We start from the raw sequence: 124,110 nt of genomic DNA on the forward strand, positions 1-124,110 counted from the left end.
CAAGAATCACTCAATTTATCTATTTGTAATGATAAACTTGGCCAAATTACTAGTTCTCTAGCTCTGTTTTAAATTTTTTTTTTACCCATATGTCCTATATGTAATTGTTTTAATGTATCTTGTCTTAATTCTTCCGGTATTAAAATTTTGTCACCTTTGCATATTAAACCTTCCATAAAAGTTAATTCATCTCTATAGGACCAATAAACTTTCATGTCACTTTCTAAATTCTTTTTGTTATTAGGAAAACCATTTTTTATTAATATTACTAAATTTTGCAAATGACTGTCAGTTTCGATTATTTGTTTGATCTTTTCTATTTTTAAATCTGATACAGGTAAATTCTTTATTATTGAGCAAATATGCAAATCAATATCTTTTGCAAATTCATATTCTTCATCAATATAGGTTCTTGATAAAGCATCAGCAATTTTCAATTCCTTCCCCGGTTTATATACTAATTTAAATTGGTAAGGTTGAAGTTTTAAAAGCATTCTTTGCAATCAAGGAGGTGTTTTAACAAGAGGTTTTGAGAAAATTGATATTAATAGTCGATGATCAGTTTCAATAGTGATATCTCCATTTGCAAATAAATATTGATGAAATTTTTCACAACTGAATACTACTGGAAGCATTTCTTTTTCTATTTGCGCATAAGATTTTTGAGATTCTGTCAAGGACCTTGATGCATAGCCAATTATTTTATTTTTCTGTTTGATACAAGTACCAAGACCTTTTGAAGATATTACATCATCACATGATATTATTATGTCTTCATTCGGTTGAAAATATCCTAATATAGGTTCTTTTGAAATAATATTTTTTAACGATTCGAATGAATTTTGTTGTTCATGATTCCATTGAAATTCAATATTTGATTTTAATAAATTTTTTAGCGGTTCTGTTATACTAGATGCATTTGGAATAAATCTTTGTAAATATGTAATCATTCCTAAAAAGATTTCTACGTCTTTTTTATTCGGAGGAGTTTTATAAAATTCAATAGCTTTAATTTTTTCTTCATCTGGTTTTATTCCACTAGAAGTTAATATATGACCCATGTATTTGATTTCGTTAATGCCAAATTTACATTTGTTTTTGTTCAGTTTAATATTATTTTTCATACAAATAGCCAATGCAATTTTTAAAATTTTGTCATGTTCCTCAATGCTTCTTGCAAATATTAAAATATCATCTACATAAATTTTGATACCTTTAGCCAAAGAAAATAAATCACTTATACGTTTGAAAAATATTTCCGATGAATTACGCAAACCATATGGCAATCTTTTGAAACAGTATCTTCCGAAGGGAGTATTGAAAGTTGTAAGTTTCTTACTTTGATCATCCAATTTAACATGCCAAAAACCGTTACTACAATCTAGAGTGCTGAAATACTTAGCTCCTGATAACTCGTACGTTAATTCTTCTAATGATGGCACATGGAAATGTTCTCGTTTTATGGCTTTATTCAAGTCCTTGTAGTCAATGCAGATTCTTATATCATTATTGGGCTTACGAACGATTACCATTGAGCTGACCCAATCGGTTGGCTCCGATAATTTCTCTATAATATTTTCGTCTTCTAAGTCTTGAAGTTTTTGTTTCAGTTTTTCGTGAAGATTGAATGGAATTTTTCGCGGTGGTTGAATTATTGGAGTTATATTTGGATCAACTTCTATGTGTTACTCATCTTTCAAACATCCGATACCTGTGAACAGATCATTATAATTGGAAAAAAATTTAGCATAAGTTTCATTTTTATTGCAGTCCTTCACTTTATGGCCTTTTTTTATAGGGGATGAAATCGTTTATTTCAGTTTACAGCGCGTACGCTTAGACTCGCCTGACGGATGGAGTTTAATTATCTTTTACAACTTGTTTCGGGTAGCGCGCTCCTGTTAGGTCGCGCCGTCGCGCCACCCCATTAATTGATTTGGTGTGTATTCTTTTTAATTTGAAGTTTCTGGAAGATCATCCGTTATGTTAATTGGGATGCACTCCGTTAATTTTTATTGTCCTCGTTCCGGGACTCTACCGTTTCCTCTAATTTAAATTCAAATTTTTTAATCTAAGTTGCTGCTGGAGTTTTAGATAAGACTTTCGCGATGATGTGGCTCGTTATTCTATGATGGATGCAGAATTTTTGCAGACGTTTGGAAGGTGCATTACAGTGGTGACGCCAGCTTTTAAGAATAGTTAACAAATTCATCTTTTATTTTTTTGTCCATGCAATATTTCAGGGGGGGGGGCAGCAAAAATTTAGAGACGGATCCTACCCTGGTTATTGGTTTCTCAAAAATGTCACCCGTATCAAAAAAAATATTTTTTTCAACTCAATTTTTGTAATTTTGTAAAATTATTATTAGTTTTCCATAAACAATAGGCCATCGCGGTGAATCACCCTGTACATCATTATCATTTAGCCTTCTGCTTCCACTGAGGGATATAAATGTTGCCTTACAATAACGAAGAAATAAAATTCAATTCGGCAACGTAGCTGCTAATTTGACATAGAAAATTGGATGTCATTCAAGGATCTCAAGGTCATGCACCTGTTCTACCCTAGTTTGTCTTATCTTCAGACAGAACATTTTCGAATTCATCTCAAACATTTTCGTGCATTTTCATCTCAAACATCATCGTTGATATCGTTCCTTGATAGCATATTACAGGTCGAGAATAAAGAATAATCAAATTATAACACCGAAGAATAAGATAGTTTAATTTTGGATGTAACAGCAAAAGCGTTTGTATAGACTAATTCAAGTGACTTTGGATATACTATATACAGAAATATTATAATTTCCAAAATGATTTCCACTATTATATTGTAATTTTTTTCAGAATCTACAATTCTTAGAATTAACTGCGTTAGAAGAAGAAGAGGCCCGTAGAATAAATACCATATTATTTACCAATTCTAGTGAATTCAAATTACCATGGAGAGTTAAACAAAAATTTTCTTCGAGTGAGTATAGAGATCATAATATAATTATTTATGGTCAATATGAATATGTAATATAATAATGAATCAACTAATATCAACTTTTTCAGAAAATCAGTGTAGAAAATCTGTGATCAATTACAATGGATTATCAATTACAAAACCTATTATCCAAAATGAGATGACAGGAAAACATCCGAAACCTTCAACTCCCCCTAGTTCAGCTGTAAAAACAATTGAAATTATTGCAAGAGATAATACACAGATAATTAAAAATGATTCAAATGGGACAATTGAAAAAATTGAAAGTAGCATCTCGAATAAAAATGAATCTAAAATTGAGGAGTCCACAGTGAATGTATATAAAAAATCATGGGCTAGTCTATTCGATAAAGATGTTAAAACAATATCGAATGGAAAAATACACAATAAAATTAATGATTCACATGTAACATCTTTAAAACATACAAAAGTAGTCGAAAAAATAGATTCAGCCACTCATATGTTAGGAGGTGAGTTCAAAACCATATCTTTATTTTTATATTTATCTTACTTTCAACTAACAATTTGCTCACATCTACAGTAGATAATTATTTTACTTAGTTGAACCCATTTTACTTGATGAAAAGTGGAATGCTTTGGTTGTTTCTATCATGGTTAGTAATATTCTTTAATTTTCAGAATTTCTCAAGAACTATAAAATTGATGAGACCCAAACCAGTTTTAAACCCAGGGGTTTACGAAACAGAAGTAACTTTTGTTATATAAACTCAATATTACAAGCCTTACTTGCTTGCCCACCACTTTGTAATCTCCTCAAACGGCTATCAGAGAACTTCACTCACAATAATGCACTGAAATCAATAACAATGAGTGAAAATATGTAAGTATAAATTAATATAATTTGCAACTTTGATTGAATAACAATTTTATATATGTATTTTAATTATTCAACTATTCCAGGTGTAAATTTATGAATAACTTCGATAATCTGCCCAATGTAAGACGCAAGTCACGTTCAAAAAAGAAGAACAAGAAGCAAACTTTCGTCAATATAGATAATGGCAATTCGTTTGAGGCCTCATCGTTTTATACGATGCTAAACGGAACACGTAGCGATTCTTTCCTTGTTGAAGGCCGACAAGAGGACGCCGAAGAGTTCTTGAGCCTTCTGTTAAATGGGCTCAATGATGAAATGATGGAAATAATGAAATTGATTAGCCATGACGAAAATATTCAAGCAGCTAAAGAAGAAGTGAAAATAGAAGGGAATGTAACAAGAGAAATACAAATGGACAAGACACCGATTAGTGATATATTCGGAGGACTTCTCTGTTCAAGAATCCATAAAACCGGAGATGAAACTTCAGAAAATATTGAACCATTCCTAACATTGCCATTAAATATTAAGAAAGCAAATAACATAGCTGAAGCATTAGAAGGCCTTACAACCAAGAACAAACTAGAGGGTCTGACATCATCGAAAACGAAAGAACCGGTTGAAGCATGGCAGCAAGTGATGATAGAGAAGTTGCCTGTAGTTTTAGTATTACATTTGAAATGCTTCGAATATAGAATGAATGGCTGCACTAAAATAATGAAGACTATAGAATTTCCCATCAATCTGCAGATTGATTCTGAAATATTATCTGGAAGGACGAATACTTCAGCGGAGAGACAATATAAATTAATATCTGTAGTATACCATGTAGGAAAGGAGGCCAGCTATGGGCATTATATAGCAGATACTTTCCATTCGGGGTATAATACATGGTTGAGGTTTGATGACTCTAAAATAAACAGAGTTACGGAAGAAGATGTTCTTAAACGTCAAGGAGATAGAGTTCCTTATTTATTATTTTATCGAAGGAGTGATACGGTGTGAAGTGTAAAAATTCATTGATATAGTTGTTAATTTGTACAGATTAGATTTAAGGATGCTGAACATTGTAATATTTTTCTGTTGTTTCATGAGTAATGCCATGTATTGTATTTCGGGAGAATATGATAAATTGACTATACAATGTTGTATATATATATATATATATATATATATGTATATAAAAAATAAATATTATATTTTAATAAACGGACTTTGTATAAATGTAAATTTTTTTTTGTTTTTTTTGAAGAAATTTCTTTTCCTAAAACTTAAATTAAATTCAATTTTTGCAAGAACTACGATCTCAGAAGGAAAAAAAGATCGTCTTCGTGAAAATTCCAATAAACCATAAACAGTATTAGCTCAGGACTTTGGACTCTCATCTTTATTCCTTTTTCTTTGCTCTTGAAATCAGGTGAATTTCGCTCAATGTAATAAAAAAAAGTTGACCAAATTTTATAATTTTCCCCTGTGTTCAGCGGTGCTATGTTCTCCTACTTCTGTAACCTAGATAAATGAGGATATTTTGGAAGATCGTACCTCATGCACTCGAATCATGTAATTTTTTTTTGTTTCACAAACTCCTTAAAGGGGGGAGGTGGAAAAAAGCACTGCTTGATAATCGAAATTTTTTTTGTTTTGTTAAGAATTTAGTGTAAAATGGTTGAAAATCTATCAGCAACCTTTATTGCCTTAAGAACTTTATGGTGTTAGTTGTAACATAATACATTTTTAATATGTTTCAAAACTTATAAGCTGTATTCTTCTATAAATTATTCATGAAGGCATAAACATTCAATTAGGATCAATGCAGAAATTGAATGGATGTTTTTCTTGATTTGGCTGTTGCAAAATTTTTTATATAATCAATCAATCAATTTTATCGAGTATCTCTTGCTCTATATCTAAGATTGCCAATCCAGAAAATCTGTCTCATGACATGGTAGACTTCAAAAAGTTTTCAATTATTTTTAATTCAGTGAATGATCTCTTACCAGAAGCAACAGACACAGGTAAAGTGAGAAGGATTCTTGAGGCAATACTAAGATTCGGTAGAGAAGAAGTAAGATTATTTTCGAAAATATATTGTAGAATTTCAAGAGGATTTTCGCTTCCGATAATGAAAACAATCTTAGGGCTTTTATCTCGTTGAATAAATCATTTTCTTTCACGTCAGCCTCTTTTTTTCCTAATCAGTTAGCTTTTGTTGAAGAGCATGACAGCATTTTAATAGATATTTATCATTTAATTTAAGAATATCACAAATAATTTTGATCAATTATTTTCAGAAAGAAATTTATTTTAAAAGCGATTTTTTAATCTTGAGGTGCCTCATCCGTCTGTTCATAATCGAAAAATTTTGGTTTATACTTTCGTCTTACAGAATATAATAGAGAAAAACCTTGATCTATCTCAAGAGCAGCCGCTAGTTTTCCAGATTCCGCAAGTTTTTACTCGAGAACATTATCATCCCTATAATTTTTGAAATGATCAACTAAATTCTTCAAATAGTTTTGGCACACTTTAATGTCAATCGCTACACTTTGCATCATTTTGCTTACAATATTAATCTGGAATGAAACATCATAAGAAATTATTATACTTCAAATAAATTTAAGAGAATGAATATTTAATAAAAGAGAAATGTCTATTTCTAGTTTCCATGTTAAAAGTATAATTTTCTGCAATTTCTAAAAGGCTATTACATATTTGAATAAAATAAAACTTTAGCATCAATTCTACTTGACCATCTAGTATCACTTAGGGGTTTTAGATGTAACTGAGGATCATGCTTTTTTATAACATTCCAATCTCCTTGTGGATGAAGAGAAATATATATAAAGTTCTTGTACAATATCAAAAGAGTTTGATTGTCTCAGTCTTTACTTGTCGGAAATTCATCTTGATGATTAAAAAGAAAAATAACTTATTTCCGCTTTATAAAGCGGAAATAAGTTATTTTACTTTTAAATCATCAATATCAAAAGAGTCCACTGTTTCATTTGAAACCTTAGCAGCATCATTTTCAGTTAAATTTATGCTGTGTGCAGCACATGGCGCAAAAAATGCCCTTTTGATGACAAACCTCCAATAAAATCGGAAATTACACCAAGCCTGTAAAATATATAAAAACCATACTTAATAAAACATCACAATGTAACTAACAACAAACAAGTATTACATACTTACATATTATTCTGGAACACATTTAATCCTCATTAGCTAGTAGCTACTTGGATAATGGAGGAAATTATTTGAACTCGAATTATTCAGTACCTGCTTACAAAACTGTAGTAATTATTCGAGCATAAAATTCTTAGAAAACTGAAAGATAAAGATTGTTATCTCACTTTTAGACAGGAAAGTGAGTTGGACATTACAACTTGAATGTTTTTCTGAAGAAAATATCATATTGTCGAAAGTTCGCATTGCTCAAAAGAAAAAAAAATTGAAATTTCTGAAATTTTTTTTCCGTAATTATTAAAAATTGAAATTTTTCGAAATACTTCACCTCACTCTCAACAGATTCAAACATCGGAAAAAATGGAATTTTTCAATAAAAAATATTGTAAACCTAAATTTTCAAGAAAAACCTATAAAATTCAAAATATAAGATTTTCCTATGTAAAAAAAAATCCTAACTACAGATTTCAAGACAACGGTAAGTATTTATAAATTATCAAAGGTAATTCCACGAGTGCTTCAAATTTTATCGATAATCTTTTCTTTTCCACGAAAACGTGTTTATTTGGCAAAAACATGAAAATAAACCGATTGATAAAATTACGGCGATTCGTGTGCATAGTAGGTATTTTGGTTGCAATTCATACTTCATAAAATGTTTTTGTTGTTATTAATGAAAAAGTACCAAGTATGTGCTATCGTTGTATTCCAAATAGAATAACACGCAATTTTCACTGACAATATACAGGGGGTGCCATTTGAAAAGAAAAATTAAGGGTAGCTACCACAGGGCTGTCAAATGTAAGAACATTTTTTCACATCATTGGGAAAGTACTTTGATGTTATCCAAGCAAATTTTCTATTTTTTTATTATCTTGTCAAATAAGCTGGATATTGCCTGTATACGATGACTAGGGACACCTGGTAGATATGTCAGGAAATTACTGCACATCATAATTAAAAAGTACTGATTTTGGTAATTTCTTTTTCTAAATCTTGAATTCATATTAAGGATTTTTTCGTTGGCTGTTTCTAAATCTATTTCATATAATTTTGTTAATTTAAACGAAAATCCATTAGAGTACTTTCCATTGGCAACTTTCTCTGAATTGGTGGTATTTTGTTTTGTGGAGGGGATGGAGGGATAGCAGCTCTAGTCCCGCTAGTCAAAGTAGGAATGATTCAGGTAAACATTAAATCCTCATTAACTACTTGAATAGATAACGGAAAACATTATTCACACCCTGTTACTCTCATTGAATTATGAAAGAACTAAATGATAAAGACTATTGTATTGCTTTCTAGCGAGGTCATTATAATTTTAATGTTTCTTTACAAATTTGTAGAAAATTTCACATTCTCGAAAATTTGACTTTCCTTATCAGAAAACAAGAAGTTTAATGAAAATATCTGAAAATTTGTTGCAGGAATTACTGAAATTGAAATTTTTCGATATACTTTACCTAACTTGTGCAGATTCAACTACGGAAAAATTGAAGATAGAAATTCATAGTAAAAAATATTGGTTACCTATATATTTAAGATGTATGTAGTTATAAAATTCGAAACATAAGATTTCTTATGAAAATGAATTCTGAACGCTGAAAATACAAGATGATTTCTAACTACTTATTTTAAAAAACGGTATTTATAAATTATACCACGAGTGCTTCAAAAAAAAATGAAATATGAAAACACACCCATTGATAAAATCACGGTGACTGGTGATTTCATCTAAATTTCATCAAACAAAAAATTTAATGAATAATCTCAAAATTAGTTTCAAGAAATATTATAAAATTAAAATTTTTCGAAATACTTTATCTTACTTTCATTGGATTCAATCTTCGGAACAATTAAAAATAAAAATTTATAGTTAAAAATATTGTATAATTTGTGTACCTATGTAATATATATTCATATACCAAAATGATGTTATCAAAGCAAATTTTCCTTTTTTTTATTGTCTTGCCAAATAAGCTAGATATTGCCTGTATACGATAACTAGGGACACCCGGTAGATATGTTAGGCAATTACTTACATCATATTAAAAAAGTACCGATTTTGCAACATATTTTGAATCGAGAATTTTTGATAATTTCTTTTTCTAAATCTTGAATTCATATTCAGGATTTTTTCGTTGGCTGTTCCTAAATCTATTTCATATAATTTTGTTAATATAAACGAAAATTCATTACAGACGTAAAGTTCTTTCCATTGGCAACTTTCTCTTAATGGATGGTATTTTGTTTTGTGGAGGGGATGGAGGTTGTCAGCCCTAGTCCCGCAAGTCAAAGTAGGAAGATTCAGGTAAAGATTAAATCCTCATTAACTACTTGAATAGATAACGGAAAACATTATTTACACCCTATAACTCTCATTGAATTATGAAAGAACTAAATGATAAAGACTATTGTATTGCTTTCTAGGGAGGTCATTATAATTTTAATGTTTCTCCACAAATTTCTAGAAAATTTTCCATTCCTTATCAGAAAACAAGAATTTTAATAAATATATCTGAAAATTTGTTGCAGGAATTACTGAAAATGAAAGTTTTCGATATACTTTACCTAACTTGTGGAAATTCAACTACGGAAAAATTGAAGATAGAAATTCATAGTAAAAAATATTGGTTACCTATATATTTAAGATGTATGTAGCTATAAAATTCGAAACATAAGATTTTCTTATGAAAATGAATTATGAACACTGAAAATACAAGATTATTCCTAACTACTTCTTTTTAAAAACGGTATTTATAAATTATACCACGAGTGCTTCAAAAAAAAAATAAAATATGAAAACACACCAATTGATAAAATCACGGTGACTCGTGATTTCATTCAAATTTCATCAAACAAAAAATTTAATGAATAATCTTAAAATCAGTTTCAAGAAATATTATAAAATTAAAATTTTTTATACAAATGGCCAATGCAATTTTTAAAATTTTGTCATGTTCCTCAATGCTTCTTGCAAATATTAAAATATCATCTACATAAATTTTGATACCTTTAGCCAGAGAAAATAAATCACTTATACGTTTGAAAAATATTTCCGATGAATTACGCAAACCATATGGCAATCTTTTGAAACAGTATCTTCCGAAGGGAGTATTGAAAGTTGTAAGTTTCTTACTTTGATCATCCAATTTAACATGCCAAAAACCGTTACTACAATCTAGAGTGCTGAAATACTTAGCTCCTGATAACTCGTACGTTAATTCTTCTAATGATGGCACATGGAAATGTTCTCGTTTTATGGCTTTATTCAAGTCCTTGTAGTCAATGCAGATTCTTATATCATTATTGGGCTTACGAACGATTACCATTGAGCTGACCCAATCGGTTGGCTCCGATAATTTCTCTATAATATTTTCGTCTTCTAAGTCTTGAAGTTTTTGTTTCAGTTTTTCGTGAAGATTGAATGGAATTTTTCGCGGTGCTTGAATTATTGGAGTTATATTTGGATCAACTTCTATGTGTTACTCATCTTTCAAACATCCGATACCTGTGAACAGATCATTATAATTGGAAAAAAAATTAGCATAAGTTTCATTTTTATTGCAGTCCTTCACTTTATGGCCTTTTTTTATAGGGGATGAAATCGTTTATTTCAGTTTACAGCGCGTACGCTTAAACTCGCCTGACGGATGGAGTTTAATTATCTTTTACAACTTGTTTCGGGTAGCGCGCTCCTGTTAGGTCGCGCCGTCGCGCCACCCCATTAATTGATTTGGTGTGTATTCTTTTTAATTTGAAGTTTCTGGAAGATCATCCGTTATGTTAATTGGGATGCACTCCGTTAATTTTTATTGTCCGTTCCGGGACTCTACCGTTTCCTCTAATTCAAATTCAAATTTTTTAATCTAAGTTGCTGCTGGAGTTTTAGATAAGACTTTCGCGATGATGTGACTCGTTATTCTATGATGGATGCAGAATTTTTGCAGACGTTTGGAAGGTGCATTACAGTGGTGACGCCAGCTTTTAAGAATAGTTAACAAATTCATCTTTTATTTTTTTGTCCATGCAATATTTCAGGGGGGGGGCAGCAAAAATTTAGAGACGGATCCTACCCTGGTTATTGGTTTCTCAAAAATGTCACCCGTATCAAAAAAAATATTTTTTTCAACTCAATTTTTGTAATTTTGTAAAATTATTATTAGTTTTCCATAAACAATAGGCCATCGCGGTGAATCACCCTGTACATCATTATCATTTAGCCTTCTGCTTCCACTGAGGGATATAAATGTTGCCTTACAATAACGAAGAAATAAAATTCAATTCGGCAACGTAGCTGCTAATTTGACATAGAAAATTGGATGTCATTCAAGGATCTCAAGGTCATGCACCTGTTCTACCCTAGTTTGTCTTATCTTCAGACAGAACATTTTCGAATTCATCTCAAACATTTTCGTGCATTTTCATCTCAAACGTCATCGTTGATATCGTTCCTTGATAGCATATTACAGGTCGAGAATAAAGAATAATCAAATTATAACACCGTAGAATAAGATAGTTTAATTTTGGATGTAACAGCAAAAGCGTTTGTATAGACTAATTCAAGTGACTTTGGATATACTATATACAGAAATATTATAATTTCCAAAATGATTTCCACTATTATATTGTAATTTTTTTCAGAATCTACAATTCTTAGAATTAACTGCGTTAGAAGAAGAAGAGGCCCGTAGAATAAATACCATATTATTTACCAATTCTAGTGATTTCAAATTACCATGGAGAGTTAAACAAAAATTTTCTTCGAGTGAGTATAGAGATCTTAATATAATTATTTATGGTCAATATGAATATGTAATATAATAATGAATCAACTAATATCAACTTTTTCAGAAAATCAGTGTAGAAAATCTGTGATCAATTACAATGGATTATCAATTACAAAACCTATTATCCAAAATGAGATGACAGGAAAACATCCGAAACCTTCAACTCCCCCTAGTTCAGCTGTAAAAACAATTGAAATTATTGCAAGAGATAATACACAGATAATTAAAAATGATTCAAATGGGACAATTGAAAAAATTGAAAGTAGCATCTCGAATAAAAATGAATCTAAAATTGAGGAGTCCACAGTGAATGTATATAAAAAATCATGGGCTAGTCTATTCGATAAAGATGTTAAAACAATATCGAATGGAAAAATACACAATAAAATTAATGATTCACATGTAACATCTTTAAAACATACAAAAGTAGTCGAAAAAATAGATTCAGCCACTCATATGTTAGGAGGTGAGTTCAAAACCATATCTTTATTTTTATATTTATCTTACTTTCAACTAACAATTTGCTTACATCTACAGTAGATAATTATTTTACTTAGTTGAACCCATTTTACTTGATGAAAAGTGGAATGCTTTGGTTGTTTCTATCATGGTTAGTAATATTCTTTAATTTTCAGAATTTCTCAAGAACTATAAAATTGATGAGACCCAAACCAGTTTTAAACCCAGGGGTTTACGAAACAGAAGTAACTTTTGTTATATAAACTCAATATTACAAGCCTTACTTGCTTGCCCACCACTTTGTAATCTCCTCAAACGGCTATCAGAGAACTTCACTCACAATAATGCACTGAAATCAATAACAATGAGTGAAAATATGTAAGTATAAATTAATATAATTTGCAACTTTGATTGAATAACAATTTTATATATGTATTTTAATTATTCAACTATTCCAGGTGTAAATTTATGAATAACTTCGATAATCTGCCCAATGTAAGACGCAAGTCACGTTCAAAAAAGAAGAACAAGAAGCAAACTTTCGTCAATATAGATAATGGCAATTCGTTTGAGGCCTCATCGTTTTATACGATGCTAAACGGAACACGTAGCGATTCTTTCCTTGTTGAAGGCCGACAAGAGGACGCCGAAGAGTTCTTGAGCCTTTTGTTAAATGGGCTCAATGATGAAATGATGGAAATAATGAAATTGATTAGCCATGACGAAAATATTCAAGCAGCTAAAGAAGAAGTGAAAATAGAAGGGAATGTAACAAGAGAAATACAAATGGACAAGACACCGATTAGTGATATATTCGGAGGACTTCTCTGTTCAAGAATCCATAAAACCGGAGATGAAACTTCAGAAAATATTGAACCATTCCTAACATTGCCATTAAATATTAAGAAAGCAAATAACATAGCTGAAGCATTAGAAGGCCTTACAACCAAGAACAAACTAGAGGGTCTGACATCATCGAAAACGAAAGAACCGGTTGAAGCATGGCAGCAAGTGATGATAGAGAAGTTGCCTGTAGTTTTAGTATTACATTTGAAATGCTTCGAATACAGAATGAATGGCTGCACTAAAATAATGAAGACTATAGAATTTCCCATCAATCTGCAGATTGATTCTGAAATATTATCTGGAAGGACGAATACTTCAGCGGAGAGACAATATAAATTAATATCTGTAGTATACCATGTAGGAAAGGAGGCCAGCTATGGGCATTATATAGCAGATACTTTCCATTCGGGGTATAATACATGGTTGAGGTTTGATGACTCTAAAATAAACAGAGTTACGGAAGAAGATGTTCTTAAACGTCAAGGAGATAGAGTTCTTTATTTATTATTTTATCGAAGGAGTGATACGGTGTGAAGTGTAAAAATTCATTGATATAGTTGTTAATTTGTACAGATTAGATTTAAGGATGCTGAACATTGTAATATTTTTCTGTTGTTTCATGAGTAATGCCATGTATTGTATTTCGGGAGAATATGATAAATTGACTATACAATGTTGTATATATATATATATATGTATATAAAAAATAAATATTATATTTTAATAAACGGACTTTGTATAAATGTAAAATTTTTTTTGTTTTTTTGAAGAAATTTCAATTTTTGCAAGAACTACGATCTCAGAAGGAAAAAAAGATCGTCTTCGTGAAAATTCCAATAAACCATAAACAGTATTAGCTCAGGACTTTGGACTCTCATCTTTATTCCTTTTTCTTTGCTCTTGAAATCAGGTGAATTTCGCTCAATGTAATAAAAAAAAGTTGACCAAATTTTATAATTTTCCCCTGTGTTCAGCGGTGCTATGTTCTCCTACTTCTGTAACCTAGATAAATGAGGATATTTTGGAAGATCGTACCTCATGCACTCGAATCATGTAATTTTTTTTTGTTTCACAAACTCCTTAAAGGGGGGAGGTGGAAAAAAGCACTGCTTGATAATCGAAATTTTTTTTGTTTTGTTAAGAATTTAGTGTAAAATGGTTGAAAATCTATCAGCAACCTTTATTGCCTTAAGAACTTTATGGTGTTAGTTGTAACATAATACATTTTTAATATGTTTCAAAACTTATAAGCTGTATTCTTCTATAAATTATTCATGAAGGCATAAACATTCAATTAGGATCAATGCAGAAATTGAATGGATGTTTTTCTTGATTTGGCTGTTGCAAAATTTTTTATATAATCAATCAATCAATTTTATCGAGTATCTCTTGCTCTATATCTAAGATTGCCAATCCAGAAAATCTGTCTCATGACATGGTAGACTTCAAAAAGTTTTCAATTATTTTTAATTCAGTGAATGATCTCTTACCAGAAGCAACAGACACAGGTAAAGTGAGAAGGATTCTTGAGGCAATACTAAGATTCGGTAGAGAAGAAGTAAGATTATATTCGAAAATATATTGTAGAATTTCAAGAGGATTTTCGCTTCCGATAATGAAAACAATCTTAGGGCTTTTATCTCGTTGAATAAATCATTTTCTTTCACGTCAGCCTCTTTTTTTCCTAATCAGTTAGCTTTTGTTGAAGAGCATGACAGCATTTTAATAGATATTTATCAATTAATTTAAGAATATCACAAATAATTTTGATCAATTATTTTCAGAAAGAAATTTATTTTAAAAGCGATTTTTTAATCTTGAGGTGCCTCATCCGTCTGTTCATAATCGAAAAATTTTGGTTTATACTTTCGTCTTACAGAATATAATAGAGAAAAACCTTGATCTATCTCAAGAGCAGCCGCTAGTTTTCCAGATTCCGCAAGTTTTTACTCGAGAACATTATCATCCCTATAATTTTTGAAATGATCAACTAAATTCTTCAAATAGTTTTGGCACACTTTAATGTCAATCGCTACACTTTGCATCATTTTGCTTACAATATTAATCTGGAATGAAACATCATAAGAAATTATTATACTTCAAATAAATTTAAGAGAATGAATATTTAATAAAAGAGAAATGTCTATTTCTAGTTTCCATGTTAAAAGTATAATTTTCTGCAATTTCTAAAAGGCTATTACATATTTGAATAAAATAAAACTTTAGCATCAATTCTACTTGACCATCTAGTATCACTTAGGGGTTTTAGATGTAACTGAGGATCATGCTTTTTTATAACATTCCAATCTCCTTGTGGATGAAGAGAAATATATATAAAGTTCTTGTACAATATCAAAAGAGTTTGATTGTCTCAGTCTTTACTTGTCGGAAATTCATCTTGATGATTAAAAAGAAAAATAACTTATTTCCGCTTTATAAAGCGGAAATAAGTTATTTTACTTTTAAATCATCAATATCAAAAGAGTCCACTGTTTCATTTGAAACCTTAGCAGCATCATTTTCAGTTAAATTTATGCTGTGTGCAGCACATGGCGCAAAAAATGCCCTTTTGATGACAAACCTCCAATAAAATCGGAAATTACACCAAGCCTGTAAAATATATAAAAACCATACTTAATAAAACATCACAATGTAACTAACAACAAACAAGTATTACATACTTACATATTATTCTGGAACACATTTAATCCTCATTAGCTAGTAGCTACTTGGATAATGGAGGAAATTATTTGAACTCGAATTATTCAGTACCTGCTTACAAAACTGTAGTAATTATTCGAGCATAAAATTCTTAGAAAACTGAAAGATAAAGATTGTTATCTCACTTTTAGACAGGAAAGTGAGTTGGACATTACAACTTGAATGTTTTTCTGAAGAAAATATCATATTGTCGAAAGTTCGCATTGCTCAAAAGAAAAAAAAATTGAAATTTCTGAAATTTTTTTTCCGTAATTATTAAAAATTGAAATTTTTCGAAATACTTCACCTCACTCTCAACAGATTCAAACATCGGAAAAAATGGAATTTTTCAATAAAAAATATTGTAAACCTAAATTTTCAAGAAAAACCTATAAAATTCAAAATATAAGATTTTCCTATGTAAAAAAAAATCCTAACTACAGATTTCAAGACAACGGTAAGTATTTATAAATTATCAAAGGTAATTCCACGAGTGCTTCAAATTTTATCGATAATCTTTTCTTTTCCACGAAAACGTGTTTATTTGGCAAAAACATGAAAATAAACCGATTGATAAAATTACGGCGATTCGTGTGCATAGTAGGTATTTTGGTTGCAATTCATACTTCATAAAATGTTTTTGTTGTTATTAATGAAAAAGTACCAAGTATGTGCTATCGTTGTATTCCAAATAGAATAACACGCAATTTTCACTGACAATATACAGGGGGTGCCATTTGAAAAAAAAAATTAAGGGTAGCTACCACAGGGCTGTCAAATGTAAGAACATTTTTTTACATCATTGGGAAAGTACTTTGATGTTATCCAAGCAAATTTTCTATTTTTTTATTATCTTGTCAAATAAGCTGGATATTGCCTGTATACGATAACTAGGGACACCTGGTAGATATGTCAGGAAATTACTGCACATCATATTTAAAAAGTACTGATTTTGATAATTTCTTTTTCTAAATCTTGAATTCATATTAAGGATTTTTTCGTTGGCTGTTTCTAAATCTATTTCATATAATTTTGTTAATTTAAACGAAAATCCATTAGAGTACTTTCCATTGGCAACTTTCTCTGAATTGGTGGTATTTTGTTTTGTGGAGGGGATGGAGGGATAGCAGCTCTAGTCCCGCTAGTCAAAGTAGGAATGATTCAGGTAAACATTAAATCCTCATTAACTACTTGAATAGATAACGGAAAACATTATTCACACCCTGTTACTCTCATTGAATTATGAAAGAACTAAATGATAAAGACTATTGTATTGCTTTCTAGCGAGGTCATTATAATTTTAATGTTTCTTCACAAATTTGTAGAAAATTTCACATTCTCGAAAATTTGACTTTCCTTATCAGAAAACAAGAATTTTAATAAATATATCTGAAAATTTGTTGCAGGAATTACTGAAAATGAAAGTTTTCGATATACTTTACCTAACTTGTGGAAATTCAACTACGGAAAAATTGAAGATAGAAATTCATAGTAAAAAATATTGGTTACCTATATATTTAAGATGTATGTAGCTATAAAATTCGAAACATAAGATTTTCTTATGAAAATGAATTATGAACACTGAAAATACAAGATTATTCCTAACTACTTCTTTTTAAAAACGGTATTTATAAATTATACCACGAGTGCTTCAAAAAAAAAATAAAATATGAAAACACACCAATTGATAAAATCACGGTGACTCGTGATTTCATTCAAATTTCATCAAACAAAAAATTTAATGAATAATCTTAAAATCAGTTTCAAGAAATATTATAAAATTAAAATTTTTCGAAATACTTTACCATACTTTCAGTGGATTCAAATTTGTATAATTTGTGTACCTATATAATATATATTTATATACTAATATATTCTGTATATATATAAAATTCAAAATATAAGATTTCTTCATGAGAATGAATACTGAATACTAAATTTCAAACTTCGGACATTTGTTCGTGAGAATTTTTTCTTAAAAAGACCTAACGAATCATCATCTAAAATTTCGTGGTAGCTAGAAATATTTCATTTTGTATATTTATTCTATGGGATTCATTAACCGATCCTAGGAAAGTTCATTATTTTTCATTATTTTTCGAAGGTTTTTTTTCATTGTCAAATATCATCTTTTAAAGAATTGAATAAATTTTGAATTTACTCCAATAAAAATTTTAATTGCAATAAAAATCTTGAACTGAAAAGAAATATACATATATTTGTTTTAGGAATTATAAAAAAATATTTTTTTTCAAATTATTTCAGCACATTATTTAATGATATAATTTTTATTTTATAATTTAGAAAGTTACCATATACATATAATTCTTGTGTTATCTTTCTATATTGAAACTAACTAAAGATTCAAAATAAGTTCATACGCAAATTGATATAAATATACACTGATCACCTTTTAAACTACAATTAAAATTTCAAAAACTGAAATCAATGGAAAATTATTGAAGAATTCGTTCAAGGAATTATTAAAAAATGAAGATGATCCAAAATACTATTCCGCCCATTTAGCTATGTCATGTTTTGAAACTTTTTGGGACCGAAATTCATAGTAAAAAATAATGTGTACATATAAGTATATTGCGATTGTTTTGAATATTTTCCATAAGCTGTTTTTTGACGTGATATATGTACATAGTTCTTTACATGCTTTTTAACTGACATTGATTCTTGCAGTTTTATTCATTATAATTCTGAAATTTAGATATTTGAATCTGTCCTCATACGACAATCCTCATTCAATAATTCTATTGTTTAATTTTTGAAATAGTATGTTTTTACTATCATCTGTAGGTGATTTTGATATGAGATCTAATGCTGAAAACAAATTTTTTAACACAATTTTGTTCTTTATGATCCATGGTACATTTATATGAAACAACCTACGTACAGCTTCATACTTCTGTGAAAATTCTATATTTTTTTCGTTTTTCTACTGTGTCTTTTTTCAAATGGAAATGATAAATAAATATTCTATTATTATAACTTTTTTATCATATCATTGAAATAATAATAACTAAAATATAAACATAAGTATAAAAAAGAAGAAGAATATGAAATATCAAAACAAGAAGTTCCATGCGCATGAATTCGTTGAGTCATTAAGTAAAGTCATTAAGTGAAGTCAGAAAGAGTATATAAACTCAGAGAAGTTTTCAAAGCCATCATAATATTTTGAGCTTTCGAGTGAAAGGTGTTTTTGTGTTTTGAATTTAAAATTCTATAGATATTAAATATGTCTTTTTTGGATATAGAAGCGGAAGTTAGCAGTGAGGTGAGTTGGCATATTATATTTTTTCTTTTCATTTCATTAATATTTTTCTGATAACTAAAAATTGAAATCAATCAAAAATAATTGAAGAATTCGTTCAAGGAATTATTAGAAAATGAAAATTGTCCAAAATACTTTTCCGTCCTTCTAGCTATTTCATGTTTTGAAACTTTTTGTGACAGAAATTCATAGTAAAAAATAATGTGTTTATATAAGTATATTGCGATTATTTTGAATATTTTGCATAAGTGGTTTTTTGACGTGATATCTTTACATGCTTTTTTACTGACGTTGATTTTTGCAGTTTTATTCATAATAATCTGTCTTCTTCCGACAATCCTGATATTATTTGTAGTCGTATTCATATTCAAATTAGATATTTCTATGAATTTAGAATAATAATCCAACACTAATAGATAATTTCTTTTATTGAAGTAGAATAAATCGATTCCAACTTTAATCCACGGCTCATTAGGAATATCATGATTAATTAGAGGTTCTTTTACATTTTGTTTTCTATATAGGTTACAAGTTTCACAAGAATCACTCAATTTATCTATTTGTAATGATAAACTTGGCCAAATTACTAGTTCTCTAGCTCTGTTTTAAATTTTTTTTTTACCCATATGTCCTATATGTAATTGTTTTAATGTATCTTGTCTTAATTCTTCCGGTATTAAAATTTTGTCACCTTTGCATATTAAACCTTCCATAAAAGTTAATTCATCTCTATAGGACCAATAAACTTTCATGTCACTTTCTAAATTCTTTTTGTTATTAGGAAAACCATTTTTTATTAATATTACTAAATTTTGCAAATGACTGTCAGTTTCGATTATTTGTTTGATCTTTTCTATTTTTAAATCTGATACAGGTAAATTCTTTATTATTGAGCAAATATGCAAATCAATATCTTTTGCAAATTCATATTCTTCATCAATATAGGTTCTTGATAAAGCATCAGCAATTTTCAATTCCTTCCCCGGTTTATATACTAATTTAAATTGGTAAGGTTGAAGTTTTAAAAGCATTCTTTGCAATCGAGGAGGTGTTTTAACAAGAGGTTTTGAGAAAATTGATATTAATAGTCGATGATCAGTTTCAATAGTGATATCTCCATTTGCAAATAAATATTGATGAAATTTTTCACAACTGAATACTACTGGAAGCATTTCTTTTTCTATTTGCGCATAAGATTTTTGAGATTCTGTCAAGGACCTTGATGCATAGCCAATTATTTTATTTTTCTGTTTGATACAAGTACCAAGACCTTTTGAAGATATTACATCATCACATGATATTATTATGTCTTCATTCGGTTGAAAATATCCTAATATAGGTTCTTTTGAAATAATATTTTTTAACGATTCGAATGAATTTTGTTGTTCATGATTCCATTGAAATTCAATATTTGATTTTAATAAATTTTTTAGCGGTTCTGTTATACTAGATGCATTTGGAATAAATCTTTGTAAATATGTAATCATTCCTAAAATGATTTCTACGTCTTTTTTATTCGGAGGAGTTTTATAAAATTCAATAGCTTTAATTTTTTCTTCATCTGGTTTTATTCCACTAGAAGTTAATATATGACCCATGTATTTGATTTCGGTAATGCCAAATTTACATTTGTTTTTGTTCAGTTTAATATTATTTTTTATACAAATAGCCAATGCAATTTTTAAAATTTTGTCATGTTCCTCAATGCTTCTTGCAAATATTAAAATATCATCTACATAAATTTTGATACCTTTAGCCAAAGAAAATAAATCACTTATACGTTTGAAAAATATTTCCGATGAATTACGCAAACCATATGGCAATCTTTTGAAACAGTATCTTCCGAAGGGAGTATTGAAAGTTGTAAGTTTCTTACTTTGATCATCCAATTTAACATGCCAAAAACCGTTACTACAATCTAGAGTGCTGAAATACTTAGCTCCTGATAACTCGTACGTTAATTCTTCTAATGATGGCACATGGAAATATTCTCGTTTTATGGCTTTATTCAAGTCCTTGTAGTCAATGCAGATTCTTATATCATTATTGGGCTTACGAACGATTACCATTGAGCTGACCCAATCGGTTGGCTCCGATAATTTCTCTATAATATTTTCGTCTTCTAAGTCTTGAAGTTTTTGTTTCAGTTTTTCGTGAAAATTGAATGGAATTTTTCGCGGTGGTTGAATTATTGGAGTTATATTTGGATCAACTTCTATGTGTTACTCATCTTTCAAACATCCGATACCTGTGAACAGATCATTATAATTGGAAAAAAAATTAGCATAAGTTTCATTTTTATTGCAGTCCTTCACTTTATGGCCTTTTTTTATAGGGGATGAAATCGTTTATTTCAGTTTACAGCGCGTACGCTTAAACTCGCCTGACGGATGGAGTTTAATTATCTTTTACAACTTGTTTCGGGTAGCGCGCTCCTGTTAGGTCGCGCCGTCGCGCCACCCCATTAATTGATTTGGTGTGTATTCTTTTTAATTTGAAGTTTCTGGAAGATCATCCGTTATGTTAATTGGGATGCACTCCGTTAATTTTTATTGTCCTCGTTCCGGGACTCTACCGTTTCCTCTAATTTAAATTCAAATTTTTTAATCTAATTTGCTGCTGGAGTTTTAGATAAGACTTTCGCGATGATGTGGCTCGTTATTCTATGATGGATGCAGAATTTTTGCAGACGTTTGGAAGGTGCATTACAGTGGTGACGCCAGCTTTTAAGAATAGTTAACAAATTCATCTTTTATTTTTTTGTCCATGCAATATTTCAGGGGGGGGGCAGCAAAAATTTAGAGACGGATCCTACCCTGGTTATTGGTTTCTCAAAAATGTCACCCGTATCAAAAAAAATATTTTTTTCAACTCAATTTTTGTAATTTTGTAAAATTATTATTAGTTTTCCATAAACAATAGGCCATCGCGGTGAATCACCCTGTACATCATTATCATTTAGCCTTCTGCTTCCACTGAGGGATATACATTTGCCTTACAATAACGAAGAAATAAAATTCAATTCGGCAACGTAGCTGCTAATTTGACATAGAAAATTGGATGTCATTCAAGGATCTCAAGGTCATGCACCTGTTCTACCCTAGTTTGTCTTATCTTCAGACAGAACATTTTCGAATTCATCTCAAACATTTTCGTGCATTTTCATCTCAAACGTCATCGTTGATATCGTTCCTTGATAGCATATTACAGGTCGAGAATAAAGAATAATCAAATTATAACACCGTAGAATAAGATAGTTTAATTTTGGATGTAACAGCAAAAGCGTTTGTATAGACTAATTCAAGTGACTTTGGATATACTATATACAGAAATATTATAATTTCCAAAATGATTTCCACTATTATATTGTAATTTTTTTCAGAATCTACAATTCTTAGAATTAACTGCGTTAGAAGAAGAAGAGGCCCGTAGAATAAATACCATATTATTTACCAATTCTAGTGAATTCAAATTACCATGGAGAGTTAAAAAAAAATTTTCTTCGAGTGAGTATAGAGATCTTAATATAATTATTTATGGTCAATATGAATATGTAATATAATAATGAATCAACTAATATCAACTTTTTCAGAAAATCAGTGTAGAAAATCTGTGATCAATTACAATGGATTATCAATTACAAAACCTATTATCCAAAATGAGATGACAGGAAAACATCCGAAACCTTCAACTCCCCCTAGTTCAGCTGTAAAAACAATTGAAATTATTGCAAGAGATAATACACAGATAATTAAAAATGATTCAAATGGGACAATTGAAAAAATTGAAAGTAGCATCTCGAATAAAAATGAATCTAAAATTGAGGAGTCCACAGTGAATGTATATAAAAAATCATGGGCTAGTCTATTCGATAAAGATGTTAAAACAATATCGAATGGAAAAATACACAATAAAATTAATGATTCACATGTAACATCTTTAAAACATACAAAAGTAGTCGAAAAAATAGATTCAGCCACTCATATGTTAGGAGGTGAGTTCAAAACCATATCTTTATTTTTATATTTATCTTACTTTCAACTAACAATTTGCTTACATCTACAGTAGATAATTATTTTACTTAGTTGAACCCATTTTACTTGATGAAAAGTGGAATGCTTTGGTTGTTTCTATCATGGTTAGTAATATTCTTTAATTTTCAGAATTTCTCAAGAACTATAAAATTGATGAGACACAAACCAGTTTTAAACCCAGGGGTTTACGAAACAGAAGTAACTTTTGTTATATAAACTCAATATTACAAGCCTTACTTGCTTGCCCACCACTTTGTAATCTCCTCAAACGGCTATCAGAGAACTTCACTCACAATAATGCACTGAAATCAATAACAATGAGTGAAAATATGTAAGTATAAATTAATATAATTTGCAACTTTGATTGAATAACAATTTTATATATGTATTTTAATTATTCAACTATTCCAGGTGTAAATTTATGAATAACTTCGATAATCTGCCCAATGTAAGACGCAAGTCACGTTCAAAAAAGAAGAACAAGAAGCAAACTTTCGTCAATATAGATAATGGCAATTCGTTTGAGGCCTCATCGTTTTATACGATGCTAAACGGAACACGTAGCGATTCTTTCCTTGTTGAAGGCCGACAAGAGGACGCCGAAGAGTTCTTGAGCCTTCTGTTAAATGGGCTCAATGATGAAATGATGGAAATAATGAAATTGATTAGCCATGACGAAAATATTCAAGCAGCTAAAGAAGAAGTGAAAATAGAAGGGAATGTAACAAGAGAAATACAAATGGACAAGACACCGATTAGTGATATATTCGGAGGACTTCTCTGTTCAAGAATCCATAAAACCGGAGATGAAACTTCAGAAAATATTGAACCATTCCTAACATCGCCATTAAATATTAAGAAAGCAAATAACATAGCTGAAGCATTAGAAGGCCTTACAACCAAGAACAAACTAGAGGGTCTGACATCATCGAAAACGAAAGAACCGGTTGAAGCATGGCAGCAAGTGATGATAGAGAAGTTGCCTGTAGTTTTAGTATTACATTTGAAATGCTTCGAATACAGAATGAATGGCTGCACTAAAATAATGAAGACTATAGAATTTCCCATCAATCTGCAGATTGATTCTGAAATATTATCTGGAAGGACGAATACTTCAGCGGAGAGACAATATAAATTAATATCTGTAGTATACCATGTAGGAAAGGAGGCCAGCTATGGGCATTATATAGCAGATACTTTCCATTCGGGGTATAATACATGGTTGAGGTTTGATGACTCTAAAATAAACAGAGTTACGGAAGAAGATGTTCTTAAACGTCAAGGAGATAGAGTTCCTTATTTATTATTTTATCGAAGGAGTGATACGGTGTGAAGTGTAAAAATTCATTGATATAGTTGTTAATTTGTACAGATTAGATTTAAGGATGCTGAACATTGTAATATTTTTCTGTTGTTTCATGAGTAATGCCATGTATTGTATTTCGGGAGAATATGATAAATTGACTATACAATGTTGTATATATATATATATATATGTATATAAAAAATAAATATTATATTTTAATAAACGGACTTTGTATAAATGTAAAATTTTTTTTGTTTTTTTGAAGAAATTTCAATTTTTGCAAGAACTACGATCTCAGAAGGAAAAAAAGATCGTCTTCGTGAAAATTCCAATAAACCATAAACAGTATTAGCTCAGGACTTTGGACTCTCATCTTTATTCCTTTTTCTTTGCTCTTGAAATCAGGTGAATTTCGCTCAATGTAATAAAAAAAAGTTGACCAAATTTTATAATTTTCCCCTGTGTTCAGCGGTGCTATGTTCTCCTACTTCTGTAACCTAGATAAATGAGGATATTTTGGAAGATCGTACCTCATGCACTCGAATCATGTAATTTTTTTTTGTTTCACAAACTCCTTAAAGGGGGGAGGTGGAAAAAAGCACTGCTTGATAATCGAAATTTTTTTTGTTTTGTTAAGAATTTAGTGTAAAATGGTTGAAAATCTATCAGCAACCTTTATTGCCTTAAGAACTTTATGGTGTTAGTTGTAACATAATACATTTTTAATATGTTTCAAAACTTATAAGCTGTATTCTTCTATAAATTATTCATGAAGGCATAAACATTCAATTAGGATCAATGCAGAAATTGAATGGATGTTTTTCTTGATTTGGCTGTTGCAAAATTTTTTATATAATCAATCAATCAATTTTATCGAGTATCTCTTGCTATAGAGCAAGAGATACTCGATAAAATTGATTGATTGATTATATAATATATTAGATATAGATCTAAGATTGCCAATCCAGAAAATCTGTCTCATGACATGGTAGACTTCAAAAAGTTTTCAATTATTTTTAATTCAGTGAATGATCTCTTACCAGAAGCAACAGACACAGGTAAAGTGAGAAGGATTCTTGAGGCAATACTAAGATTCGGTAGAGAAGAAGTAAGATTATTTTCGAAAATATATTGTAGAATTTCAAGAGGATTTTCGCTTCCGATAATGAAAACAATCTTAGGGCTTTTATCTCGTTGAATAAATCATTTTCTTTCACGTCAGCCTCTTTTTTTCCTAATCAGTTAGCTTTTGTTGAAGAGCATGACAGCATTTTAATAGATATTTATCATTTAATTTAAGAATATCACAAATAATTTTGATCAATTATTTTCAGAAAGAAATTTATTTTAAAAGCGATTTTTTAATCTTGAGGTGCCTCATCCGTCTGTTCATAATCGAAAAATTTTGGTTTATACTTTCGTCTTACAGAATATAATAGAGAAAAACCTTGATCTATCTCAAGAGCAGCCGCTAGTTTTCCAGATTCCGCAAGTTTTTACTCGAGAACATTATCATCCCTATAATTTTTGAAATGATCAACTAAATTCTTCAAATAGTTTTGGCACACTTTAATGTCAATCGCTACACTTTGCATCATTTTGCTTACAATATTAATCTGGAATGAAACATCATAAGAAATTATTATACTTCAAATAAATTTAAGAGAATGAATATTTAATAAAAGAGAAATGTCTATTTCTAGTTTCCATGTTAAAAGTATAATTTTCTGCAATTTCTAAAAGGCTATTACATATTTGAATAAAATAAAACTTTAGCATCAATTCTACTTGACCATCTAGTATCACTTAGGGGTTTTAGATGTAACTGAGGATCATGCTTTTTTATAACATTCCAATCTCCTTGTGGATGAAGAGAAATATATATAAAGTTCTTGTACAATATCAAAAGAGTTTGATTGTCTCAGTCTTTACTTGTCGGAAATTCATCTTGATGATTAAAAAGAAAAATAACTTATTTCCGCTTTATAAAGCGGAAATAAGTTATTTTACTTTTAAATCATCAATATCAAAAGAGTCCACTGTTTCATTTGAAACCTTAGCAGCATCATTTTCAGTTAAATTTATGCTGTGTGCAGCACATGGCGCAAAAAATGCCCTTTTGATGACAAACCTCCAATAAAATCGGAAATTACACCAAGCCTGTAAAATATATAAAAACCATACTTAATAAAACATCACAATGTAACTAACAACAAACAAGTATTACATACTTACATATTATTCTGGAACACATTTAATCCTCATTAGCTAGTAGCTACTTGGATAATGGAGGAAATTATTTGAACTCGAATTATTCAGTACCTGCTTACAAAACTGTAGTAATTATTCGAGCATAAAATTCTTAGAAAACTGAAAGATAAAGATTGTTATCTCACTTTTAGACAGGAAAGTGAGTTGGACATTACAACTTGAATGTTTTTCTGAAGAAAATATCATATTGTCGAAAGTTCGCATTGCTCAAAAGAAAAAAAAATTGAAATTTCTGAAATTTTTTTTCCGTAATTATTAAAAATTGAAATTTTTCGAAATACTTCACCTCACTCTCAACAGATTCAAACATCGGAAAAAATGGAATTTTTCAATAAAAAATATTGTAAACCTAAATTTTCAAGAAAAACCTATAAAATTCAAAATATAAGATTTTCCTATGTAAAAAAAAATCCTAACTACAGATTTCAAGACAACGGTAAGTATTTATAAATTATCAAAGGTAATTCCACGAGTGCTTCAAATTTTATCGATAATCTTTTCTTTTCCACGAAAACGTGTTTATTTGGCAAAAACATGAAAATAAACCGATTGATAAAATTACGGCGATTCGTGTGCATAGTAGGTATTTTGGTTGCAATTCATACTTCATAAAATGTTTTTGTTGTTATTAATGAAAAAGTACCAAGTATGTGCTATCGTTGTATTCCAAATAGAATAACACGCAATTTTCACTGACAATATACAGGGGGTGCCATTTGAAAAGAAAAATTAAGGGTAGCTACCACAGGGCTGTCAAATGTAAGAACATTTTTTCACATCATTGGGAAAGTACTTTGATGTTATCCAAGCAAATTTTCTATTTTTTTATTATCTTGTCAAATAAGCTGGATATTGCCTGTATACGATAACTAGGGACACCTGGTAGATATGTCAGGAAATTACTGCACATCATATTTAAAAAGTACTGATTTTGATAATTTCTTTTTCTAAATCTTGAATTCATATTAAGGATTTTTTCGTTGGCTGTTTCTAAATCTATTTCATATAATTTTGTTAATTTAAACGAAAATCCATTAGAGTACTTTCCATTGGCAACTTTCTCTGAATTGGTGGTATTTTGTTTTGTGGAGGGGATGGAGGGATAGCAGCTCTAGTCCCGCTAGTCAAAGTAGAAATGATTCAGGTAAACATTAAATCCTCATTAACTACTTGAATAGATAACGGAAAACATTATTCACACCCTGTTACTCTCATTGAATTATGAAAGAACTAAATGATAAAGACTATTGTATTGCTTTCTAGCGAGGTCATTATAATTTTAATGTTTCTTCACAAATTTGTAGAAAATTTCACATTCTCGAAAATTTGACTTTCCTTATCAGAAAACAAGAACTTTAATGAAAATATCTGAAAATTTGTTGCAGGAATTACTGAAATTGAAATTTTTCGATATACTTTACCTAACTTGTGCAGATTCAACTACGGAAAAATTGAAGATAGAAATTCATAGTAAAAAATATTGGTTACCTATATATTTAAGATGTATGTAGTTATAAAATTCGAAACATAAGATTTCTTATGAAAATGAATTCTGAACGCTGAAAATACAAGATGATTTCTAACTACTTATTTTAGAAAACGGTATTTATAAATTATACCACGAGTGCTTCAAAAAAAAATGAAATATGAAAACACACCCATTGATAAAATCACGGTGACTGGTGATTTCATCTAAATTTCATCAAACAAAAAATTTAATGAATAATCTCAAAATTAGTTTCAAGAAATATTATAAAATTAAAATTTTTCGAAATACTTTATCTTACTTTCATTGGATTCAATCTTCGGAACAATTAAAAATAAAAATTTATAGTTAAAAATATTGTATAATTTGTGTACCTATGTAATATATATTCATATACCAAAATGATGTTATCAAAGCAAATTTTCCTTTTTTTTATTGTCTTGCCAAATAAGCTAGATATTGCCTGTATACGATAACTAGGGACACCCGGTAGATATGTTAGGCAATTACTTACATCATATTAAAAAAGTACCGATTTTGCAACATATTTTGAATCGAGAATTTTTGATAATTTCTTTTTCTAAATCTTGAATTCATATTCAGGATTTTTTCGTTGGCTGTTCCTAAATCTATTTCATATAATTTTGTTAATATAAACGAAAATTCATTAGAGACGTAAAGTTCTTTCCATTGGCAACTTTCTCTTAATGGATGGTATTTTGTTTTGTGGAGGGGATGGAGGTTGTCAGCCCTAGTCCCGCAAGTCAAAGTAGGAAGATTCAGGTAAAGATTAAATCCTCATTAACTACTTGAATAGATAACGGAAAACATTATTTACACCCTGTAACTCTCATTGAATTATGAAAGAACTAAATGATAAAGACTATTGTATTGCTTTCTAGCGAGGTCATTATAATTTTAATGTTTCTCCAGAAATTTCTAGAAAATTTTCCATTCCTTATCAGAAAACAAGAATTTTAATAAATATATCTGAAAATTTGTTGCAGGAATTACTGAAAATGAAAGTTTTCGATATACTTTACCTAACTTGTGGAAATTCAACTACGGAAAAATTGAAGATAGAAATTCATAGTAAAAAATATTGGTTACCTATATATTTAAGATGTATGTAGCTATAAAATTCGAAACATAAAATTTTCTTATGAAAATGAATTATGAACACTGAAAATACAAGATTATTCCTAACTACTTCTTTTTAAAAACGGTATTTATAAATTATATCACGAGTGCTTCAAAAAAAAAATAAAATATGAAAACACACCAATTGATAAAATCACGGTGACTCGTGATTTCATTCAAATTTCATCAAACAAAAAATTTAATGAATAATCTTAAAATCAGTTTCAAGAAATATTATAAAATTAAAATTTTTCGAAATACTTTACCATACTTTCAGTGGATTCAAATTTGTATAATTTGTGTACCTATATAATATATATTTATATACTAATATATTCTGTATATATATAAAATTCAAAATATAAGATTTCTTCATGAGAATGAATACTGAATACTAAATTTCAAACTTCGGACATTTGTTCGTGAGAATTTTTTCTTAAAAAGACCTAACGAATCATCATCTAAAATTTCGTGGTAGCTAGAAATATTTCATTTTGTATATTTATTCTATGGGATTCATTAACCGATCCTAGGAAAGTTCATTATTTTTCATTATTTTTCGAAGGTTTTTTTTCATTGTCAAATATCATCTTTTAAAGAATTGAATAAATTTTGAATTTACTCCAATAAAAATTTTAATTGCAATAAAAATCTTGAACTGAAAAGAAATATACATATATTTGTTTTAGGAATTATAAAAAAATATTTTTTTTCAAATTATTTCAGCACATTATTTAATGATATAATTTTTATTTTATAATTTAGAAAGTTACCATATACATATAATTCTTGTGTTATCTTTCTATATTGAAACTAACTAAAGATTCAAAATAAGTTCATACGCAAATTGATATAAATATACACTGATCACCTTTTAAACTACAATTAAAATTTCAAAAACTGAAATCAATGGAAAATTATTGAAGAATTCGTTCAAGGAATTATTAAAAAATGAAGATGATCCAAAATACTATTCCGCCCATTTAGCTATGTCATGTTTTGAAACTTTTTGGGACCGAAATTCATAGTAAAAAATAATGTGTACATATAAGTATATTGCGATTGTTTTGAATATTTTCCATAAGCTGTTTTTTGACGTGATATATGTACATAGTTCTTTACATGCTTTTTAACTGACATTGATTCTTGCAGTTTTATTCATTATAATTCTGAAATTTAGATATTTGAATCTGTCCTCATACGACAATCCTCATTCAATAATTCTATTGTTTAATTTTTGAAATAGTATGTTTTTACTATCATCTGTAGGTGATTTTGATATGAGATCTAATGCTGAAAACAAATTTTTTAACACAATTTTGTTCTTTATGATCCATGGTACATTTATATGAAACAACCTACGTACAGCTTCATACTTCTGTGAAAATTCTATATTTTTTTCGTTTTTCTACTGTGTCTTTTTTCAAATGGAAATGATAAATAAATATTCTATTATTATAACTTTTTTATCATATCATTGAAATAATAATAACTAAAATATAAACATAAGTATAAAAAAGAAGAAGAATATGAAATATCAAAACAAGAAGTTCCATGCGCATGAATTCGTTGAGTCATTAAGTAAAGTCATTAAGTGAAGTCAGAAAGAGTATATAAACTCAGAGAAGTTTTCAAAGCCATCATAATATTTTGAGCTTTCGAGTGAAAGGTGTTTTTGTGTTTTGAATTTGAAATTCTATAGATATTAAATATGTCTTTTTTGGATATAGAAGCGGAAGTTAGCAGTGAGGTGAGTTGGCATATTATATTTTTTCTTTTCATTTCATTAATATTTTTCTGATAACTATAAAAATTGAAATCAATCAAAAATAATTGAAGAATTCGTTCAAGGAATTATTAGAAAATGAAAATTGTCCAAAATACTTTTCCGTCCTTCTAGCTATTTCATGTTTTGAAACTTTTTGTGACAGAAATTCATAGTAAAAAATAATGTGTTTATATAAGTATATTGCGATTATTTTGAATATTTTGCATAAGTGGTTTTTTGACGTGATATCTTTACATGCTTTTTTACTGACGTTGATTTTTGCAGTTTTATTCATGATAATCCTGAAAATTAGATATTTGAATCTGTCCTCTTCCGACAATCCTGATATTATTTGTAGTCGTATTCATATTCAAATTAGATATTTCTATGAATTTAGAATAATAATCCAACACTAATAGATAATTTCTTTTATTGAAGTAGAATAAATCGATTCCAACTTTAATCCACGGCTCATTAGGAATATCATGATTAATTAGAGGTTCTTTTACATTTTGTTTTCTATATAGGTTACAAGTTTCACAAGAATCACTCAATTTATCTATTTGTAATGATAAACTTGGCCAAATTACTAGTTCTCTAGCTCTGTTTTAAATTTTTTTTTTACCCATATGTCCTATATGTAATTGTTTTAATGTATCTTGTCTTAATTCTTCCGGTATTAAAATTTTGTCACCTTTGCATATTAAACCTTCCATAAAAGTTAATTCATCTCTATAGGACCAATAAACTTTCATGTCACTTTCTAAATTCTTTTTGTTATTAGGAAAACCATTTTTTATTAATATTACTAAATTTTGCAAATGACTGTCAGTTTCGATTATTTGTTTGATCTTTTCTATTTTTAAATCTGATACAGGTAAATTCTTTATTATTGAGCAAATATGCAAATCAATATCTTTTGCAAATTCATATTCTTCATCAATATAGGTTCTTGATAAAGCATCAGCAATTTTCAATTCCTTCCCCGGTTTATATACTAATTTAAATTGGTAAGGTTGAAGTTTTAAAAGCATTCTTTGCAATCGAGGAGGTGTTTTAACAAGAGGTTTTGAGAAAATTGATATTAATAGTCGATGATCAGTTTCAATAGTGATATCTCCATTTGCAAATAAATATTGATGAAATTTTTCACAACTGAATACTACTGGAAGCATTTCTTTTTCTATTTGCGCATAAGATTTTTGAGATTCTGTCAAGGACCTTGATGCATAGCCAATTATTTTATTTTTCTGTTTGATACAAGTACCAAGACCTTTTGAAGATATTACATCATCACATGATATTATTATGTCTTCATTCGGTTGAAAATATCCTAATATAGGTTCTTTTGAAATAATATTTTTTAACGATTCGAATGAATTTTGTTGTTCATGATTCCATTGAAATTCAATATTTGATTTTAATAAATTTTTTAGCGGTTCTGTTATACTAGATGCATTTGGAATAAATCTTTGTAAATATGTAATCATTCCTAAAAAGATTTCTACGTCTTTTTTATTCGGAGGAGTTTTATAAAATTCAATAGCTTTAATTTTTTCTTCATCTGGTTTTATTCCACTAGAAGTTAATATATGACCCATGTATTTGATTTCGGTAATGCCAAATTTACATTTGTTTTTGTTCAGTTTAATATTATTTTTTATACAAATAGCCAATGCAATTTTTAAAATTTTGTCATGTTCCTCAATGCTTCTTGCAAATATTAAAATATCATCTACATAAATTTTGATACCTTTAGCCAAAGAAAATAAATCACTTATACGTTTGAAAAATATTTCCGATGAATTACGCAAACCATATGGCAATCTTTTGAAACAGTATCTTCCGAAGGGAGTATTGAAAGTTGTAAGTTTCTTACTTTGATCATCCAATTTAACATGCCAAAAACCGTTACTACAATCTAGAGTGCTGAAATACTTAGCTCCTGATAACTCGTACGTTAATTCTTCTAATGATGGCACATGGAAATGTTCTCGTTTTATGGCTTTATTCAAGTCCTTGTAGTCAATGCAGATTCTTATATCATTATTGGGCTTACGAACGATTACCATTGAGCTGACCCAATCGGTTGGCTCCGATAATTTCTCTATAATATTTTCGTCTTCTAAGTCTTGAAGTTTTTGTTTCAGTTTTTCGTGAAGATTGAATGGAATTTTTCGCGGTGGTTGAATTATTGGAGTTATATTTGGATCAACTTCTATGTGTTACTCATCTTTCAAACATCCGATACCTGTGAACAGATCATTATAATTGGAAAAAAAATTAGCATAAGTTTCATTTTTATTGCAGTCCTTCACTTTATGGCCTTTTTTTATAGGGGATGAAATCGTTTATTTCAGTTTACAGCGCGTACGCTTAAACTCGCCTGACGGATGGAGTTTAATTATCTTTTACAACTTGTTTCGGGTAGCGCGCTCCTGTTAGGTCGCGCCGTCGCGCCACCCCATTAATTGATTTGGTGTGTATTCTTTTTAATTTGAAGTTTCTGGAAGATCATCCGTTATGTTAATTGGGATGCACTCCGTTAATTTTTATTGTCCTCGTTCCGGGACTCTACCGTTTCCTCTAATTTAAATTCAAATTTTTTAATCTAAGTTGCTGCTGGAGTTTTAGATAAGACTTTCGCGATGATGTGACTCGTTATTCTATGATGGATGCAGAATTTTTGCAGACGTTTGGAAGTTGCATTACAGTGGTGACGCCAGCTTTTAAGAATAGTTAACAAATTCATCTTTTATTTTTTTGTCCATGCAATATTTCAGGGGGGGGGCAGCAAAAATTTAGAGACGGATCCTACCCTGGTTATTGGTTTCTCAAAAATGTCACCCGTATCAAAAAAAATATTTTTTTCAACTCAATTTTTGTAATTTTGTAAAATTATTATTAGTTTTCCATAAACAATAGGCCATCGCGGTGAATCACCCTGTACATCATTATCATTTAGCCTTCTGCTTCCACTGAGGGATATAAATGTTGCCTTACAATTACGAAGAAATAAAATTCAATTCGGCAACGTAGCTGCTAATTTGACATAGAAAATTGGATGTCATTCAAGGATCTCAAGGTCATGCACCTGTTCTACCCTAGTTTGTCTTATCTTCAGACAGAACATTTTCGAATTCATCTCAAACATTTTCGTGCATTTTCATCTCAAACGTCATCGTTGATATCGTTCCTTGATAGCATATTACAGGTCGAGAATAAAGAATAATCAAATTATAACACCGTAGAATAAGATAGTTTAATTTTGGATGTAACAGCAAAAGCGTTTGTATAGACTAATTCAAGTGACTTTGGATATACTATATACAGAAATATTATAATTTCCAAAATGATTTCCACTATTATATTGTAATTTTTTTCAGAATCTACAATTCTTAGAATTAACTGCGTTAGAAGAAGAAGAGGCCCGTAGAATAAATACCAAATTATTTACCAATTCTAGTGAATTCAAATTACCATGGAGAGTTAAACAAAAATTTTCTTCGAGTGAGTATAGAGATCATAATATAATTATTTATGGTCAATATGAATATGTAATATAATAATGAATCAACTAATATCAACTTTTTCAGAAAATCAGTGTAGAAAATCTGTGATCAATTACAATGGATTATCAATTACAAAACCTATTATCCAAAATGAGATGACAGGAAAACATCCGAAACCTTCAACTCCCCCTAGTTCAGCTGTAAAAACAATTGAAATTATTGCAAGAGATAATACACAGATAATTAAAAATGATTCAAATGGGACAATTGAAAAAATTGAAAGTAGCATCTCGAATAAAAATGAATCTAAAATTGAGGAGTCCACAGTGAATGTATATAAAAAATCATGGGCTAGTCTATTTGATAAAGATGTTAAAACAATATCGAATGGAAAAATACACAATAAAATTAATGATTCACATGTAACATCTTTAAAACATACAGAAGTAGTCGAAAAAATAGATTCAGCCACTCATATGTTAGAAGGTGAGTTCAAAACCATATCTTTATTTTTATATTTATCTTACTTTCAACTAACAATTTGCTTACATCTACAGTAGATAATTATTTTACTTAGTTGAACCCATTTTACTTGATGAAAAGTGGAATGCTTTGGTTGTTTCTATCATGGTTAGTAATATTCTTCAATTTTCAGAATTTCTCAAGAACTATAAAATTGATGAGACACAAACCAGTTTTAAACCCAGGGGTGTACGAAACAGAAGTAACTTTTGTTATATAAACTCAATATTACAAGCCTTACTTGCTTGCCCACCACTTTGTAATCTCCTCAAACGGCTATCAGAGAACTTCACTCACAATAATGCACTGAAATCAATAACAATGAGTGAAAATATGTAAGTATAAATTAATATAATTTGCAACTTTGATTGAATAACAATTTTATATATGTATTTTAATTATTCAACTATTCCAGGTGTAAATTTATGAATAACTTCGATAATCTGCCCAATGTAAGACGCAAGTCACGTTCAAAAAAGAAGAACAAGAAGCAAACTTTCGTCAATATAGATAATGGCAATTCGTTTGAGGCCTCATCGTTTTATACGATGCTAAACGGAACACGTAGCGATTCTTTCCTTGTTGAAGGCCGACAAGAGGACGCCGAAGAGTTCTTGAGCCTTCTGTTAAATGGGCTCAATGATGAAATGATGGAAATAATGAAATTGATTAGCCATGACGAAAATATTCAAGCAGCTAAAGAAGAAGTGAAAATAGAAGGGAATGTAACAAGAGAAATACAAATGGACAAGACACCGATTAGTGATATATTCGGAGGACTTCTCTGTTCAAGAATCCATAAAACCGGAGATGAAACTTCAGAAAATATTGAACCATTCCTAACATTGCCATTAAATATTAAGAAAGCAAATAACATAGCTGAAGCATTAGAAGGCCTTACAACCAAGAACAAACTAGAGGGTCTGACATCATCGAAAACGAAAGAACCGGTTGAAGCATGGCAGCAAGTGATGATAGAGAAGTTGCCTGTAGTTTTAGTATTACATTTGAAATGCTTCGAATACAGAATGAATGGCTGCACTAAAATAATGAAGACTATAGAATTTCCCATCAATCTGCAGATTGATTCTGAAATATTATCTGGAAGGACGAATACTTCAGCGGAGAGACAATATAAATTAATATCTGTAGTATACCATGTAGGAAAGGAGGCCAGCTATGGGCATTATATAGCAGATACTTTCCATTCGGGGTATAATACATGGTTGATATTAAGTATGGTTTTTATATATTTTACAGGCTTGGTGTAATTTCCGATTTTATTGGAGGTTTGTCATCAAAAGGGCATTTTTTGCGCCATGTGCTGCACACAGCATAAATTTAACTGAAAATGATGCTGCTAAGGTTTCAGATGAAACAGTGGACTCTTTTGATATTGATGATTTAAAAGTAAAATAACTTATTTCCGCTTTATAAAGCGGAAATAAGTTATTTTTCTTTTTAATCATCAAGATGAATTTCCGACAAGTAAAGACTGAGACAATCAAACTCTTTTGATATTGTACAAGAACTTTATATATATTTCTCTTCATCCACAAGGAGATTGGAATGTTATAAAAAAGCATGATCCTCAGTTACATCTAAAACCCCTAAGTGATACTAGATGGTCAAGTAGAATTGATGCTAAAGTTTTATTTTATTCAAATATGTAATAGCCTTTTAGAAATTGCAGAAAATTATACTTTTAACATGGAAACTAGAAATAGACATTTCTCTTTTATTAAATATTCATTCTCTTAAATTTATTTGAAGTATAATAATTTCTTATGATGTTTCATTCCAGATTAATATTGTAAGCAAAATGATGCAAAGTGTAGCGATTGACATTAAAGTGTGCCAAAACTATTTGAAGAATTTAGTTGATCATTTCAAAAATTATAGGGATGATAATGTTCTCGAGTAAAAACTTGCGGAATCTGGAAAACTAGCGGCTGCTCTTGAGATAGATCAAGGTTTTTCTCTATTATATTCTGTAAGACGAAAGTATAAACCAAAATTTTTCGATTATGAACAGACGGATGAGGCACCTCAAGATTAAAAAATCGCTTTTAAAATAAATTTCTTTCTGAAAATAATTGATCAAAATTATTTGTGATATTCTTAAATTAAATGATAAATATCTATTAAAATGCTGTCATGCTCTTCAACAAAAGCTAACTGATTAGGAAAAAAAGAGGCTGACGTGAAAGAAAATGATTTATTCAACGAGATAAAAGCCCTAAGATTGTTTTCATTATCGGAAGCGAAAATCCTCTTGAAATTCTACAATATATTTTCGAATATAATCTTACTTCTTCTCTACCGAATCTTAGTATTGCCTCAAGAATCCTTCTCACTTTACCTGTGTCTGTTGCTTCTGGTAAGAGATCATTCACTGAATTAAAAATAATTGAAAACTTTTTGAAGTCTACCATGTCATGAGACAGATTTTCTGGATTGGCAATCTTAGATATAGAGCAAGAGATACTCGATAAAATTGATTGATTGATTATATAAAAAATTTTGCAACAGCCAAATCAAGAAAAACATCCATTCAATTTCTGCATTGATCCTAATTGAATGTTTATGCCTTCATGAATAATTTATAGAAGAATACAGCTTATAAGTTTTGAAACATAGTAAAAATGTATTATGTTACAACTAACACCATAAAGTTCTTAAGGCAATAAAGGTTGCTGATAGATTTTCAACCATTTCACACTAAATTCTTAACAAAACAAAAAAAATTTCGATTATCAAGCAGTGCTTTTTTCCACCTCCCCCCTTTAAGGAGTTTGTGAAACAAAAAAAATTACATGATTCGAGTGCATGAGGTACGATCTTCCAAAATATCCTCATTTATCTAGGTTACAGAAGTAGGAGAACATAGCACCGCTGAACACAGGGGAAAATTATAAAATTTGGTCAACTTTTTTTTATTACATTGAGCGAAATTCACCTGATTTCAAGAGCAAAGAAAAAGGAATAAAGATGAGAGTCCAAAGTTCTGAGCTAATACTGTTTATGGTTTATAAAACAAAAAAAATTTTACATTTATACAAAGTCCGTTTATTAAAATATAATATTTATTTTTTATATACATATATATATATATACAACATTGTATAGTCAATTTATCATATTCTCCCGAAATACAATACATGGCATTACTCATGAAACAACAGAAAAATATTACAATGTTCAGCATCCTTAAATCTAATCTGTACAAATTAACAACTATATCAATGAATTTTTACACTTCACACCGTATCACTCCTTCGATAAAATAATAAATAAGGAACTCTATCTCCTTGACGTTTAAGAACATCTTCTTCCGTAACTCTGTTTATTTTAGAGTCATCAAACCTCAACCATGTATTATACCCCGAATGGAAAGTATCTGCTATATAATGCCCATAGCTGGCCTCCTTTCCTACATGGTATACTACAGATATTAATTTATATTGTCTCTCCGCTGAAGTATTCGTCCTTCCAGATAATATTTCAGAATCAATCTGCAGATTGATGGGAAATTCTATAGTCTTCATTATTTTAGTGCAGCCATTCATTCTGTATTCGAAGCATTTCAAATGTAATACTAAAACTACAGGCAACTTCTCTATCATCACTTGCTGCCATGCTTCAACCGGTTCTTTCGTTTTCGATGATGTCAGACCCTCTAGTTTGTTCTTGGTTGTAAGGCCTTCTAATGCTTCAGCTATGTTATTTGCTTTCTTAATATTTAATGGCAATGTTAGGAATGGTTCAATATTTTCTGAAGTTTCATCTCCGGTTTTATGGATTCTTGAACAGAGAAGTCCTCCGAATATATCACTAATCGGTGTCTTGTCCATTTGTATTTCTCTTGTTACATTCCCTTCTATTTTCACTTCTTCTTTAGCTGCTTGAATATTTTCGTCATGGCTAATCAATTTCATTATTTCCATCATTTCATCATTGAGCCCATTTAACAGAAGGCTCAAGAACTCTTCGGCGTCCTCTTGTCGGCCTTCAACAAGGAAAGAATCGCTACGTGTTCCGTTTAGCATCGTATAAAACGATGAGGCCTCAAACGAATTGCCATTATCTATATTGACGAAAGTTTGCTTCTTGTTCTTCTTTTTTGAACGTGACTTGCGTCTTACATTGGGCAGATTATCGAAGTTATTCATAAATTTACACCTGGAATAGTTGAATAATTAAAATACATATATAAAATTGTTATTCAATCAAAGTTGCAAATTATATTAATTTATACTTACATATTTTCACTCATTGTTATTGATTTCAGTGCATTATTGTGAGTGAAGTTCTCTGATAGCCGTTTGAGGAGATTACAAAGTGGTGGGCAAGCAAGTAAGGCTTGTAATATTGAGTTTATATAACAAAAAATACTTCTGTTTCGTAAACCCCTGGGTTTAAAACTGGTTTGTGTCTCATCAATTTTATAGTTCTTGAGAAATTCTGAAAATTAAAGAATATTACTAACCATGATAGAAACAACCAAAGCATTCCACTTTTCATCAAGTAAAATGGGTTCAACTAAGTAAAATAATTATCTACTGTAGATGTTAGCAAATTGTTAGTTGAAAGTAAGATAAATATAAAAATAAAGATATGGTTTTGAACTCACCTCCTAACATATGAGTGGCTGAATCTATTTTTTCGACTACTTTTGTATGTTTTAAAGATGTTACATGTGAATCATTAATTTTATTGTGTATTTTTCCATTCGATATTGTTTTAACATCTTTATCAAATAGACTAGCCCATGATTTTTTATATACATTCACTGTGGACTCCTCAATTTTAGATTCATTTTTATTCGAGATGCTACTTTCAATTTTTTCAATTGTCCCATTTGAATCATTTTTAATTATCTGTGTATTATCTCTTGCAATAATTTCAATTGTTTTTACAGCTGAACTAGGGGGAGTTGAAGGTTTCGGATGTTTTCCTGTCATCTCATTTTGGATAATAGGTTTTGTAATTGATAATCCATTGTAATTGATCACAGATTTTCTACACTGATTTTCTGAAAAAGTTGATATTAGTTGATTCATTATTATATTACATATTCATATTGACCATAAATAATTATATTATGATCTCTATACTCACTCGAAGAAAATTTTTGTTTAACTCTCCATGGTAATTTGAATTCACTAGAATTGGTAAATAATTTGGTATTTATTCTACGGGCCTCTTCTTCTTCTAACGCAGTTAATTCTAAGAATTGTAGATTCTGAAAAAAATTACAATATAATAGTGGAAATCATTTTGGAAATTATAATATTTCTGTATATAGTATATCCAAAGTCACTTGAATTAGTCTATACAAACGCTTTTGCTGTTACATCCAAAATTAAACTATCTTATTCTACGGTGTTATAATTTGATTATTCTTTATTCTCGACCTGTAATATGCTATCAAGGAACGATATCAACGATGACGTTTGAGATGAAAATGCACGAAAATGTTTGAGATGAATTCGAAAATGTTCTGTCTGAAGATAAGACAAACTAGGGTAGAACAGGTGCATGACCTTGAGATCCTTGAATGACATCCAATTTTCTATGTCAAATTAGCAGCTACGTTGCCGAATTGAATTTTATTTCTTCGTTATTGTAAGGCAACATTTATATCCCTCAGTGGAAGCAGAAGGCTAAATGATAATGATGTACAGGGTGATTCAACGCGATGGCCTATTGTTTATGGAAAACTAATAATAATTTTACAAAATTACAAAAATTGAGTTGAAAAAAATATTTTTTTTGATACGGGTGACATTTTTGAGAAACCAATAACCAGGGTAGGATCCGTCTCTAAATTTTTGCTGCCCCCCCCCTGAAATATTGCATGGACAAAAAAATAAAAGATGAATTTGTTAACTATTCTTAAAAGCTGGCGTCACCACTGTAATGCACCTTCCAAACGTCTGCAAAAATTCTGCATCCATCATAGAATAACGAGTCACATCATCGCGAAAGTCTTATCTAAAACTCCAGCAGCAACTTAGATTAAAAAATTTGAATTTAAATTAGAGGAAACGGTAGAGTCCCGGAACGAGGACAATAAAAATTAACGGAGTGCATCCCAATTAACATAACGGATGATCTTCCAGAAACTTCAAATTAAAAAGAATACACACCAAATCAATTAATGGGGTGGCGCGACGGCGCGACCTAACAGGAGCGCGCTACCCGAAACAAGTTGTAAAAGATAATTAAACTCCATCCGTCAGGCGAGTTTAAGCGTACGCGCTGTAAACTGAAATAAACGATTTCATCCCCTATAAAAAAAGGCCATAAAGTGAAGGACTGCAATAAAAATGAAACTTATGCTAATTTTTTTTCCAATTATAATGATCTGTTCACAGGTATCGGATGTTTGAAAGATGAGTAACACATAGAAGTTGATCCAAATATAACTCCAATAATTCAACCACCGCGAAAAATTCCATTCAATCTTCACGAAAAACTGAAACAAAAACTTCAAGACTTAGAAGACGAAAATATTATAGAGAAATTATCGGAGCCAACCGATTGGGTCAGCTCAATGGTAATCGTTCGTAAGCCCAATAATGATATAAGAATCTGCATTGACTACAAGGACTTGAATAAAGCCATAAAACGAGAACATTTCCATGTGCCATCATTAGAAGAATTAACGTACGAGTTATCAGGAGCTAAGTATTTCAGCACTCTAGATTGTAGTAACGGTTTTTGGCATGTTAAATTGGATGATCAAAGTAAGAAACTTACAACTTTCAATACTCCCTTCGGAAGATACTGTTTCAAAAGATTGCCATATGGTTTGCGTAATTCATCGGAAATATTTTTCAAACGTATAAGTGATTTATTTTCTTTGGCTAAAGGTATCAAAATTTATGTAGATGATATTTTAATATTTGCAAGAAGCATTGAGGAACATGACAAAATTTTAAAAATTGCATTGGCTATTTGTATGAAAAATAATATTAAACTGAACAAAAACAAATGTAAATTTGGCATTACCGAAATCAAATACATGGGTCATATATTAACTTCTAGTGGAATAAAACCAGATGAAGAAAAAATTAAAGCTATTGAATTTTATAAAACTCCTCCGAATAAAAAAGACGTAGAAATCTTTTTAGGAATGATTACATATTTACAAAGATTTATTCCAAATGCATCTAGTATAACAGAACCGCTAAAAAATTTATTAAAATCAAATATTGAATTTCAATGGAATCATGAACAACAAAATTCATTCGAATCGTTAAAAAATATTATTTCAAAAGAACCTATATTAGGATATTTTCAACCGAATGAAGACATAATAATATCATGTGATGATGTAATATCTTCAAAAGGTCGTGGTACTTGTATCAAACAGAAAAATAAAATAATTGGCTATGCATCAAGGTCCTTGACAGAATCTCAAAAATCTTATGCGCAAATAGAAAAAGAAATGCTTCCAGTAGTATTCAGTTGTGAAAAATTTCATCAATATTTATTTGCAAATGGAGATATCACTATTGAAACTGATCATCGACTATTAATATCAATTTTCTCAAAACCTCTTGTTAAAACACCTCCTTGATTGCAAAGAATGCTTTTAAAACTTCAACCTTACCAATTTAAATTAGTATATAAACCGGGGAAGGAATTGAAAATTGCTGATGCTTTATCAAGAACCTATATTGATGAAGAATATGAATTTGCAAAAGATATTGATTTGCATATTTGCTCAATAATAAAGAATTTACCTGTATCAGATTTAAAAATAGAAAAGATCAAACAAATAATCGAAACTGACAGTCATTTGCAAAATTTAGTAATATTAATAAAAAATGGTTTTCCTAATAACAAAAAGAATTTAGAAAGTGACATGAAAGTTTATTGGTCCTATAGAGATGAATTAACTTTTATGGAAGGTTTAATATGCAAAGGTGACAAAATTTTAATACCGGAAGAATTAAGACAAGATACATTAAAACAATTACATATAGGACATATGGGTAAAAAAAAAATTTAAAACAGAGCTAGAGAACTAGTAATTTGGCCAAGTTTATCATTACAAATAGATAAATTGAGTGATTCTTGTGAAACTTGTAACCTATATAGAAAACAAAATGTAAAAGAACCTCTAATTAATCATGATATTCCTAATGAGCCGTGGATTAAAGTTGGAATCGATTTATTCTACTTCAATAAAAGAAATTATCTATTAGTGTTGGATTATTATTCTAAATTCATAGAAATATCTAATTTGAATATGAATACGACTACAAATAATATCAGGATTGTCGGAAGAAGACAGATTATTATGAATAAAACTGCAAAAATCAACGTCAGTAAAAAAGCATGTAAAGATATCACGTCAAAAAACCACTTATGCAAAATATTCAAAATAATCGCAATATACTTATATAAACACATTATTTTTTACTATGAATTTCTGTCACAAAAAGTTTCAAAACATGAAATAGCTAGAAGGACGGAAAAGTATTTTGGACAATTTTCATTTTCTAATAATTCCTTGAACGAATTCTTCAATTATTTTTGATTGATTTCAATTTTTAGTTATCAGAAAAATATTAATGAAATGAAAAGAAAAAATATAATATGCCAACTCACCTCACTGCTAACTTCCGCTTCTATATCCAAAAAAGACATATTTAATATCTATAGAATTTTAAATTCAAAACACAAAAACACCTTTCACTCGAAAGCTCAAAATATTATGATGGCTTTGAAAACTTCTCTGAGTTTATATACTCTTTCTGACTTCACTTAATGACTTTACTTAATGACTCAACGAATTCATGCGCATGGAACTTCTTGTTTTGATATTTCATATTCTTCTTCTTTTTTATACTTATGTTTATATTTTAGTTATTATTATTTCAATGATATGATAAAAAAGTTATAATAATAGAATATTTATTTATCATTTCCATTTGAAAAAAGACACAGTAGAAAAACGAAAAAAATATAGAATTTTCACAGAAGTATGAAGCTGTACGTAGGTTGTTTCATATAAATGTACCATGGATCATAAAGAACAAAATTGTGTTAAAAAATTTGTTTTCAGCATTAGATCTCATATCAAAATCACCTACAGATGATAGTAAAAACATACTATTTCAAAAATTAAACAATAGAATGATTGAATGAGGATTGTCGTATGAGGACAGATTCAAATATCTAAATTTCAGAATTATAATGAATAAAACTGCAAGAATCAATGTCAGTTAAAAAGCATGTAAAGAACTATGTACATATATCACGTCAAAAAACAGCTTATGGAAAATATTCAAAACAATCGCAATATACTTATATGTACACATTATTTTTTACTATGAATTTCGGTCCCAAAAAGTTTCAAAACATGACATAGCTAAATGGGCGGAATAGTATTTTGGATCATCTTCATTTTTTAATAATTCCTTGAACGAATTCTTCAATAATTTTCCATTGATTTCAGTTTTTGAAATTTTAATTGTAGTTTAAAAGGTGATCAGTGTATATTTATATCAATTTGCGTATGAACTTATTTTGAATCTTTAGTTAGTTTCAATATAGAAAGATAACACAAGAATTATATGTATATGGTAACTTTCTAAATTATAAAATAAAAATTATATCATTAAATAATGTGCTGAAATAATTTGAAAAAAAATATTTTTTTATAATTCCTAAAACAAATATATGTATATTTCTTTTCAGTTCAAGATTTTTATTGCAATTAAAATTTTTATTGGAGTAAATTCAAAATTTATTCAATTCTTTAAAAGATGATATTTGACAATGAAAAAAAACCTTCGAAAAATAATGAAAAATAATGAACTTTCCTAGGATCGGTTAATGAATCCCATAGAATAAATATACAAAATGAAATATTTCTAGCTACCACGAAATTTTAGATGATGATTCGTTAGGTCTTTTTAAGAAAAAATTCTCACGAACAAATGTCCGAAGTTTGAAATTTAGTATTCAGTATTCATTCTCATGAAGAAATCTTATATTTTGAATTTTATATATATACAGAATATATTAGTATATAAATATATATTATATAGGTACACAAATTATACAAATTTGAATCCACTGAAAGTATGGTAAAGTATTTCGAAAAATTTTAATTTTATAATATTTCTTGAAACTGATTTTAAGATTATTCATTAAATTTTTTGTTTGATGAAATTTGAATGAAATCACGAGTCACCGTGATTTTATCAATTGGTGTGTTTTCATATTTTATTTTTTTTTTGAAGCACTCGTGGTATAATTTATAAATACCGTTTTTAAAAAGAAGTAGTTAGGAATAATCTTGTATTTTCAGTGTTCATAATTCATTTTCATAAGAAAATCTTATGTTTCGAATTTTATAGCTACATACATCTTAAATATATAGGTAACCAATATTTTTTACTATGAATTTCTATCTTCAATTTTTCCGTAGTTGAATTTCCACAAGTTAGGTAAAGTATATCGAAAACTTTCATTTTCAGTAATTCCTGCAACAAATTTTCAGATATATTTATTAAAATTCTTGTTTTCTGATAAGGAATGGAAAATTTTCTAGAAATTTGTGGAGAAACATTAAAATTATAATGACCTCGCTAGAAAGCAATACAATAGTCTTTATCATTTAGTTCTTTCATAATTCAATGAGAGTTACAGGGTGTAAATAATGTTTTCCGTTATCTATTCAAGTAGTTAATGAGGATTTAATCTTTACCTGAATCTTCCTACTTTGACTTGCGGGACTAGGGCTGACAACCTCCATCCCCTCCACAAAACAAAATACCATCCATTAAGAGAAAGTTGCCAATGGAAAGAACTTTACGTCTCTAATGAATTTTCGTTTATATTAACAAAATTATATGAAATAGATTTAGGAACAGCCAACGAAAAAATCCTGAATATGAATTCAAGATTTAGAAAAAGAAATTATCAAAAATTCTCGATTCAAAATATGTTGCAAAATCGGTACTTTTTTAATATGATGTAAGTAATTGCCTAACATATTAACATTTTAACATTTTACTTACCAAGTTTAGATATCTCAGGAAGTACTTGGATACAAAAAGCTTGATGATGGTATACTCAGCTTTATGTCAATCCCAAATGGCATATGGGATAATAGGTTGGGGTGGAGCATATAGTTGTCATATGAGGAGGGTTGAGGTGATCCAGAAATGGTTGCTACGAATTATCTACGGAAAGCCTCTTCTGTATCCATCAGATGAATTGTTTACTGTTTCCAGGGTCATGAATCCCCACCAATTATTTGTACAGCAGATTTTAAATGGCATAAGTGAAAAGAAGATTCAACTCCAACTAACTAAGTGTGAATATGAAACACGGAACAAGACGAATCAATACCTTACTCCAAGAGCAGGAAAACGTATAGGCCAAAGATGCTTTGCCTATCTGGCCCCAAGAATATATGCCGCTGTTCCAAAAGAATTGAAGAACATCACAACACTCATTAAGAAGAGAAAAAGATTGAAAAATTGGGTAATTGACAAGGGCAGAAGATATTTTAATTCAATAATAAATCCCCAATAACGATCACCATTTTTCACTGATTTTTGCTAGAAGAGAAATGAATAAATTACTTACTGGATTCAACCTTCCTCCAATAAGTATATTGATGTAACTTGAAATAGAGAATGAGCTTTTTGATGCAGTGTTGTTTGATGACCGAGTAGCTGATAGTGGACATGACCGAATGAGTGCGCCCCTGAGTTTATGATATAATATATGTATATAATTGTATGTATAGAATGGGCACTTATCTATGATCATTACTGTGCTATTGAGTTTTTGTTGATTTTTATATTTTTATTGAAATATGTTAAAAGAATTTGATCTTGATTTGTTAATTTATTTGAATACTGGCTACTGCATTTTATTTTGTTTATTTAGAAGTCACGTACAGGCTCACGCCTCTGTGACTATATGTTTATACCCTGTAGCTTACAGAATAAACCATTTTATTATTATTATTATTATTATTATTATATCTACCGGGTGTCCCTAGTTATCGTATACAGGCAATATCTAGCTTATTTGGCAAGACAATAAAAAAAAGGAAAATTTGCTTTGATAACATCATTTTGGTATCTGAATATATATTACATAGGTACACAAATTATACAATATTTTTAACTATAAATTTTTATTTTTAATTGTTCCGAAGATTGAATCCAATGAAAGTTAAATAAAGTATTTCGAAAAATGTTAATTTTATAATATTTCTTGAAACTAATTTTGAGATTATTCATTAAATTTTTTGTTTGATGAAATTTAGATGGAATCACCAGTCACCGTGATTTTATCAATGGGTGTGTTTTCATATTTTATTTTTTTTTGAAGCACTCGTGGTATAATTTATAAATACCGTTTTTCAAAATAAGTAGTTAGAAATCATCTTGTATTTTCAGCGTTCAGAATTCATTTTCATAAGAAATCTTATGTTTCGAATTTTATAACTACATACATCTTAAATATATAGGTAACCAATATTTTTTACTATGAATTTCTATCTTCAATTTTTCCGTAGTTGAATCTGCACAAGTTAGGTAAAGTATATCGAAAAATTTCAATTTCAGTAATTCCTGCAACAAATTTTCAGATATTTTCATTAAACTTCTTGTTTTCTGATAAGGAAAGTCAAATTTTCGAGAATGTGAAATTTTCTACAAATTTGTGAAGAATTATTAAAATTATAATGACCTCGCTAGAAAGCAATACAATAGTCTTTATCATTTAGTTCTTTCATAATTCAATGAGAGTAACAGGGTGTGAATAATGTTTTCCGTTATCTATTCAAGTAGTTAATGAGGATTTAATGTTTACCTGAATCATTCCTACTTTGACTAGCGGGACTAGAGCTGCTATCCCTCCATCCCCTCCACAAAACAAAATACCACCAATTCAGAGAAAGTTGCCAATGGAAAGTACTCTAATGGATTTTCGTTTAAATTAACAAAATTATATGAAATAGATTTAGAAACAGCCAACGAAAAAATCCTTAATATGAATTCAAGATTTAGAAAAAGAAATTATCAAAATCAGTACTTTTTAAATATGATGTGCAGTAATTTCCTGACATATCTACCAGGTGTCCCTAGTTATCGTATACAGGCAATATCCAGCTTATTTGACAAGATAATAAAAAAATAGAAAATTTGCTTGGATAACATCAAAGTACTTTCCCAATGATGTGAAAAAATGTTCTTACATTTGACAGCCCTGTGGTAGCTACCCTTAATTTTTTTTTCAAATGGCACCCCCTGTATATTGTCAGTGAAAATTGCGTGTTATTCTATTTGGAATACAACGATAGCACATACTTGGTACTTTTTCATTAATAACAACAAAAACATTTTATGAAGTATGAATTGCAACCAAAATACCTACTATGCACACGAATCGCCGTAATTTTATCAATCGGTTTATTTTCATGTTTTTGCCAAATAATCACGCTTTCGTGGAAAAGAAAAGATTATCGATAAAATTTGAAGCACTCGTGGAATTACCTTTGATAATTTATAAATACTTACCGTTGTCTTGAAATCTGTAGTTAGGATTTTTTTTTACATAGGAAAATCTTATATTTTGAATTTTATAGGTTTTTCTTGAAAATTTAGGTTTACAATATTTTTTATTGAAAAATTCCATTTTTTCCGATGTTTGAATCTGTTGAGAGTGAGGTGAAGTATTTCGAAAAATTTCAATTTTTAATAATTACGGAAAAAAAATTTCAGAAATTTCAATTATTTTTTCTTTTGAGCAATGCGAACTTTCGACAATATGATATTTTCTTCAGAAAAACATTCAAGTTGTAATGTCCAACTCACTTTCCTGTCTAAAAGTGAGATAACAATCTTTATCTTTCAGTTTTCTAAGAATTTTATGCTCGAATAATTACTACAGTTTTGTAAGCAGGTACTGAATAATTCGAGTTCAAATAATTTCCTCCATTATCCAAGTAGCTACTAGCTAATGAGGATTAAATGTGTTCCAGAATAATATGTAAGTATGTAATACTTGTTTGTTGTTAGTTACATTGTGATGTTTTATTAAGTATGGTTTTTATATATTTTACAGGCTTGGTGTAATTTCCGATTTTATTGGAGGTTTGTCATCAAAAGGGCATTTTTTGCGCCATGTGCTGCACACAGCATAAATTTAACTGAAAATGATGCTGCTAAGGTTTCAAATGAAACAGTGGACTCTTTTGATATTGATGATTTAAAAGTAAAATAACTTATTTCCGCTTTATAAAGCGGAAATAAGTTATTTTTCTTTTTAATCATCAAGATGAATTTCCGACAAGTAAAGACTGAGACAATCAAACTCTTTTGATATTGTACAAGAACTTTATATATATTTCTCTTCATCCACAAGGAGATTGGAATGTTATAAAAAAGCATGATCCTCAGTTACATCTAAAACCCCTAAGTGATACTAGATGGTCAAGTAGAATTGATGCTAAAGTTTTATTTTATTCAAATATGTAATAGCCTTTTAGAAATTGCAGAAAATTATACTTTTAACATGGAAACTAGAAATAGACATTTCTCTTTTATTAAATATTCATTCTCTTAAATTTATTTGAAGTATAATAATTTCTTATGATGTTTCATTCCAGATTAATATTGTAAGCAAAATGATGCAAAGTGTAGCGATTGACATTAAAGTGTGCCAAAACTATTTGAAGAATTTAGTTGATCATTTCAAAAATTATAGGGATGATAATGTTCTCGAGTAAAAACTTGCGGAATCTGGAAAACTAGCGGCTGCTCTTGAGATAGATCAAGGTTTTTCTCTATTATATTCTGTAAGACGAAAGTATAAACCAAAATTTTTCGATTATGAACAGACGGATGAGGCACCTCAAGATTAAAAAATCGCTTTTAAAATAAATTTCTTTCTGAAAATAATTGATCAAAATTATTTGTGATATTCTTAAATTAAATGATAAATATCTATTAAAATGCTGTCATGCTCTTCAACAAAAGCTAACTGATTAGGAAAAAAAGAGGCTGACGTGAAAGAAAATGATTTATTCAACGAGATAAAAGCCCTAAGATTGTTTTCATTATCGGAAGCGAAAATCCTCTTGAAATTCTACAATATATTTTCGAATATAATCTTACTTCTTCTCTACCGAATCTTAGTATTGCCTCAAGAATCCTTCTCACTTTACCTGTGTCTGTTGCTTCTGGTAAGAGATCATTCACTGAATTAAAAATAATTGAAAACTTTTTGAAGTCTACCATGTCATGAGACAGATTTTCTGGATTGGCAATCTTAGATATAGAGCAAGAGATACTCGATAAAATTGATTGATTGATTATATAAAAAATTTTGCAACAGCCAAATCAAGAAAAACATCCATTCAATTTCTGCATTGATCCTAATTGAATGTTTATGCCTTCATGAATAATTTATAGAAGAATACAGCTTATAAGTTTTGAAACATATTAAAAATGTATTATGTTACAACTAACACCATAAAGTTCTTAAGGCAATAAAGGTTGCTGATAGATTTTCAACCATTTTACACTAAATTCTTAACAAAACAAAAAAAATTTCGATTATCAAGCAGTGCTTTTTTCCACCTCCCCCCTTTAAGGAGTTTGTGAAACAAAAAAAAATTACATGATTCGAGTGCATGAGGTACGATCTTCCAAAATATCCTCATTTATCTAGGTTACAGAAGTAGGAGAACATAGCACCGCTGAACACAGGGGAAAATTATAAAATTTGGTCAACTTTTTTTTATTACATTGAGCGAAATTCACCTGATTTCAAGAGCAAAGAAAAAGGAATAAAGATGAGAGTCCAAAGTCCTGAGCTAATACTGTTTATGGTTTATTGGAATTTTCACGAAGACGATCTTTTTTTCCTTCTGAGATCGTAGTTCTTGCAAAAATTGAATTTAATTTAAGTTTTAGGAAAAGAAATTTCTTCAAAAAAAACAAAAAAAATTTTACATTTATACAAAGTCCGTTTATTAAAATATAATATTTATTTTTTATATACATATATATATATATATATACAACATTGTATAGTCAATTTATCATATTCTCCCGAAATACAATACATGGCATTACTCATGAAACAACAGAAAAATATTACAATGTTCAGCATCCTTAAATCTAATCTGTACAAATTAACAACTATATCAATGAATATTTACACTTCACACCGTATCACTCCTTCGATAAAATAATAAATAAGGAACTCTATCTCCTTGACGTTTAAGAACATCTTCTTCCGTAACTCTGTTTATTTTAGAGTCATCAAACCTCAACCATGTATTATACCCCGAATGGAAAGTATCTGCTATATAATGCCCATAGCTGGCCTCCTTTCCTACATGGTATACTACAGATATTAATTTATATTGTCTCTCCGCTGAAGTATTCGTCCTTCCAGATAATATTTCAGAATCAATCTGCAGATTGATGGGAAATTCTATAGTCTTCATTATTTTAGTGCAGCCATTCATTCTGTATTCGAAGCATTTCAAATGTAATACTAAAACTACAGGCAACTTCTCTATCATCACTTGCTGCCATGCTTCAACCGGTTCTTTCGTTTTCGATGATGTCAGACCCTCTAGTTTGTTCTTGGTTGTAAGGCCTTCTAATGCTTCAGCTATGTTATTTGCTTTCTTAATATTTAATGGCAATGTTAGGAATGGTTCAATATTTTCTGAAGTTTCATCTCCGGTTTTATGGATTCTTGAACAGAGAAGTCCTCCGAATATATCACTAATCGGTGTCTTGTCCATTTGTATTTCTCTTGTTACATTCCCTTCTATTTTCACTTCTTCTTTAGCTGCTTGAATATTTTCGTCATGGCTAATCAATTTCATTATTTCCATCATTTCATCATTGAGCCCATTTAACAGAAGGCTCAAGAACTCTTCGGCGCCCTCTTGTCGGCCTTCAACAAGGAAAGAATCGCTACGTGTTCCGTTTAGCATCGTATAAAACGATGAGGCCTCAAACGAATTGCCATTATCTATATTGACGAAAGTTTGCTTCTTGTTCTTCTTTTTTGAACGTGACTTGCGTCTTACATTGGGCAGATTATCGAAGTTATTCATAAATTTACACCTGGAATAGTTGAATAATTAAAATACATATATAAAATTGTTATTCAATCAAAGTTGCAAATTATATTAATTTATACTTACATATTTTCACTCATTGTTATTGATTTCAGTGCATTATTGTGAGTGAAGTTCTCTGATAGCCGTTTGAGGAGATTACAAAGTGGTGGGCAAGCAAGTAAGGCTTGTAATATTGAGTTTATATAACAAAAGTTACTTCTGTTTCGTAAACCCCTGGGTTTAAAACTGGTTTGGGTCTCATCAATTTTATAGTTCTTGAGAAATTCTGAAAATTAAAAAATATTACTAACCATGATAGAAACAACCAAAGCATTCCACTTTTCATCAAGTAAAATGGGTTCAACTAAGTAAAATAATTATCTACTGTAGATGTAAGCAAATTGTTAGTTGAAAGTAAGATAAATATAAAAATAAAGATATGGTTTTGAACTCACCTCCTAACATATGAGTGGCTGAATCTATTTTTTCGACTACTTTTGTATGTTTTAAAGATGTTACATGTGAATCATTAATTTTATTGTGTATTTTTCCATTCGATATTGTTTTAACATCTTTATCGAATAGACTAGCCCATGATTTTTTATATACATTCACTGTGGACTCCTCAATTTTAGATTCATTTTTATTCGAGATGCTACTTTCAATTTTTTCAATTGTCCCATTTGAATCATTTTTAATTATCTGTGTATTATCTCTTGCAATAATTTCAATTGTTTTTACAGCTGAACTAGGGGGAGTTGAAGGTTTCGGATGTTTTCCTGTCATCTCATTTTGGATAATAGGTTTTGTAATTGATAATCCATTGTAATTGATCACAGATTTTCTACACTGATTTTCTGAAAAAGTTGATATTAGTTGATTCATTATTATATTACATATTCATATTGACCATAAATAATTATATTAAGATCTCTATACTCACTCGAAGAAAATTTTTGTTTAACTCTCCATGGTAATTTGAATTCACTAGAATTGGTAAATAATATGGTATTTATTCTACGGGCCTCTTCTTCTTCTAACGCAGTTAATTCTAAGAATTGTAGATTCTGAAAAAAATTACAATATAATAGTGGAAATCATTTTGGAAATTATAATATTTCTGTATATAGTATATCCAAAGTCACTTGAATTAGTCTATACAAACGCTTTTGCTGTTACATCCAAAATTAAACTATCTTATTCTACGGTGTTATAATTTGATTATTCTTTATTCTCGACCTGTAATATGCTATCAAGGAACGATATCAACGATGACGTTTGAGATGAAAATGCACGAAAATGTTTGAGATGAATTCGAAAATGTTCTGTCTGAAGATAAGACAAACTAGGGTAGAACAGGTGCATGACCTTGAGATCCTTGAATGACATCCAATTTTCTATGTCAAATTAGCAGCTACGTTGCCGAATTGAATTTTATTTCTTCGTTATTGTAAGGCAACATTTATATCCCTCAGTGGAAGCAGAAGGCTAAATGATAATGATGTACAGGGTGATTCACCGCGATGGCCTATTGTTTATGGAAAACTAATAATAATTTTACAAAATTACAAAAATTGAGTTGAAAAAAATATTTTTTTTGATACGGGTGACATTTTTGAGAAACCAATAACCAGGGTAGGATCCGTCTCTAAATTTTTGCTGCCCCCCCCCTGAAATATTGCATGGACAAAAAAATAAAAGATGAATTTGTTAACTATTCTTAAAAGCTGGCGTCACCACTGTAATGCACCTTCCAAACGTCTGCAAAAATTCTGCATCCATCATAGAATAACGAGCCACATCATCGCGAAAGTCTTATCTAAAACTCCAGCAGCAACTTAGATTAAAAAATTTGAATTTAAATTAGAGGAAACGGTAGAGTCCCGGAACGAGGACAATAAAAATTAACGGAGTGCATCCCAATTAACATAACGGATGATCTTCCAGAAACTTCAAATTAAAAAGAATACACACCAAATCAATTAATGGGGTGGCGCGACGGCGCGACCTAACAGGAGCGCGCTACCCGAAACAAGTTGTAAAAGATAATTAAACTCCATCCGTCAGGCGAGTCTAAGCGTACGCGCTGTAAACTGAAATAAACGATTTCATCCCCTATAAAAAAAGGCCATAAAGTGAAGGACTGCAATAAAAATGAAACTTATGCTAAATTTTTTTCCAATTATAATGATCTGTTCACAGGTATCGGAAGTTTGAAAGATGAGTAACACATAGAAGTTGATCCAAATATAACTCCAATAATTCAACCACCGCGAAAAATTCCATTCAATCTTCACGAAAAACTGAAACAAAAACTTCAAGACTTAGAAGACGAAAATATTATAGAGAAATTATCGGAGCCAACCGATTGGGTCAGCTCAATGGTAATCGTTCGTAAGCCCAATAATGATATAAGAATCTGCATTGACTACAAGGACTTGAATAAAGCCATAAAACGAGAACATTTCCATGTGCCATCATTAGAAGAATTAACGTACGAGTTATCAGGAGCTAAGTATTTCAGCACTCTAGATTGTAGTAACGGTTTTTGGCATGTTAAATTGGATGATCAAAGTAAGAAACTTACAACTTTCAATACTCCCTTCGGAAGATACTGTTTCAAAAGATTGCCATATGGTTTGCGTAATTCATCGGAAATATTTTTCAAACGTATAAGTGATTTATTTTCTTTGGCTAAAGGTATCAAAATTTATGTAGATGATATTTTAATATTTGCAAGAAGCATTGAGGAACATGACAAAATTTTAAAAATTGCATTGGCTATTTGTATAAAAAATAATATTAAACTGAACAAAAACAAATGTAAATTTGGCATTACCGAAATCAAATACATGGGTCATATATTAACTTCTAGTGGAATAAAACCAGATGAAGAAAAAATTAAAGCTATTGAATTTTATAAAACTCCTCCGAATAAAAAAGACGTAGAAATCATTTTAGGAATGATTACATATTTACAAAGATTTATTCCAAATGCATCTAGTATAACAGAACCGCTAAAAAATTTATTAAAATCAAATATTGAATTTCAATGGAATCATGAACAACAAAATTCATTCGAATCGTTAAAAAATATTATTTCAAAAGAACCTATATTAGGATATTTTCAACCGAATGAAGACATAATAATATCATGTGATGATGTAATATCTTCAAAAGGTCTTGGTACTTGTATCAAACAGAAAAATAAAATAATTGGCTATGCATCAAGGTCCTTGACAGAATCTTAAAAATCTTATGCGCAAATAGAAAAAGAAATGCTTCCAGTAGTATTCAGTTGTGAAAAATTTCATCAATATTTATTTGCAAATGGAGATATCACTATTGAAACTGATCATCGACTATTAATATCAATTTTCTCAAAACCTCTTGTTAAAACACCTCCTCGATTGCAAAGAATGCTTTTAAAACTTCAACCTTACCAATTTAAATTAGTATATAAACCGGGGAAGGAATTGAAAATTGCTGATGCTTTATCAAGAACCTATATTGATGAAGAATATGAATTTGCAAAAGATATTGATTTGCATATTTGCTCAATAATAAAGAATTTACCTGTATCAGATTTAAAAATAGAAAAGATCAAACAAATAATCGAAACTGACAGTCATTTGCAAAATTTAGTAATATTAATAAAAAATGGTTTTCCTAATAACAAAAAGAATTTAGAAAGTGACATGAAAGTTTATTGGTCCTATAGAGATGAATTAACTTTTATGGAAGGTTTAATATGCAAAGGTGACAAAATTTTAATACCTGAAGAATTAAGACAAGATACATTAAAACAATTACATATAGGACATATGGGTAAAAAAAAAATTTAAAACAGAGCTAGAGAACTAGTAATTTGGCCAAGTTTATCATTACAAATAGATAAATTGAGTGATTCTTGTGAAACTTGTAACCTATATAGAAAACAAAATGTAAAAGAACCTCTAATTAATCATGATATTCCTAATGAGCCGTGGATTAAAGTTGGAATCGATTTATTCTACTTCAATAAAAGAAATTATCTATTAGTGTTGGATTATTATTCTAAATTCATAGAAATATCTAATTTGAATATGAATACGACTACAAATAATATCAGGATTGTCGGAAGAGGACAGATTCAAATATCTAATTTTCAGGATTATCATGAATAAAACTGCAAAAATCAACGTCAGTAAAAAAGCATGTAAAGATATCACGTCAAAAAACCACTTATGCAAAATATTCAAAATAATCGCAATATACTTATATAAACACATTATTTTTTACTATGAATTTCTGTCACAAAAAGTTTCAAAACATGAAATAGCTAGAAGGACGGAAAAGTATTTTGGACAATTTTCATTTTCTAATAATTCCTTGAACGAATTCTTCAATTATTTTTGATTGATTTCAATTTTTATAGTTATCAGAAAAATATTAATGAAATGAAAAGAAAAAATATAATATGCCAACTCACCTCACTGCTAACTTCCGCTTCTATATCCAAAAAAGACATATTTAATATCTATAGAATTTTAAATTCAAAACACAAAAACACCTTTCACTCGAAAGCTCAAAATATTATGATGGCTTTGAAAACTTCTCTGAGTTTATATACTCTTTCTGACTTCACTTAATGACTTTACTTAATGACTCAACGAATTCATGCGCATGGAACTTCTTGTTTTGATATTTCATATTCTTCTTCTTTTTTATACTTATGTTTATATTTTAGTTATTATTATTTCAATGATATGATAAAAAAGTTATAATAATAGAATATTTATTTATCATTTCCATTTGAAAAAAGACACAGTAGAAAAACGAAAAAAATATAGAATTTTCACAGAAGTATGAAGCTGTACGTAGGTTGTTTCATATAAATGTACCATGGATCATAAAGAACAAAATTGTGTTGAAAAATTTGTTTTCAGCATTAGATCTCATATCAAAATCACCTACAGATGATAGTAAAAACATACTATTTCAAAAATTAAACAATAGAATTATTGAATGAGGATTGTCGTATGAGGACAGATTCAAATATCTAAATTTCAGAATTATAATGAATAAAACTGCAAGAATCAATGTCAGTTAAAAAGCATGTAAAGAACTATGTACATATATCACGTCAAAAAACAGCTTATGGAAAATATTCAAAACAATCGCAATATACTTATATGTACACATTATTTTTTACTATGAATTTCGGTCCCAAAAAGTTTCAAAACATGACATAGCTAAATGGGCGGAATAGTATTTTGGATCATCTTCATTTTTTAATAATTCCTTGAACGAATTCTTCAATAATTTTCCATTGATTTCAGTTTTTGAAATTGCACAATATACTTTTTCGGCAACCGTCCGGGAAGTTCTCACTTCCCGGACACTTTTTCTCTGAGAAAGTATTATTTCCCGGACTAGGCCGGAAAAGAATCATAGAATCGATAGACCGAAATAACGGCTGACAGTTCATATGAAATTAGTTGTCAAAAATTTGCATGTTTTTTGATCGCAATCGCAATAAAATATGGAGAGCAGCGGCGATAGTGTTATTTTACATGGTTGCCGAAAAAATATTGTACGCAACACGCCCGAAAATGGTTTTTTTGGACACACAGACTTCCAGGACTCGCTTACGCTCTTCCTGGAATTTTGTCTATTCGTCCAAAAAAACCTTATTTTCCGGACTTGTTACGTAAATTACTATTTTCTACAACTATAAAAATTTCAATAATTCGAGTAATATCGATATTTTTACTCTTACATATTTCGATAAATTTCGATAGTGTCAGAAAATATCGAAAGCTGTTTGTCCCTTTCCCTAAATCAAACTAGTAATGAATTGCGCAGGTGCACATTTCGTATCCAATCCCGTTAGTCGTGTACTTGTTTGAGTACATAAAGGTACAGGTACGCTAACTAGTTTAGTATCAGTTTGACAGTGTTGAAAGTGTGGGGATTACAGATTCCTGCGTTACCATCATGGTGGCGCGGCCAACCAGGTTAACGCTTCCCCCAACAGAGGGCGCAACAATCTATTTAAGCCTCGAAGTACACATCTTAAACGGAGTTAAGCCAAAGATTCCCAGTTAAATATGAACCTACTTCATGTAGCACAAGTCGTCACGCTGTCCCAAAACTGGTGACCCCGACGTGATCAACGTCAACTTAATGAGTGACAGGGACGATTTGGTCGACTAACACCAGACGCCAGGACGCCAGACGCCAAGATGCCGAATCCATCCGCCGCAGCACCCACTCCCGGAATACTCGCACGCCTCCAAATCCCGGCGTTCACCCCAGAGGACCCAGAAGTATGATTCCAGCAGGTCGAGTGGACACTTGAAGATTTCGGGCTAACGGACAGCTTAGCGAAATTTCGGCAGGTGATCAAATCCCTAGACGGCAGGTACGCGAAGGAGGTTCGCGACCTGATAATCAACCCGCCAGCACAAAAGCCGTACGAGACACTGGAGGAGCAGCTTCTCCAACGCCTGGGGAAATCACAGGCCCAAAAGACGCGACAACTGCTGGAGAGAGTCGAAATTGGAGACCGGAAGCCTTCACATTTCCTGCGGTATCTCCAACAGCTCGCTGGGGACAACGCCGCTGACGAGATCGTCCGCGCCCTGTGGATGGAGCGGATCAACCCCTTCGCTCGCGCCAGCATCGCCGCGCAGGCTGCCCAACCCAACGTGACCCTGGACGACCTGGCCAAGACCGCAGATTGCGTAATGGAAGCGCTAGGTACCGTCACGCCACAACAGGTGTCTGCGGTGTCACCTCGGGTGTCACAAAGCGAATCACAGCTTTGTGAAGTGTTGAAGAGGTTGTCGGTGCGCCTCGACGAACAAAGTCGCGAGTTAAACGATCTTCGTGCGGAAGTGCGCGGTCACTCGCGGAACCACGATGGTCCTACATCGCGTACTACAGGGAAACGGCAAAGGCAGTCGCTGAACGCGGCAGGCGAAAGCTGCCCCAACACACGCCGCTTGTTTTTGAGGGACCGAAACAGTGGAGAAAACTTTTTGATCCACACCGGCGCAGACTTGTGCGTGTTTCCGCGACGTCTAGTGAAAGGCCGACGGGTAAAAACCGGTTATGAGCTAACCGCGGCTAACGGTAGTGCGATCGATACGTATGGCTCAATTCCACTGACACTTAACCTCGGTCTCCGCCGTGATTTCGCGTGGAATTTCGTCATCGCGGACGTGTCCAAGGCCATCATCGGGGTGGATTTTCTGACTCATTACGATCTCCTCGTGGATCTGCGCAACGGACTCTTACTTGACCGATCCACGAGTCTCAGTGCGCGACTATCGCCGGAATTCGAACATCCGCAGGCGATACGCGCTATCACGCGTTGCTCCAGCAGTTCCCGGAGCTGACGCGCCCCGATGGCGCTTGCAAAGCAGCGGATGTGAAACACCGTACAGTGCATCACATCCACACCACACCAGGACAATCCGTCTTCCAGAAGCCACGTCGCCTAGCCGCGGACCGTTACCTCGCCGCTAGGAAGGAGTTCGAGTCCATGCTCCAATTGGGGATTTGTCGCCCATCGAAGAGCAGTTGGGCTTCGCCACTCCACATGGTGCCAAAGAAGGGAGACGAATGGCGCCCTTGTGGAGACTACCGGGGACTAAACGCGCGCACTTTACCAGACCGGTATCCAGTGCGCCACATCCAGGACTTCGCCCAAATGCTCCGTGGAAAGTCAATTTTTTCCACCATTGACCTGGTACGAGCGTACCATCATATCCCGGTGGCCCCTGAAGACGTGGAGAAGACGGCGATCACCACTCCGTTCGGATTATTCGAATTCCCGGGAATGAGCTTTGGACTACGAAACGCCGCTCAAACATTCCAGCGGTTCATCGACGAGGTTCTCCGGGGACTCGACTTCGTGTATGCCTATATTGACGACCTACTGGTGGCCTCCTCGTCCGAGGAAGAGCATCATGAACACCTACGCATTCTATTCGAACGTCTCCAGCGGTACGGAATTGTCGTCAATTCAGCGAAATGTTACTTTGGCGCTAAGGAAGTAAAGTTCTTGGGGTACCTAGTATCTGGTAATGGAACAAAACCACTCCCCGAGAAAGTCGCTGCCATCCGCGAATATCCCAGGCCAACAACAGCAAAAGATCTCCGACAATTCCTTGGCATGTTGAACTTCTACAGGCGTTTCATGCCCGGAACTGCTAAGACCCAGGCACCACTCAATGACCTGCTCCAAGGAAACATCAAATAGAAGACACCAGTGAATTGGAACAATTACGCTGATGCCGCATTCGCCGCATGCAAGGAAGAACTTGCAAAAGCGACACTTCTGGCACACCCCGAACTTGGCGCCGAGGTCTCCTTGGTTTGTGATGCATCGGACCACACCATTGGAGCTGCACTGCATCAACGGGTTGGCAACGAGTGGGAACCACTCGGTTTTTTTTCGAAGAAGCTGGCTGGCGCTGAGTGCAAGTACAGCGCCTACGATCGGGAACTCCTGGCCATCTACAAGTCGGTCAAGTACTTCCGACACATGGTTGAAGGACGCCACTTCTTCATTTTAACTGACCATAAGCCGCTGACCTTCGCCTTCAGTCAAAAGTCCGATCAATGCTCTACACGCCGATACCGCCACCTGGACTTCATCGGGCAGTTCACCACAGATATCCGGCATATATCCGGAAAAGAAAACGTCGTCGCAGATGCCCTTTCCAGGGTGGACGAAATCGCAGCACCACTCGACTTCGAGGCCCTCGCAGCATCCCAGCAATGTGACCCAGAGCTCCAGGAGTTCCGCCAGAAGCAAGACTCTGGCTTACTTCTACGCCAAGTCACGATACCAGGATCCAACGCTGCCGTCTTCTGCGATATATCCACCACTAAGGCACGACCCTTCCTGACGGCTCCATTCCGGAAACCAGCTTTTGACGCCATCCACGGCCTGTCCCATCCAGGCGCCAAGGCCACCACAAAGCTGATGAGCCAACGATACGTCTGGCCCTCCATTTCCAGAGATTGCCGAGCGTGGTCCCGAGTCTGCATCCAATGCCAGCGGTCAAAGGTGTCACGACATGTTTCGTCTCCGATCGGTAACTTCACACCGCCGTCGAGCCGTTTCGAACATGTGCACATCGACCTGATCGTGATGCCATTTTCCAAAGGATATCGGTATTGCCTCACCTGCGTCGATCGATTTTCTCGATGGCCAGAAGCGATACCGCTCCAAGACCAGACAGCAGAAACCGTCGCCCGAGCATTTTACACTAACTGGGTTGCCAGGTTTGGCGTCCCGCTCCGGGTAACTACAGACCAAGGACGGCAATTCGAGTCCTACCTATTTCGCTGCTTGAACAAGCTACTAGGGACGGACCACCTCAGAACCACGGCGTACCACCCGGCCGCCAACGGAATGGTCGAGCGACTCCACCGTCAGCTCAAAGCTTCCATTAAATGCTTGGACTCTGACACATGGGTCCACACACTACCCACTGCACTACTGGGGATCCGCGCCGCTTGGAAAGAAGATCTCCAATCCACCGCTGCTGAGATGATATACGGAGAACCACTCCGTCTTCCTGGCGAGTTCCTGGGTTCGACGTCGACGATGAACCTGGATAACTCCGACGATTTCGTTCGCGACCTGCGCCAGCACTTTCAGGCGCTCCGACCAGTCAGTGGCACCAGGCACGGTGAGCGGAAGATCTTCGTCTTTAAAGATCTCGCCACCGCATCCCACGTCTTCGTAAGGCACGACGCCGTTCGACGTCCGCTCCAGCACCCATACGATGGACCGTTCGAGGTGGTTTCTCGAGCCGAAAAGCACTACACCCTCCGAATTCACGGTACCAACGTCCGGGTCTCGATCGACAGGCTGAAACCAGCCTACATCGCGGTCAGCGAAAATTCACCGGAGGACGCTGTAAATTCGAACGAGGACGATGAAGACGAAGGAATTCTTCTCTTTTTACCAGGCGAGAACTCACCCCCGGCCCAACAACCCATCCCACCTGCTCCAGCAGAACCAGAGGCAGCAACGCAAGCGCCAGCAGTACGACGACCTTACACGACCAGATCAGGTCGGCAAGTTCGTTTCCCCGAGCGTTTCCAGGCGGGGATGTAATATATCGTTAATCACTAGCAAGGGGGTACTGTGGGGATTACAGATTTCTGCGTTACCATCATGGTGGCGCGGCCAACCAGGTTAACGCTTCCCCCAACAGAGGGCGCAACAATCTATTTAAGCCTCGAAGTACACATCTTAAACGGAGTTAAGCCAAAGATTCCCAGTTAAATATGAACCTACTTCATGTAGCACAAGTCGACACGCTGTCCCAAAAAAAGCAGAGCAGTAAATTTTGAAGCCGAAAAGATGTCTTTAGACCATCTATATGAATTCAACTTCGAAAAGTTGTACAACGATTGTACAGAAAGGTAATGCTTTTACATCATTTTTTTCTTTAAGTATTTTTGAAACGATATAATCAAATTTTATCTTTAGTTTCTGAATGTTTCGTTCTTATAAAGAAATTTTTGTTCAATAATTGTTTTGAAATGAACAAAAACCATATTGTACCTACAAACAGTGAATTAATATGTACTTTTTTTTTCCTAGGGGTATAACATTCGAAGAGGATTGCAGCGTATGTTTGAGCAGATTAACAGGAGAATTGTACCTTACGGACTGCAGACATTCATTCCACAAGGAGTGTATCGACAGGTGGTGCTCCAGTTCCAAATGTTGTCCCATGTGCAGGACAAATTTAGTTTTCGAAGAAACCTGCAGTATCTTCGATACAAATTGGAAACCTGTCAATATCCATCGGTTCGATAAGATGGACAGTGATGAAGAAGATGATGAGAGTGGAGAAGATGATGAGAGTGAAACTGAAGAAGAAAAAGAAGAGAATGAAGGAGAAAACGAATGCCAAACCGAGTGCCAAACCAACGAGGAAAATTAATTTTACATCTCTGTTCGACACAACCTGTAACATTTTTGAGAGAAATAAATCATAAATTGTGTTATATTCAAAACATTTGTTTTTTTTTTTCATCTTATTTTTCCTAACTTTAACTAAGTGTCATTTCAATCAGAAATAGCTCTCGTTTGTCTTATGAGTGTGATTTATTATAAATAAAACAATTTTAAAAAATACTCTCATTAGGTGTACAACTTTGCTTCCGCCGTTTTGCAATAGATAGCTATAGAGGTAAGTGGTAAGTGATAGTCGAAAGATAGCCTACAAGAGGCACTTACTACAGACGAGTTGTAACAAAATCGACTAATAATCCGAGTAATCAAACAGTTTTCCATAAATAATAAACAGCTAAGGATATTGGATTGGCAATGATAGACATATTTTTTTTATATGTAATGGAAATTTCTGATATGCTCATTCCTAATGATCCAAGAATAAGAGCCAATTTGGTTGTAAGAGATAAAACGATATTCGGTATTTTATTGATCTACAAAAGTATGTTAGAGTCAGATTTTCGGCCTAAATATTAGGTGTACAACTTTGCTTCCGTCGTTTTGCAATAGATGGCTGTAGCTGTAAGGGGTAGTCGAAATAAATAGATCAAAGATGTCATACAATAAGCTTAAGTATTTGTGAACATAGCGCTATTGAAATATTAGTCGATTTTTGTCTCCATCATAAAGTTATTCTCGTTTAAACATTTTTGGATCGCGTCAAAAGATGACCAGTTTTTCCAACGCGGGATTCGTACGCTTTTCGAAAGATGGAAGAAAGTAGTCGCCAGAGATGGACAATACTTTGGATCATAAATGTATATCCAGTTTTTTACAATAAAGCCTCGAATTTCGGGAAAAAAACGGCGAAAGCAAAGTTGTACGCGTATGTATATTGAAGGAATTCCTTTGTTCTAACGTAATAACCAAGAGACAACCAATCAGAGAACACAAGATCGGTAAATTTCGATCCAGAAGCAGAAACCGCACAAGCGACCACGAGCAGATTTACTGGATATGATTTATGATACAGTACCTTGCACCGCCACCTCCGTGAGATTCGAAATGGAATAATAATTCATGGTTAGAATAGACTCAACGCCGATTTCTATCTGGAAATATTTACACCAAAAGATGTCCGTAACCTATATTTTAATATTATTATAAATATTCTTTCGATCTTTCAAATGTAATTATGAATTTATTCAAATGATAGACCTAATCGACCTGTATATTGAAATGAGGACATAAATCGTCCGATTCTAATGATATTTTTCGGAGAATATGGAAATGACATGCGAAAAATTTGAAATTGAGTCATTGAGTGTGTGGAATTTTCTACAGAAAATTTTTATTATAAACACATCATTTAATATGGAAAAACGATCAGATATGGAATCGTTTGCTTCTGTTTTTTCACGTGATCTTCATTTTGTCAAAATGAATGTTTCCGAATATTTTGATGGCTTCTTTGATTTGGCTAATTTTTAATTGATATCTATTATTAGTTGGTATTAAATAGAGTTAAATTTCATCCCTTTGAAACTGTATGCGTGAAAAGTATACTGTCAGACCCTGTACAAAACATGAAATGCGAAACATTTTGAAAACTTTATGTTTTGGGCACAACAAAAATTGAAGACTACCCACTAGTCTATCCGACAGGTAGAAAGAAATCAGCGCATGCCATTTAAAAAAATTGACTTATTGACATTTTCAAAGAGTCATTTTTAAAAAATTGCAGTTTCTTTCAGACCACCAGTAGAGTGATACGTAAATTTTCAGAAGACTTGAAAACTTTTCGGGAATCAATAAAAATATCGTACAATTACCTTGAACGGTTTTCAAGATTTAGTTTAGTTCAAAGCTTTTTATCCAAGAAATTCGTCAAAAAAAGTGGCCTACGTTAAAAAGTATCACAGATAAATTGTGACAAGTATTCGAAATCAGAACTTCATGGAGATTCTGAGTATGATATAAAAATTGGTCATTCTCATACACTGGTTATTTGTTTTACTAGGCAGCAAAGTAGTACACTGACTGTCGCAGCTGATAGTTCAGGAATTTTTCTTCGATTGATATTGTCTTTACAAATTATTAGAATTTCCACATAACTATGTATTGCTCATACTGTGGGAAATATTATTTCTCATGGCACTTTGCCCACACCTCGCTACGCTACTTTTCATAGCAGTTGTAGGAAATAGTATATTGTGCAACAAGTGGGGAAAGTTCAACATTTCTCGCGAGTGTGGAAGTTTGTGGCAAGAGCCTGAAAGGCGAGTGCCGCAAACACACGAGCGAGAAAAGGACTTTCTCCACATGTTGCACAATATACTTTTTCGGCAACCGTCCGGGAAGTTCTCACTTCCCGGACACTTTTTCTCTGAGAAAGTATTATTTCCCGGACTAGGCCGGAAAAGAATCATAGAATCGATAGACCGAAATAACGGCTTACAGTTCATATGAAATTAGTTGTCAAAAATTTGCATGTTTTTTGATCGCAATCGCAATAAAATATGGAAAGCAGCGGCGATAGTGTTATTTTACATGGTTGCCGAAAAAATATTGTACGCAACACGCCCGAAAATGGTTTTTTTGGACACACAGACTTCCAGGACTTGCTTACGCTCTTCCTGGAATTTTGTCTATTCGTCCAAAAAAACCTTATTTTCCGGACTTGTTACGTAAATTACTATTTCCTACAACTATAAAAATTTCAATAATTCGAGTAATATCGATATTTTCACTCTTACATATTTCGATAAATTTCGATAGTGTCAGAAAATATCGAAAGCTGTTTGTCCCTTTCCCTAAATCAAACTAGTAATGAATTGCGCAGGTGCACATTTCGTATCCAATCCCGTTAGTCGTGTACTTGTTTGAGTACATAAAGATACAGGTACGCTAACTAGTTTAGTATCAGTTTGACAGTGTTGAAAGCAGAGCAGTAAATTTTGAAGCCGAAAAGATGTCTTTAGACCATCTATATGAATTCAACTTCGAAAAGTTGTACAACGATTGTACAGAAAGGTAATGCTTTTACATCATTTTTTTCTTTAAGTATTTTTGAAACGATATAATCAAATTTTATCTTTAGTTTCTGAATGTTTCGTTCTTATAAAGAAATTTTTGTTCAATAATTGTTTTGAAATGAACAATAACCATATTGTACCTACAAACAGTGAATTAATATGTACTTTTTTTTTCCTAGGGGTATAACATTCGAAGAGGATTGCAGCGTATGTTTGAGCAGATTAACAGGAGAATTGTACCTTACGGACTGCAGACATTCATTCCACAAGGAGTGTATCGACAGGTGGTGCTCCAGTTCCGAATGTTGTCCCATGTGCAGGACAAATTTAGTTTTCGAAGAAACCTGCAGTATCTTCGATACAAATTGGAAACCTGTCAATATCCATCGGTTCGATAAGATGGACAGTGATGAAGAAGATGATGAGAGTGGAGAAGATGATGAGAGTGGAGAAGATGATGAGAGTGAAACCAGGTTAACGCTTCCCCCAACAGAGGGCGCAACAATCTATTTAAGCCTCGAAGTACACATCTTAAACGGAGTTAAGCCAAAGATTCCCAGTTAAATATGAACCTACTTCATGTAGCACAAGTCGACACGCTGTCCCAAAAAAAGCAGAGCAGTAAATTTTGAAGCCGAAAAGATGTCTTTAGACCATCTATATGAATTCAACTTCGAAAAGTTGTACAACGATTGTACAGAAAGGTAATGCTTTTACATCATTTTTTTCTTTAAGTATTTTTGAAACGATATAATCAAATTTTATCTTTAGTTTCTGAATGTTTCGTTCTTATAAAGAAATTTTTGTTCAATAATTGTTTTGAAATGAACAAAAACCATATTGTACCTACAAACAGTGAATTAATATGTACTTTTTTTTTCCTAGGGGTATAACATTCGAAGAGGATTGCAGCGTATGTTTGAGCAGATTAACAGGAGAATTGTACCTTACGGACTGCAGACATTCATTCCACAAGGAGTGTATCGACAGGTGGTGCTCCAGTTCCAAATGTTGTCCCATGTGCAGGACAAATTTAGTTTTCGAAGAAACCTGCAGTATCTTCGATACAAATTGGAAACCTGTCAATATCCATCGGTTCGATAAGATGGACAGTGATGAAGAAGATGATGAGAGTGGAGAAGATGATGAGAGTGAAACTGAAGAAGAAAAAGAAGAGAATGAAGGAGAAAACGAATGCCAAACCGAGTGCCAAACCAACGAGGAAAATTAATTTTACATCTCTGTTCGACACAACCTGTAACATTTTTGAGAGAAATAAATCATAAATTGTGTTATATTCAAAACATTTGTTTTTTTTTTTCATCTTATTTTTCCTAACTTTAACTAAGTGTCATTTCAATCAGAAATAGCTCTCGTTTGTCTTATGAGTGTGATTTATTATAAATAAAACAATTTTAAAAAATACTCTCATTAGGTGTACAACTTTGCTTCCGCCGTTTTGCAATAGATAGCTATAGAGGTAAGTGGTAAGTGATAGTCGAAAGATAGCCTACAAGAGGCACTTACTACAGACGAGTTGTAACAAAATCGACTAATAATCCGAGTAATCAAACAGTTTTCCATAAATAATAAACAGCTAAGGATATTGGATTGGCAATGATAGACATATTTTTTTTATATGTAATGGAAATTTCTGATATGCTCATTCCTAATGATCCAAGAATAAGAGCCAATTTGGTTGTAAGAGATAAAACGATATTCGGTATTTTATTGATCTACAAAAGTATGTTAGAGTCAGATTTTCGGCCTAAATATTAGGTGTACAACTTTGCTTCCGTCGTTTTGCAATAGATGGCTGTAGCTGTAAGGGGTAGTCGAAATAAATAGATCAAAGATGTCATACAATAAGCTTAAGTATTTGTGAACATAGCGCTATTGAAATATTAGTCGATTTTTGTCTCCATCATAAAGTTATTCTCGTTTAAACATTTTTGGATCGCGTCAAAAGATGACCAGTTTTTCCAACGCGGGATTCGTACGCTTTTCGAAAGATGGAAGAAAGTAGTCGCCAGAGATGGACAATACTTTGGATCATAAATGTATATCCAGTTTTTTACAATAAAGCCTCGAATTTCGGGAAAAAAACGGCGAAAGCAAAGTTGTACGCGTATGTATATTGAAGGAATTCCTTTGTTCTAACGTAATAACCAAGAGACAACCAATCAGAGAACACAAGATCGGTAAATTTCGATCCAGAAGCAGAAACCGCACAAGCGACCACGAGCAGATTTACTGGATATGATTTATGATACAGTACCTTGCACCGCCACCTCCGTGAGATTCGAAATGGAATAATAATTCATGGTTAGAATAGACTCAACGCCGATTTCTATCTGGAAATATTTACACCAAAAGATGTCCGTAACCTATATTTTAATATTATTATAAATATTCTTTCGATCTTTCAAATGTAATTATGAATTTATTCAAATGATAGACCTAATCGACCTGTATATTGAAATGAGGACATAAATCGTCCGATTCTAATGATATTTTTCGGAGAATATGGAAATGACATGCGAAAAATTTGAAATTGAGTCATTGAGTGTGTGGAATTTTCTACAGAAAATTTTTATTATAAACACATCATTTAATATGGAAAAACGATCAGATATGGAATCGTTTGCTTCTGTTTTTTCACGTGATCTTCATTTTGTCAAAATGAATGTTTCCGAATATTTTGATGGCTTCTTTGATTTGGCTAATTTTTAATTGATATCTATTATTAGTTGGTATTAAATAGAGTTAAATTTCATCCCTTTGAAACTGTATGCGTGAAAAGTATACTGTCAGACCCTGTACAAAACATGAAATGCGAAACATTTTGAAAACTTTATGTTTTGGGCACAACAAAAATTGAAGACTACCCACTAGTCTATCCGACAGGTAGAAAGAAATCAGCGCATGCCATTTAAAAAAATTGACTTATTGACATTTTCAAAGAGTCATTTTTAAAAAATTGCAGTTTCTTTCAGACCACCAGTAGAGTGATACGTAAATTTTCAGAAGACTTGAAAACTTTTCGGGAATCAATAAAAATATCGTACAATTACCTTGAACGGTTTTCAAGATTTAGTTTAGTTCAAAGCTTTTTATCCAAGAAATTCGTCAAAAAAAGTGGCCTACGTTAAAAAGTATCACAGATAAATTGTGACAAGTATTCGAAATCAGAACTTCATGGAGATTCTGAGTATGATATAAAAATTGGTCATTCTCATACACTGGTTATTTGTTTTACTAGGCAGCAAAGTAGTACACTGACTGTCGCAGCTGATAGTTCAGGAATTTTTCTTCGATTGATATTGTCTTTACAAATTATTAGAATTTCTACAAAACTATGTATTGCTCATACTGTGGGAAATATTATTTCTCACGGCACTTTGCCCACACCTCGCTACGCTACTTTTCATAGCAGTTGTAGGAAATAGTATATTGTGCAACAAGTGGGGAAAGTTCAACATTTCTCGCGAGTGTGGAAGTTTGTGGCAAGAGCCTGAAAGGCGAGTGCCGCAAACACACGAGCGAGAAAAGGACTTTCTCCACATGTTGCACAATATACTTTTTCGGCAACCGTCCGGGAAGTTCTCACTTCCCGGACACTTTTTCTCTGAGAAAGTATTATTTCCCGGACTAGGCCGGAAAAGAATCATAGAATCGATAGACCGAAATAACGGCTGACAGTTCATATGAAATTAGTTGTCAAAAATTTGCATGTTTTTTGATCGCAATCGCAATAAAATATGGAAAGCAGCGGCAATAGTGTTATTTTACATGGTTGCCGAAAAAATATTGTACGCAACACGCCCGAAAATGGTTTTTTTGGACACACAGACTTCCAGGACTCGCTTACGCTCTTCCTGGAATTTTGTCTATTCGTCCAAAAAAACCTTATTTTCCGGACTTGTTACGTAAATTACTATTTCCTACAACTATAAAAATTTCAATAATTCGAGTAATATCGATATTTTTACTCTTACATATTTCGATAAATTTCGATAGTGTCAGAAAATATCGAAAGCTGTTTGTCCCTTTCCCTGAATCAAACTAGTAATGAATTGCGCAGGTGCACATTTCGTATCCAATCCCGTTAGTCGTGTACTTGTTTGAGTACATAAAGGTACAGGTACGCTAACTAGTTTAGTATCAGTTTGACAGTGTTGAAAGCAGAGCAGTAAATTTTGAAGCCGAAAAGATGTCTTTAGACCATCTATATGAATTCAACTTCGAAAAGTTGTACAACGATTGTACAGAAAGGTAATGCTTTTACATCATTTTTTTCTTTAAGTATTTTTGAAACGATATAATCAAATTTTATCTTTAGTTTCTGAATGTTTCGTTCTTATAAAGAAATTTTTGTTCAATAATTGTTTTGAAATGAACAATAACCATATTGTACCTACAAACAGTGAATTAATATGTATTCTTTTTTTCCTAGGGGTATAACATTCGAAGAGGATTGCAGCGTATGTTTGAGCAGATTAACAGGAGAATTGTACCTTACGGACTGCAGACATTCATTCCACAAGGAGTGTATCGACAGGTGGTGCTCCAGTTCCGAATGTTGTCCCATGTGCAGGACAAATTTAGTTTTCGAAGAAACCTGCAGTATCTTCGATACAAATTGGAAACCTGTCAATATCCATCGGTTCGATAAGATGGACAGTGATGAAGAAGATGATGAGAGTGGAGAAGATGATGAGAGTGGAGAAGATGATGAGAGTGAAACTGAAGAAGAAAAAGAAGAGAATGAAGGAGAAAACGAATGCCAAACCGAGTGCCAAACCAACGAGGAAAATTAATTTTACATCTCTGTTCGACACAACCTGTAACATTTTTGAGAGAAATAAATCATAAATTGTGTTATATTTAAAACATTTGTTTTTTTTTTTCATCTTATTTTTCCTAACTTTAACTAAGTGTCATTTCAATCAGAAATAGCTCTCGTTTGTCTTATGAGTGTGATTTATTATAAATAAAACAATTTTAAAAAATACTCTCATTAGGTGTACAACTTTGCTTCCGCCGTTTTGCAATAGATAGCTATAGAGGTAAGTGGTAAGTGATAGTCGAAAGATAGCCTACAAGAGGCACTTACTACAGACGAGTTGTAACAAAATCGACTAATAATCCGAGTAATCAAACAGTTTCCCATAAATAATAAACAGCTAAGGATATTGGATTGGCAATGATAGACATATTTTTTTTATATGTAATGGAAATTTCTGATATGCTCATTCCTAATGATCCAAGAATAAGAGCCAATTTGGTTGTAAGAGATAAAACGATATTCGGTATTTTATTGATCTACAAAAGTATGTTAGAGTCAGATTTTCGGCCTAAATATTAGGTGTACAACTTTGCTTCCGTCGTTTTGCAATAGATGGCTGTAGCTGTAAGGGGTAGTCGAAATAAATAGATCAAAGATGTCATACAATAAGCTTAAGTATTTGTGAACATAGCGCTATTGAAATATTAGTCGATTTTTGTCTCCATCATAAAGTTATTCTCGTTTAAACATTTTTGGATCGCGTCAAAAGATGACCAGTTTTTCCAACGCGGGATTCGTACGCTTTTCGAAAGATGGAAGAAAGAAGTCGCCAGAGATGGACAATACTTTGGATCATAAATGTATATCCAGTTTTTTACAATAAAGCCTCGAATTTCGGGAAAAAAACGGCGAAAGCAAAGTTGTACGCGTATGTATATTGAAGGAATTCCTTTGTTCTAACGTAATAACCAAGAGACAACCAATCGGAGAACACAAGATCGGTAAATATCGATCCAGAAGCAGAAACCGCACAAGCCACCACGAGCAGATTTACTGGATATGATTTATGATACAGTACCTTGCACCGCCACCTCCGTGAGATTCGAAATGGAATAATAATTCATGGTTAGAATAGACTCAACGCCGATTTCTATCTGGAAATATTTACACCAAAAGATGTCCGTAACCTATATTTTAATATTATTATAAATATTCTTTCGATCTTTCAAATGTAATTATGAATTTATTCAAATGATAGACCTAATCGACCTGTATATTGAAATGAGGACATAAATCGTCCGATTCTAATGATATTTTTCGGAGAATATTGAAATGACATGCGAAAAATTTGAAATTGAGTCATTGAGTGTGTGGAATTTTCTACAGAAAATTTTTATTATAAACACATCATTTAATATGGAAAAACGATCAGATATGGAATCGTTTGCTTCTGTTTTTTCACGTGATCTTCATTTTGTCAAAATGAATGTTTCCGAATATTTTGATGGCTTCTTTGATTTGGCTAATTTTTAATTGATATCTATTATTAGTTGGTATTAAATAGAGTTAAATTTCATTTCTTTGAAACTGTATGCGTGAAAAGTATACTGTCAGACCCTGTACAAAACATGAAATGCGAAACATTTTGAAAACTTTATGTTTTGGGCACAACAAAAATTGAAGACTACCCACTAGTCTATCCGACAGGTAGAAAGAAATCAGCGCATGCCATTTAAAAAAATTGACTTATTGACATTTTCAAAGAGTCATTTTTAAAAAATTGCAGTTTCTTTCAGACCACCAGTAGAGTGATACGTAAATTTTCAGAAGACTTGAAAACTTTTCGGGAATCAATAAAAATATCGTACAATTACCTTGAACGGTTTTCAAGATTTAGTTTAGTTCAAAGCTTTTCATCCAAGAAATTCGTCAAAAAAAGTGGCCTACGTTAAAAAGTATCACAGATAAATTGTGACAAGTATTCGAAATCAGAACTTCATGGAGATTCTGAGTATGATATAAAAATTGGTCATTCTCATACACTGGTTATTTGTTTTACTAGGCCCAAAGTAGTACACTGACTGTCGCAGCTGATAGTTCAGGAATTTTTCTTCGATTGATATTGTCTTTACAAATTATTAGAATTTCCACAAAACTATGTATTGCTCATACTGTGGGAAATATTATTTCTCACGGCACTTTGCCCACACCTCGCTACGCTACTTTTCATAGCAGTTGTAGGAAATAGTATATTGTGCAACAAGTGGGGAAAGTTCAACATTTCTCGCGAGTGTGGAAGTTTGTGGCAAGAGCCTGAAAGGCGAGTGCCGCAAACACACGAGCGAGAAAAGGACTTTCTCCACATGTTGCACAATATACTTTTTCGGCAACCGTCCGGGAAGTTCTCACTTCCCGGACACTTTTTCTCTGAGAAAGTATTATTTCCCGGACTAGGCCGGAAAAGAATCATAGAATCGATAGACCGAAATAACGGCTGACAGTTCATATGAAATTAGTTGTCAAAAATTTGCATGTTTTTTGATCGCAATCGCAATAAAATATGGAGAGCAGCGGCGATAGTGTTATTTTACATGGTTGCCGAAAAAATATAGTACGCAACACGCCCGAAAATGGTTTTTTTGGACACACAGACTTCCAGGACTCGCTTACGCTCTTCCTGGAATTTTGTCTATTCGTCCAAGAAAACCTTATTTTCCGGACTTGTTACGTAAATTACTATTTCCTACAACTATAAAAATTTTAATAATTCGAGTAATATCGATATTTTTACTCTTACATATTTCGATAAATTTCGATAGTGTCAGAAAATATCGAAAGCTGTTTGTCCCTTTCCCTAAATCAAACTAGTAATGAATTGCGCAGGTGCACATTTCGTATCCAATCCCGTTAGTCGTGTACTTGTTTGAGTACATAAAGGTACAGGTACGCTAACTAGTTTAGTATCAGTTTGACAGTGTTGAAAGCAGAGCAGTAAATTTTGAAGCCGAAAAGATGTCTTTAGACCATCTATATGAATTCAACTTCGAAAAGTTGTACAACGATTGTACAGAAAGGTAATGCTTTTACATCATTTTTTTCTTTAAGTATTTTTGAAACGATATAATCAAATTTTATCTTTAGTTTCTGAATGTTTCGTTCTTATAAAGAAATTTTTGTTCAATAATTGTTTTGAAATGAACAATAACCATATTGTACCTACAAACAGTCAATTAATATGTACTTTTTTTTTCCTAGGGGTATAACATTCGAAGAGGATTGCAGCGTATGTTTGAGCAGATTAACAGGAGAATTGTACCTTACGGACTGCAGACATTCATTCCACAAGGAGTGTATCGACAGGTGGTGCTCCAGTTCCGAATGTTGTCCCATGTGCAGGACAAATTTAGTTTTCGAAGAAACCTGCAGTATCTTCGATACAAATTGGAAACCTGTCAATATCCATCGGTTCGATAAGATGGACAGTGATGAAGAAGATGATGAGAGTGGAGAAGATGATGAGAGTGAAACTGAAGAAGAAAAAGAAGAGAATGAAGGAGAAAACGAATGCCAAACCGAGTGCCAAACCAACGAGGAAAATTAATTTTACATCTCTGTTCGACACAACCTGTAACATTTTTGAGAGAAATAAATCATAAATTGTGTTATATTTAAAACATTTGTTTTTTTTTTTCATCTTATTTTTCCTAACTTTAACTAAGTGTCATTTCAATCAGAAATAGCTCTCGTTTGTCTTATGAGTGTGATTTATTATAAATAAAACAATTTTAAAAAATACTCTCATTAGGTGCACAACTTTGCTTCCGCCGTTTTGCAATAGATAGCTATAGAGGTAAGTGGTAAGTGATAGTCGAAAGATAGCCTACAAGAGGCACTTACTACAGACGAGTTGTAACAAAATCGACTAATAATCCGAGTAATCAAACAGTTTTCCATAAATAATAAACAGCTAAGGATATTGGATTGGCAATGATAGACATATTTTTTTTATATGTAATGGAAATTTCTGATATGCTCATTCCTAATGATCCAAGAATAAGAGCCAATTTGGTTGTAAGAGATAAAACGATATTCGGTATTTTATTGATCTACAAAAGTATGTTAGAGTCAGATGTTCGGCCTAAATATTAGGTGTACAACTTTGCTTCCGTCGTTTTGCAATAGATGGCTGTAGCTGTAGGGGGTAGTCGAAATAAATAGATCAAAGATGTCATACAATAAGCTTAAGTATTTGTGAACATAGCGCTATTGAAATATTAGTCGATTTTTGTCTCCATCATAAAGTTATTCTCGTTTAAACATTTTTGGATCGCGTCAAAAGATGACCAGTTTTTCCAACGCGGGATTCGTACGCTTTTCGAAAGATGGAAGAAAGTAGTCGCCAGAGATGGACAATACTTTGGATCATAAATGTATATCCAGTTTTTTACAATAAAGCCTCGAATTTCGGGAAAAAAACGGCGAAAGCAAAGTTGTACGCGTATGTATATTGAAGGAATTCCTTTGTTTTAACGTAATAACCAAGAGACAACCAATCAGAGAACACAAGATCGGTAAATTTCGATCCAGAAGCAGAAACCGCACAAGCCACCACGAGCAGATTTACTGGATATGATTTATGATACAGTACCTTGCACCGCCACCTCCGTGAGATTCGAAATGGAATAATAATTCATGGTTAGAATAGACTCAACGCCGATTTCTATCTGGAAATATTTACACCAAAAGATGTCCGTAACCTATATTTTAATATTATTATAAATATTCTTTCGATCTTTCAAATGTAATTATGAATTTATTCAAATGATAGACCTAATCGACCTGTATATTGAAATGAGGACATAAATCGTCCGATTCTAATGATATTTTTCGGAGAATATGGAAATGACATGCGAAAAATTTGAAATTGAGTCATTGAGTGTGTGGAATTTTCTACAGAAAATTTTTATTATAAACACATCATTTAATATGGAAAAACGATCAGATATGGAATCGTTTGCTTCTGTTTTTTCACGTGATCTTCATTTTGTCAAAATGAATGTTTCCGAATATTTTGATGGCTTCTTTGATTTGGCTAATTTTTAATTGATATCTATTATTAGTTGGTATTAAATAGAGTTAAATTTCATCCCTTTGAAACTGTATGCGTGAAAAGTATACTGTCAGACCCTGTACAAAACATGAAATGCGAAACATTTTGAAAACTTTATGTTTTGGGCACAACAAAAATTGTAGACTACCCACTAGTCTATCCGACAGGTAGAAAGAAATCAGCGCATGCCATTTGAAAAAATTGACTTATTGACATTTTCAAAGAGTCATTTTTAAAAAATTGCAGTTTCTTTCAGACCACCAGTAGAGTGATACGTAAATTTTCAGAAGACTTGAAAACTTTTCGGGAATCAATAAAAATATCGTACAATTACCTTGAACGGTTTTCAAGATTTAGTTTAGTTCAAAGCTTTTTATCCAAGAAATTCGTCAAAAAAAGTGGCCTACGTTAAAAAGTATCACAGATAAATTGTGACAAGTATTCGAAATCAGAACTTCATGGAGATTCTGAGTATGATATAAAAATTGGTCATTCTCATACACTGGTTATTTGTTTTACTAGGCAGCAAAGTAGTACACTGACTGTCGCAGCTGATAGTTCAGGAATTTTTCTTCGATTGATATTGTCTTTACAAATTATTAGAATTTCTACAAAACTATGTATTGCTCATACTGTGGGAAATATTATTTCTCACGGCACTTTGCCCACACCTCGCTACGCTACTTTTCATAGCAGTTGTAGGAAATAGTATATTGTGCAACAAGTGGGGAAAGTTCAACATTTCTCGCGAGTGTGGAAGTTTGTGGCAAGAGCCTGAAAGGCGAGTGCCGCAAACACACGAGCGAGAAAAGGACTTTCTCCACATGTTGCACAATATACTTTTTCGGCAACCGTCCGGGAAGTTCTCACTTCCCGGACACTTTTTCTCTGAGAAAGTATTATTTCCCGGACTAGGCCGGAAAAGAATCATAGAATCGATAGACCGAAATAACGGCTGACAGTTCATATGAAATTAGTTGTCAAAAATTTGCATGTTTTTTGATCGCAATCGCAATAAAATATGGAAAGCAGCGGCAATAGTGTTATTTTACATGGTTGCCGAAAAAATATTGTACGCAACACGCCCGAAAATGGTTTTTTTGGACACACAGACTTCCAGGACTCGCTTACGCTCTTCCTGGAATTTTGTCTATTCGTCCAAAAAAACCTTATTTTCCGGACTTGTTACGTAAATTACTATTTCCTACAACTATAAAAATTTCAATAATTCGAGTAATATCGATATTTTTACTCTTACATATTTCGATAAATTTCGATAGTGTCAGAAAATATCGAAAGCTGTTTGTCCCTTTCCCTGAATCAAACTAGTAATGAATTGCGCAGGTGCACATTTCGTATCCAATCCCGTTAGTCGTGTACTTGTTTGAGTACATAAAGGTACAGGTACGCTAACTAGTTTAGTATCAGTTTGACAGTGTTGAAAGTGTGGGGATTACAGATTCCTGCGTTACCATCATGGTGGCGCGGCCAACCAGGTTAACGCTTTCCCCAACAGAGGGCGCAACAATCTATTTAAGCCTCGAAGTACACATCTTAAACGGAGTTAAGCCAAAGATTCCCAGTTAAATATGAACCTACTTCATGTAGCACAAGTCGTCACGCTGTCCCAAAACTGGTGACCCCGACGTGATCAACGTCAACTTAATGAGTGACAGGGACGATTCGGTCGACTAACACCAGACGCCAGGACGCCAGACGCCAAGATGCCGAATCCATCCGCCGCAGCACCCACTCCCGGAATACTCGCACGCCTCCAAATCCCGGCGTTCACCCCAGAGGACCCAGAAGTATGGTTCCAGCAGGTCGAGTGGACACTTGAAGATTTCGGGCTAACGGACAGCTTAGCGAAATTTCGGCAGGTGATCAAATCCCTAGACGGCAGGTACGCGAAGGAGGTTCGCGACCTGATAATCAACCCGCCAGCACAAAAGCCGTACGAGACACTGAAGGAGTAGCTTCTCCAACGCCTGGGGAAATCACAGGCCCAAAAGACGCGACAACTGCTGGAGAGAGTCGAAATTGGAGACCGGAAGCCTTCACAGTTCCTGCGGTATCTCCAACAGCTCGCTGGGGACAACGCCGCTGACGAGATCGTCCGCGCCCTGTGGATGGAGCGGATCAACCCCCTCGCTCGCGCCAGCATCGCCGCGCAGGCTGCCCAACCCAACGTGACCCTGGACGACCTGGCCAAGACCGCAGATTGCGTAATGGAAGCGCTAGGTACCGTCACGCCACAACAGGTGTCTGCGGTGTCACCTCGGGTGTCACAAAGCGAATCACAGCTTTGTGAAGTGTTGAAGAGGTTGTCGGTGCGCCTCGACGAACAAAGTCGCGAGTTAAACGATCTTCGTGCGGAAGTGCGCGGTCACTCGCGGAACCACGATGGTCCTACATCGCGTACTACAGGGAAACGGCAAAGGCAGTCGCTGAACGCGGCAGGCGAAAGCTGCCCCAACACACGCCGCTTGTTTTTGAGGGACCGAAACAGTGGAGAAAACTTTTTGAGCGACACCGGCGCAGACTTGTGCGTGTTTCCGCGACGTCTAGTGAAAGGCCGACGGGTAAAAACCGGTTATGAGCTAACCGCGGCTAACGGTAGTGCGATCGATACGTATGGCTCAATTCCACTGACACTTAACCTCGGTCTCCGCCGTGATTTCGCGTGGAATTTCGTCATCGCGGACGTGTCCAAGGCCATCATCGGGGTGGATTTTCTGACTCATTACGACCTCCTCGTGGATCTGCGCAACGGACTCTTACTTGACCGATCCACGAGTCTCAGTGTCACGGGACGGGACTCCAAGTGCGCGACTATCGCCGGAATTCGAACATCCGCAGGCGATACGCGCTATCACGCGTTGCTCCAGCAGTTCCCGGAGCTGACGCGCCCCGATGGCGCTTGCAAAGCAGCGGATGTGAAACACCGTACAGTGCATCACATCCACACCACACCAGGACAACCCGTCTTCCAGAAGCCACGTCGCCTAGCCGCGGACCGTTACCTCGCCGCTAGGAAGGAGTTCGAGTCCATGCTCCAATTGGGGATTTGTCGCCCATCGAAGAGCAGTTGGGCTTCGCCACTCCACATGGTGCCAAAGAAGGGAGACGAATGGCGCCCTTGTGGAGACTACCGGGGACTAAACGCGCGCACTTTACCAGACCGGTATCCAGTGCGCCACATCCAGGACTTCGCCCAAATGCTCCGTGGAAAGTCAATTTTTTCCACCATTGACCTGGTACGAGCGTACCATCATATCCCGGTGGCCCCTGAAGACGTGGAGAAGACGGCGATCACCACTCCGTTCGGATTATTCGAATTCCCGGCAATGAGCTTTGGACTACGAAACGCCGCTCAAACATTCCAGCGGTTCATCGACGAGGTTCTCCGGGGACTCGACTTCGTGTATGCCTATATTGACGACCTACTGGTGGCCTCCTCGTCCGAGGAAGAGCATCATGAACACCTACGCATTCTATTCGAACGTCTCCAGCGGTACGGAATTGTCGTCAATTCAGCGAAATGTTACTTTGGCGCTAAGGAAGTAAAGTTCTTGGGGTACCTAGTATCTGGTAATGGAACAAAACCACTCCCCGAGAAAGTCGCTGCCATCCGCGAATATCCCAGGCCAACAACAGCAAAAGATCTCCGACAATTCCTTGGCATGTTGAACTTCTACAGGCGTTTCATGCCCGGAACTGCTAAGACCCAGGCACCACTCAATGACCTGCTCCAAGGAAACATCAAAAAGAAGACACCAGTGAATTGGAACAATTACGCTGATGCCGCATTCGCCGCATGCAAGGAAGAACTTGCAAAAGCGACACTTCTGGCACACCCCGAACTTGGCGCCGAGGTCTCCTTGGTTTGTGATGCATCGGACCACACCATTGGAGCTGCACTGCATCAACGGGTTGGCAACGAGTGGGAACCACTCGGTTTTTTTTCGAAGAAGCTGGCTGGCGCTGAGTGCAAGTACAGCGCCTACGATCGGGAACTCCTGGCCATCTACAAGTCGGTCAAGTACTTCCGACACATGGTTGAAGGACGCCACTTCTTCATTTTAACTGACCATAAGCCGCTGACCTTCGCCTTCAGTCAAAAGTCCGATCAATGCTCCCCACGCCGATACCGCCACCTGGACTTCATCGGGCAGTTCACCACAGATATCCGGCATATATCCGGAAAAGAAAACGTCGTCGCAGATGCCCTTTCCAGGGTGGACGAAATCGCAGCACCACTCGACTTCGAGGCCCTCGCAGCATCCCAGCAATGTGACCCAGAGCTCCAGGAGTTCCGCCAGAAGCAAGACTCTGGCTTACTTCTACGCCAAGTCACGATACCAGGATCCAACGCTGCCGTCTTCTGCGATATATCCACCACTAAGGCACGACCCTTCCTGACGGCTCCATTCCGGAAACCAGCTTTTGACGCCATCCACGGCCTGTCCCATCCAGGCGCCAAGGCCACCACAAAGCTGATGAGCCAACGATACGTCTGGCCCTCCATTTCCAGAGATTGCCGAGCGTGGTCCCGAGTCTGCATCCAATGCCAGCGGTCAAAGGTGTCACGACATGTTTCGTCTCCGATCGGTAACTTCACACCGCCGTCGAGCCGTTTCGAACATGTGCACATCGACCTGATCGTGATGCCATTTTCCAAAGGATATCGGTATTGCCTCACCTGCGTCGATCGATTTTCTCGATGGCCAGAAGCGATACCGCTCCAAGACCAGACAGCAGAAACCGTCGCCCGAGCATTTTACACTAACTGGGTTGCCAGGTTTGGCGTCCCGCTCCGGGTAACTACAGACCAAGGACGGCAATTCGAGTCCTACCTATTTCGCTGCTTGAACAAGCTACTAGGGACGGACCACCTCAGAACCACGGCGTACCACCCGGCCGCCAACGGAATGGTCGAGCGACTCCACCGTCAGCTCAAAGCTTACATTAAATGCTTGGACTCTGACACATGGGTCCACACACTACCCACTGCACTACTGGGGATCCGCGCCGCTTGGAAAGAAGATCTCCAATCCACCGCTGCTGAGATGATATACGGAGAACCACTCCGTCTTCCTGGCGAGTTCCTGGGTTCGACGTCGACGATGAACCTGGATAACTCCGACGATTTCGTTCGCGACCTGCGACAGCACTTTCAGGCGCTCCGACCAGTCAGTGGCACCAGGCACGGTGAGCGGAAGATCTTCGTCTTTAAAGATCTCGCCACCGCATCCCACGTCTTCGTAAGGCACGACGCCGTTCGACGTCCGCTCCAGCACCCATACGATGGACCGTTCGAGGTGGTTTCTCGAGCCGAAAAGCACTACACCCTCCGAATTCACGGTACCAACGTCCCGGTCTCGATCGACAGGCTGAAACCAGCCTACATCGCGGTCAGCGAAAATTCACCGGAGGACGCTGTAAATTCGAACGAGGACGATGAAGACGAAGGAATTCTTCTCTTTTTACCAGGCGAGAACTCACCCCCGGCCCAACAACCCATCCCACCTGCTCCAGCAGAACCAGAGGCAGCAACGCAAGCGCCAGCAGTACGACGACCTTACACGACCAGATCAGGTCGGCAAGTTCGTTTCCCCGAACGTTTCCAGGCGGGGATGTAATATATCGTTAATCACTAGCAAGGGGGTACTGTGGGGATTACAGATTCCTGCGTTACCATCATGGTGGCGCGGCCAACCAGGTTAACGCTTCCCCCAACAGAGGGCGCAACAATCTATTTAAGCCTCGAAGTACACATCTTAAACGGAGTTAAGCCAAAGATTCCCAGTTAAATATGAACCTACTTCATGTAGCACAAGTCGACACGCTGTCCCAAAAAAAGCAGAGCAGTAAATTTTGAAGCCGAAAAGATGTCTTTAGACCATCTATATGAATTCAACTTCGAAAAGTTGTACAACGATTGTACAGAAAGGTAATGCTTTTACATCATTTTTTTCTTTAAGTATTTTTGAAACGATATAATCAAATTTTATCTTTAGTTTCTGAATGTTTCGTTCTTATGAAGAAATTTTTGTTCAATAATTGTTTTGAAATGAACAAAAACCATATTGTACCTACAAACAGTGAATTAATATGTACTTTTTTTTTCCTAGGGGTATAACATTCGAAGAGGATTGCAGCGTATGTTTGAGCAGATTAACAGGAGAATTGTACCTTACGGACTGCAGACATTCATTCCACAAGGAGTGTATCGACAGGTGGTGCTCCAGTTCCGAATGTTGTCCCATGTGCAGGACAAATTTAGTTTTCGAAGAAACCTGCAGTATCTTCGATACAAATTGGAAACCTGTCAATATCCATCGGTTCGATAAGATGGACAGTGATGAAGAAGATGATGAGAGTGGAGAAGATGATGAGAGTGAAACTGAAGAAGAAGAAGAAGAGAATGAAGGAGAAAACGAATGCCAAACCGAGTGCCAAACCAACGAGGAAAATTAATTTTACATCTCTGTTCGACACAACCTGTAACATTTTTGAGAGAAATAAATCATAAATTGTGTTATATTCAAAACATTTGTTTTTTTTTTTCATCTTATTTTTCCTAACTTTAACTAAGTGTCATTTCAATCAGAAATAGCTCTCGTTTGTCTTATGAGTGTGATTTATTATAAATAAAACAATTTTAAAAAATACTCTCATTAGGTGTACAACTTTGCTTCCGCCGTTTTGCAATAGATAGCTATAGAGGTAAGTGGTAAGTGATAGTCGAAAGATAGCCTACAAGAGGCACTTACTACAGACGAGTTGTAACAAAATCGACTAATAATCCGAGTAATCAAACAGTTTTCCATAAATAATAAACAGCTAAGGATATTGGATTGGCAATGATAGACATATTTTTTTTATATGTAATGGAAATTTCTGATATGCTCATTCCTAATGATCCAAGAATAAGAGCCAATTTGGTTGTAAGAGATAAAACGATATTCGGTATTTTATTGATCTACAAAAGTATGTTAGAGTCAGATTTTCGGCCTAAATATTAGGTGTACAACTTTGCTTCCGTCGTTTTGCAATAGATGGCTGTAGCTGTAAGGGGTAGTCGAAATAAATAGATCAAAGATGTCATACAATAAGCTTAAGTATTTGTGAACATAGCGCTATTGAAATATTAGTCGATTTTTGTCTCCATCATAAAGTTATTCTCGTTTAAACATTTTTGGATCGCGTCAAAAGATGACCAGTTTTTCCAACGCGGGATTCGTACGCTTTTCGAAAGATGGAAGAAAGTAGTCGCCAGAGATGGACAATACTTTGGATCATAAATGAATATCCAGTTTTTTACAATAAAGCCTCGAATTTCGGGAAAAAAACGGCGAAAGCAAAGTTGTACGCGTATGTATATTGAAGGAATTCCTTTGTTCTAACGTAATAACCAAGAGACAACCAATCAGAGAACACAAGATCGGTAAATTTCGATCCAGAAGCAGAAACCGCACAAGCCACCACGAGCAGATTTACTGGATATGATTTATGATACAGTACCTTGCACCGCCACCTCCGTGAGATTCGAAATGGAATAATAATTCATGGTTAGAATAGACTCAACGCCGATTTCTATCTGGAAATATTTACACCAAAAGATGTCCGTAACCTATATTTTAATATTATTATAAATATTCTTTCGATCTTTCAAATGTAATTATGAATTTATTCAAATGATAGACCTAATCGACCTGTATATTGAAATGAGGACATAAATCGTCCGATTCTAATGATATTTTTCGGAGAATATGGAAATGACATGCGAAAAATTTGAAATTGAGTCATTGAGTGTGTGGAATTTTCTACAGAAAATTTTTATTATAAACACATCATTTAATATGGAAAAACGATCAGATATGGAATCGTTTGCTTCTGTTTTTTCACGTGATCTTCATTTTGTCAAAATGAATGTTTCCGAATATTTTGATGGCTTCTTTGATTTGGCTAATTTTTAATTGATATCTATTATTAGTTGGTATTAAATAGAGTTAAATTTCATCCCTTTGAAACTGTATGCGTGAAAAGTATACTGTCAGACCCTGTACAAAACATGAAATGCGAAACATTTTGAAAACTTTATGTTTTGGGCACAACAAAAATTGAAGACTACCCACTAGTCTATCCGACAGGTAGAAAGAAATCAGCGCATGCCATTTAAAAAAATTGACTTATTGACATTTTCAAAGAGTCATTTTTAAAAAATTGCAGTTTCTTTCAGACCACCAGTAGAGTGATACGTAAATTTTCAGAAGACTTGAAAACTTTTCGGGAATCAATAAAAATATCGTACAATTACCTTGAACGGTTTTCAAGATTTGGTTTAGTTCAAAGCTTTTTATCCAAGAAATTCGTCAAAAAAAGTGGCCTACGTTAAAAAGTATCACAGATAAATTGTGACAAGTATTCGAAATCAGAACTTCATGGAGATTCTGAGTATGATATAAAAATTGGTCATTCTCATACACTGGTTATTTGTTTTACTAGGCAGCAAAGTAGTACACTGACTGTCGCAGCTGATAGTTCAGGAATTTTTCTTCGATTGATATTGTCTTTACAAATTATTAGAATTTCCACAAAACTATGTATTGCTCATACTGTGGGAAATATTATTTCTCATGGCACTTTGCCCACACCTCGCTACGCTACTTTTCATAGCAGTTGTAGGAAATAGTATATTGTGCAACAAGTGGGGAAAGTTCAACATTTCTCGCGAGTGTGGAAGTTTGTGGCAAGAGCCTGAAAGGCGAGTGCCGCAAACACACGAGCGAGAAAAGGACTTTCTCCACATGTTGCACAATATACTTTTTCGGCAACCGTCCGGGAAGTTCTCACTTCCCGGACACTTTTTCTCTGAGAAAGTATTATTTCCCGGACTAGGCCGGAAAAGAATCATAGAATCGATAGACCGAAATAACGGCTTACAGTTCATATGAAATTAGTTGTCAAAAATTTGCATGTTTTTTGATCGCAATCGCAATAAAATATGGAAAGCAGCGGCGATAGTGTTATTTTACATGGTTGCCGAAAAAATATTGTACGCAACACGCCCGAAAATGGTTTTTTTGGACACACAGACTTCCAGGACTTGCTTACGCTCTTCCTGGAATTTTGTCTATTCGTCCAAAAAAACCTTATTTTCCGGACTTGTTACGTAAATTACAATTTCCTACAACTATAAAAATTTCAATAATTCGAGTAATATCGATATTTTTACTCTTACATATTTCGATAAATTTCGATAGTGTCAGAAAATATCGAAAGCTGTTTGTCCCTTTCCCTAAATCAAACTAGTAATGAATTGCGCAGGTGCACATTTCGTATCCAATCCCGTTAGTCGTGTACTTGTTTGAGTACATAAAAGTATAGGTACGCTAACTAGTTTAGTATCAGTTTGACAGTGTTGAAAGCAGAGCAGTAAATTTTGAAGCCGAAAAGATGTCTTTAGACCATCTATATGAATTCAACTTCGAAAAGTTGTACAACGATTGTACAGAAAGGTAATGCTTTTACATCATTTTTTTCTTTAAGTATTTTTGAAACGATATAATCAAATTTTATCTTTAGTTTCTGAATGTTTCGTTCTTATAAAGAAATTTTTGTTCAATAATTGTTTTGAAATGAACAATAACCATATTGTACCTACAAACAGTGAATTAATATGTACTTTTTTTTTCCTAGGGGTATAACATTCGAAGAGGATTGCAGCGTATGTTTGAGCAGATTAACAGGAGAATTGTACCTTACGGACTGCAGACATTCATTCCACAAGGAGTGTATCGACAGGTGGTGCTCCAGTTCCGAATGTTGTCCCATGTGCAGGACAAATTTAGTTTTCGAAGAAACCTGCAGTATCTTCGATACAAATTGGAAACCTGTCAATATCCATCGGTTCGATAAGATGGACAGTGATGAAGAAGATGATGAGAGTGGAGAAGATGATGAGAGTGAAACTGAAGAAGAAAAAGAAGAGAATGAAGGAGAAAACGAATGCCAAACCGAGTGCCAAACCAACGAGGAAAATTAATTTTACATCTCTGTTCGACACAACCTGTAACATTTTTGAGAGAAATAAATCATAAATTGTGTTATATTTAAAAAATTTGTTTTTTTTTTCATCTTATTTTTCCTAACTTTAACTGTCATTTCAATCAGAAATAGCTCTCGTTTGTCTTATGAGTGTGATTTATTATAAATAAAACAATTTTAAAAAATACTCTCATTAGGTGTACAACTTTGCTTCCGCCGTTTTGCAATAGATAGCTATAGAGGTAAGTGGTAAGTGATAGTCGAAAGATAGCCTACAAGAGGCACTTACTACAGACGAGTTGTAACAAAATCGACTAATAATCCGAGTAATCAAACAGTTTCCCATAAATAATAAACAGCTAAGGATATTGGATTGGCAATGATAGACATATTTTTTTTATATGTAATGGAAATTTCTGATATGCTCATTCCTAATGATCCAAGAATAAGAGCCAATTTGGTTGTAAGAGATAAAACGATATTCGGTATTTTATTGATCTACAAAAGTATGTTAGAGTCAGATTTTCGGCCTAAATATTAGGTGTACAACTTTGCTTCCGTCGTTTTGCAATAGATGGCTGTAGCTGTAAGGGGTAGTCGAAATAAATAGATCAAAGATGTCATACAATAAGCTTAAGTATTTGTGAACATAGCGCTATTGAAATATTAGTCGATTTTTGTCTCCATCATAAAGTTATTCTCGTTTAAACATTTTTGGATCGCGTCAAAAGATGACCAGTTTTTCCAACGCGGGATTCGTACGCTTTTCGAAAGATGGAAGAAAGTAGTCGCCAGAGATGGACAATACTTTGGATCATAAATGTATATCCAGTTTTTTACAATAAAGCCTCGAATTTCGGGAAAAAAACGGCGAAAGCAAAGTTGTACGCGTATGTATATTGAAGGAATTCCTTTGTTCTAACGTAATAACCAAGAGACAACCAATCAGAGAACACAAGATCGGTAAATTTCGATCCAGAAGCAGAAACCGCACAAGCCACCACGAGCAGATTTACTGGATATGATTTATGATACAGTACCTTGCACCGCCACCTCCGTGAGATTCGAAATGGAATAATAATTCATGGTTAGAATAGACTCAACGCCGATTTCTTTCTGGAAATATTTACACCAAAAGATGTCCGTAACCTATATTTTAATATTATTATAAATATTCTTTCGATCTTTCAAATGTAATTATGAATTTATTCAAATGATAGACCTAATCGACCTGTATATTGAAATGAGGACATAAATCGTCCGATTCTAATGATATTTTTCGGAGAATATGGAAATGACATGCGAAAAATTTGAAATTGAGTCATTGAGTGTGTGGAATTTTCTACAGAAAATTTTTATTATAAACACATCATTTAATATGGAAAAACGATCAGATATGGAATCGTTTGCTTCTGTTTTTTCACGTGATCTTCATTTTGTCAAAATGAATGTTTCCGAATATTTTGATGGCTTCTTTGATTTGGCTAATTTTTAATTGATATCTATTATTAGTTGGTATTAAATAGAGTTAAATTTCATCCCTTTGAAACTGTATGCGTGAAAAGTATACTGTCAGACCCTGTACAAAACATGAAATGCGAAACATTTTGAAAACTTTATGTTTTGGGCACAACAAAAATTGAAGACTACCCACTAGTCTATCCGACAGGTAGAAAGAAATCAGCGCATGCCATTTAAAAAAATTGACTTATTGACATTTTCAAAGAGTCATTTTTAAAAAATTGCAGTTTCTTTCAGACCACCAGTAGAGTGATACGTAAATTTTCAGAAGACTTGAAAACTTTTCGGGAATCAATAAAAATATCGTACAATTACCTTGAACGGTTTTCAAGATTTGGTTTAGTTCAAAGCTTTTTATCCAAGAAATTCGTCAAGAAAAGTGGCCTACGTTAAAAAGTATCACAGATAAATTGTGACAAGTATTCGAAATCAGAACTTCATGGAGATTCTGAGTATGATATAAAAATTGGTCATTCTCATACACTGGTTATTTGTTTTACTAGGCAGCAAAGTAGTACACTGACTGTCGCAGCTGATAGTTCAGGAATTTTTCTTCGATTGATATTGTCTTTACAAATTATTAGAATTTCCACAAAACTATGTATTGCTCATACTGTGGGAAATATTATTTCTCATGGCACTTTGCCCACACCTCGCTACGCTACTTTTCATAGCAGTTGTAGGAAATAGTATATTGTGCAACAAGTGGGGAAAGTTCAACATTTCTCGCGAGTGTGGAAGTTTGTGGCAAGAGCCTGAAAGGCGAGTGCCGCAAACACACGAGCGAGAAAAGGACTTTCTCCACATGTTGCACAATATACTTTTTCGGCAACCGTCCGGGAAGTTCTCACTTCCCGGACACTTTTTCTCTGAGAAAGTATTATTTCCCGGACTAGGCCGGAAAAGAATCATAGAATCGCTAGACCGAAATAACGGCTGACAGTTCATATGGAATTAGTTGTCAAAAATTTGCATGTTTTTTGATCGCAATCGCAATAAAATATGGAAAGCAGCGGCGATAGTGTTATTTTACATGGTTGCCGAAAAAATATTGTACGCAACACGCCCGAAAATGGTTTTTTTGGACACACAGACTTCCAGGACTTGCTTACGCTCTACTTGGAATTTTGTCTATTCGTCCAAAAAAACCTTATTTTCCGGACTTGTTACGTAAATTACTATTTCCTACAACTATAAAAATTTCAATAATTCGAGTAATATCGATATTTTTACTCTTACATATTTCGATAAATTTCGATAGTGTCAGAAAATATCGAAAGCTGTTTGTCCCTTTCCCTAAATCAAACTAGTAATGAATTGCGCAGGTGCACATTTCGTATCCAATCCCGTTAGTCGTGTACTTGTTTGAGTACATAAAGGTATAGGTACGCTAACTAGTTTAGTATCAGTTTGACAGTGTTGAAAGCAGAGCAGTAAATTTTGAAGCCGAAAAGATGTCTTTAGACCATCTATATGAATTCAACTTCGAAAAGTTGTACAACGATTGTACAGAAAGGTAATGCTTTTACATCATTTTTTTCTTTAAGTATTTTTGAAACGATATAATCAAATTTTATCTTTAGTTTCTGAATGTTTCGTTCTTATAAAGAAATTTTTGTTCAATAATTGTTTTGAAATGAACAATAACCATATTGTACCTACAAACAGTGAATTAATATGTACTTTTTTTTTCCTAGGGGTATAACATTCGAAGAGGATTGCAGCGTATGTTTGAGCAGATTAACAGGAGAATTGTACCTTACGGACTGCAGACATTCATTCCACAAGGAGTGTATCGACAGGTGGTGCTCCAGTTCCGAATGTTGTCCCATGTGCAGGACAAATTTAGTTTTCGAAGAAACCTGCAGTATCTTCGATACAAATTGGAAACCTGTCAATATCCATCGGTTCGATAAGATGGACAGTGATGAAGAAGATGATGAGAGTGGAGAAGATGATGAGAGTGAAACTGAAGAAGAAAAAGAAGAGAATGAAGGAGAAAACGAATGCCAAACCGAGTGCCAAACCAACGAGGAAAATTAATTTTACATCTCTGTTCGACACAACCTGTAACATTTTTGAGAGAAATAAATCATAAATTGTGTTATATTTAAAAAATTTGTTTTTTTTTTCATCTTATTTTTCCTAACTTTAACTGTCATTTCAATCAGAAATAGCTCTCGTTTGTCTTATGAGTGTGATTTATTATAAATAAAACAATTTTAAAAAATACTCTCATTAGGTGTACAACTTTGCTTCCGCCGTTTTGCAATAGATAGCTATAGAGGTAAGTGGTAAGTGATAGTCGAAAGATAGCCTACAAGAGGCACTTACTACAGACGAGTTGTAACAAAATCGACTAATAATCCGAGTAATCAAACAGTTTCCCATAAATAATAAACAGCTAAGGATATTGGATTGGCAATGATAGACATATTTTTTTTATATGTAATGGAAATTTCTGATATGCTCATTCCTAATGATCCAAGAATAAGAGCCAATTTGGTTGTAAGAGATAAAACGATATTCGGTATTTTATTGATCTACAAAAGTATGTTAGAGTCAGATTTTCGGCCTAAATATTAGGTGTACAACTTTGCTTCCGTCGTTTTGCAATAGATGGCTGTAGCTGTAAGGGGTAGTCGAAATAAATAGATCAAAGATGTCATACAATAAGCTTAAGTATTTGTGAACATAGCGCTATTGAAATATTAGTCGATTTTTGTCTCCATCATAAAGTTATTCTCGTTTAAACATTTTTGGATCGCGTCAAAAGATGACCAGTTTTTCCAACGCGGGATTCGTACGCTTTTCGAAAGATATAAGAAAGAAGTCGCCAGAGATGGACAATACTTTGGATCATAAATGTATATCCAGTTTTTTACAATAAAGCCTCGAATTTCGGGAAAAAAACGGCGAAAGCAAAGTTGTACGCGTATGTATATTGAAGGAATTCCTTTGTTTTAACGTAATAACCAAGAGACAACCAATCGGAGAACACAAGATCGGTAAATATCGATCCAGAAGCAGAAACCGCACAAGCCACCACGAGCAGATTTACTGGATATGATTTATGATACAGTACCTTGCACCGCCACCTCCGTGAGATTCGAAATGGAATAATAATTCATGGTTAGAATAGACTCAACGCCGATTTCTATCTGGAAATATTTACACCAAAAGATGTCCGTAACCTATATTTTAATATTATTATAAATATTCTTTCGATCTTTCAAATGTAATTATGAATTTATTCAAATGATAGACCTAATCGACCTGTATATTGAAATGAGGACATAAATCGTCCGATTCTAATGATATTTTCCGGAGAATATGGAAATGACATGCGAAAAATTTGAAATTGAGTCATTGAGTGTGTGGAATTTTCTACAGAAAATTTTTATTATAAACACATCATTTAATATGGAAAAACGATCAGATATGGAATCGTTTGCTTCTGTTTTTTCACGTGATCTTCATTTTGTCAAAATGAATGTTTCCGAATATTTTGATGGCTTCTTTGATTTGGCTAATTTTTAATTGATATCTATTATTAGTTGGTATTAAATAGAGTTAAATTTCATCTCTTTGAAACTGTATGCGTGAAAAGTATACTGTCAGACCCTGTACAAAACATGAAATGCGAAACATTTTGAAAACTTTATGTTTTGGGCACAACAAAAATTGAAGACTACCCACTAGTCTATCCGACAGGTAGAAAGAAATCAGCGCATGCCATTTAAAAAAATTGACTTATTGACATTTTCAAAGAGTCATTTTTAAAAAATTGCAGTTTCTTTCAGACCACCAGTAGAGTGATACGTAAATTTTCAGAAGACTTGAAAACTTTTCGGGAATCAATAAAAATATCGTACAATTACCTTGAACGGTTTTCAAGATTTAGTTTAGTTCAAAGCTTTTTATCCAAGAAATTCGTCAAAAAAAGTGGCCTACGTTAAAAAGTATCACAGATAAATTGTGACAAGTATTCGAAATCAGAACTTCATGGAGATTCTGAGTATGATATAAAAATTGGTCATTCTCATACACTGGTTATTTGTTTTACTAGGCAGCAAAGTAGTACACTGACTGTCGCAGCTGATAGTTCAGGAATTTTTCTTCGATTGATATTGTCTTTACAAATTATTAGAATTTCCACAAAACTATGTATTGCTCATACTGTGGGAAATATTATTTCTCACGGCACTTTGCCCACACCTCGCTACGCTACTTTTCATAGCAGTTGTAGGAAATAGTATATTGTGCAACAAGTGGGGAAAGTTCAACATTTCTCGCGAGTGTGGAAGTTTGTGGCAAGAGCCTGAAAGGCGAGTGCCGCAAACACACGAGCGAGAAAAGGACTTTCTCCACATGTTGCACAATATACTTTTTCGGCAACCGTCCGGGAAGTTCTCACTTCCCGGACACTTTTTCTCTGAGAAAGTATTATTTCCCGGACTAGGCCGGAAAAGAATCATAGAATCGATAGACCGAAATAACGGCTGAAAGTTCATATGAAATTAGTTGTCAAAAATTTGCATGTTTTTTGATCGCAATCGCAATAAAATATGGAAAGCAGCGGCGATAGTGTTATTTTACATGGTTGCCGAAAAAATATTGTACGCAACACGCCCGAAAATGGTTTTTTTGGACACACAGACTTCCAGGACTCGCTTACGCTCTTCCTGGAATTTTGTCTATTCGTCCAAGAAAACCTTATTTTCCGGACTTGTTACGTAAATTACTATTTCCTACAACTATAAAAATTTCAATAATTCGAGTAATATCGATATTTTTACTCTTACATATTTCGATGAATTTCGATAGTGTCAGAAAATATCGAAAGCTGTTTGTCCCTTTCCCTAAATCAAACTAGTAATGAATTGCGCAGGTGCACATTTCGTATCCAATCCCGTTAGTCGTGTACTTGTTTGAGTACATAAAGGTACAGGTACGCTAACTAGTTTAGTATCAGTTTGACAGTGTTGAAAGCAGAGCAGTAAATTTTGAAACCGAAAAGATGTCTTTAGACCATCTATATGAATTCAACTTCGAAAAGTTGTACAACGATTGTACAGAAAGGTAATGCTTTTACATCATTTTTTTCTTTAAGTATTTTTGAAACGATATAATCAAATTTTATCTTTAGTTTCTGAATGTTTCGTTCTTATAAAGAAATTTTTGTTCAATAATTGTTTTGAAATGAACAATAACCATATTGTACCTACAAACAGTGAATTAATATGTACTTTTTTTTTCCTAGGGGTATAACATTCGAAGAGGATTGCAGCGTATGTTTGAGCAGATTAACAGGAGAATTGTACCTTACGGACTGCAGACATTCATTCCACAAGGAGTGTATCGACAGGTGGTGCTCCAGTTCCGAATGTTGTCCCATGTGCAGGACAAATTTAGTTTTCGAAGAAACCTGCAGTATCTTCGATACAAATTGGAAACCTGTCAATATCCATCGGTTCGATAAGATGGACAGTGATGAAGAAGATGATGAGAGTGGAGAAGATGATGAGAGTGAAACTGAAGAAGAAAAAGAAGAGAATGAAGGAGAAAACGAATGCCAAACCGAGTGCCAAACCAACGAGGAAAATTAATTTTACATCTCTGTTCGACACAACCTGTAACATTTTTGAGAGAAATAAATCATAAATTGTGTTATATTTAAAACATTTGTTTTTTTTTTCATCTTATTTTTCCTAACTTTAACTAAGTGTCATTTCAATCAGAAATAGCTCTCGTTTGTCTTATGAGTGTGATTTATTATAAATAAAACAATTTTAAAAAATACTCTCATTAGGTGTACAACTTTGCTTCCGCCGTTTTGCAATAGATAGCTATAGAGGTAAGTGGTAAGTGATAGTCGAAAGATAGCCTACAAGAGGCACTTACTACAGACGAGTTGTAACAAAATCGACTAATAATCCGAGTAATCAAACAGTTTTCCATAAATAATAAACAGCTAAGGATATTGGATTGGCAATGATAGACATATTTTTTTTATATGTAATGGAAATTTCTGATATGCTCATTCCTAATGATCCAAGAATAAGAGCCAATTTGGTTGCAAGAGATAAAACGATATTCGGTATTTTATTGATCTACAAATGTATGTTAGAGTCAGATGTTCGGCCTGAATATTAGGTGTACAACTTTGCTTCCGTCGTTTTGCAATAGATGGCTGTAGCTGTAAGGGGTAGTCGAAATAAATAGATCAAAGATGTCATACAATAAGCTTTAGTATTTGTGAACATAGCGCTATTGAAATATTAGTCGATTTTTGTCTCCATCATAAAGTTATTCTCGTTTAAACATTTTTGGATCGCGTCAAAAGATGACCAGTTTTTCCAACGCGGGATTCGTACGCTTTTCGAAAGATGGAAGAAAGTAGTCGCCAGAGATGGACAATACTTTGGATCATAAATGTATATCCAGTTTTTTACAATAAAGCCTCGAATTTCGGGAAAAAAACGGCGAAAGCAAAGTTGTACGCGTATGTATATTGAAGGAATTCCTTTGTTCTAACGTAATAACCAAGAGACAACCAATCAGAGAACACAAGATCGGTAAATTTCGATCCAGAAGCAGAAACCGCACAAGCCACCACGAGCAGATTTACTGGATATGATTTATGATACAGTACCTTGTACCGCCACCTCCGTGAGATTCGAAATGGAATAATAATTCATGGTTAGAATAGACTCAACGCCGATTTCTATCTGTAAATATTTACACCAAAAGATGTCCGTAACCTATATTTTGATATTATTATAAATATTCTTTCGATCTTTCAAATGTAATTATGAATTTATTCAAATGATAGACCTAATCGACCTGTATATTGAAATGAGGACATAAATCGTCCGATTCTAATGATATTTTTCGGAGAATATGGAAATGACATGCGAAAAATTTGAAATTGAGTCATTGAGTGTGTGGAATTTTCTACAGAAAATTTTTATTATAAACACATCATTTAATATGGAAAAACGATCAGATATGGAATCGTTTGCTTCTGTTTTTTCACGTGATCTTCATTTTGTCAAAATGAATGTTTCCGAATATTTTGATGGCTTCTTTGATTTGGCTAATTTTTAATTGATATCTATTATTAGTTGGTATTAAATAGAGTTAAATTTCATCCCTTTGAAACTGTATGCGTGAAAAGTATACTGTCAGACCCTGAACAAAACATGAAATGCGAAACATTTTGAAAACTTTATGTTTTGGGCACAACAAAAATTGAAGACTACCCACTAGTCTATCCGACAGGTAGAAAGAAATCAGCGCATGCCATTTGAAAAAATTGACTTATTGACATTTTCAAAGAGTCATTTTTAAAAAATTGCAGTTTCTTTCAGACCACCAGTAGAGTGATACGTAAATTTTCAGAAGACTTGAAAACTTTTCGGGAATCAATAAAAATATCGTACAATTACCTTGAACGGTTTTCAAGATTTAGTTTAGTTCAAAGCTTTTTATCCAAGAAATTCGTCAAAAAAAGTGGCCTACGTTTAAAAGTATCACAGATAAATTGTGACAAGTATTCGAAATCAGAACTTCATGGAGATTCTGAGTATGATATAAAAATTGGTCATTCTCATACACTGGTTATTTGTTTTACTAGGCAGCAAAGTAGTACACTGACTGTCGCAGCTGATAGTTCAGGAATTTTTCTTCGATTGATATTGTCTTTACAAATTATTAGAATTTCCACAAAACTATGTATTGCTCATACTGTGGGAAATATTATTTCTCACGGCACTTTGCCCACACCTCGCTACGCTACTTTTCATAGCAGTTTTAGGAAATAGTATATTGTGCAACAAGTGGGGAAAGTTCAACATTTCTCGCGAGTGTGGAAGTTTGTGGCAAGAACCTGAAAGGCGAATGCCGCAAACACACGAGCGAGAAAAGGACTTTCTCCACATGTTGCACAATATACTTTTTCGGCAACCGTCCGGGAAGTTCTCACTTCCCGGACACTTTTTCTCTGAGAAAGTATTATTTCCGGGACTAGGCCGGAAAAGAATCATAGAATCGATAGACCGAAATAACGGCTGACAGTTCATATGAAATTAGTTGTCAAAAATTTGCATGTTTTTTTATCGCAATCGCAATAAAATATGGAAAGCAGCGGCGATAGTGTTATTTTACATGGTTGCCGAAAAAATATTGTACGCAACACGCCCGAAAATGGTTTTTTTGGACACACAGACTTCCAGGACTCGCTTACGCTCTTCCTGGAATTTTGTCTATTCGTCCAGAAAAACCTTATTTTCCGGACTTGTTGCGTAAATTACTATTTCCTACAACTATAAAAATTTCAATAATTCGAGTAATATCGATATTTTTACTCTTACATATTTCGATAAATTTCGATAGTGTCAGAAAATATCGAAAGCTGTTTGTCCCTTTCCCTAAATCAAACTAGTAATGAATTGCGCAGGTGCACATTTCGTATCCAATCCCGTTAGTCGTGTACTTGTTTGAGTACATAAAGGTACAGGTACGCTAACTAGTTTAGTATCAGTTTGACAGTGTTGAAAGTGTGGGGATTACAGATTCCTGCGTTACCATCATGGTGGCGCGGCCAACCAGGTTAACGCTTTCCCCAACAGAGGGCGCAACAATCTATTTAAGCCTCGAAGTACACATCTTAAACGGAGTTAAGCCAAAGATTCCCAGTTAAATATGAACCTACTTCATGTAGCACAAGTCGTCACGCTGTCCCAAAACTGGTGACCCCGACGTGATCAACGTCAACTTAATGAGTGACAGGGACGATTTGGTCGACTAACACCAGACGCCAGGACGCCAGACGCCAAGATGCCGAATCCATCCGCCGCAGCACCCACTCCCGGAATACTCGCACGCCTCCAAATCCCGGCGTTCACCCCAGAGGACCCAGAAGTATGGTTCCAGCAGGTCGAGTGGACACTTGAAGATTTCGGGCTAACGGACAGCTTAGCGAAATTTCGGCAGGTGATCAAATCCCTAGACGGCAGGTACGCGAAGGAGGTTCGCGACCTGATAATCAACCCGCCAGCACAAAAGCCGTACGAGACACTGAAGGAGCAGCTTCTCCAACGCCTGGGGAAATCACAGGCCCAAAAGACGCGACAACTGCTGGAGAGAGTCGAAATTGGAGACCGGAAGCCTTCACAGTTCCTGCGGTATCTCCAACAGCTCGCTGGGGACAACGCCGCTGACGAGATCGTCCGCGCCCTGTGGATGGAGCGGATCAACCCCCTCGCTCGCGCCAGCATCGCCGCGCAGGCTGCCCAACCCAACGTGACCCTGGACGACCTGGCCAAGACCGCAGATTGCGTAATGGAAGCGCTAGGTACCGTCACGCCACAACAGGTGTCTGCGGTGTCACCTCGGGTGTCACAAAGCGAATCACAGCTTTGTGAAGTGTTGAAGAGGTTGTCGGTGCGCCTCGACGAACAAAGTCGCGAGTTAAACGATCTTCATGCGGAAGTGCGCGGTCACTCGCGGAACCACGATGGTCCTACATCGCGTACTACAGGGAAACGGCAAAGGCAGTCGCTGAACGCGGCAGGCGAAAGCTGCCCCAACACACGCCGCTTGTTTTTGAGGGACCGAAACAGTGGAGAAAACTTTTTGATCGACACCGGCGCAGACTTGTGCGTGTTTCCGCGACGTCTAGTGAAAGGCCGACGGGTAAAAACCGGTTATGAGCTAACCGCGGCTAACGGTAGTGCGATCGATACGTATGGCTCAATTCCACTGACACTTAACCTCGGTCTCCGCCGTGATTTCGCGTGGAATTTCGTCATCGCGGACGTGTCCAAGGCCATCATCGGGGTGGATTTTCTGACTCATTACGACCTCCTCGTGGATCTGCGCAACGGACTCTTACTTGACCGATCCACGAGTCTCAGTGTCACGGGACGGGACTCCAAGTGCGCGACTATTGCCGGAATTCGAACATCCGCAGGCGATACGCGCTATCACGCGTTGCTCCAGCAGTTCCCGGAGCTGACGCGCCCCGATGGCGCTTGCAAAGCAGCGGATGTGAAACACCGTACAGTGCATCACATCCACACCACACCAGGACAACCCGTCTTCCAGAAGCCACGTCGCCTAGCCGCGGACCGTTACCTCGCCGCTAGGAAGGAGTTCGAGTCCATGCTCCAATTGGGGATTTGTCGCCCATCGAAGAGCACTCCACATGGTGCCAAAGAAGGGAGACGAATGGCGCCCTTGTGGAGACTACCGGGGACTAAACGCGCGCACTTTACCAGACCGGTATCCAGTGCGCCACATCCAGGACTTCGCCCAAATGCTCCGTGGAAAGTCAATTTTTTCCACCATTGACCTGGTACGAGCGTACCATCATATCCCGGTGGCCCCTGAAGACGTGGAGAAGACGGCGATCACCACTCCGTTCGGATTATTCGAATTCCCGGCAATGAGCTTTGGACTACGAAACGCCGCTCAAACATTCCAGCGGTTCATCGACGAGGTTCTCCGGGGACTCGACTTCGTGTATGCCTATATTGACGACCTACTGGTGGCCTCCTCGTCCGAGGAAGAGCATCATGAACACCTACGCATTCTATTCGAACGTCTCCAGCGGTACGGAATTGTCGTCAATTCAGCGAAATGTTACTTTGGCGCTAAGGAAGTAAAGTTCTTGGGGTACCTAGTATCTGGTAATGGAACAAAACCACTCCCCGAGAAAGTCGCTGCCATCCGCGAATATCCCAGGCCAACAACAGCAAAAGATCTCCGACAATTCCTTGGCATGTTGAACTTCTACAGGCGTTTCATGCCCGGAACTGCTAAGACCCAGGCACCACTCAATGACCTGCTCCAAGGAAACATCAAAAAGAAGACACCAGTGAATTGGAACAATTACGCTGATGCCGCATTCGCCGCATGCAAGGAAGAACTTGCAAAAGCGACACTTCTGGCACACCCCGAACTTGGCGCCGAGGTCTCCTTGGTTTGTGATGCATCGGACCACACCATTGGAGCTGCACTGCATCAACGGGTTGGCAACGAGTGGGAACCACTCGGTTTTTTTTCGAAGAAGCTGGCTGGCGCTGAGTGCAAGTACAGCGCCTACGATCGGGAACTCCTGGCCATCTACAAGTCGGTCAAGTACTTCCGACACATGGTTGAAGGACGCCGCTTCTTCATTTTAACTGACCATAAGCCGCTGACCTTCGCCTTCAGTCAAAAGTCCGATCAATGCTCCCCACGCCGATACCGCCACCTGGACTTCATCGGGCAGTTCACCACAGATATCCGGCATATATCCGGAAAAGAAAACGTCGTCGCAGATGCCCTTTCCAGGGTGGACGAAATCGCAGCACCACTCGACTTCGAGGCCCTCGCAGCATCCCAGCAATGTGACCCAGAGCTCCAGGAGTTCCGCCAGAAGCAAGACTCTGGCTTACTTCTACGCCAAGTCACGATACCAGGATCCAACGCTGCCGTCTTCTGCGATATATCCACCACTAAGGCACGACCCTTCCTGACGGCTCCATTCCGGAAACCAGCTTTTGACGCCATCCACGGCCTGTCCCATCCAGGCGACAAGGCCACCACAAAGCTGATGAGCCAACGATACGTCTGGCCCTCCATTTCCAGAGATTGCCGAGCGTGGTCCCGAGTCTGCATCCAATGCCAGCGGTCAAAGGTGTCACGACATGTTTCGTCTCCGATCGGTAACTTCACACCGCCGTCGAGCCGTTTCGAACATGTGCACATCGACCTGATCGTGATGCCATTTTCCAAAGGATATCGGTATTGCCTCACCAGCGTCGATCGATTTTCTCGATGGCCAGAAGCGATACCGCTCCAAGACCAGACAGCAGAAACCGTCGCCCGAGCATTTTACACTAACTGGGTTGCCAGGTTTGGCGTCCCGCTCCGGGTAACTACAGACCAAGGACGGCAATTCGAGTCCTACCTATTTCGCTGCTTGAACAAGCTACTAGGGACGGACCACCTCAGAACCACGGCGTACCACCCGGCCGCCAACGGAATGGTCGAGCGACTCCACCGTCAGCTCAAAGCTTCCATTAAATGCTTGGACTCTGACACATGGGTCCACACACTACCCACTGCACTACTGGGGATCCGCGCCGCTTGGAAAGAAGATCTCCAATCCACCGCTGCTGAGATGATATACGGAGAACCACTCCGTCTTCCAGGCGAGTTCCTGGGTTCGACGTCGACGATGAACCTGGATAACTCCGACGATTTCGTTCGCGACCTGCGCCAGCACTTTCAGGCGCTCCGACCAGTCAGTGGCACCAGGCACGGTGAGCGGAAGATCTTCGTCTTTAAAGATCTCGCCACCGCATCCCACGTCTTCGTAAGCCACGACGCCGTTCGACGTCCGCTCCAGCACCCATACGATGGACCGTTCGAGGTGGTTTCTCGAGCCGAAAAGCACTACACCCTCCGAATTCACGGTACCAACGTCCCGGTCTCGATCGACAGGCTGAAACCAGCCTACATCGCGGTCAGCGAAAATTCACCGGAGGACGCTGTAAATTCGAACGAGGACGATGAAGACGAAGGAATTCTTCTCTTTTTACCAGGCGAGAACTCACCCCCGGCCCAACAACCCATCCCACCTGCTCCAGCAGATCCAGAGGCAGCAACGCAAGCGCCAGCAGTACGAGGACCTTACACGACCAGATCAGGTCGGCAAGTTCGTTTCCCCGAGCGTTTCCAGGCGGGGATGTAATATATCGTTAATCACTAGCAAGGGGGTACTGTGGGGATTACAGATTCCTGCGTTACCATCATGGTGGCGCGGCCAACCAGGTTAACGCTTCCCCCAACAGAGGGCGCAACAATCTATTTGAGCCTCGAAGTACACATCTTAAACGGAGTTAAGCCAAAGATTCCCAGTTAAATATGAACCTACTTCATGTAGCACAAGTCGACACGCTGTCCCAAAAAAAGCAGAGCAGTAAATTTTGAAGCCGAAAAGATGTCTTTAGACCATCTATATGAATTCAACTTCGAAAAGTTGTACAACGATTGTACAGAAAGGTAATGCTTTTACATCATTTTTTTCTTTAAGTATTTTTGAAACGATATAATCAAATTTTATCTTTAGTTTCTGAATGTTTCGTTCTTATAAAGAAATTTTTGTTCAATAATTGTTTTGAAATGAACAATAACCATATTGTACCTACAAACAGTGAATTAATATGTACTTTTTTTTTCCTAGGGGTATAACATTCGAAGAGGATTGCAGCGTATGTTTGAGCAGATTAACAGGAGAATTGTACCTTACGGACTGCAGACATTCATTCCACAAGGAGTGTATCGACAGGTGGTGCTCCAGTTCCGAATGTTGTCCCATGTGCAGGACAAATTTAGTTTTCGAAGAAACCTGCAGTATCTTCGATACAAATTGGAAACCTGTCAATATCCATCGGTTCGATAAGATGGACAGTGATGAAGAAGATGATGAGAGTGGAGAAGATGATGAGAGTGAAACTGAAGAAGAAAAAGAAGAGAATGAAGGAGAAAACGAATGCCAAACCGAGTGCCAAACCAACGAGGAAAATTAATTTTACATCTCTGTTCGACACAACCTGTAACATTTTTGAGAGAAATAAATCATAAATTGTGTTATATTTAAAACATTTGTTTTTTTTTTCATCTTATTTTTCCTAACTTTAACTAAGTGTCATTTCAATCAGAAATAGCTCTCGTTTGTCTTATGAGTGTGATTTATTATAAATAAAACAATTTTAAAAAATACTCTCATTAGGTGTACAATTTTGCTTCCGCCGTTTTGCAATAGATAGCTATAGAGGTAAGTGGTAAGTGATAGTCGAAAGATAGCCTACAAGAGGCACTTACTACAGACGAGTTGTAACAAAATCGACTAATAATCCGAGTAATCAAACAGTTTCCCATAAATAATAAACAGCTAAGGATATTGGATTGGCAATGATAGACATATTTTTTTTATATGTAATGGAAATTTCTGATATGCTCATTCCTAATGATCCAAGAATAAGAGCCAATTTGGTTGTAAGAGATAAAACGATATTCGGTATTTTATTGATCTACAAAAGTATGTTAGAGTCAGATTTTCGGCCTAAATATTAGGTGTACAACTTTGCTTCCGTCGTTTTGCAATAGATGGCTGTAGCTGTAAGGGGTAGTCGAAATAAATAGATCAAAGATGTCATACAATAAGCTTAAGTATTTGTGAACATAGCGCTATTGAAATATTAGTCGATTTTTGTCTCCATCATAAAGTTATTCTCGTTTAAACATTTTTGGATCGCGTCAAAAGATGACCAGTTTTTCCAACGCGGGATTCGTACGCTTTTCGAAAGATGGAAGAAAGAAGTCGCCAGAGATGGACAATACTTTGGATCATAAATGTATATCCAGTTTTTTACAATAAAGCCTCGAATTTCGGGAAAAAAACGGCGAAAGCAAAGTTGTACGCGTATGTATATTGAAGGAATTCCTTTGTTCTAACGTAATAAACAAGAGACAACCAATCAGAGAACACAAGATCGGTAAATTTCGATCCAGAAGCAGAAACCGCACAAGCCACCACGATCAGATTTACTGGATATGATTTATGATACAGTACCTTGCACCGCCACCTCCGTGAGATTCGAAATGAAATAATAATTCATGGTTAGAATAGACTCAACGCCGATTTCTATCTGGAAATATTTACACCAAAAGATGTCCGTAACCTATATTTTGATATTATTATAAATATTCTTTCGATCTTTCAAATGTAATTATGAATTTATTCAAATGATAGACCTAATCGACCTGTATATTGAAATGAGGACATAAATCGTCCGATTCTAATGATATTTTTCGGAGAATATGGAAATGACATGCGAAAAATTTGAAATTGAGTCATTGAGTGTGTGGAATTTTCTACAGAAAATTTTTATTATAAACACATCATTTAATATGGAAAAACGATCAGATATGGAATCGTTTGCTTCTGTGTTTTCACGTGATCTTCATTTTGTCAAAATGAATGTTTCCGAATATTTTGATGGCTTCTTTGATTTGGCTAATTTTTAATTGATATCTATTATTAGTTGGTATTAAATAGAGTTAAATTTCATTTCTTTTGAAACTGTATGCTTGAAAAGTATACTGTCAGACCCTGTACAAAACATGAAATGCGAAACATTTTGAAAACTTTATGTTTTGGGCACAACAAAAATTGAAGACTACCCACTAGTCTATCCGACAGGTAGAAAGAAATCAGCGCATGCCATTCAAAAAAATTGACTTATTGACATTTTCAAAGAGTCATTTTTAAAAAATTGCAGTTTCTTTCAGACCACCAGTAGAGTGATACGTAAATTTTCAGAAGACTTGAAAACTTTTCGGGAATCAATAAAAATATCGTACAATTACCTTGAACGGTTTTCAAGATTTAGTTTAGTTCAAAGCTTTTTATCCAAGAAATTCGTCAAAAAAAGTGGCCTACGTTAAAAAGTATCACAGATAAATTGTGACAAGTATTCGAAATCAGAACTTCATGGAGATTCTGAGTATGATATAAAAATTGGTCATTCTCATACACTGGTTATTTGTTTTACTAGGCAGCAAAGTAGTACACTGACTGTCGCAGCTGATAGTTCAGGAATTTTTCTTCGATTGATATTGTCTTTACAAATTATTAGAATTTCCACAAAACTATGTATTGCTCATACTGTGGGAAATATTATTTCTCACGGCACTTTGCCCACACCTCGCTACGCTACTTTTCATAGCAGTTGTAGGAAAGGCCATCATCGGGGTGGATTTTCTGACTCATTACGACCTCCTCGTGGATCTGCGCAACGGACTCTTACTTGACCGATCCACGAGTCTCAGTGTCACGGGACGGGACTCCAAGTGCGCGACTATCGCCGGAATTCGAACATCCGCAGGCGATACGCGCTATCACGCGTTGCTCCAGCAGTTCCCGGAGCTGACGCGCCCCGATGGCGCTTGCAAAGCAGCGGATGTGAAACACCGTACAGTGCATCACATCCACACCACACCAGGACAACCCGTCTTCCAGAAGCCACGTCGCCTAGCCGCGGACCGTTACCTCGCCGCTAGGAAGGAGTTCGAGTCCATGCTCCAATTGGGGATTTGTCGCCCATCGAAGAGCACTCCACATGGTGCCAAAGAAGGGAGACGAATGGCGCCCTTGTGGAGACTACCGGGGACTAAACGCGCGCACTTTACCAGACCGGTATCCAGTGCGCCACATCCAGGACTTCGCCCAAATGCTCCGTGGAAAGTCAATTTTTTCCACCATTGACCTGGTACGAGCGTACCATCATATCCCGGTGGCCCCTGAAGACGTGGAGAAGACGGCGATCACCACTCCGTTCGGATTATTTGAATTCCCGGCAATGAGCTTTGGACTACGAAACGCCGTTCAAACATTCCAGCGGTTCATCGACGAGGTTCTCCGGGGACTCGACTTCGTGTATGCCTATATTGACGACCTACTGGTGGCCTCCTCGTCCGAGGAAGAGCATCATGAACACCTACGCATTCTATTCGAACGTCTCCAGCGGTACGGAATTGTCGACAATTCAGCGAAATGTTACTTTGGCGCTAAGGAAGTAAAGTTCTTGGGGTACCTAGTATCTGGTAATGGAACAAAACCACTCCCCGAGAAAGTCGCTGCCATCCGCGAATATCCCAGGCCAACAACAGCAAAAGATCTCCGACAATTCCTTGGCATGTTGAACTTCTACAGGCGTTTCATGCCCGGAACTGCTAAGACCCAGGCACCACTCAATGACCTGCTCCAAGGAAACATCAAAAAGAAGACACCAGTGAATTGGAACAATTACGCTGATGCCGCATTCGCCGCATGCAAGGAAGAACTTGCAAAAGCGACACTTCTGGCACACCCCGAACTTGGCGCCGAGGTCTCCTTGGTTTGTGATGCATCGGACCACACCATTGGAGCTGCACTGCATCAACGGGTTGGCAACGAGTGGAAACCACTCGGTTTTTTTTCGAAGAAGCTGGCTGGCGCTGAGTGCAAGTACAGCGCCTACGATCGGGAACTCCTGGCCATCTACAAGTCGGTCAAGTACTTCCGACACATGGTTGAAGGACGCCACTTCTTCATTTTAACTGACCATAAGCCGCTGACCTTCGCCTTCAGTCAAAAGTCCGATCAATGCTCCCCACGCCGATACCGCCACCTGGACTTCATCGGGCAGTTCACCACAGATATCCGGCATATATCCGGAAAAGAAAACGTCGTCGCAGATGCCCTTTCCAGGGTGGACGAAATCGCAGCACCACTCGACTTCGAGGCCCTCGCAGCATCCCAGCAATGTGACCCAGAGCTCCAGGAGTTCCGCCAGAAGCAAGACTCTGGCTTACTTCTACGCCAAGTCACGATACCAGGATCCAACGCTGCCGTCTTCTGCGATATATCCACCACTAAGGCACGACCCTTCCTGACGGCTCCATTCCGGAAACCAGCTTTTGACGCCATCCACGGCCTGTCCCATCCAGGCGCCAAGGCCACCACAAAGCTGATGAGCCAACGATACGTCTGGCCCTCCATTTCCAGAGATTGCCGAGCGTGGTCCCGAGTCTGCATCCAATGCCAGCGGTCAAAGGTGTCACGACATGTTTCGTCTCCGATCGGTAACTTCACACCGCCGTCGAGCCGTTTCGAACATGTGCACATCGACCTGATCGTGATGCCATTTTCCAAAGGATATCGGTATTGCCTCACCTGCGTCGATCGATTTTCTCGATGGCCAGAAGCGATACCGCTCCAAGACCAGACAGCAGAAACCGTCGCCCGAGCATTTTACACTAACTGGGTTGCCAGGTTTGGCGTCCCGCTCCGGGTAACTACAGACCAAGGACGGCAATTCGAGTCCTACCTATTTCGCTGCTTGAACAAGCTACTAGGGACGGACCACCTCAGAACCACGGCGTACCACCCGGCCGCCAACGGAATGGTCGAGCGACTCCACCGTCAGCTCAAAGCTTCCATTAAATGCTTGGACTCTGACACATGGGTCCACACACTACCCACTGCACTACTGGGGATCCGCGCCGCTTGGAAAGAAGATCTCCAATCCACCGCTGCTGAGATGATATACGGAGAACCACTCCGTCTTCCTGGCGAGTTCCTGGGTTCGACGTCGACGATGAACCTGGATAACTCCGACGATTTCGTTCGCGACCTGCGCCAGCACTTTCAGGCGCTCCGACCAGTCAGTGGCACCAGGCACGGTGAGCGGAAGATCTTCGTCTTTAAAGATCTCGCCACCGCATCCCACGTCTTCGTAAGGCACGACGCCGTTCGACGTCCGCTCCAGCACCCATACGATGGACCGTTCGAGGTGGTTTCTCGAGCCGAAAAGCACTACACCCTCCGAATTCACGGTACCAACGTCCCGGTCTCGATCGACAGGCTGAAACCAGCCTACATCGCGGTCAGCGAAAATTCACCGGAGGACGCTGTAAATTCGAACGAGGACGATGAAGACGAAGGAATTCTTCTCTTTTTACCAGGCGAGAACTCACCCCCGGCCCAACAACCCATCCCACCTGCTCCAGCAGAACCAGAGGCAGCAACGCAAGCGCCAGCAGTACGACGACCTTACACGACCAGATCAGGTCGGCAAGTTCGTTTCCCCGAGCGTTTCCAGGCGGGGATGTAATATATCGTTAATCACTAGCAAGGGGGTACTGTGGGGATTACAGATTCCTGCGTTACCATCATGGTGGCGCGGCCAACCAGGTTAACGCTTCCCCCAACAGAGGGCGCAACAATCTATTTAAGCCTCGAAGTACACATCTTAAACGGAGTTAAGCCAAAGATTCCCAGTTAAATATGAACCTACTTCATGCAGCACAAGTCGTCACGCTGTCCCAAAAAAAGCAGAGCAGTAAATTTTGAAGCCGAAAAGATGTCTTTAGACCATCTATATGAATTCAACTTCGAAAAGTTGTACAACGATTGTACAGAAAGGTAATGCTTTTACATCATTTTTTTCTTTAAGTATTTTTGAAACGATATAATCAAATTTTATCTTTAGTTTCTGAATGTTTCGTTCTTATAAAGAAATTTTTGTTCAATAATTGTTTTGAAATGAACAAAAACCATATTGTACCTACAAACAGTGAATTAATATGTACTTTTTTTTTCCTAGGGGTATAACATTCGAAGAGGATTGCAGCGTATGTTTGAGCAGATTAACAGGAGAATTGTACCTTACGGACTGCAGACATTCATTCCACAAGGAGTGTATCGACAGGTGGTGCTCCACTTCCGAATGTTGTCCCATGTGCAGGACAAATTTAGTTTTCGAAGAAACCTGCAGTATCTTCGATACAAATTGGAAACCTGTCAATATCCATCGGTTCGATAAGATGGACAGTGATGAAGAAGATGATGAGAGTGGAGAAGATGATGAGAGTGAAACTGAAGAAGAAAAAGAAGAGAATGAAGGAGAAAACGAATGCCAAACCGAGTGCCAAACCAACGAGGAAAATTAATTTTACATCTCTGTTCGACACAACCTGTAACATTTTTGAGAGAAATAAATCATAAATTGTGTTATATTTAAAACATTTGTTTTTTTTTTCATCTTATTTTTCCTAACTTTAACTAAGTGTCATTTCAATCAGAAATAGCTCTCGTTTGTCTTATGAGTGTGATTTATTATAAATAAAACAATTTTAAAAAATACTCTCATTAGGTGTACAACTTTGCTTCCGCCGTTTTGCAATAGATAGCTATAGAGGTAAGTGGTAAGTGATAGTCGAAAGATAGCCTACAAGAGGCACTTACTACAGACGAGTTGTAACAAAATCGACTAATAATCCGAGTAATCAAACAGTTTTCCATAAATAATAAACAGCTAAGGATATTGGATTGGCAATGATAGACATATTTTTTTTATATGTAATGGAAATTTCTGATATGCTCATTCCTAATGATCCAAGAATAAGAGCCAATTTGGTTGTAAGAGATAAAACGATATTCGGTATTTTATTGATCTACAAAAGTATGTTAGAGTCAGATTTTCGGCCTAAATATTAGGTGTACAACTTTGCTTCCGTCGTTTTGCAATAGATGGCTGTAGCTGTAAGGGGTAGTCGAAATAAATAGATCAAAGATGTCATACAATAAGCTTAAGTATTTGTGAACATAGCGCTATTGAAATATTAGTCGATTTTTGTCTCCATCATAAAGTTATTCTCGTTTAAACATTTTTGGATCGCGTCAAAAGATGACCAGTTTTTCCAACGCGGGATTCGTACGCTTTTCGAAAGATGGAAGAAAGTAGTCGCCAGAGATGGACAATACTTTGGATCATAAATGTATATCCAGTTTTTTACAATAAAGCCTCGAATTTCGGGAAAAAAACGGCGAAAGCAAAGTTGTACGCGTATGTATATTGAAGGAATTCCTTTGTTCTAACGTAATAACCAAGAGACAACCAATCGGAGAACACAAGATCGGTAAATATCGATCCAGAAGCAGAAACCGCACAAGCCACCACGAGCAGATTTACTGGATATGATTTATGATACAGTACCTTGCACCGCCACCTCCGTGAGATTCGAAATGGAATAATAATTCATGGTTAGAATAGACTCAACGCCGATTTCTATCTGGAAATATTTACACCAAAAGATGTCCGTAACCTATATTTTAATATTATTATAAATATTCTTTCGATCTTTCAAATGTAATTATGAATTTATTCAAATGATAGACCTAATCGACCTGTATATTGAAATGAGGACATAAATCGTCCGATTCTAATGATATTTTTCGGAGAATATGGAAATGACATGCGAAAAATTTGAAATTGAGTCATTGAGTGTGTGGAATTTTCTACAGAAAATTTTTATTATAAACACATCATTTAATATGGAAAAACGATCAGATATGGAATCGTTTGCTTCTGTTTTTTCACGTGATCTTCATTTTGTCAAAATGAATGTTTCCGAATATTTTGATGGCTTCTTTGATTTGGCTAATTTTTAATTGATATCTATTATTAGTTGGTATTAAATAGAGTTATATTTCATCTCTTTGAAACTGTATGCGTGAAAAGTATACTGTCAGACCCTGTACAAAACATGAAATGCGAAACATTTTGAAAACTTTATGTTTTGGGCACAACAAAAATTGAAGACTACCCACTAGTCTATCCGACAGGTAGAAAGAAATCAGCGCATGCCATTTAAAAAAATTGACTTATTGACATTTTCAAAGAGTCATTTTTAAAAAATTGCAGTTTCTTTCAGACCACCAGTAGAGTGATACGTAAATTTTCAGAAGACTTGAAAACTTTTCGGGAATCAATAAAAATATCATACAATTACCTTGAACGGTTTTCAAGATTTAGTTTAGTTCAAAGCTTTTTATCCAAGAAATTCGTCAAAAAAAGTGGCCTACGTTAAAAAGTATCACAGATAAATTGTGACAAGTATTCGAAATCAGAACTTCATGGAGATTCTGAGTATGATATAAAAATTGGTCATTCTCATACACTGGTTATTTGTTTTACTAGGCAGCAAAGTAGTACACTGACTGTCGCAGCTGATAGTTCAGGAATTTTTCTTCGATTGATATTGTCTTTACAAATTATTAGAATTTCCACAAAACTATGTATTGCTCATACTGTGGGAAATATTATTTCTCACGGCACTTTGCCCACACCTCGCTACGCTACTTTTCATAGCAGTTGTAGGAAATAGTATATTGTGCAACAAGTGGGGAAAGTTCAACATTTCTCGCGAGTGTGGAAGTTTGTGGCAAGAGCCTGAAAGGCGAGTGCAGCAAACACACGAGCGAGAAAAGGACTTTCTCCACATGTTGCACAATATACTTTTTCGGCAACCGTCCGGGAAGTTCTCACTTCCCGGACACTTTTTCTCTGAGAAAGTATTATTTCCCGGACTAGGCCGGAAAAGAATCATAGAATCGATAGACCGAAATAACGGCTGACAGTTCATATGAAATTAGTTGTCAAAAATTTGCATGTTTTTTGATCGCAATCGCAATAAAATATGGAAAGCAGCGGCGATAGTGTTATTTTACATGGTTGCCGAAAAAATATTGTACGCAACACGCCCGAAAATGGTTTTTTTGGACACACAGACTTCCAGGACTCGCTTACGCTCTTCCTGGAATTTTGTCTATTCGTCCAAAAAAACCTTATTTTCCGGACTTGTTACGTAAATTACTATTTCCTACAACTATAAAAATTTCAATAATTCGAGTAATATCGATATTTTTACTCTTACATATTTCGATAAATTTCGATAGTGTCAGAAAATATCGAAAGCTGTTTGTCCCTTTCCCTAAATCAAACTAGTAATGAATTGCGCAGGTGCACATTTCGTATCCAATCCCGTTAGTCGTGTACTTGTTTGAGTACATAAAGGTACAGGTACGCTAACTAGTTTAGTATCAGTTTGACAGTGTTGAAAGCAGAGCAGTGAATTTTGAAGGCGAAAAGATGTCTTTAGACCATCTATATGAATTCAACTTCGAAAAGTTGTACAACGATTGTACAGAAAGGTAATGCTTTTACATCATTTTTTTCTTTAAGTATTTTTGAAACGATATAATCAAATTTTATCTTTAGTTTCTGAATGTTTCGTTCTTATAAAGAAATTTTTGTTCAATAATTGTTTTGAAATGAACAATAACCACATTGTACCTACAAACAGTGAATTAATATGTTCTTTTTTTTTTCCTAGGGGTATAACATTCGAAGAGGATTGCAGCGTATGTTTGAGCAGATTAACAGGAGAATTGTACCTTACGGACTGCAGACATTCATTCCACAAGGAGTGTATCGACAGGTGGTGCTCCAGTTCCGAATGTTGTCCCATGTGCAGGACAAATTTAGTTTTCGAAGAAACCTGCAGTATCTTCGATACAAATTGGAAACCTGTCAATATCCATCGGTTCGATAAGATGGACAGTGATGAAGAAGATGATGAGAGTGGAGAAGATGATGAGAGTGAAACTGAAGAAGAAAAAGAAGAGAATGAAGGAGAAAACGAATGCCAAACCGAGTGCCAAACCAACGAGGAAAATTAATTTTACATCTCTGTTCGACACAACCTGTAACATTTTTGAGAGAAATAAATCATAAATTGTGTTATATTTAAAGCATTCGTTTTTTTTTTCATCTTATTTTTCCTAACTTTAACTAAGTGTCATTTCAATCAGAAATAGCTCTCGTTTGTCTTATGAGTGTGATTTATTATAAATAAAACAATTTTAAAAAATACTCTCATTAGGTGTACAACTTTGCTTCCGCCGTTTTGCAATAGATAGCTATAGAGGTAAGTGGTAAGTGATAGTCGAAAGATAGCCTACAAGAGGCACTTACTACAGACGAGTTGTAACAAAATCGACTAATAATCCGAGTAATCAAACAGTTTCCCATAAATAATAAACAGCTAAGGATATTGGATTGGCAATGATAGACATATTTTTTTTATATGTAATGGAAATTTCTGATATGCTCATTCCTAATGATCCAAGAATAAGAGCCAATTTGGTTGTAAGAGATAAAACGATATTCGGTATTTTATTGATCTACAAAAGTATGTTAGAGTCAGATTTTTGGCCTAAATATTAGGTGTACAACTTTGCTTCCGTCGTTTTGCAATAGATGGCTGTAGCTGTAAGGGGTAGTCGAAATAAATAGATCAAAGATGTCATACAATAAGCTCAAGTATTTGTGAACATAGCGCTATTGAAATATTAGTCGATTTTTGTCTCCATCATAAAGTTATTCTCGTTTAAACATTTTTGGATCGCGTCAAAAGATGACCAGTTTTTCCAACGCGGGATTCGTACGCTTTTCGAAAGATGGAAGAAAGTAGTCGCCAGAGATGGACAATACTTTGGATCATAAATGTATATCCAGTTTTTTACAATAAAGCCTCGAATTTCGGGAAAAAAACGGCGAAAGCAAAGTTGTACGCGTATGTATATTGAAGGAATTCCTTTGTTCTAACGTAATAACCAAGAGACAACCAATCAGAGAACACAAGATCGGTAAATTTCGATCCAGAAGCAGAAACCGCACAAGCCACCACGAGCAGATTTACTGGATATGATTTATGATACAGTACCTTGCACCGCCACCTCCGTGAGATTCGAAATGGAATAGAATAGACTCAACGCCGATTTCTATCTGGAAATATTCACACCAAAAGATGTTTGTAACCTATATTTTAATATTATTATAAATATTCTTTCGATCTTTCAAATGTAATTATGAATTTATTCAAATGATAGACCTAATCGACCTGTATATTGAAATGAGGACATAAATCGTCCGATTCTAATGATATTTTTCGGAGAATATGGAAATGACATGCGAAAAATTTGAAATTGAGTCATTGAGTGTGTGGAATTTTCTACAGAAAATTTTTATTATAAACACATCATTTAATATGGAAAAACGATCAGATATGGAATCGTTTGCTTCTGTTTTTTCACGTGATCTTCATTTTGTCAAAATGAATGTTTCCGAATATTTTGATGGCTTCTTTGATTTGGCTAATTTTTAATTGATATCTATTATTAGTTGGTATTAAATAGAGTTAAATTTCATCCCTTTGAAACTGTATGCGTGAAAAGTATACTGTCAGACCCTGTACAAAACATGAAATGCGAAACATTTTGAAAACTTTATGTTTTGGGCACAACAAAAATTGAAGACTACCCACTAGTCTATCCGACAGGTAGAAAGAAATCAGCGCATGCCATTTAAAAAAATTGACTCATTGACATTTTCAAAGAGTCATTTTTAAAAAATTGCAGTTTCTTTCAGACCACCAGTAGAGTGATACGTAAATTTTCAGAAGACTTGAAAACTTTTCGGGAATCAATAAAAATATCGTACAATTACCTTGAACGGTTTTCAAGATTTAGTTTAGTTCAAAGCTTTTTATCCAAGAAATTCGTCAAAAAAAGTGGCCTACGTTAAAAAGTATCACAGATAAATTGTGACAAGTATTCGAAATCAGAACTTCATGGAGATTCTGAGTATGATATAAAAATTGGTCATTCTCATACACTGGTTATTTGTTTTACTAGGCAGCAAAATAGTACGATGACTGTCGCAGCTGATAGTTCAGGAATTTTTCTTCGATTGATATTGTCTTAACAAATTATTAGAATTTCCACAAAACTATGTATTGCTCATACTGTGGGAAATATTATTTCCCACGGCACTTTGCCCACACCTCGCTACGCTACTTTTCATAGCAGTTGTAGGAAATAGTATATTGTGCAACAAGTGGGGAAAGTCCAACATTTCTCGCGAGTGTGGAAGTTTGTGGCAAGAGCCTGAAAGGCGAGTGCCGCAAACACACGAGCGAGAAAAGGACTTTCTCCACATGTTGCACAATATACTTTTTCGGCAACCGTCCGGGAAGTTCTCACTTCCCGGACACTTTTTCTCTGAGAAAGTATTATTTCCCGGACAAGGCCGGAAAAGAATCATAGAATCAATAGACCGAAATAACGGCTGACAGTTCATATGAAATTAGTTGTCAAAAATTTGCATGTTTTTTGATCGCAATCGCAATAAAATATGGAAAGCAGCGGCGATAGTGTTATTTTACATGGTTGCCGAAAAAATATTGTACGCAACACGCCCGAAAATGGTTTTTTTGAACACACAGACTTCCAGGACTCGCTTACGCTCTTCCTGGAATTTTGTCTATTCGTCCAAAAAAACCTTATTTTCCGGACTTGTTACGTAAATTACTATTTCCTACAACTATAAAAATTTCAATAATTCGAGCAATATCGATATTTTTACTCTTACATATTTCGATAAATTTCGATAGTGTCAGAAAATATCGAAAGCTGTTTGTCCCTTTCCCTAAATCAAACTAGTAATGAATTGCGCAGGTGCACATTTCGTATCCAATCCCGTTAGTCGTGTACTTGTTTGAGTACATAAAGGTACAGGTACGCTAACTAGTTTAGTATCAGTTTGACAGTGTTGAAAGCAGAGCAGTAAATTTTGAAGCCGAAAAGATGTCTTTAGACCATCTATATGAATTCAACTTCGAAAAGTTGTACAACGTTTGTACAAAAAGGTAATGCTTTTACATCATTTTTTTCTTTAAGTATTTTTGAAACGATATAATCAAATTTTATCTTTAGTTTCTGAATGTTTCGTTCTTATAAAGAAATTTTTGTTCAATAATTGTTTTGAAATGAACAATAACCATATTGTACCTACAAACAGTGAATTAATATGTACTTTTTTTTTCCTAGGGGTATAACATTCGAAGAGGATTGCAGCGTATGTTTGAGCAGATTAACAGGAGAATTGTACCTTACGGACTGCAGACATTCATTCCACAAGGAGTGTATCGACAGGTGGTGCTCCAGTTCCGAATGTTGTCCCATGTGCAAGACAAATTTAGTTTTCGAAAAAACCTGCAGTATCTTCGATACAAATTGGAAACCTGTCAATATCCATCGGTTCGATAAGATGGACAGTGATGAAGAAGATGATGAGAGTGGAGAAGATGATGAGAGTGAAACTGAAGAAGAAAAAGAAGAGAATGAAGGAGAAAACGAATGCCAAACCGAGTGCCAAACCAACGAGGAAAATTAATTTTACATCTCTGTTCGACACAACCTGTAACATTTTTGAGAGAAATAAATTATAAATTGTGTTATATTTAAAACATTTGTTTTTTTTTTCATCTTATTTTTCCTAACTTTAACTAAGTGTCATTTCAATCAGAAATAGCTCTCGTTTGTCTTATGAGTGTGATTTATTATAAATAAAACAATTCAAAAAAATACTCTCATAGGTGTAAAACTTTGCTTCCGCCGTTTTGCAATAGATAGCTATAGAGGTAAGTGGTAAGTGATAGTCGAAAGATAGCCTACAAGAGGCACTTACTACAGACGAGTTGTAACAAAATCGACTAATAATCCGAGTAATCAAACAGTTTCCCATAAATAATAAACAGCTAAGGATATTGGATTGGCAATGATAGACATATTTTTTTTATATGTAATGGAAATTTCTGATATGCTCATTCCTAATGATCCAAGAATAAGAGCCAATTTGGTTGTAAGAGATAAAACGATATTCGGTATTTTATTGATCTACAAAAGTATGTTAGAGTCAGATTTTCGGCCTAAATATTAGGTGTACAACTTTGCTTCCGTCGTTTTGCAATAGATGGCTGTAGCTGTAAGGGGTAGTCGAAATAAATAGATCAAAGATGTCATACAATAAGCTTAAGTATTTGTGAACATAGCGCTATTGAAATATTAGTCGATTTTTGTCTCCATCATAAAGTTATTCTCGTTTAAACATTTTTGGACCGCGTCAAAAGATGACCAGTTTTTCCAACGCGGGATTCGTACGCTTTTCGAAAGATGGAAGAAAGTAGTCGCCAGAGATGGACAATACTTTGGATCATAAATGTATATCCAGTTTTTTACAATAAAGCCTCGAATTTCGGGAAAAAAACGGCGAAAGCAAAGTTGTACGCGTATGTATATTGAAGGAATTCCTTTGTTCTAACGTAATAACCAAGAGACAACCAATCAGAGAACACAAGATCGGTAAATTTCGATCCAGAAGCAGAAACCGCACAAGCCACCACGAGCAGATTTACTGGATATGATTTATGATACAGTACCTTGCACCGCCACCTCCGTGAGATTCGAAATGGAATAATAATTCATGGTTAGAATAGACTTCCCTTTTCGTGCGTTACTTTTAGCAGAAAACGCTTCTCCATGCTCCTGGCTACCGCCATCTGCGTGCATATCGAGCAATTTCGATTTAATGGCATCTGTTGTTATTTTAATACCAGAGTGTTCAACAGCCATAATCATCGGTGAATATTTCGGGGGTAAGCCTGCCAAGAGTAATGATCCGACCCATTCATCATCAATGTTGAAGCCCGTTCTTTTCAACTTTTGCGATGTTTCGACGACTTGAGTTATGTAACTCTCCATAGAATCATGGTTCTCCAATCTGGCTGATATTAAAGTCCTTAAAAGCCCGATCTTTCTGGTAGAACCGCTATCGTCGTACAGATTTTTAAGTTTCGTCCATACTTCTTTAGGAGTTTTTGTATCTCTCACGTGGGTGTAAAGCGATGGTTCCATTTTCAATATTAATTTTGCCTTTGCTTTGGCTAATAAAACGGAGTCCAATTCACTGCCATCAACGCACTTATCCAGCCCTTCGAGTACTAGCACGTTTTCAATGGCGAATACCCATTCCTGGTAATTTTCGCGTCCGTTTAGCTTTGGCACACTGGCGAAATAATTAACTGCTGCCATCTTGAATTATTGTTCGTCTGTTTCACAACACTATTTCACAATATATATAAATGTACTTACGTAGTGGAACGTTCCCGACCGATAAACTATTATAAAAAGTCTAGATTGCACGCGATGAGAACGCACGTGGGCACATAACCTGTTATAAATTAAACGCACTGTTTAATAATTAAAAGTCTTTAATAAAATATAGGAAATAACTGTGTAGTAAACACACTGACAAATATACAATAATACTCTTCAACAACGGCCAACCAGAAAAAGGGGGCGAGCATGGCTTGCACATGGCCTATCTCACAATTACACAGAATAAATATACGACTGCGCATACCGCGCATAGAAATACTACAAGACAACTTATATTACTTATGTACTGGGTAAATATTTCAACACCAGATGGTCCCAAAGAAATATAATATGATATACCTCTATGGATGCCATAGTCGTCACCGACTGTAGGTAGGAAGGTTGTCAAACTTACATATATTATTACTATTGAAATTCTTCATATATGTACCTACTCCAACATTATTTTGCAGGTACTGAGAAGGAGCTTGTTTCATCTCAGAGTATTAAAGAGATGCCATATGTTTCAAATAATTTAGAAGAAAAGAAATGTAAGCAACCAATTATAATTAAATATTATTTTTTGATGATAATAATAACTGTTCATTATTGGCCATCGACCAAAGTCGTTCAGCCTAGTTTTTAATAATATTCAGTCATTTTAATTTCTGTTTATATGTTATGTACTGTAGAATTGGAATAATCTGGTATGAATAATTTATTTCCAGTTCTAGGAGCATCAGAAGCAAAGACAGAAGAAACTAAGTTTTCTGAAACAAATGAAAGAATATTAATTGGAAGGAACAGACGAGAGCATATGTGGATACAGACCCAATCAAAATTGCAGTGATTGAAATTTTCAATTCTAAGAAAAAAGGATCGAAAAAGGTACAAAAATACTTTGATAAGCAAAACAAGATTGCAAAAACAAATACTATAAGGAATAGGTTTCAGGAGTGTATCACATTTATATGAATTAAATTTGTGAAGGCTTTCGGTTAAAGAGAATGTCAGTCGTCATCACATCTGATAAAAACCAAGTTTTTAAGAAAAAACTATTCGTACATCTGGAGATTCAAAATATTGTAATGAATTGATATTTTTGTATTTTTTACATGGTTGTAATTCTATCTTTTGTATTTGAATAACTTGGCAGAATACAAGCTTGCTTGGGCTGAATATTGTGCATTTTATTTTGTTATTTCTTACAATACATGTAGGTAACTTTTAAACATGATGAATTAATCGAAATATCATAATACTTTGTATTGTTCATATTATTATAAACTACTATTGAATATATTTCCATTTTACTGACTCAAATAACCCTTCACACATAGTTTGAGTCAGAGTCAGTTTGAAAATTGAGTGTTTGATATCGCTGTGCGATATCACACACTCAACTTTCAAACTGGCTCTAATTCTCATTTACAAAAGCAAGCATTCTGAATCGAATCCCATTTGAAATTCTCGCGAAACCTTTTAGTACCAGCGTTAAGACGCATGAGACCGCTGATGTTTGTTGAACGTACAATGATGACAACTTCGGTCATCCGCCATTAAATTTCGGCGGGAAATGATAGATTCAAACGTTAACCGGTGTTTCGAAATTCTGATGTTCGACTGCGCATGTGCGAAGGTTGGTCGACCGCTAGTTTCTTTTGATAACATCTTCACATTTTGGGGGGGGTTTGAACCCCCTAAACCAGTCACAATCACTAACAAGTTAAACAAGAATGCTTGAAAGCATGTGAAACAGCCCTGCACTCGAATATAAATAGTGAAATCAGAGATCTCTGGTGAAAGTTCGACATTTAATGGCGGACAGAGCTCCAACCAATCAAAACGCTAACGAGCCGTGTCGTCACTGTAGTATATACAGTCACTCTAGTTCAACCAGTTCTTAGCAGGCGCGTTGGGCATCTGGAGAACTAATTTATCTATGGTTCCAACTAGCCGTGTTGGGGTCGGAAGTGGTATCTCTCGGGGTACCTGTACAGGCAGGCGCATTAAGAATGGGGATACAAAGGAATGTTTGGACACGTAATTGGAGAAGGAAGTCAGTTTTTGGATTCTAGGTAGGCTTAATGGCACTTTCAAAGGGAACAATACAAAATCGAAAATATCTGTAATATTGAAAGAATAATGAGGTTGCAATATTGATTCTAAATGTTGAGAATAATGTTGTCTTGACGCTATTGGCAGAAATTGTGGCAAGAATTTGTATAGTATATGGAATCAAATTAAATATGTTTCTATAATTTTAAATGAATATACAATAAAATAAACCAACTATATACAAATAATTACATATATACACTTGAAAACTCGATAAATTAGTCCGGCTTTTTTCAACAAAATATTTGAGTGTATTATGATTGTTTTTTATCTTTTTCTTTGCGAACAAAAATATCTGAGTGAATTATAATTGTTTTTTCAACTTTTGTTTTTTTATTTTCCTATTCCCTATATTTTTCTTTTTCTATCGCTTTTCCGAATCGCTCGTAATATTCTTTGAGTAAAAACTTATATACATCGTCGTTATCTGTTGCAGAAACAACAACAGGAGCTTTTTTATCTTAGCGAACGTTTGCGGTCTTTACTTCATTCTTTATCTAGAGTTAGCTTTCATGTTGGCATCCTTGTTGGTGTTGGCAGGCTCACGTATCTGGTTATCCAAGCCTGCGAAAAACCCTCTACTAAGTTCACTTGGTTGATAAACTTCAAGGATAAATTTTTGAGTTGAAAAGTGTTATATTCGTGTTACGTCCGATAGCTCATTGAATTTTAAGAGAAAAATTGACTGTTTCTGCGAGAGTGTGAAATTTGAGCGACATCGACAGCGAAATATTTTATAATGTTGCAAAATAATGATATAAAAATGCGGTCAACAATGGTGACTTACCAAATGGGGCATAAGGCTGAAGAATAAATAGTCTCTGGTACAAATCCCAGCTCTTCACAGGACCCTTGGTGCGGGTTATCAGCTCCAACTTTCTGGTTTCAAAAGCAATGTAGAAAAAACACTCGAAAAAACACTAACAAAATGCTAAAGCGAAAAGACAAAAGTGATGAATAGTGGGGGTGATTCGAAAGCGTAAAAATTCAAGAAAATAAAGGGGAAATTCAATAAAATATTAAGAAAAGTATAGCATAATTTAAGCGTTCTAAGTACAAATCCATTGTCAAATCTGTCTTCAATACATATGTATCTTGCGTTATTGACCGAGCCATCAGTGTTGACATTGTTTACGCGCAAGACTATGATATTTTGCGATCGCTCGAATTCCATAATTCTCTCTTGCACAAACATTATTCGAGAGCGAAAACTGGCAAATGAATGAGAAAGAAGAAAGAATCAAAATTGGTAAATAACATTGGTTGTGTAAAATTGCGTTAGGTGTGAAATATATATATTATAAGGAATATTGAAACGGTAAATGAATATTATTATTATTATTATAATTATAAGTGCCTATCAAATTTCAGCAGACAAACGGAAAAAATTTAACAACCGGTCTCTTTGAGAAACAATATCAGATTTTATATAACAGTGATGATGCGGGAATTTGCATTGGAAACAGACAATACTCGTCCAAGTGTCCATTGGCAAGGAGATAGCCTCTCGTCTTTGATGAGAACTAAATCTTCAATTTTAGTTGTATTATGGTCCGGCACCGTTAGAACACGACGATGTCGACCTATAACGATGGAGTAAAGACCTTCGAAATCTACTCCACAACCGCTGAAAGTGTCAAAATCAAATGTCCACGGGTTTGTACTAGGGCTGGGAATCATGAATGAATTATTTGAATATTCGAATAATCATTGAATAATTATTCGAATAATTGCATTTTGCATTATTCGAATAATCAGGAATATTCACTGAATAGTTGAATATTCATGACTACTTTTGTATTCATGAATAATCAGTGAATAGTCGAGTATTCACTGAATAGTTGAATAATCAATGACTACTTTTCTATTCATGAATAATCAGTGAATAGTTGAGTATTCACTGATTATTCAGTGGATAGTTTTCTATTCAGTGAGTAATTGGATATTTATGAAGTTACGAATGAAAGTTTGAATGATCACTTGACTCACTATTCAGGAATGATTAAAACAAGGTTTTGTGATTCACTACGGACAAATCGTTTTATTAATATTAAAATTACTGGAAATTACATAATATTGAAATTGATAGGTACAATTGAATTAAAATTATGAATAAACTCCTGTCAGTGTTCGGAATCCAAACAAACAAATTGTCATTCAAATTAGTACGTTGTCGTTGAAGAAATTGGATAATTTTGATAAATAAAATTATTTGAGGAACGATTTTACTATTAATTGATAGACAGAAGAAACGAGATTAATGCCGTAAGTTCGAACTTGAGGTTCAACTAATAAACACGGCTTTTTACAAAATCTGGGGAATGATACAGGATTCAAAGTTACTGGTATTAACCTCGTTCCTTCGGTCTATCAATTAATACTGAATTCGTTCCTCAAATACTCTTATTTATGAAAATAAGCCAATTCCTCCAACGAGACCGTACTAATTTGAATGACAATTTATTTGTTTGGATTCCGAACACTGACAGGAGAACCAAAAATGGCGGTATGTGACGTCACACTAATAAAGCGTATATGGCGAGAGGCAAAACACCAAAACGATTATACCACGTAGCAAAGGGTATATTCACTCATCAAAACGCTCGGATTTTATTGGTTCATTAAAACATGAGTTCAATCACTGAATATTGACTGAATATTCATTGAATAATCATTGAAAAATCACTGAATAAGCATTGAATAATCACTGAATAATCATTGAATAATCAACGAATAGTTGAATATTCATGACTACCTACTCATGAATAATCAAGCATGAATAGTTGTTTGAATGAATTATTCGAATAATCGAATAAATTTATGTATGAATATTCGAATACAAAAAGGCGAAAAAGTCCCAGCCCTAGTTTGTACCCATGAGAGGTTGATATGGCTTGATTCGAATTGCAAAACATTTTAAACATATACTCAAACCCGAAAATAAGGCCTTTATACCTACTATTAATTATCCAAAATCTTTGAACAAACCGAAATCCAAGAAAGCGAAGTCCTGCATGTAAATATTTTTCGAGGACAAGAGTCAAACAACGTCACCATCATTTTTTTTAAATGGAACTCCCTTATTTTGTCTCAATTTTCCGATTACTCTAGCTGAGCTGATTCCATAAATGTATCACATGTTGATTCCAATTGGTACAGGGTGACAAAAATACAATAGTTCTGTGTGTGCTCATGAAAGTAACCGTAACGCGTATCATTCTTTATTAGTTAAATTAACAATATTATCAAAAATGCTTATTGTCTAGCGGCAATTGGTTTGAATGTAACACCCTGTAGTTTGTTATATTTTGAGATTAATAAAAATGAGCTGTTTCCAAACATAATTGGCACTTGTGGTCTAGCAGACAGAATATGAAAGAAATGATTTCTTATCAATGTAAAAACATGTAATGAATATAACAGACTACAAGGTGTTACATTCAAACCAGTTGCCGCCAGACAATTAGTATTTTTGATTATATTGTTAATTATAACTAATAAAGAATGTTACGCGTTACTTTATGAGCACACATAAAACTATTGTATTTTTGTCCACCCTGTACCAAACCAGTTCTGAGATCAGATAGAATCAGTTGTTGCTTTATTTGCCAAATCTAATAGTGAAGCTAATTCACCTATACAAAAATTTCTCGCAAACTTCTTTTTTTTCAGTTCAAAGTCCGTCACTTTTATATTGAAAATTAAATCACTAGAAAATTAATTCAAGTTTAAGTGTAGAAGAAATCAATAATTATCTAATGTGTGTGCATAAACGATTTCAAGAAAGAATGTATTCAGGAAAATGAAAAGATAGTTACATACGATGTGGCCTCTCACCAGATGCTACGTAACTATAAATACTATGAAATCTAGGCGCAAAAAAATGTTTATGAGCGATAATTGGAGATTGAAAACCAAATTAATGAATCAAAATAATACTGCAAATTCAATATCTGGCTACGAAAAAGGACCAATGTTACGTCCGATAGCTCAGTGAATTTTAAGAGAGAAATGGACTGTATTTGAGATTCCTTAGTACAATCATAGTATAAGGAAAGGATAGTAAGCCAGTGTAGTGATTTTTTCGATTTTGTTGATGTTGAGCGCTATCTAGTTGTACTCACGTTTTACTCGAATTTTGCTGTCAAAAATTGGTCCGTAAAGTGGAGCCCTCTGAAAAAATCAGTGTTATTTTGAAGAACTAAAATATTTGAAATAGAGTGATCAGAAGATATCTATATTGTGATATTTTTTCTGCTCTGTAGTAAGCATTTACGCCAGTGGCGTGTATTTGTGATAACTTAATAATAACATAAAAATTGTTGGCAATGTCATGCGACCCCTTTTCAACCACGCCACTGAATGAATTATCGTATTATTTCTGCGCCATCTATAGCTCATGATTCAGCGCTATCTATTATCGAGTTACTTCTCCAAATCCAACTACAGTAGCGACCCCTGGTGACTATTTCCTTGCCGTCAAACGGCGGTTGGCTTACTATCCTATCCATATACTATGGTACAATCTTTTCCTGTTACGCAAATATCGTCTATAAATACTACTACCACAGGAAAATGGTCTCTCAGTAACTAGTCAAATTTAAAAAAATTTCGATTTCAGGATTAGAAGATAAATTTGTTACATAGCTTGTCAGAGGAAATTGAAATTTAACCTGAAATTAATTTTAAATGAAAGTGGTAAGAATAAGGCCAAAGAAATTTCCATTAAAAAAACATTATGAAAAATAAAGTAAAAATGACATTAGTCAAATATAATAATGGATCCAATAGGTTAATAAAATGAAGTCATTGTTTCGAAAGAATTATTATTATCAGTTATTTTTATTGAAGTTCTTTGTTTTTCTGCAAATTAATCCAACTATTGAAAATGTTTCACATATATAAATTTTCATCTTTGTTAATAGAAATATAGGATTTGACAGGTATATACTATACTAATAAGAATATTATCTTTTGAAAATAGATTAAAAAGGTATTCTTTATAGCCTATAAACAATGAATGGAAGAAATATATCACATAATGATAATTGTCAATATGTTGGAATTACGGTAAACGTACATTAACATTTATTTATCATATAAAAACAGAGTATAATACTACTCAACAGTATGAACGAGAGCAATTTATGATCGGCATTTTGAGATTGACAAAAATATGGTGGTTCCCCTGATACTCTATTACCATGGAGAAACTATAGCTATAAAATACCAGCACCACCAGTTTTCAAATATTTAATAATATTAGGATATCATCTTTTGAACTCAAATTTCATTTTTTGTAAAACATAAATTGATGTAACTGGCTGGAAGACTCAGTTTGATAACTAATAATATAATCAATAACCATTTTGACCTCATTGGAAGAGTCCCCAGTATGCTATATGGGATGTATTGAAACCCTTTCCGATTCAATGAGATGATAGAATATACTTATCAAAAAAAATTGTAATCTGTGACAGAATATTTCTTTAAGTATATTCATTTTACCAAACAAAAATTCATGCACCAGCACAAAAAAGTCAATATGTATAGTAGCAACCAAAGTAGCGTATGAGACTTTTTAAAGGACAAATCCTTCTAGAAAGCTCAAATATGACATTGAAAACTATGAAATATAAATGGACTCATTAATAAACTTTCTAAATCCGCTTTTATGAAATCAAAGTCATCAAAGTCGAAGTTTTATATCTAAAACAATGTATAAATTCTGATAGATACCCAGTTCTTTTTACCAATCTGTATTTTCAAGGTGAATAATAACATCAATTGTTATTTTATCCCGG

General features: G+C 34.7%; 11 protein-coding genes across 11 annotated transcripts; all 11 read left to right on the top strand.

Moving 5' to 3' along the window:
- Nucleotides 1-63,102: 63,102 nt before the first annotated feature.
- LOC123683110 (brassinosteroid-responsive RING protein 1-like) lies at nt 63,103-66,752 on the top strand. Its single transcript, XM_045622010.1, has 3 exons — nt 63,103-63,203; nt 66,454-66,623; nt 66,682-66,752. The coding sequence occupies exons 1-3, from the start codon at nt 63,103-63,105 to the stop codon at nt 66,750-66,752; spliced, it is 342 nt and encodes a 113-aa protein (XP_045477966.1).
- Nucleotides 66,753-70,268: 3,516 nt separating this feature from the next.
- LOC123682732 (RING-H2 finger protein ATL7-like) lies at nt 70,269-71,146 on the top strand. The gene is made up of 2 exons (XM_045621500.1): nt 70,269-70,549; nt 70,731-71,146. Exons 1-2 carry the CDS (start codon nt 70,488-70,490, stop codon nt 71,092-71,094), a joined length of 426 nt encoding a protein of 141 aa, XP_045477456.1. The 5' UTR covers nt 70,269-70,487; the 3' UTR covers nt 71,095-71,146.
- A 2,706-nt stretch (nt 71,147-73,852) lies between these two features.
- Nucleotides 73,853-74,716, top strand: LOC123682535 (brassinosteroid-responsive RING protein 1-like). The gene is made up of 2 exons (XM_045621182.1): nt 73,853-74,137; nt 74,319-74,716. The coding sequence occupies exons 1-2, from the start codon at nt 74,076-74,078 to the stop codon at nt 74,662-74,664; spliced, it is 408 nt and encodes a 135-aa protein (XP_045477138.1). The 5' UTR covers nt 73,853-74,075; the 3' UTR covers nt 74,665-74,716.
- A 7,348-nt stretch (nt 74,717-82,064) lies between these two features.
- LOC123683111 (RING-H2 finger protein ATL7-like) lies at nt 82,065-82,653 on the top strand. The gene is made up of 2 exons (XM_045622011.1): nt 82,065-82,105; nt 82,308-82,653. The coding sequence occupies exons 1-2, from the start codon at nt 82,065-82,067 to the stop codon at nt 82,651-82,653; spliced, it is 387 nt and encodes a 128-aa protein (XP_045477967.1).
- A 2,913-nt stretch (nt 82,654-85,566) lies between these two features.
- LOC123682519 (brassinosteroid-responsive RING protein 1-like) lies at nt 85,567-86,276 on the top strand. Its single transcript, XM_045621165.1, has 2 exons — nt 85,567-85,697; nt 85,879-86,276. The coding sequence occupies exons 1-2, from the start codon at nt 85,636-85,638 to the stop codon at nt 86,222-86,224; spliced, it is 408 nt and encodes a 135-aa protein (XP_045477121.1). The 5' UTR covers nt 85,567-85,635; the 3' UTR covers nt 86,225-86,276.
- A 2,856-nt stretch (nt 86,277-89,132) lies between these two features.
- Nucleotides 89,133-89,842, top strand: LOC123682520 (brassinosteroid-responsive RING protein 1-like). Its single transcript, XM_045621166.1, has 2 exons — nt 89,133-89,263; nt 89,445-89,842. Exons 1-2 carry the CDS (start codon nt 89,202-89,204, stop codon nt 89,788-89,790), a joined length of 408 nt encoding a protein of 135 aa, XP_045477122.1. The 5' UTR covers nt 89,133-89,201; the 3' UTR covers nt 89,791-89,842.
- A 2,924-nt stretch (nt 89,843-92,766) lies between these two features.
- LOC123682521 (brassinosteroid-responsive RING protein 1-like) lies at nt 92,767-93,409 on the top strand. Its single transcript, XM_045621168.1, has 2 exons — nt 92,767-92,829; nt 93,011-93,409. The coding sequence occupies exons 1-2, from the start codon at nt 92,768-92,770 to the stop codon at nt 93,354-93,356; spliced, it is 408 nt and encodes a 135-aa protein (XP_045477124.1). The 5' UTR covers nt 92,767; the 3' UTR covers nt 93,357-93,409.
- A 7,299-nt stretch (nt 93,410-100,708) lies between these two features.
- LOC123682622 (brassinosteroid-responsive RING protein 1-like) lies at nt 100,709-101,383 on the top strand. The gene is made up of 2 exons (XM_045621359.1): nt 100,709-100,803; nt 100,985-101,383. Exons 1-2 carry the CDS (start codon nt 100,742-100,744, stop codon nt 101,328-101,330), a joined length of 408 nt encoding a protein of 135 aa, XP_045477315.1. The 5' UTR covers nt 100,709-100,741; the 3' UTR covers nt 101,331-101,383.
- A 5,263-nt stretch (nt 101,384-106,646) lies between these two features.
- Nucleotides 106,647-107,351, top strand: LOC123682868 (brassinosteroid-responsive RING protein 1-like). Its single transcript, XM_045621671.1, has 2 exons — nt 106,647-106,771; nt 106,953-107,351. The coding sequence occupies exons 1-2, from the start codon at nt 106,647-106,649 to the stop codon at nt 107,296-107,298; spliced, it is 471 nt and encodes a 156-aa protein (XP_045477627.1). The 3' UTR covers nt 107,299-107,351.
- Nucleotides 107,352-110,278: 2,927 nt separating this feature from the next.
- Nucleotides 110,279-110,921, top strand: LOC123682655 (brassinosteroid-responsive RING protein 1-like). The gene is made up of 2 exons (XM_045621402.1): nt 110,279-110,341; nt 110,524-110,921. The coding sequence occupies exons 1-2, from the start codon at nt 110,280-110,282 to the stop codon at nt 110,867-110,869; spliced, it is 408 nt and encodes a 135-aa protein (XP_045477358.1). The 5' UTR covers nt 110,279; the 3' UTR covers nt 110,870-110,921.
- Nucleotides 110,922-113,836: 2,915 nt separating this feature from the next.
- LOC123683112 (RING-H2 finger protein ATL7-like) lies at nt 113,837-114,425 on the top strand. Its single transcript, XM_045622012.1, has 2 exons — nt 113,837-113,898; nt 114,080-114,425. The coding sequence occupies exons 1-2, from the start codon at nt 113,837-113,839 to the stop codon at nt 114,423-114,425; spliced, it is 408 nt and encodes a 135-aa protein (XP_045477968.1).
- The last annotated feature ends 9,685 nt before the right edge of the window (nt 114,426-124,110 follow it).

Source organism: Harmonia axyridis, chromosome 6 (assembly GCF_914767665.1).
Source record: "Harmonia axyridis chromosome 6, icHarAxyr1.1, whole genome shotgun sequence".
Classification (NCBI taxonomy): Eukaryota; Metazoa; Arthropoda; class Insecta; order Coleoptera; family Coccinellidae; genus Harmonia; species Harmonia axyridis.

Excerpts from the sequence above, each read along its gene's own strand:
- LOC123683110 (XM_045622010.1), top strand. The coding sequence starts at position 63,103 with ATGGACAGTGATGAAGAAGATGATGAGAGTGGAGAAGATGATGAGAGT. Across the intron at positions 63,204-66,453 it reads GAAAACGAATGCCAAACCGA|GGGTATAACATTCGAAGAGG; the intron begins GTGCCAAACCAA and ends TTTTTTTCCTAG. Across the intron at positions 66,624-66,681 it reads AGTTTTCGAAGAAACCTGCA|TGATGAAGAAGATGATGAGA; the intron begins GTATCTTCGATA and ends TAAGATGGACAG.
- LOC123682732 (XM_045621500.1), top strand. The coding sequence starts at position 70,488 with ATGTCTTTAGACCATCTATATGAATTCAACTTCGAAAAGTTGTACAAC. Across the intron at positions 70,550-70,730 it reads TACAACGATTGTACAGAAAG|GGGTATAACATTCGAAGAGG; the intron begins GTAATGCTTTTA and ends TTTTTTTCCTAG.
- LOC123682535 (XM_045621182.1), top strand. The coding sequence starts at position 74,076 with ATGTCTTTAGACCATCTATATGAATTCAACTTCGAAAAGTTGTACAAC. Across the intron at positions 74,138-74,318 it reads TACAACGATTGTACAGAAAG|GGGTATAACATTCGAAGAGG; the intron begins GTAATGCTTTTA and ends TTTTTTTCCTAG.
- LOC123683111 (XM_045622011.1), top strand. The coding sequence starts at position 82,065 with ATGTCTTTAGACCATCTATATGAATTCAACTTCGAAAAGTT. Across the intron at positions 82,106-82,307 it reads GAATTCAACTTCGAAAAGTT|GGGTATAACATTCGAAGAGG; the intron begins GTACAACGATTG and ends TTTTTTTCCTAG.
- LOC123682519 (XM_045621165.1), top strand. The coding sequence starts at position 85,636 with ATGTCTTTAGACCATCTATATGAATTCAACTTCGAAAAGTTGTACAAC. Across the intron at positions 85,698-85,878 it reads TACAACGATTGTACAGAAAG|GGGTATAACATTCGAAGAGG; the intron begins GTAATGCTTTTA and ends TTTTTTTCCTAG.
- LOC123682520 (XM_045621166.1), top strand. The coding sequence starts at position 89,202 with ATGTCTTTAGACCATCTATATGAATTCAACTTCGAAAAGTTGTACAAC. Across the intron at positions 89,264-89,444 it reads TACAACGATTGTACAGAAAG|GGGTATAACATTCGAAGAGG; the intron begins GTAATGCTTTTA and ends TTTTTTTCCTAG.
- LOC123682521 (XM_045621168.1), top strand. The coding sequence starts at position 92,768 with ATGTCTTTAGACCATCTATATGAATTCAACTTCGAAAAGTTGTACAAC. Across the intron at positions 92,830-93,010 it reads TACAACGATTGTACAGAAAG|GGGTATAACATTCGAAGAGG; the intron begins GTAATGCTTTTA and ends TTTTTTTCCTAG.
- LOC123682622 (XM_045621359.1), top strand. The coding sequence starts at position 100,742 with ATGTCTTTAGACCATCTATATGAATTCAACTTCGAAAAGTTGTACAAC. Across the intron at positions 100,804-100,984 it reads TACAACGATTGTACAGAAAG|GGGTATAACATTCGAAGAGG; the intron begins GTAATGCTTTTA and ends TTTTTTTCCTAG.
- LOC123682868 (XM_045621671.1), top strand. The coding sequence starts at position 106,647 with ATGCAGCACAAGTCGTCACGCTGTCCCAAAAAAAGCAGAGCAGTAAAT. Across the intron at positions 106,772-106,952 it reads TACAACGATTGTACAGAAAG|GGGTATAACATTCGAAGAGG; the intron begins GTAATGCTTTTA and ends TTTTTTTCCTAG.
- LOC123682655 (XM_045621402.1), top strand. The coding sequence starts at position 110,280 with ATGTCTTTAGACCATCTATATGAATTCAACTTCGAAAAGTTGTACAAC. Across the intron at positions 110,342-110,523 it reads TACAACGATTGTACAGAAAG|GGGTATAACATTCGAAGAGG; the intron begins GTAATGCTTTTA and ends TTTTTTTCCTAG.
- LOC123683112 (XM_045622012.1), top strand. The coding sequence starts at position 113,837 with ATGTCTTTAGACCATCTATATGAATTCAACTTCGAAAAGTTGTACAAC. Across the intron at positions 113,899-114,079 it reads TACAACGTTTGTACAAAAAG|GGGTATAACATTCGAAGAGG; the intron begins GTAATGCTTTTA and ends TTTTTTTCCTAG.